This window comes from Macrotis lagotis, chromosome 6 (genome assembly GCF_037893015.1).
Source record: "Macrotis lagotis isolate mMagLag1 chromosome 6, bilby.v1.9.chrom.fasta, whole genome shotgun sequence".
In the NCBI taxonomy this organism is placed as follows: Eukaryota; Metazoa; Chordata; class Mammalia; order Peramelemorphia; family Peramelidae; genus Macrotis; species Macrotis lagotis.
The window spans coordinates 80,077,712-80,221,890 of record NC_133663.1 but is presented as its reverse complement, the minus strand read 5'-3'; the positions used below and the strand labels follow the sequence as shown (position 1 = coordinate 80,221,890).

General features: G+C 35.1%; 1 protein-coding gene and 1 non-coding gene across 2 annotated transcripts; both read right to left on the bottom strand.

Moving 5' to 3' along the window:
* Window positions 1–35,659: 35,659 nt before the first annotated feature.
* LOC141492146 (elongation factor 1-gamma-like) lies at window positions 35,660–140,917 on the bottom strand. The gene is given in 5 exon segments (XM_074192742.1): window positions 35,660–36,737; window positions 36,739–36,790; window positions 36,792–36,911; window positions 139,550–139,787; window positions 140,800–140,917. Coding segments are annotated over 5 exon segments (1,536 nt in total). The 3' UTR covers window positions 35,660–35,729.
* A 446-nt stretch (window positions 140,918–141,363) lies between these two features.
* LOC141492435 (U6 spliceosomal RNA) lies at window positions 141,364–141,470 on the bottom strand. The gene has a single exon (XR_012469905.1). It is a non-coding gene; the product is annotated as a U6 spliceosomal RNA (small nuclear RNA).
* Between the last annotated feature and the right edge of the window lie 2,709 nt (window positions 141,471–144,179).

The window sequence follows — 144,179 nt, the reverse complement described above, 5'->3', positions numbered from 1 at the left end:
ACTCCAATATCTTTGTCAAGAAAATCCAAAATGGAATCATGAAGAGTTGTACATTACCAAAATAAAATATAGATGAATTTTGTTTTGTCAAATACTTTTTTCCCTAAATATATTAATAAAGTCATAAGGTTTTATAGTTTTATTAACAGTTTATTATGCAAATTATTTTCCTAGTATTAAACTGTCTTGTGTTTCTAGTAGGAATGCAATTTGGTCATAATGAATAATTTCTTGACTCTTTTGCATATTGTTTCCTAGTTTGTCATTGAATATTTTTGCAAAAATATTCATTAGTGTTGTTAGCCAATAGTTCTCTTTATTTGCTTCATTTTCCCCTAGTCTGGACATCAGGATTATGTTGATCTCAAAGAAAGAATTGGGAATAATGTAATCTTCATCTTATTTTGAATAACTTTATATGACTGAATAATTTTTTATTAAATACTTGGTAAAATTCATGTGTCAATCCTTCTGTTACTAAAATGTCTTCCCATGAAAGTTCATTTATGGCTTGCTTTATTTTTCTGTAATATTTAGATTAGGTTAGGCTTAATTTAGATTGTGTATATTGTTGTAAATAATTCATTTAAATTTTTAATTCAAAATTTTTGTTGTAATGTGTGTATAATTAATTCTGATTTTCTTTCTTTTTCCTTCCATTTCTTGTAATTTCCCTTTTCCCCTTTTGATAATTTTCTTTTCTTTTCATATTTTCATTTCCAAATTCATTTTTAGTTCTTTGACTTTCTGAAAAATTGTTTTTAATAATTATAATTTAATAAATATAAAATGCTTAAATTACCCTCCATTTTCGTAATTTCCTTTGTATTTAAGGTTTGTTCATTTGTAGTTTAATTTATGTAATAATATATACAAGCTTCTTATTTTTCTTTTTTAATTTTGTTAAAACAAATATTTAGAGATTTTTTAAAATCCTCTAAGAAAATTGAGGCCATTAACTAGGAGATGTCACTTTTCTTTTTCTTCATTTCTTTACAATCAAATGTTTTTCTTCATTGTCTACTCCTTTTCACTGACTAAGATGAAGAGGTGACAATTCTCCTTACCAAAGCAAAATCCTCCTCCATATACCATTGATATGATCCCATCTATCTTCTCCAACAGCTTGTTCTCTCTAGAATCCCCATCTCTTCAGTAATCTCCAATCCCTAACTGTTTTGTAGCTCTTTCTCTGCTATCTACAGACATGTTCATGTCTCCTTCATCCTTTTTTTTTAAGTTTTTGCTAGGCAATGGGGTTAAGTGGCTTGCCCAAGGCCACACAGCTAGGTAATTATTAAGTTCTAGGGACGGATTTGAACTCAGGTACTCCTGACTCCAGGGCCCATGCTCTATCTACTGTGCCATCTATCCACCCCCCCTTCATCCTTAAAAAAAAATCCTCATTTGATCTGACCATTCCTCACTAGGTATCTCAGATCCATTTTTGTGACAATTTCTTTGAGAAATTAGTCCACAAAAATTGACAAACTTTCCTGATAAAAATACCTAAACTAAGTAGGAACTTTGAATTAAAAAAGAATTAGAGGAAATACTAGAAAGGTGGCTTAATTTGAGCAATTGGAAAGGACTATGTCATGTAATGCTAGCACCACAAAAGGATTAAATAAATAGTTCCTTCATAATTTTAATGTATTCAAAGTGTATAGATGAAATTAAATAAAAAAAGAGAGGACCTGTGGGTAAACTGATTTTGTTCTCAATGTTTGAAGTAGGAAAGAGAGAAGGTAAAGGTAGAAATTAACCAGTGCAGAAAGGAGGAAGAAGACAGTTGAATTTGTTATTTTTCTTAACTTATGTGTATAAAAGGAGGAGAATGAAAACATGAAGGTAGGGATGGTACAGCAGGCATCAGAAGAATCTCAATCTTCTGTGAAATGAACATAGGAGGATTGAAAATACATACACATACACACACTTTTTCATAGAAAAATATTAAAGTTAACCAGGAAATGAAGAGGTATGAGGGAGGGGGAAAAGTTTTAAATGGAAGATAATACTAGGAAGAGAATACCCACAAGGAAAACAAAATTCCTTATCCATAAGAGGGCATTAAAGATTGGTAAAATTAAAATGGTACAAGAAAATAAAGGAAGTACTCATTAAATGAATAACTAAAATATATAAATATAAAAATGATGTAGATATACTTATATAAGATATAAGTATATTTGATATATAAATGTAATTATATAAACATAATCATATATTGCAATGATGAAGGAGATTTTTATGTGAGTCCAGAATAATATTCATGCTTCAAAATGGAGTGAGCAAAATCATGACATTAATGTAACAGTGTAAAAAAATTAATGTAGCATTTTTCCAATTAAAATTGTTTTCTCATTGTCTCTCCCTACTCCATTGCATGAATATGAATATTTACACAGAAAAAATTCCCTCATTGACTATGTTCAAAAATGTCAGTCTTTTACATTTTAAGCTCATTATCTCCCGGTCAAGTAGTGAGTAGTTTTCTTAAACTTTGTCTGAAATTATAGATTTCCATCACATTGAACTCAATTCTTGTGTCTTTTAAAATTAGTTATATTATAGTTATTTTCAATCTTTTGTGTCTTTTCAATTCACTCTGAATTGGTTCACAAAAGTTTTTCATATTTCTATTAAATCATCCTTTTTCTAATTCTTATACAACAATATTTGATTGCATCCATGCATCATAACATTTTTATCCATTTCCCAATATCTGGGCAACCTTTTGTAGTCAAATCCAGAGATTAGCTAGGGTGCAGAGATCCTAGAGACAGCTATGGTTCTTTTAAGTGAGGAAATCATCAGACTCTTTGATCCAGATAGTAAGAAAATTTTAATTCACAGGTTACTATAAAAGTTCCCAAGTTAAGTTTTTTAGCAAGGTAAACAAGGTGAATTTCTTTTTTTAAGAAGGGGAATTTCTAAGATGATATTAATTTTAAACAAAGAAGAAACAGCTACAAATTCGGTTGGTGAGAATATAAAGGATAGTGAGAACATAAAGGAGGAGATGAGAGAAAAAAGGTGTAACTAAAGAGTCACCTGATTAGCTAAAGTTAGTTAAATTCAGCAGTTTGGAGGTTTACCGAAATCCTGTAGGGTGTGAAGCCCATCTCCTATGTAAAATGGAGTTATAGGACAGGTTAGGGTGGCACAAGAAGGGACTAAGGAATGGTTCAATGTATGACATAAGGTTGTATTTATGTACATGCCTGGAGGAGTTAAAATTATAGATTAAGCTTAAATTCTTAAATTAAGGTTAAGAATTTATAGTACTTTAGCTGAAGGTGTCAACTTGATGGAGAATTAAGGTCTATGTTAACTCAAGATAGCCCTAAGGAACTTAAGATAAATAACTAGAACCTGATGAGATACCTTGGATACATCAGTTTAGATAGTATTATATCACAGACTAATACAAAGCAAACATAGAAGGAAGTTTTAAAAGATTAACTGTTTCAACAGAGTACATATTTGCTTAGGTACATTCCTTGCTTATTACAAGATTTATTTGTAGGGAACAATACAGAGAAAGGAAAGAATTACATTTGTCTCTTAATATGGAAAAAAAGGAAAAGATTACAATATTCCTTTCTACCCAAAATTCTCCTGCTTCACTTTTAGTTTATAAGTCTTTTATAGAGCAAAGAAGAGCTGTTATAAATATGGTTGTACAATTTGATTCTGTTATTCTTTAATTTCTTTGAAGAAGACTCGTAGGGTATTGCTTGATCATATATACAGATAACATTTCAGGCACATTTCCAAATTGTTTTCCTCAACAAATGGACCAATTCATAACTTCATCGCCATTAATTTAGTGTGTCTGTTTACCCACAGCTCCTCCAACATTTGGCATTTTCTTTTTTAGTCATTTTTTGCCAGTCTAAGATTGTAAAGCAGAGCCTCTCTTGTTTTAATTGAGGACATTTGGTAAAGAGAAAGATGGGATGAACATTAGAGGGTCATTGATTTTTTTTCAAGTGCACAAAAGGGAATAGAGGGACATTTGGAAGGAAGCATAGATAACTAAAACACTTGAATTTAATGTGGAAATATCATATGCTTTTAAAAATAACAAGACATATGAAAGGAAGATTCACAGTTGAAACCTGTTTTGTGTTCTGTTGTACAAATGGAAATTCTAATTTTAGTCTTTAGGTTCAGAATAAACTAAAATTTGAATTAATTAAAATGATACCATTTTATAAAAAAAATGTCTAAACTGTAAAATGAAATCCTTAAGATTTTTTGAGGGTCATAGATCCAATTGGCAGTCTGTCTAAAGTGGTCTCTAGTATACTATTAAGATATTGCTTCTGTTTTTTTTTCCTTCCTTGAATTTCACCCAATGGATTTTCCTTTCTGTTTCCTAAAATTCTTTGCATAAATATATACTTTTAATTTACCTTAATACCTACCTTTCTGTTGTCCCCTTTTAATCATATAATTTCTTTTATTTTAAAAAATACATGATTCCAAAACTATCTTCCACTTATTGAGCTCATTCCACCAAGTCTCCATCATTCAAATTTTCATCTAGATGTCAGCCTTGACTCCCCACTCTTTGTTACTCTCCCTATTAGATAAACTGTAAAAGTCCTGGTATTTATATCTTTACTTTATTTCCTGTATGTGTCTCCTTTTCTTCTCTGTTATTACCATACCCTAGTGCTACTACCTAATCAACTCAAGCCTAGACTATTAAAATAGCCTTCTGATTGGTCTTAGTGATTCAAATCTCTCCCCACTGCATCCCATCCAGCTCTCAGCTGTCAAATTCTAAAGTACTAGTTTGACTATGTTCTCTTGTTGATTCAATATTGGTGACTCCTTATCACTTCAATCTTCTGTTTCTCTTTGAAGCCCATCCATAGTCTACTCCTTCCTACCTTTCCAGTCATTTTACACACTGACTACTCCCACCAGCAATGTACCTTTTGATCTAGTATTTTTACCTCTCAGGTCTCCTTGCACATGACTCTTCATCTATAGACTGAAGGTTTACATTGACTATCTCCAATGCCTAGAATTCTCTCCTCCTCATATCTTTCTCCTACACTCTTTGGCTTCATTCAAGTCAAATCTAAAATTTCACCTTCTTCAAGGAACCTTTTATGAACCCCCACAGTAAAACTATTGTCTTCCTTCTCTTACCTAGTCCGTATTTATCCAGTATGCTTTCTCTCTGGTTCTCTCATGTCTGGAATCCTCTCCCTCCTCCATTTCAACTATTGACCTTGCTGGCTTAAATTCCAAATAAAATTCTACATCCTAAAGAAACTCTTTCTGAACTCCCTCTTAATTCCAGGGCCTTTCCTCTTTTATTTTCTTCTTATCCTGTGTATAGTTTACTTTTTATATAATTACTTCCTTGTTGCCTTTTCCAATAGATTATAAACTCTTTTAGATCCCAGAATCCATAGTAGTGAAAACAGGAACCTTGAGGTATCCATTGTGATAAGATAATTGATTCCTGAGAAGCTGTCTGGAGCCCAGGGGAGAGTTCTCCTTTCTTTTTAAAGGGTTACCCTCCCCTTCCCCCCCCCACCAATCCACCCCAGGAGAGAGAGAGAGAGGAGAGAGAGAGAGAGAGAGAGAGAGAGAGAGAGAGAGAGAGAGACTCAGGCCTTGGAAAGAATTAAAGTTCAGGAGATTTCCATTGAACTGGAACTCTAAGGAGTATACTAACTGAGCAAAGTAGAGGGCTGGAGATCTATGAGTAGCAAGCTAACATTGTCCTAATATTTAAAAAAATATTGCCAATCATATCTTACTGATGAGTAGTTCAAAGGTAGAGAAGGTTTGGAAGGAAAGGTTATACTGATAATTAGTCCATCAAGAAAAAGTTAGGATGTATTAGATTGTCCATTCTGTCATCAGATGTCACATGCTGGTATGTACCTAGTGGTGACAGTGTGCCATATTGTCTCACTGATAGGAGGAAGAGAAACCAATTCAAACACAAGAGATTCCTGAAGCAGCCATACTTTCATCAACAGTCTCAATCAGGTCAAAGTGTAGAAAAATTCTGGAAAAGGTAAGTGAGAAGGATACCTTGAACATCATATCCTTCACTATAATAAATATAATTGTGCAACTCACACTTCCAATCATTTGGTTGGTTGGTTGGTATGGTCCTCTTCTTACCAAAGGACAATCAGTAGTTTAAACTCTTTAAGGGTAGGGATTACCTTCTGCCTTTTTATTTGAATTCTCACTTATACTATAGCATGGTGTCTGACATATGGAAAGTACTTAATACATGTTTATTGAATTGAATTGAATAGGTATTTTGTTTGGATGTAGTTGTTTTCATGTTGTTTCCCCCATTAGCCTGTGAGTTCCTGGAGAGCAAGGAAGAAATTTTTGACCCTCTAATATCTATGAAGAATAGCACATTTGAGAAAAGGAAATAAGAAATAATGTTGTTCATCAACTCATTCCATAATTGACATAACAGTCTGATACCTATTTAGAACCTCACTGTATAGGTAAGTAGAGAGTAGAGGGAAGAAAGGGAGAGAAAAGAAAGGGGGAACCAAAGATTCCATTTTAAATTATATATATATATATATATATATATATATATATATATATATATATATATATATATATGTATGTATATACATATGCGTGCATATATATAGTTTTTTATTTTATCAGAAATTAGAAAAATTAGGAAAAAAAGGAAAAATATTAAAAGGAAATTCCAAATAGGTTTGGAAAATTCTAGATGGGGAGATTAGAATCACTTGTAACTAGAGATATTAAGTAAAACCCCGAAATTGGGTTGTTCTCAGTCATATTTTTTTCAATATGGAAGTACTTCAACCAATAGTTAAAAATCTGCCCTCCCCTCCACCAAACCACATGGCCCATAATGGATCAGTATGAGCAAATGGAGGATAGAATCAGTCAAGGTAAGGGAAAAGTATGCAATCAAATGTTAAGACCAGTGTCTTACACAATGTTTACATATAATATACATACATATATATATATATATATATATATATATATATATATACATTGAATTGAATTAAATATGTATCTAGTTTGCATATAGTTGCTTTCATTTTGTATCCCCCATTAGACTGAGTTTCTGAAGAGCAAGGAAGGATTTTTTAGTTCTTTCTTTAGATCCCTAGTGTTTATCATAGTACCTAGCACACAGTAGGAGCTTAATAAGTGTGTTTTGATTTATTAACTGGAGTCAAAAAAACTAAATTTCTCTTGGACTTATTGTAAATATTCTATGCTTTGTAGGTACTCTAAACTAAATAATTGAGTGTATTGTGCATAAATGTGATTTGCATGTTTGGAGTGAGACTGGAGGACTTTGAAAGGTGAACCCTGTTATATTGAGATTTTGACTTAACGGCATTAGATGATATTCCATGGAATATTTGTCTTATGTAAACCTGGTCTTCATTATAAAATCCACTTAACATCTTAGAATTATGAAAATTCTATTTCAAAAAGTAATATTTATTTCACAAGGAGTTAAGGAACTAAGGAAACAAATATACAATCTTTTCTATTCTGACATATCTTCTAGGAATATTCTTCTAAAGTTAAGTTTGTATTATTGCTTCTATGTATTGTGTATATTCTGAAATGAGAACCCCAAACAAAACCTCCTAGTGGATAAGACTGTCAGATCCATTTGTTTTTATCTATTCCCTTGATGATTTATGAAAATCCAGACCAGCAATTAAGGTCTAGCTCAGTTGCCATATATTACATTAAGTCTTCTCTTACTGAACTAGTCATGTGATGTGTTTCTTTGGAAATATTCTACAGGAACTCAACTTTTAATTCTTTTTTTTTAAATTTATACTTATTATTTCCACTGAGTTCTTTGGACATTTTTTCTTCTATATATCCTTTTATTCTATATATCATCACAACATCTCTACAAAGAAAAACAATAGATAAATGATATGATTGATAGAGGTGAGTAGAGCACTGATCCTAAAGTTAGGAGGACCTGAGTTCAAATCTGGTTTCAGATACTTGCTAGATGTGGGCAAATCACTTGGGCAAATCACTTAAGCCTGATTACTTCACATCTAGAGCTATCTCCAGTTGTCCTGATTAAAATCTGACAATTGGATCCAATGCCCTGGAGGAGAAAGTAAGACTGCTGACTTAGCACAGCACCCCTTCACTAAAATACAATTCATGTGATTGTCATGGCATCATTTCCCTATGTCCTGGTCTTTGCAAATGGACAGAAATATCCAAAACATTATTGAAGGAAATGATAACAATATAATATATATCTATATCAACTATTTCAGGAGAATTTCATATCATTCATGAATGGAAAATGATAGTTCCTTAAACTATATGCATTGAAACATAGCACAATATATAGCAAAGAGCATTAGCTTTAGAGACAAAAGTTGTATGCTCAAATATAAATCATTTCTTGTGTAACCTTGGGTAAGTCTCTTCAGTGCTCTGGACCCGTTTCTTCATTTAATAAATAGACTAACTAGTCTCCAAAGTCATTTATAATTTAAACCTATCATCCTGGTCTCCTGCCAGTTTTGTTAATGGATATGAAATCTAAGCTTATAGTATTATAATTGCAAATTCTAGGTTATAACTAATCAACCCCTAAATAAATTTAAGCTCTAAATTTATGATTCTGCAATCTTAGTCTAGGGCAGCCAGTGAGTATATTGCTGACCCTGGAGTGAGCAGTTTATCTTCCTGAGTTCAAATCTATCCTCAGACATTTACTGTTTGATCCTGGACCTTAATCCTATTTGTCTCAGTTTCCTTATCTATAAAATGAGCTGAAGAATGAAATGATAATCCCACTCCAGTACCATTGCCAAGAAAATCCCAAATGTGGTCACAAAGAATCAGACTGAAAATACCTGAACAATTTCATTATTTGTTAAGATTCATGAATTGTTGTTGTTTTTGTCTGTTGCTCTCAAAGAGCACCATGACATCAAATAAATGATGTCCTGACATGCATGAAATTTTGGATTAAAATAAAAATGTATTGTACAAAGATACCATTATCACTCTCTTTTCCAGATCCACCTGTAACCAATTGCCTGAGAAATAGGAATGGAACAGCTGGTGAGGCCTGCATAAAATGGGAGACTTTGACCTTTCCAGTATCACTGTAGTATTGTCAGATTTAGAGGGTTTTGACTTAATGACAGTCGGTCAAAATCCCACAACTGTAACATACCTTTGATTCCTCATGAGTAACATAGAAACAAATTACTATGGAAATACTGAATAGAAGAAATGAACATTAAAAACATAATATTTAAACTAGTTCCTCAAGGATAAGTAACAATAACAGGTAGCAATGAAAAAAAAGATATTTAAGTTGATGGTAACAGAGTAAAAATAAGACATAGAGAGGGGGAAATAATAGGGTGAATTTATGTTAAGACACTTGAAAGGGAAATAAGGAAGATAAAATAGAAAGATGAGGCCATGGTGGTGGTAGGGAGAATAAAAATGTTACACTAAAAATTATATGTCTGGAAAGAATCTTGGAAACTCCCAAACTTTCTTTTATTCTCATTTGATAGATAAGGAATATGAAGATACAGCTCATCCATACTTCAGTATTACGTCACAGAAAAATCTTCACCCTGATAGAATATGCCAGCATTCGAATAAATACCCCAAGGTAACCTCTGCCATTTGAGACTGTTCCTCTGATATCAAGTGGCTTCTCCCCAAACTGCCACTTAAGGAGGAAGACCAACCATCCCTTCTTTTTTCACCAAGCCTCATTCTTCCAGATTTTTGCATCTTACTTTGAACTTCCTCTTCCTTGTATGTTTTGACTTCTCCTTTAGAATATAAGGTCTTTGAATAGGAGGACAGGTTTTTTTTGGGGGGGGAGGGAGGACTGTATTTGTATTTCTAGTACTTAGTTCAACATGTAAAAGACATTAAGTACTTCCTAACTGGAGCAAGTTGCTTACACTAACATAACTGTGTTGGTGACATACACAGAACTAGAATCCAGTTCTGACAACCAAACTAATTTTCTTTCTTCCATACACTCCCTTCAAACACTGAATATATTTTTCTTCAGAAAGCAGTAGAAGTCTAGTGAAATGTTTTGAATAGTAGAATAGTACTAGAAAGTACATCTGGTAGCTATGTGCAACATGAATTTGAAGAAGGAAATGGAAAAACATGTTGGGCTACTATTATAAACATCCCTCTGCCCATGAAGGGGTAATAGCAGAATGAAATAGAGTTAATTTCAATAGAAAGGGAAATGAAGAATTGATGGTGAGAGAATACACAAGTAGAAAATCACAGTAGAACTTGGTGACTGATTGGATGGGGAAGTAAGCAAGAGTGGGATTTTGAAGATGACCACTTGGATTACTGGAGAAAAGATTAAGTCAATAAAAGAAATATGAAGTTTTGAATTCAAGAAAGGAAGAGAAAAATATGAGTTTGGGATTCAACATTTTGTTTAATTGCAGATAATTCTTGCCATATGTAAGTGGACCACTCCACAGCCTCCCTCTACATAAACCAATTTTTATGTAATTCAAATTTGCCTCCTCCACTCTTTTTTTTTTTTGCAAGGCAAATGGGGTTAAGTGGCTTGGCCACACAGCTAGGTAATTATTAAGTGTCTGAGACCGGATTTGAACCCAGGTACTCCTGACTCCAAGGCTGATGCTTTATCCACTGTGCCACCTAGCCGCCCCCTCCTCCACTCTTTATCTACATAATAAATTCAACCACAATAGCATACATTTCTACAGGTAATAAAAATGTTTTAAAATTCAATGATAAAGTATACACAATGCTGCAACTCTAATAACTAATCCCATAGTATCAAAAGTCACTGGATATGCCAACATCCTAAAGGAGAAAATTCGCATTGACAGAGTTCTTGGCATACTTGATAGTACACAAAGATCCTGGGTTTGGGAGGAATCATGCCTCCTGGGAGCTTCTTATGGATATATTCCTAGTGGATGTGTCTAATATTCACCCCTATTCTAGCTTGAAGGTCACTTCTTTCTTTTGATGGATAAGTCAGAAGTAGCTTTTCAGATCTTGTCTTCTGCTAGTAGATGGTTTAAGAATCATGGTTGCAAGCTGTATCTTTGGCGGTTTGGTTCCCTAGTTAGTCAATCCTCACATACCTGCATAATCAACAAACTTAGAGAAATCTTAATAAATATATAATGTTAATCTTTTTCTGTTTTACTTTTACTTAAGTCAAACCCTGGAGGTTAATGTTTGTCCCTTATTAGGACAAACTCTTAGACTTAACAGATATTTAATCTCATCATTACTTTTAAGGCCAAAACTCATGGAGGGCCCTTCCTCAGGGTCTATCCTTCAATGCCAAAAGAAAAATTACTCATGTGTTGAAAAATTTCTGCCAAGTGTTTCATTGTAATCCTTTTGGTTCCACTTCAGTTCCAAAGCTTCCTTTTCTTCTGCAATCTTTGTAGTTAGCAGCTTAATCATCAGTTCTTTTCCTTGAGACTCAGTCAACTCTGCCACAGCATTTAAAGCCACTTTTGGTTTTTATTCTTGTGCTAATTTTACAACATTGTTTCTCACTTCTTTGAATTTCTCATCTTTGTCAAATTTGGAACAAACTGTGGGCACATTTTTTTCAATTTTTTTCATACATGATTCTGTTATATCTTATCATGCTTTAGCAATATTTCAGATTACATAGTAAATATTATGAGACTTCCAGAAATTTCTTGATGTCAAGTCTTTATCTGTATCCAAAACTACAATTGTGTGAAGAAATGTAGTTGTAAATAACACACCATAAAACTTACAATCACTCCATGATCCATAGGTTATAATAATGAGCTAGTATAGGGAGGAAGGTAGATCGCTTTTACATTTTTATTAGAATTATCCAGATGGGGAAGATCACCTGGGACATTATCCAGAATAAGTAGAATTTTGAAAGGAATATCATTCTCAATACAAAACTGCATTAACCATTGTTCAAAAATTATCTATGCCCTGGGTTAGTAAAATAATGCACAGATAGTGTTGACCTGATGATTCTGTTCAGGTATTAATTTGCAAATCCCAGTTGCAATAGCTTCAAGAAGAATAGTAACTTTATTTTTTTCTAAGCTTTATCCCCTGGCATAGTTTATTCCTCTTTTGAGATATAGTTTTAGGAAGCATTATTTGATAAAAATAGGTCTATTTTGCTTATGTTAAAGAATTTCTCTGGAAAATATGGACTTTGATCTATTTTTTTAAGAACTCTAGGAACTTTTTTGCTGCTTCAGTATCTGCACTAGCAACCTTTTCCTGACACATTATGAAACTTTTCACAACCTTTAAATTGTGCTGTAAATACTTGTGTTCCTTCAGGGTATTGTTATTCTGTTGTTTTAGTGTTGTCCTAGTCCTTGTGACACCCCTTGGGATTTTCTTGGAAAAGATATTGTAATGATTTGCCATTTACTTCTTCAACTCAATATATAAATGAGGAAACTGATGAAAAAGGGGGTAAGTGACTTGTCCAAAAAAAACAACTGCAAGTGTCTGAGGCCACATTTGAGCTCTGAAAGATGAGTCTTCCTGACTTCAGCAAGCACTCTATCCACTATGCCACCTAACTGCTTCTCCTTAGGCTACTTTACCTTTAAATCTTCAAGGAAGCTTGGAACTTTGGCTTGAATTATCATCAAACTTAATTAAATATTCTTTCAAGTCTGGTCTTCTATGGAGATAATTAAGATTCTCCATCTCTAGAACAGCATCATCTCTTCTATTTTTACATATCAGAAAACTTTATGCAAGTGCTGACTTTTGCTCCTTTATCTAGACATCATCATTCACCATCTTGCTTCATATTTTCTAATTATTTTCATTTTTATTTCTAAGTCTAGGTCTTTTGCTTACAATATGACTCATATTCCCCTCAAGAGTATATTTTCCACCCACTATGGTGAAAATATAAGCATCACTATTGAACAAGGGGAGAGGGACAATATCACTTACAATCTGCAAACACACAGAAACTTAGAACTGCTTCTCAGCTTCCCACCACCATTATGCTTGCTACTTTTTTTTGCATAAGGAATTTTCAAATTTTGTGGAATCTACATTTCCTTCAAATTTCTTATGTAAGGTTGAATTCATGCAGTGATAATATATGTAAAACAGTATATTCAAATGGAGATATCCTGTAAGCAGAAGATTTTAGATGGGATCAAGGTCAGGGCTGGAAATCTGAATCTGACATTCATTTTGTAGCAGTAAGAAGTGAAGCTATGTGTAAAGATGATAGTATGAAAGAATAAATGCAGAGCAACAGAAAAAAGAACCAAAGGAAGAACTATGAAAGCATGTCTATTAAGAAGATGGGAGGGGGATCAATTAAAGAGCTGGGAGGAGTACCAGGAGAATGCAGGGGGAAAAAATCAAGGGAATAAAAAATTCATGAAAGAATAAAAGTTAAATGTTTAATAGCAGAAAGAATTAAAAGATAAGGATTGGGAAAATTCACTATATTTGGCAATTAAGAAGCAATAGGTTATCTTTGAGAAAGTATTTGCATTAGAATAGGCCAGAGAAAGATTAAAATAGTTAAAGAATAGGAGGGGGAAAATCAGGAATCAAAAAGTATAAAGTAGTTTTTGTCTTTTCTTTTTTCTTAAATTCATTTTTGTGAAGAACTTTACCAAAAAATCAGCAGAGCATCAACTAGTCTTTGTGATACAAAAAGGAACAAGCAGAAAAGATGAAATTAGAAATCCAAGAGAACTGACGGATTGGGGAAGTTCCTCAAGGCAAAAGCTATTGAGATCAAGAACAAAAGTAGAAGAGTTGTCTTGGAAAGGAGAAGGGTCACAAATTCCTCTGAAACAAGAGTAATGAAAAAGATACCTAGAACTTTTAGAGTAAATTAAAGTAAGTTAATAAAATTGACATTAGATGTCTTTAATTCTCAAAATTTAGAAAGAAGTTGATCACTGTGGACTTGAAGGCAAGGCCTTATAGCAGGGGGAACTGTTCAGGGGAAGTGGCTTGCTAGTATTGATATAGGTTTGTTTATAAGTGAAGAAATCACACGACTCTCTCAGGAAGGCAAGAAAAGGCATAAGTTTTAATTCACAGGTTGCTGCAAAAAGTTACAGTTTAATTCACAATTCTTTAGCAAGATAAAGTCCATCAGAGAAGTTACTTCAATAGCTTTTCCCACAGTCATTATTACTAGTTTTATTACCTTCCATTCTAATCCTCCCCACTCCCATTTATTCCATTTTCTCTCTCCTTTCACCCTGTCCCTGTTCATTTGTATCTGATTATCCTCTCCCAGGATCTTCCCTCTCTTCTTTCACCTACTCCTCTATCCCTCCCCACCCTCCCTTATCCTATTCCTTTCCTCTCATTTTTCTCTAGGGTAAGATATATTTCTATACTCTATTGAGAGTGCAGGTTATTTCTTCACTGAGACATTTCTCATGAGAATGAAGGTTCATATAAGTTATCAGTACCTTCTTCCCATGCAGAAATACACACAGTTCAGCATCATTAAATTCCTCATAATTAATCCTTCTCATCCATCCTCTCTATGCTTCAAATGAGTCCTGTACCTGGAGATCACATTTACTGTTCAGTTCTTGTCATTTCAACAAGAAAGTTTGAAAGTCCATCTTTTCCCCGAAAGAGGATGTTCAGTTTTGCTGAGCAGTTAATTCTCAGCTGTAAACCAAGCTATTTTGCCTTCTGGAATATAATATTCCAAGCCCTACAAGCCATTAATGTACTTTTACCAGATTCTGTGTAATCCTTACTATATATCCATGGGAGTTGAATTGTTTCTGACAGCTTGCAGTATTTTCTCTTTGACCTGTTTTGGAATTTGGTTCTGATATTCCTGGGAGTTTTTCTTTTGGATCTCTTTCAGGAGATGACTGATGATTATCTTCAATATCTATTTTACTCTCTGCTTTTAGGATCTCAGGGAAATTTTGCTGCATTATTTTTTGAAAAATGTAGCCTAGGCTCTTTTCTAAAAAATATTTTATTCATTTATTTTTCCAATAATGTGCAACAGTAGCTTTCAGCAATCTTGTCGCACATTTTTCTCACTCCCAATCTTCTCTCTTCGCTCCTCCACTACAGAAAGCAATCTAATACAGGCTATACATGTATAACCATGATAATATAGATCCATATTAAACATGTTGTGAATAAGAGTGAAATAAAAATGGGAAAATGAAGGGGGAGAATCCAAAATGCAAAAGACAACTTTTAAAAACTGAAAAAAGTAAACTTTGATCTACATTTAATTTCCATAATTTATTCTCTGGATATGGATGGTTTTTTCCATCACAAGTCTTTTAGAATTGTCTTTGATTGTTGTACTGCTGAAATGAGCAAGTCTATCAAAATAGATAATCTGAAAACAAAGTCTTGGTCATGTCACTCTCCTGCTATTTCGTTTTTGCCTCTAGAATAAAATATTCACTTTCAACTCTATATTTAAAACACTTAACATTCTGGTTTTAGCCTATCTTTCTAGACTGATTTCTCATTATTCCTCCTATATTATTCTCCATATTCCAGGTATACTGGTGCATTGCTATTTATTAAAGTCATCCTTCTATCTCACACCCACAAACACATATACATACTTACTGACAACTACATGAGTTTGGCCTAAATAAAGAATTAGATTAACATGTGTTATCCCTAGAGTTTGTTCTAATAAGGGACAGACATTAGCCTCCAGAGTTTGGCCTCAAAAAAGAGCAAATGAATTAGGCTAACATCCACATTTATTAGATTTCTCTAAGCTTGTTAATTATACATGTGTGTATGGAGCCCTGTTAGGGACTGTTGTATGTGGGAATACTGCAAATTATTATCACCTTGTGCCTTTGAACGTCAGAACCTTGTTTTACTTAGTTCCATGGGTGTGGGAGTGGATTAGGGTCTGGGAAGGATATTTAAGCACTTGTATTCTGGTGAATAGATGGAGCACTTGGAGATCTTGTATTCTTTGTCTCCCATCCCTCCAATGTTCGCCTGGGGAAGATTGAGGGAGTCCAGAAGTGGGACTCAGTATAAGAGTCTAGAATAGGGACTCAACAGAACCCAGCTTGAAAACTGGACCCAAAATGGAGTTTTGGGGGATGATCTCTAGAGTTCCACTATCAGAAGGCAGGATCTGGTAAAGTTGTTTCTTTACTTTTTTCCTAAAAGGAGCAGACCTCAATTTAGTGTGTGCTTCCATATGACATAATGCTAGGGGCAGAGGATTTGCTATCAGAAATTCCAACTCAGAACCTTTGTGCCTTAACAATTATGCCAAATCCACAATGCATTGGAATCTTACCCTTCCAGAATGTCACTGCCAACTAATGAATTGATACAGGAGATTAATATTTGTTATTCAAAGAGAAAAAAAGTAATCAAAATTTATATGACATCAACAAAACACATACATATAGACGTATATGTTGAGAATTGGAGCACAGTGTGAATCTGCGATCTAGGCAATGTCTTAATTGGCACCTTCTTTGTGTGATACATGATGAAAGATTGCTTCCTTACAGTTCTCCATGAACCCTGAAGATTTATGCAATGCTAGATAAGGACCCTGAGAATGGAGGGAATATCCAACTTGGGAAGAAAATATGCCTGAAAATATTATACATCATTATGTAGATGCAGAGACCAGTACTGAGTTAGACAAAACAAATCCTGTACACAGGATGTGGGAAAATAGTACACAGGGGTCTATGACCAGACCAAAGTGTATAATTCTCATAAGCTTGCATTTTTGCTTACATACCTTTTGTGGTTTTTAATCTTTAAATATTATAACTCTTTGGACAATAAACAGATTGCTCTCTTGTATTGCCCACCTGCCTGTGTCTTTTTTCTATTCAGTTTCTCACCGAAGCAGTGGAGACACTGGTTGCCTCACACACACATATGTAGTTATGTAGTTCAGAAAACATATATATATATATAATATATTTGTGTGCATATCTATAAATATTCATATATATAATATGGTTCAGGGAATTAGTTTCAATAGGGTATGGCCTCTGTGTATATATACATATATATGTATATATATGCATACATATATGCATATGTGTGTTTATATGCATATGCATGTTTATATATACATACATATAAATATATAAACACATGTCTGTGTGTGTGTGTGTGTGTGTGTGTGTGTAGTTGTTAGTACTCACATATCCTCCTCAGATGATCATGTTTCTGTTTCTTTGTTTCTCCAAGAAGAATTTAAGCCCCTTGAGATCATAGGCTGTTTTAGGAATTTTGCTGAATTGAAATTGAATTGAATGCACTGACAATGTAATTATAAGAGAAATTAACCCCAAATTCAAAGTCAGCAAGTTTGCAGGGAACATCAGATAACAGATGAAAAGAAATTTATCTAATTCTTGGATAATTACTTAATCCATTTGAGAGTCTTCTAAAGGCAACCTTATTTCACTATTGAAAGCCAGTGGATAATTTTGTTTACATTAAATTTAAACGTTTTCTTTTTTAAATGAAACAAGTGGAGCCAAGATCATAAGGAAAACAGAAAATTGATAAAAAAATGTATAGAGTTTTTCAGATAACTGTCTCATATCTAAAATATCTAAAAAGAACTTTGTCAAATCTATAATAATATGAGTCAATACTCATTTGATAAAAGGTCAAAGGACATGGATAATCAGTTTTCTAGTGAAGAAATCAAAGCAATCTATAGTCTTATAAAAATATTGCATATCAGTATTGATCAGAGAAATGCAAATTAAAAATGTGTGCTATTATTTTACATCTACCAGATTGGTTATAATTATCAAAGAGGAAAATGTAAAGTTTTAGAGGGGATCTGGAATGAAATATAAATTCATTGTTTGAGAAATTGTGAACTGATTCAACCTTTTTGGAGAGCAATCTGGAATTATTTCCAAAGAGTTATTAAATTGCCTGAAGCCTGTTTTCTCTGATAGTGGCAATAGATAATTAGGGAAAAAAGAAAGAACTTATATACTCTAAGATATTTATAGCAGCTTTTTTGTGGTGTCAAAGAAATAGAAATTTCAGTGATGCCCATCAATTGAGGAATGACTGAATGAGTCATGGTATTTGATTATGATGGTATACTACCATGCTTTAAGAAATCATGAGCTCAATATTCTTAGAAAAATCATTGAAAGATTTGCATGAAATAATGAAGAGTTAAATGAACAGAACCAAGAGAACTTAATGCTGTTTTCATGTGGAAAATAAGGTTAATGATTTTTTTTCTTCCTAACTCTTGGAATTAAGATCAAATAAGATTTTATATTTGTATGCATACATGTATGCATATTCATGAGGTATGGTGGATTTTCCCTGTGCCCAAATCCTACCTTTCATGCAAAGCTTCTCCTTGCTCCTAATCAACTCCCTAAGACAGAGAAAGTGTCTCTATGCATTCATTGATAAAGGAAAAGTCCTCTAATACTTGCATTTACTTGTTTACACTTTTCTGATTGCTCATTCGTATAAGTTAAATGTATTTAAACATTTTTTCTGGTTAGATTGGCTTTCTCAGCCTGTAATTAAGAGTAATACATCTGAATGTTAGCTTCTGTCCATCTGTAATTCTGAATGATGCCTGGTCATCCTCTAATAGCTTCAATAAAATTGTCTTCCAATTGTCCTAATAATCACAGAAAGACAAATGTTATAAAGGAGGACATTTGTTTAGTTATCTCTGTAAGAGCCCCAAATAAGATTCTGCAATTACTGAACCCAAATCAGGAAGGAGATACTAATTTTCTTCTTTTCCGCTTCCTTGTCAAATTCTGACATATACTGAATCACAGAGTTTGGAAAGAGGATAAAAATATATAATGACATTTTTATGATCAAATATGTAATTTGATTAACTGGCCACTAAAAAGTTTATGAGTCTTTGTCTATAATGTGTCAATACATCATTTTCCTTTGTCTCTGTGAAGCCATCACCTATGATGACTTCCACCCATATATTCTTAGAGAATAAACTAGAGATCCAAACTTTCTGTTGTTTTATTTTAAATCTAACTCAGTTAATTTTCAGACTACATTTATAAATTTCTCTTGATCCCTGTCTTTATATTTAGGTTTAGTCTCTTAATAAGGAATGCTAAGACAGATTTCCAGGGTCAAAGCCAAGATAGTAGCATGAAGCTAGCTCCCAGAGCTTTTCTCTACACAATGTTAAATGAATCCTGTACACAGACATTAAAGCTACAGATCCGACCAAAATAAGATTGAAACAGGTTTAAAACTGTAACAGTGCCTCTCATATAGTAGGTGTTCTAGTAAGTAAAAAGATCATGTTGGAATCAATAGGAAAATGGAATGTCACATATGAGGAAAAGCAGTAAGGAAAGTTACTGCATCTTAAAATATGTAAAAAGTAGTAAAATATAAGACTGGAAAGATAGGAAGGAGTCTGGAGATGAAAGATTTTAAATTCCTAAGAGAACCTTTTATATTTGATCCCTTAGGTAATCAAGAATGACTAGACTTGATTAAGTAGTGTGGTAGTATAGTGAGCCCTATGTTTTAAGAAAAGCACTTACTATGCTGGAAGGTCTATCTCTTTGGGGAGAAAAGGGGAAGTAAAGCACAGTCAGCAGGAGGCTTTTAGCCATAGTGCAGCCTTAGGTCCTATCAGATAGACAGCAGCCCAGTATAGATGGCAGGCCAGCAATCCTAGACAAAGTCTGAACCCTGCAAATTCTGGATTGGGAACAAACTACTGCAAGGGCAGAGTCGGGCCATAAAGAAGGAAATAAAACCACTGCATAAGCAATGCCTAGGCTACACAAGAAGCATCTTGGCAAACATGAAAGCCATGGATAATACCCCCAGCCACAGCACAAGAAGTTACAAACTATACTCCTTATTACCCAGGAGCAGAGCTCTACAATCAAAATGAACAAAATGAAAAAAAAACAAAACCCACGTATCATCTCAAAAGAAGCAGTGATAAATTACCAACATAGGAAGACAAAGGAGTTTATAAATTCAACTCAAAATCAAAATCTCATGGAAGAGCTTTTAAAAGATCTTAAAAACCAAAAAAGAAAGGAAGAAGAAAAAATGGAAAAAAGAAATGAGAAAGGAAAATAATGAAAATCTTGTCAAAGAAATCAAATCCTTATAAGTAAAAATAACCAACTGAAAGAAGAATTTAATTCCTCAAAAAATAAAAACAACCAATAGGAAAAGGAATGCTACTCATCCAAAAGTCAAATCAATCAAATAGAAGGGGCATGAAACACAACAAAAAATAAATTAACCAACTAGAAAAGGAAAACAACTCATTGAAAAGTAAAATTAACTAACAGGAAAAGGAAACACAGAAGTCAACTAAAGAAAAAACTCTAAAAATTAGAATTGGACAAATAGAAACTAATGAATCTGTGAGGTAACAAGATCCCATTATACAAAATCAAAAGGCTGAAAAATTAAAGAAAACACTTTTACGAATTATTGTACTATGGGAAAGCTTAGATAAAAAAAAGTTTTGAAAATGTCTTTCAGGAAATTATCATGGAAAACTATCCAAGTATATTAGAACAAGAAGACAAAATAATCCTTGAAAGAAAAGAGAACACCTTCAGAACAAGAACACAGAATAAAAAAATTCCATGGACTATCATAGCCAAATTCCAGAATTCTCAAATTAAAAGAGAAAACCCCCCCAGTCAAAAAAGAAGCATTTTATATACAAAGGAAGCACAATCAGAATCACTCAAGACTTATCAGTTTCAGCATTAAAGGATCAGGGGGTCTGGAATTTGATGTTTTAGAGTGCAAAGAACCTTGAATTGCAGCCAAGAATGCACCACTGTGCAAAATTTAGCATATTCTGCAGCAGAAAAAGCTAATTTGTTTTTTAGTTTTTGCAAGGCAATGGGGTTAAGTGGCTTGCCCAAGGCCACATGGGTAGGTACTTCTGACTCCAGGGCTGGTTCTCTGTCCATTGTGCCACCTAACCACCCCTGATAAAAAATGAATTTTCAATGAAAGAGAGAGAGGACTTCTAAAGTTTTCTGATAAAAAGACCAGAACTGAACAATACTTTTTTCTTTTTTTCTTCTTTTTATAAAAGAAAGATTCCATTTATTTTGAATTTTACAATTTCCCCCCAATCTTGCTTCCCTCTACCTATCCCCCCATAGAAGGCAGTCTATTAGTCCTTACATTGTTTCCATGGTATGCAATGATCTAAGTTGAATGTGATGAAAGAGAAATCATATCCTTAAGGAAGAAAAATAAAGTATAAGACATAGCAAAATTACATAAGATAATTTTTTTTAATCAAAGGTCTTTGTTCTTTGTTCTTTGTTCAAACTCCACAATTCTTTCTCTGGATACAGATGGTATTCTCCATAACAGATACCCCAAAACTGTGCCTGATTGTTGCATTGATGGAATGAGCAAGTCCATTAAGGTTGATCATCACCCCCATGTTGCTTTTAGGGTGTACAATGTTCTTCTGCTTCTGCTCATCTCTCTCAGAATCAGTTCATACAAATCCTTCCAGGCTTCCCTGAATTCCCATCTCTCCTGGTTTCTAATAGAATAATAGTGTTCCATGACATACATATATGAGTGTTTATTAAGCCATTCCCCAATTGATGGACATTCACTTAATTACCAATTCTTTTTCAACCCCAACAGGGCTGCTATGAACATTTTTGTACAAGTGATGTTTTTACCTTTTTTTTTTATAATCTCTTTGGGGTATAGGCCCAGTATTGCTTTTTCTGGATGAAAGGGTATGCACATTTTTATTGCCCTTTGGGTGTAATTCCAAATTGCTCTCTAGAGATATTGAATGAGTTCACAGCTACACCAACAATGTATTAGTGCTCCAAGTTCCCCACATACATTCCAATATTTATTGTTGTCCTTTCTGGTTATATTGGCCACTCTGAGTGGTGTGAGGAGTTATCTCAGAAATGCATTAGTTTGCATTTCTCTAATAAGTAGTGATTTAGAGCAATTATTCATATGACTATGGATCATTTTTATTTCCTCATCTGTAAATTGCCTTTGCACATCCTTTGACCATTTGTCACTTGGGGACTGGCTTCTTTTTTTTTCTATACATTTGACAGTATATTTTAGAAATATACAGTTCTCTATATATTTTAGAAATGAGTCCTTTGTCAGAAATACTAGTTATAAAAATTGGTTCCCAATTTACTACATTTCTTTTGATCTTGGTTATAATGGTTTTGCCTGTGCAAAAGCTTTTTAATTTAATGTAAATCAGAATCATCTAGTTTGTTTTAAATGATGTGCTCCATCTCTTCTTTGGTCATAAACTGCTTCCCTTTCCATACAACTGACAGGTAAACTATTCATTGATCTCCTTGTTTGCTTATGATTGTTTTTTTATGTCTAAATCCTGTATCCATTTTGATCTTATCTTGGAATAAGGTGTGAACTGTTGGGCCAATCCAAGTTTCTGCCCTACTAACTTCCAATTTTCCCATCAGTTTTTAAATGAAAAGAGAATTATTATCCCAATAGCTGTACTCTTTGGGTTTATCAAACAGCAGATTACTAGAATCATTTCCTGCACTTGCACCTAGTCTATTCCATTGATCCACCATTCTATTTCTTAGCCAATACCAGTTTTGATGACTGATGCTTTATAATATAATTTTAGATCTTAGTAGGGGTAAGCCACCTTCTTTAGTACTTTTTTCATTAAATCCTTGGAAATTCTCAACTTTTTATTTCTCCACATAAATTTACTTACAATTTTTTCCTAAACTCATTGAAGTAATTTTTTGGAATTTAGATTATCACGGTACTAAACAATAGTGTAATTTTGGTAGAATTTTCATTTTTATTACATTAGAGAAGCCTATCCATGAGCAGTTGATATGTTCCCAGTTATTTAAATCTAATTTTATTTCTGTGAGAAGTGTTTTGTAACTGTTTTTAAAAAGTTTCTGAGTTTGCCTTGACAGGTAGACTCCCAGATATTTTAAATTGTCTGAAGTTACTTTGAATGAGATTTCTCTTTCTAGCTGTTTCTGCTACATCTTGCTGGTCATATAAAGAAATGTTGAAAATTTCTGAGGGTTCACTTTATATCCTATGTCTTTCCTAAAGTTGCTAATTATTTCTAATAGTTTTTAGTTGATTTTTTGGGGCTTCTCTAAGTATAACATCATGTCATCTGCAAAGAGTGAGAGTTTTGTCTCTTTCTTCCCAATTCTAATGCCTTCAATTTCTTTTTCTTCTCTAATTGCTGAAGCTAATATTTCTAATATGATACTGAATAGTAGTGGGGATAGTAGGCATCCTTGTTTCTCCCAGATCTTATTGGGAATGCCTCTTAGCCTATTTCCATTGCATATAGTGCTTGCTGATGGTTTCAAAGAGATACTGTTTATTATTCTATGGAACAATCCATTTATTCCTATGTTCTATGGTGTTTTTAGTAGGAATTGGTGCTGTATTTTGTCAAAATCTTTTTCAGCATCTATTGATATAATCATATGATTTCTGATAGGTTTGTTATTGATATAATTAATTAATTATACTAACAGTTTTCCTAATATTGAACCAATCCTGAATTCCTGGTATAAATCCTACTTGGTCATAATATATCATCCTAGTGATAACTTGCTGTAATCATTTGGCTGACTTTATTTAAGATTTTTGCATCAATATTCAACAGGGAGATAGGTATATAATTTTCTTTCTGTTTTAACTCTTCCTGGTTTAGGTATCAGCACTACATTGGTGTCATAGAAAGAGTTAGACAGAATTCCATCTTCACCTATTTTTCTTTTTCTCTCTTTTTTAGGTTTTTGCAAGACAAATGGGGTTAAGTTGTTTGCCCTAGGCCACACAGTTAGGTAATTATTAAATGTCTGATGCTGGATTTGAACTCAGGTACTCCTGACTCCAGGGCTGGTGCTCTATCCACTTCGCCACCTAGATGCCCCTTCACCTATTTTTTCCAAAGAGTTTATTTAGAATTAGAACCAATTGTTCCTTAAATGTTTGATAGAATTCATTTGTGAATCCACCTGGCTCTGGAGATTATTCTCAGGTAGTTCAATAATGGCTTGTTGAATTGCTTTTTCTGAGATAGGGTTATTTAGGTTTTTAATTTCCTCTTCATTTAACCTGGCTAACTTATATTTTTGTAAATATTCATCCATTTTACTTTGATTATCAAATTTATTGGCATAGAGTTGGGCAAAATAATTTGAGAATTATTACTTTAATTTCCTCCTTATTGGAAATAAATTCACCTTTTTCATTAATGACACTAGCAATTTGGTTTTCTTCTTTTTTTTATTCAAATTGACTAGAGGTTTATCAATTTTATTGGGTTTTTTGATAAAACCAGCTCTTGATTTTATTTATTAGTTCAATAGTTTTCTTGCTTTTGATTTTATTATTTTCTCCTTTAATTTTTAGATTTTCTAATTTGGTATTAATTGGGGGTTTTTAATTTGTTCTTTCTCTATTTTTTAGTTGTATATTTATTTCATTGATTTACTCTTTCTCTAATTTATTCATGTAAGTATTTAAAGATATAATACATCACCTGATATCTGCTTTGACTGTATCCCATAGGTTTCTGTTATGTTGTTTCATTGTTGTCATTATCTAGGATGAAATAATTGATTCTTTCTATAATTTGTTGTTTGATCTACTCATTCTTTAAAATGAAGTTATTTAGCATCCAATTAGTTTTGAGTCTATATGTCCCTGACCCATATTGCATGTCATTTTTATTGCATTATGATCTGAGAAAGATGTATTTACTATTTATGCCTTTCTGTAATTGATGATTAGGTTTTTATGCCCTAGTACACGGTCAATTTTTGTGTAAGTGCATTGTACTACAGAAAAAAATATATACCTTTCTATCCCCATTCAGTTTCCTCCATAATTCTATCATATCTAGGTTTTCTAACAATCTATTTACTTCCTTAACTTCCTTCTTGTTTATTTTATGGTGAGATTTATCTAAATCTGAGAGTGGGAGCTTGTGGTCTCCCACCATACCTTCAAATTGTAATAATTCCCTGACTCTTTGACTTGAAAGAGGCAGCTTATGTCATTTTTCATTCTCTAGCACCTTCATTGTTTTTTTTCCATTACAAGGCAGCTATGGGACTTAGTAGGTAGAGAAACAGGTCTGGAGTCAAGAAGACCTTAGTTCAATTCTAGCCTCAGACACTTAATATGTAACTGCGTGAGCCAAGGTAAGAAAGAACACCTACTTCTTAGGATTGTTATGAGTACATTTTATGAGCAAAGCACAATTGCAGAAACTCAACATAAATGTGAGGTGAACAAATTGACAGTCATTTCCCCAAATGTTCATACAGATGGATTACTTGTGCCCAACCTGTGGTAAAGCCTTTTGATCTGGTGGACACCCTGTGAGGTCATTTTGATCCTCAAGTATGATGCTCAACAACCATGATTATCGGAAGAAATAATTGTAAAACTCATCACAGTTCCTGACAAAAAGTAGCACTTTAAAAAGTGCTTGCCCTCTTCCCTCCATAATTTTTTGACTTGCTTTTACTGATCTTTTCATTTACTTCGTCCTTCAACTTCTCCTCTAAGAATTTTTTGTTATACCATTGGGTGTATATATGTATTTAGTATTAAAATTATTTTCTATGGTACCTTTTAGGAGGATATAGTTTCCTTCATTATCTCTTTTAATGAAATCTATTTTTTTGAATTATAAAGTTTTTTTTATGTTGAGCTTTACAATTTTTCCCCTAATCTTGCTTCCTTCCCCGCCCCACCCCCCACAGAAGGCAATTTGCCAATCTTTACATTGTTTCAATTGTATACATATTGATCCAAATTGAATGTGATGAGAAAGTATATCATTAAGAAACATAAAGTATAAGAGATAGCAAGACCAGACTATAAGATATCATTTTTTTTCCTAAATTAAAGGTAATAGTCCTTGGTCTTTGTTCAAACTCCACAGTTCTTTCTCTATATACAGATGGTATTCTCCATCACAGATAGCCCCAAATTGTCCCTGATTTTTGCACTAATGGAATGAGCAAGTCCATTAAGATTGATCATCACCCCCATGTTGCTGTTAAGTTGTACAATGTTTTTCTGGTTCTGCTCATCTAACTGAGCATCAGTTCATGCAAATCCCTCCAATGATGTCTATTTTTGTAGCTGCCTTGTCTGAGATAAGGATTGCTACCCCTGCTTTTTTCACTTCAGTTGAAGTGAAATATATTTTGTTCCAACCTTTAACATTTACTCTTTATGTATCTCTCTGCCTCAAATGAGTTCCTTGTAAGCAGCATATTGTAGGATTCTGGTTTTTAATCTACTCTGCTATTTGTAAAGGAGAGTTCATCTTATTCACATTCCAAATTATAATTACTAACTCTTTATTGCCCTCCATTCTATCTTCCATCTGTTTGTATTTTCCCTTTTTTTTTCACTTTATCCATATTCCCCAGTATTTTGTTTCTGAATGCCACTACTTTCAGTATGTTTGCCCTCCTATATCCAAGCCCCCTCCCAGTTCTTTCCCCTTTACCTTTGAATTTGTTGAGAGAGAAATCATATCCCTGAGAAAATAAAATATTAGAAATAGCTAAATTATGTAGTAAATAAGACACTTTTAAAAAAGTAGAAGGAAATAAACTTTGACCTTTGTTTAAACTCCATAGTTCTTTCTCTGGATACAGGTGATATTCTGTATTACAGGCACTCTAAAATTGTCCCTATTATTGCTTTGGTGGAATGAGCAAGTATATTAAGGTTTGTCATCAACACCATGTTGCCATTAGGGTGTACAATTTTCTTCTGGTTCTATTCATCTCACTCAGCACCAGTTTGTGAAAGTCTTTCCAGGCTTCCCTGAAATCCCATCCATCTTGGTTTCTAATAGAACAATAGAGTTCTATAACATATATATGCCACAGTTTATTCAGCCATTCCCCAATTGATGGTCATTCACTGGATTTCCAATTCTTTGCTACCATAAACAGTGCTGCTATGAATATTTTGTACAAGTCATTTTTTTTTTTACTATTTTCCATGATCTCTTCAGGGTATAGACCCTGTAGTTGTATTGCTGGATCAAAAGGTATGCATATTTTTGTTGCCCTTTGGGTATAAGTCCAAATTGCTCTCCAGAAATGTTGGATGAGTTCACAGCTCCACCAAAAATGTATTAGTATCCCAGATTTCCCATATCTCTTCCAACATTGAACATTGTCCTTTCTGGTCATATTGGCCAATCTGATAGGTGTGAGATGGTAGTACTCAGAGCTGCTTTAATTTGCATTTCCCTAATAAGTAATGATTTAGAGCAACTTTTCATATGACTAGGAATAGCTTTCTTTTTTTCATCTGTAAATTGGCTTTGCATATCCTTTGACTATTTGTCAATTGGGGAATGGCTCTTTTTTAAATAAAGTTGAATCAGTAATCTATATATTTTACAAATGACACCTTTGTCAGAAATACTAGTTGCATAAATTGTTTCCCAATTTACATTTCTTTTTATCTTGGTTACAGTGGTTTTCTTTGTGCAAAAGTTTTTTAATTTAATGTAATAAAAATAATCTAACTTGGTTTTTGCAAGGCAATTGGGTTAAGTGACCTGTCCAAGGTCACAGAGCTATGTAATTATTAAGAATTTGAAGCCGATTTGAACTCAGGTGGTCCTGACTCCAGGGCAGGTGCTCTATCCACTGGGCCACTTAGCTGCCCCTCTAGTTTGTTTTTAATGATGAATGGTAAATTATTCCTTGATCTCCTAGTTTCTTATGATATTGTCTTTTATGTCTAAATCATGTACCCATTTTGAACTTATCTTAATATAGGGCATGTGATGTTGGTTTAATCCAAGTTTCTGCCATGCAAACTTCCAATTTTCCCAAAAGTTTATATCAAAGAGAGAGTTTTTATACTAGAAGCTGGACTCTTTGGGTTTATCAAATGGCAAATTACTATAATAATTTCCTGCTATCTCTTTTGTAGGTAGTCTATTCCACTGATATACCATTCTATTTCTTAGCCATTACCAGACATTTTTGAAGATTGATGCTTTATAATATAATTTTAGGTCTGATGAGGCTAAACATCTTCTTTTGCACTTTTTTTCATTTAATCCCTGGATATTCTTGAACTTTTTTTTCTCCATAAGGATTTAGTTACAATTTTTTCTAACTCATTAAAGTAATTCTTTGGAAGTTTGATTGGTAAGGCACTAAATAAGTAGTTTAATTTAGGTAGAATTGTCATTTTTATTATATTAGCTCAGCCCATCCATGAACAGTTGATGTTTGCCCAATTATTTAAATATGATTTTATTTGGGTGAAAAGTATTTTGCAATTGGTTTTTAAAAAGTTTCTGAGTAAGCCTTGGCAGGTCGATTCCCAAGTATTTCCTCTTTCTAATTTAATTCATGTAAGCAGTTAAAGATATAATATATCCCCAAATAATGGCCTTGGCTGTATCCCGTAAGTTTTGGTATGTTGTTTCATTATTGTAATTATCTAGGGTGAGATCATTTATTTTCTCTATAATTCTCTCTATAATTTGATCCACTCATTCTTTAAAATAAGATCATTTAGTTGCCAATTAGTTTTAGGTTTCTTTCTCCATGGCCTATTCTTGGACATGATTTTTATTGCATTATGATCTTACAAAGAAGTATTCCTTATATCTCTGCCTTTATGCATTTCGTTGTAAAATTTTTATGCCCTCATACATGTCAATTTTTGTGTAAGTGCCATGTACTGCAGGAAAAAAAGTATATTCCTTTCTATTCTCATTCAGTTTTCTACAAAGTTCCATCATGTCTAGGTTTTCTAACATTCTATTCACCTTCTAACTTCCTTAATGCTTATTTTATCATTAGATTTATCTAAATCTGAGAGAGGAAGTTTGATATCTCCCACCAGTAGATATTTGCTGTTTGTGTCTTCCTGTAACTCATTCAGTTTCTCCTCAAAGAATTTGAATGTTACACCACTTGGTACATATATATTCAGTATTGAAACTGTTTCATTGTCTATGGTACTTTTTAAGAAGATACAGTTTGCTTCCTTATCTCTTTTAAGGAGGTCTGTTTTTGCAGCTGCTTTGTTTGACATAAGGATTGCTACCCCTCCCTTTTTCACTTAGCCTGAAGCAAAATATATTCTTTGTCTGGTTCAAATGAGATTCTTATAAGCATCATATTGTAGAAGTCTGTTTTTCAATCCACTCTGCTATTCATTTAAGTTATATGGGAGAGTTCATCCCATTCACATTCAAATTACTCTTTATTGCCCTCCATGATACCTTCCCTCTGTTTATATTTCCCCCTTTTTTCCCTTTATCCATATTCCCAAGTATTTTAAACCTCCTTCAGTGTGTTTGCCCTCTTATATCCCACCCCTTCCCTATCTTTCCCCTTTACCTTTGCCCTTTCTTCCATCCCTTGCTTCAGTTAGTTCCTCTTTTTCTCCTCCCCTTTCCCCATTCCCCATCCTTCTTTGAGCCAAATCTGATGAGAGTAAGATTCAGGCAATTCATACCTCCTGCCTTCTTCCCCTCTATTGAAATAGGTCCTTTGATACCTCTTCATGTAATGTGTTTTTCCCCATTCAATTTCCTCCACACTCCCAGCTCTTTACTGTCCCTCCTTTTTAATGAAATATTGCTTTTAAATCATTTTATCAGCCATGGACAAGTCATCAGTGACCATTACTTCTGGCTAAGTAAATTCTCTCTAATAGAGTTACAGTTCTCAAAAGCTATGAGAATCTTTTTTCCAGGTGAGGATACAGCCAATTTCATCTTATTGGATAGCAGTTTTTTCTTTTCTTTTTTTTTAAACTTTTTCATGGGTCTCTTCAGTCTCCTGTTTGAAGTCCAAATGTTCTATTTAACTCTGGCCTTTTCATCAGGAAAAGTTGCAAGTCTCCTATTTCACTGAATGTTCATTTTTTTCTCCTGGAAGAGAAAGCTCAGTTTTGCAGGATAGTGAATTCATGGATACATTCCAAGCTCCCTTGCTCTTGAGAATAATGTATTCCAAGCCCTTTGATCCCTTAATGCTGATGTAGCCAGGTCCTGTGTAATCCTTACTGTGGCTCCTTGGTATCTAAATTGTTTCTTTCTGGCTGCTTGCAGGATTTTCTCTTTTATCTGATAGTTCTGGAAATTGGCCACAGTATTACTTGGTGTTTTCATTTTGGGATATCTTTCAGGAGGTGATTGATGTATTCTTTCAATAAATATTTTGCCCTCTAGTTCCATGATATCAGGGTAATTTTCCTTCAATAGATCCTGAAATATTGAGATGAGGCTCAATGTGTTCAAGAAGCCCAGTGGTTCTTAAGTTGTCTCTCGTGGATCTATTCTCTAGATCAGTCATTGTGCTGATGAAGTATTTTATGTTTTCTTCTATTTTTTCAGTTTTTTTGGTTTTGTTTAACAGATTCTTGTTGTCTCATGAGGTCATTAGTATTGACAGATTCCATTCTTTTTTTTATTTTATTTTCTAATTTTTTTATTCTCATTTTGTACAAATATTTTACATTAATAAAATATACTTGTTTACAAGTAAACAAAATACCCCTCCCCCATGAATATAGATAGACTTGCTTGGGCGAAAAAGTAAAGGGGAGAGAGAAAAAAATTAAAATTAAAAAAATAATAATAGTAATAATTGTATGTATGTATGGCCAGGTGGCACAATGAACGAAGCACCAGCGCTGGAGCCACGAGCACCGGAGTCCATATCCAGCCTCATAAACCCAATAATCACCCAGCCATGTGACATGCAAGCCACCTGATCCCCAATGCCCTGCAAAAACCAAAAAGAAGAAAGGAAAAAAAATGACCCAAAACAAAATAAAATAGTAATAATAGTAGGGGTGTCTGGGTGGCAGACAGAGCATTGGCCCTTGAGCCAGGAGAACCTGTGTCCGAATCCGGCCTCAGACACCCAAAGATCATTCTGCTATGTGGCTCCAGGCAGGCCACCCAGCCTCACTTGCCCTGCACCCTCCCCCAAATAATAATAACAAAAAATGTGCTTCAGTCTTTGTTCCAACACCATCAACTCTGTTGTGAGTGGAGCACATTCTTTATGAGAAGTCCATCACAAAAGTTACTTCCATATTTTTCCAACGTTGCCATTCCTGATTGCAACTCCCTCCTTTCTTATTTCTCCACTACCATGTACTATATTTTCTCTCTCCTTTCACTCTGACTCTGCTGTAGGGTCACTGAGTGGCGCAGCAGACAGTCCTGGGGCCAAGAAGCCCTGAGCCCCCGTACCACCCCTTAGGCCCAGAATCAACCTGGCCCTATGGTCCTGGGCAGGCCATCCAATCCCAGCCCCTTGCAAGAAATAAAAAAGAAAATGTGTTTTATCTTACCACTGTCCCCCCATGGTCCATCCTTTCCTCCTTTATTCACATCCCCACCCCTTCCCCCTGCTCCCCCCTCCTTTTTACTCCAGTTGTCTATACCCCATTGAGTATATTTGCTGTTTCCTCTCCTAGCCATCTCTGATGAGAGCAAAGGTTCCCTCATTCCCCCTTGCCTCCCTCCTTCCATATCATTGCAATAGCTAATTGTAATAAAAAAAAATCTTATTATGTTAAATATCTTGGACTATTCCCCCTCTCCCCCTTCCCTCTCCCCTTCCATTTCCCTTTTTTTCCTATTGACTCCATTTTTCCACCATATTTTATCTTCAAATTCAGCTTTCTCCTGTGCTTCAACTATAAAAACTCCCTCTACCTGCTCTATTAATTGAGATGGTTCATATGAATATTATCAGTATCATTTTTCTATACATGCAGTTCATCCTCATTAAGTCCCTCATATTTCCCCCCTCTCCTCCAATCTCCAAGCTTCACCTGAGTCCTGTATCTGAAGATCAAACCTTCTGTTCAGCTCTGGCCATTCCAAAAGGAACCTTTGAAATTCCCCTGGTTCATTGAAAGTCCATCTTTTTCCCTGGAAGAGGACATTCAGGCTTACTGGGTAGATCATTCTTGGCTGCATTCTAAGCTCTTTTGCCTTCTGGTATATTGTATTCCAAGCCCTACGAGCTTCCAATGTAGTTGCTGCTAAGTCCTGTGTGATCCTGACTGCAGCTCCACGATATTTGAACTGTGTCCTTCTGGCTGCTTGTGATATTTTCTCTTTGACTTGCGAGTTCTGGAACTTAGCTATAATATTCCTAGGGGTTGGTTTTTTGGGATCTCTTTCACGGGGGGATCAGTGGATTCTCTCCATTTCTATTTTGCCCTCTGCTTCTAGAATATCAGGGCAATTTTCCTGTAGTAATTCTTTGAAAATGATGTCAAGGCTCTTTTCCTGATCATGACTTTCAGGTATTCCAATAATTTTCAAATTATCTTTCCTAAGTCTGTTTTCCATATCAGTTGTTTTTTCAATGAGATATTTCACATTTTCTTCTAATTTTTCATTTTTTTTTTTTTTTGGTTTATTAAGTATTGATTTCTGGTAAATTCATCAATCTCCCTGAATTTTATGAAGGATTTATTCTCCTCAGAGAGTTTTCTTATCTCTTTTTCCATCTGGCCAATTTTGCTTTTTAAAGCATTCTTCACCTCAATAACTTTTTAAACTGTTTTATCCATTTGACCTAAGCTGTTTTTTAGCATGCTATTTTCTTCAGCATTTTTTTGGATTTCCTTGATTAAGCTGCTGACTTCATTTTCATGTTTTTCCTGCATCTCTCTCCTTTCTTTTCCCAGTTTTTCTTCCAACTCCCTCATTTGATTTTCAAAGTCTTTTCTGAGCTCTATCATAGCCTGAGCCCAATTTCTGTTTTTCTTGGAGTCTTTAGATGTAGAAGCTTGTGCTTCCTCATCTTCAGACTGAGTATTTTGATCCTTCTTGGGCTCATTTGCAAAATATTTCTCAATGGTCTTCCTCTTATTTCTTTGCTTGTTCATTTTCCCAGCCTAAGCCTGTTTTTTGGGGGTGCTTCCTGAGCTTTTGGGACACTGCCACAAGGGTCTCAGTGTGTGAGGTTCTGTCCTGCCTCCTGGTCTGTGAATGAAGATAAGCGCCCCCTTCCACCACAGGCCGAGGTGGGGGGGCCCTGTTGTTCTATGGGGGGGGCCTAGAATGCGATCAGGATCTGAATGTGGTCAGAGCCCCAGAGTCCTGTTCCAGGGGCAGAAGACAGAGCTCAGCACTCTCTCTCTCTCTCTCTCTTCACTCCCCTCCCTCAGCTCAATGGGCTCATGCCCTGGGGGCTCCTGCTTACAGGCTCTGCCTGCTTCTGTTTCCTGTATTTGGGCTGCAGAAAGACCAAGCTGCTTGCTGTGTGCCCTGAGGGCTGGGCTCCACATGCTTGCTCTGGCAGAGGTCCCCTGCTATTCCCCCACTTTGTGCCCAGTGCTTCCAGGGGTGCAGCTCAGGAGACTCCCCCGCTGCTGTGAGATGCAGCTCCCAGCACCCTGGGGCTGCCTCCAGGAGGCTGACGTTCTTTGGCTCTGGTGGGCCACCCCTCTGGCGGGCCACCCCTCCGACCCCGAGGAGCAGAGCCTTTCTGCTCTTTTCCAGGTTACCTTTAGTAGGAGAACTGCCTCACTGGGTCCCTTTGTGGGTTCTGTCTCTGGAAAGTTTAGTTAGAGTCCTTAGTTTATGAGTTTTTATCAGAGAGCTCCTAAGACTGGATCCCTTCATGTCACCATCTTGGCTCTGCCCCCCCATTTTCTTTTTTTTTAGAGAAGAATTCTCTTTATTTACCTTTTGAAACTCCTTTCCCAGTTGGTCATTTCTATTTTTGAAAGAGTTTTCCATTTGCTCAATTGTGGTTTGGAGGAAATTATTTTCTTTTTGCACTTGTCCAGTTGTATTTTCCAAGGATTATTTTTCTTGTTGCAAGGTATTAATTTTCTCTTGCAAGGTATTAATTTTCTCTTGAGTTTCTTTTCCTTGAGTTTCTTTTCCCAGTTTTTTCAGTTGATTTTTAAACTCCATCCTGATCTCTTCTATGAAGTCTTTCAGAGCTGGAGACCAATACATATACTCCTCAGAAGTTCTAGCTCTCTCTGAGTTAGGGTCTTTATCTTCAAGCTCTCAATGGACCCCCCTTTTCTCTGGGCTTTCTTCATTTTCATAGGATCTTCTGTTGGGGTAGGGGCTGGTTCACAGACATTTGGTTTTGAAAAACCCTAGAGGCTTTGTTCATTGGTATTAATAACTCCAAGTGAGTCAGCCAGTAGGGGATGCTGGATGCTTTCTCTGGAGTGTCTGTGACCTTGATTTGTGTCCCATTCTTTTGGCCTGGGCAGGGGGGATTGGGAGAAGCAGCAGGGTCTCAATTAGCTTAGGGAAATATGGGATGGACACTTGGCCTATATAGTTCATCTCCTTCTACTGAGAAAGATCTGATGCCCACAGCTGAGTCTGGAGCGTATTGGGGGCTGGGGCTGTTACTGTTGTTCTGAAAAGAGTCACTTTCTCCCACACAGATGGGGTAAAGGGAATTAAACTGGAAACATGGAGATTCCACTGAAAATATGGGGCTCATGGCCCTGGTCTTTCAGGCCAGGAGAGCTGACCAAATTGATGTCTAGTCACCATGCTGGAGCTCTCCCATTCACTGTTCACACAGGCAAAGTTTCTGTTCTCAGGTTAGTTCTGGGTCTCACCCTGCTGTCTCTATACTGGCTCTCTGTCCATAGCTCACCCACATTTCCCTGAGGCAGACTTGTTGATAGATCTTCTCCTTTGTTCTTCTCTGGATTTTGTGGATCTGAATTCTGTTAAGGGGCTTGATTGATATTAATTCTGAAGTAAATCTAGGATTCCTTAGGACAATGCCTGGCTTCTCTCTGCCCTCTTGGCTGGAAGTCTCTAAACTTTTATATTTAACATTTTCTCTGAGCTAATTTAATTCTGTCATATTTATAGTATTCAGCACTTTCTTTGATGAAAGCATCCTATTATGGAAGTTTCTATGACAGTGTCTCCCATGCCTTACAATCAACTATAAAGTTCTTAAGAGAGACTTTCAGTATGACCCAATATTTAGAGTAGTTAGAGGTTCTATATATATAATTAAATCAGAAATGACCTTACTTTGCTGAAATATTTTGAGGTGGGTTTTAGTTCAATAGGAAAAGAGGGTAACAGCATAATTATAAGGGTTGGTCATAAAGAGATTAAGAAGTAATCTTGCCCTAATTCATATTTTAGCTAAGTAAGATTTAAATATTGAGGTTAGCATGCTAAAGTGACTGAGGGAAAGAATGTACTTGATACTTTGGTTGGGTAGGGTTGTAGGGCTATTGCTGGAGTTCTGTACAGAAGGAGGGAGAAATATACTTTGAAGAATTGGACATGAAAACACCCATGAAGAGATTTTGCTTGACACTGGCATCAATTGGAGGGAGTGGGCTTGAGGATGGTATATAATTGGTTTGTGAAATGATTTGACTTTGCATGGTGCTTTGACTCATGAGGATTGTGTGTCCATGGAAGGTAATTTAAAAGAGGGTGAGGTATAATGTGAATATAAACTGATATAATTGATGTGATTTATAGATTCTTTGGGGGGGGTTCTGACTTGAGTTTTCTTTAATGGATGGCACCTCCTGGCAGAGGAGGAAGCAGGCAGCTAGTTGGTAGCAGGGGAGGATGTTCACTTGAAGATCTTGCCCTGATTGAAGGGTTTGCCCATGTGCTGGAAGGCCCCCTTCCAGGAGAAGTACTCGCGGACCATGGTCTGGGCCTCCTCACTGCCAGGATCCAGCTTACGCCATGTGTAAGACTCATAGTCTACCTGCCAGTCTGGACTCAGTGGGAAGGCAAGTTCCTGGCCCTGGAAAACCCAGACTCCAGAAATGACACTACTGTTGTTGGTGGCAAAGAGGATGACACTGGCAAAGGCATTCTTTCTCAGCTTGTCCAAGTGTTGGAACATTCCAGTGATGAGGTTGCAGCTCATGAAGGTCTGGCTGAGCTCCTGGGGGAAGTGGTACTCAGCGTACCACGGGGTCCAGCCCTCATGGCCAAAGTGGTCCCGGAAGTACAGCAGGGCCACTGTCAGCGTGTCCTCATTGGAGTATTTTCGCTTAAACTCATCTAACACAAAGGTACTCTTGGGCAGGTGGGCAAAGGTATCCTTGGCTTTAGGTTCTGCAGCCAGAGCCTGCTCACACTCAACCATCTCATCCTCAGGGCCAGGAGCCGGGGTGGGGGTAGGGGCCAGCTTCTTGTTCTCCTTCCTCTCAGCCTGCACCTTTTGTTTGTCTTCCCATTGCCCCTTCTCTTTTCTTGGGGTATCCTTCTTAGGTTGACTCTCTGCAAACTTCTTGGCATCAAACCGCACCATCTTCTCACAGAACTTCACCTCTCCCAAAATTGCCCAGAACTGAGGCTGGTGAATGCAGGTGAGGAACCAGTGGTTGGTGTTCAGAAAGGCCTGCTGGAAAGCTGGCTCCAGGACCTGCTTATAGAGCCACAGGAGGGTGCACACCACTGTGATTTCAGCCAGAGTCACATATTCCCTGACCAGAAAAGTCTGAGTCTTCAGGTGGGCGTCCAGGAGCCCCAGAATTCGCCTCACCTCCTCTTTTGCATTCTCTGTGGCCTGCTTGTTGTGGTGCATGATACCCAGAGTGGGGAACACCCAGGTGCTGGCCGGGGGGGACAATGCCATTGTCAGCAAAGCTGACCCACTGGATCACCTGGGCAGCAGCTGGTCTGGCCGAAGTGGAAGTGGGGAGGAGTGGACAGCACGCGGATCTGGGAGCCACTGTACTGGGCAGCGATGAGGGCCTTGAAGGCCCGCCAGTTCTCGGGGTATGTGTACAGGGTCCTGCTGCCATGGTAATTTTGCAGTGAGATTTATAGATTCTTGAGAAATGTATTTCTAATGAGACAGAAGAATAACTCTAAGGCATTGCTCCTTATCAAGCAATCAGTCTTTGAGAATAGTTACATCAGAGCAGGTAAAAGGGGTATATTTTGACAAAGAGGTTGTAAGTACAAGACAGGGTAAAAACAATAAAAACATAAAAAGAAGGACTATACTAGAGAAAACTAGGCATTGTTGGATAAATAACACCAGATAAAGAGGCATAATGACATATTATAACAGGGGAAAAGAGGAGAGGGTATGAATATTGAGTAAATCTACTCAATGGATTTGTCCCTCAGAGGAAATACCATACATTCTCAATTGGGTTTAAAAATTTATCCTATCTTTGAGGGAAGTGGTGGGGGTGAAGAAAAGAAAGGAAAGGAGGAACTGATAAAAGGGAAGGCAAAGGTAAAAGTGAAAGTAAAGTTAAATTTAAAATTTGAAAGAAAAGTTAAAAAGTAAAGGGAGCAAAACATTGGGGAGGAGAAATAAGAGTACAGGAAAGACAAAAATATAAATCAGAGAACCAGCATAGAAGGAAAAACAGAATTAGTGAACTTAACTGTAAATGTGAATGGGATGAACTTTCCCATAAAACAGAAGCAGAAAGTAGAACAAATTAAAAATCAGAATCCTACAATATGGTTTTCAAGAAATATATCTGAGGAAGATAGATTCACACACCATTAAGGTAAAGGACTGGAGCAAAGTATATCATGCTTCAGCAGAAGTGAAAAAAATCAGGAGTGGTTATTCTGATTTCATTCAAAGCAGAAGGAAAACTAGATTTCATTAAAAGGGATAAGGAAGGAAACTACATCTTCTTAAAAGGCACCATAGGCAATGAAGTTATATCATTCTTTAAGGTATGCAGCAAGTGGTATAGCATCAAGTTTTAGAAGAGAAGTTGAATGAATTACAATGAGACTGAGACAACAAAACTTTAATAAGAGGACCTCAGCCCCTCTCTCAGAATTAGATAAATCTAATGGCAAAATAAATAAGAAGGAAATAAAGAAGGTGAATAAAATCTTAGGAAATTTAGATATGATAGACCTCTGGAGAAAACTGAATGGGGTCAGAAAAAATAGAGTTATTTCTCTGCAGTACAGAGCACCTATACCAAAACTGACCATGTACTAGGACATAAAAACCTTATAATCAAATGCATAAAGGCAGAAATAATAAATATATGCTTTTCAGATCTTGTTGCAGTAAATATTGCATGTAATAAAGGGCCAAGGAAAGATAAACCAAAAATTAATTGGAAATTAAATAACTTAATTTTAAAGAATGAATGGATCAAGCAACAAATCATAGAATCAACCATTTCATCCAAGAAAATGGTAACATTGAGCTATCATGCCAAAATTAATGGGATGAAGTCAAGGGAATTTTTAGGGAAAATTTTCTATCTCTAAATGCTTATATGAATAAAACAGAAAAAGAAGCAATAAACAAATTGGATAGCAACTAAATATCTAGACAAAGAACAAATTAAAGATCACCAATTAAATACCAACTTAAAAATTCTGAAAATCAAAGGAGAGATTAATAAAATTGAAAAAAAAAGAATAACCTTTGATCTAAAAAATAAAACTGATTTGGGTTTATGAAAAATAAAAAAATAGATAAACTTATAGTCAATCTGATTTTAAAGAAAGTAAGAATGAAAAATTATCAGTATCAAAAATGACAAAGTTCACCACCATTGAAAAGGAAATTAAGGAAATAATTCAGAGATATTGTGCTCAATTGTATGCCAATAAATTTGACAACATGAATGAAATGGATGCATACTTACAAAAATACAAACTTCTGAGTTTAGCAAAAGAGAAAATAAAATACTTAAATAATTCCATTTCATAAAATAAAGAAATCATCAATTAATTCCCTAAGAAAAAGTCTCCAGGTCCAGATGGATTTACAAGTGAATTCTATCAAACATTTGAGGAACAATTAATTCCAATTGTACCTAAACTATTTTACGAAAATAAAAGGCATTCTTCCAAATTCCTTTTATGACACCAATATGGTGCTGATACCTAAAGCAGGAAGAGTCAAAAGAGACAAAGAAAATATTGAACAATCTCTTTAATGAATAGTGATACAAAAATCTTAAATAAAATTTTAGCAGATTACAGCAAATTACTTATTAGGAGAATGTACTATGATAAGGTAGGATTTCTACAAGCTAGGCAAAAATGATTTAATGATATGGAAAATATTCAACCCATTTGAATATTTCAATAATAAAACCCATAGAAATCATATGATTACCTTAATAGATGCTGGAAAAACCTTAAAAAAATACATCATCCATTCCTATTAAAAACTAGCTAGGTGGTACAGTGGATAGAGTATTGGCCCTGGAGTCAGGAGGACCTGAGCCCAAATCCAGTCTCAGACACATAATAATTGCCTAGCTGTGTGACCTTTGGCAAGCCACTTAACCCCACTGCCTTGTAAAAACTAAAACAAACTAAAAAATAATAAGCAGTATCTATCCAAAGCCATCAACAAATATTATATGTATTGGGGATAAACTAGGAGCATTTCCAATAAGATCAGGGGTGAAATAAGGATGCCTATTATCCCCATTACTATTCAATATAGTATTATAAATATTAGCTTTAACAATAAGAGAAGAAAAATAAATTGAAGGAATTAGAACTGGCAAAACGTTCATGCAGATGATATGGTATACTTAGAGAATCCTAGAAAAAACATCTAAAAAACTATTTGAAGCAATTAACAACTTCAGCAAAATGGCAGGCTATAAAATAAACCCACATAAAGCATCAGCATTTCTATATATGAAAAACAAAAAACTAAGGACAAGAGTCAGAAAGAGAATTTAACGTATTTGCAGATAACATTACATACTTGGGAATATACCTTCCAAGACCAACCCAGGAACTTTATGAACACAATTACAAACCACTTTTCACACAAATAAAGGCACAAATAAATGGAAAAATGTTCATTGTTCAAGGTTAGGCTGAGCTAATATAATAAAAAATGACAATTCCACCCATATTAAAGTACTTGTTCAGTGCCATACCAACAAACTACCAAATAACTAGTTTTCAGATGCAGAAAGAATAATAACAAAATTAATCTGGAGCAGCAAAAAATCAAGAATATCAAGGGAACTGATCAAAAAAATATAAAGGAAAGGGGTCTAGATGTCCCAGATCTAAACTGTGCTATAAAACAGCAGTTATGAAAACTGCCTGGTACTGATTAAGAAATAGAGTAATGGGGGTGGTTAGGTGGTGCAGTGGAAAGAGCACTGGCCCTGGAGTCAGGAGTACCTGAGTTCAAATCCCACCTCAGACACTTAACAATTACCTAGCTGTGTGGCCTTGGGCAAGCCACTTAATCCCATTGCCTTGCCAAAAAAAAAAGAAATAGAGTAATGTACCAGTGGATTATGCTAGGTACAAAAAAAACCAGTAATACATGGTGATGCCAAAAGCAAATGAACTGATCAAGAAATAGTATCTGTCAGATTTATGGAAAGGGGAGAAATTTATGACCAAAGAATGCAGAATGGATGATTCTTACTAGATTAAATTAAAAAAGCTTTTGTACTACTAAAACCAATGCTACCAAGTTTGGCAGGAAGACAAAAAAAACTGGGAAACAATTTTCACAGCTAGAGTTTCTGATAAAGCTTTCATTTGGAATATAAATACAGAATTGAATCAAATTTATGAGTTTATAAGTCATTCCCAATAGAAAAATGATCAAAGGATAAAACAAGCAGTTTTAAAATGAAGAAACTAAAGATATATATCTATATCTAGATATAATCTATATTTATAAATAATCATCTGAAAAATGATTCAAATCATTATTGATTAGAGAATGCAAATTAAAACAACTATAAGGTAACACTTCACACCTATGGGATTGGCTAAGAAGACAGAAAGGGAACACAATCAATGTTGGAGATGTTTTGGGAGGATTAGAACATTAATGCATTGTTGGTAGAGATGTTAATTAATCCAACCATTCTGGAGAGCAGTATGAGCTATGCCCAAAGAGTAATAAAACTGATCATACCCTTTGACTTAGCAATACCAATATTAGATCTATATCCAGAAGAAATCTTTAAAAATTAGAAAAAGTCCTACATGTTCCAAAATATTTGTAGCAGATCTCTCTGTCATGACAATGAATTGAAAATTGAGGGAATGACTGAACACATTATGGAATACAAATGCTATGGAATGCTGTTTTTCTATAAAAAAAACCATAAAAGGTCAGACTCTAGAGAAGCATAGGAAGAATTGCATGAACTGATGCTGAGTGAAGGGAACAAAGCCAACAGAGCATATTGTCCATATTAATAACCACATTGTGAGTTGGTCAGCTATGATGGCTGCAGCTCCTCTCAGCAGTTCAGAGATCTGGGACAACCCTGGGCGACCTGTTATGAACAATACAGATAAAAACAACAACAACCAAAAAACCCTAAATTGATACTATATTCACTTACAAAAAAAACCTTCTCTTATGTTTTTCCTTCCTATGCTATGTTTTTTTTTTGTCTTTTACCTTAATCCTTATTCTTTATAGACAAAATGACTAATATGTAATCCTGTTTAACAAATGTACATGCACAATGTTAACTAGACTTTTGGCTGATGAGGGGAGGGGTCCCAGGGAGAAAAGTATGGAACATAAATATGCAAGTGGATGAATATTGAAAAACTTTCATATCATGTAATTGGAAAAATACAAGTCAATAAAAGTCATATAGAAATGTGAGCATTTTAAAAATTAAAAACATTAAAAATAAAGAACTTTCAAGAAAAAATAAGGAATACTCAAACATTGTTTATTTTGCTAAAGATCCATTTTTTCCCCTGTAGGTTCATTCTTCATTTTGGGGGGGTAAGATAATTTTGGTTATAAGTTCATATATGTTTGCCTTTTAGAATGTGGTGTTCTAAGTTTTATGTGACTTTATTATAGTGTTTGTTAAATCAAGAGGGATAATAACTGTGTATTTGTAGGATTTGAACTCTGATCCCCAACCCCAAATCCATTTCTCTTTCTCTTGACTCTCATGTCTTTTCTAGCTCTTTCCTCTAATATTATAATTTTATTTCTAAAATCATTTCTTCTAGGAATTCTAGTTAAACTTATTTTTTTTCCTTTGAGACTTGGCTTATAATTATTTTGAAATCATTCTCTTCTTCCTGCTTTGTACCTAGGTCATTCCTGCAATTCTCATTGACTGGTCAACAATGGATTCCAGACCAACCCTGCTTTGGTCATCGTTTGGACTCTGATATCTCAGTGAGTATAAATAATAATTATTTCTATTTTGGCCAGAAATCTTGAGTTCTTCCCCTCCCAAATTGATTTTTTTAACTATTTAAAACTTTATTTTTTAATTTGACTCATTTCTTGCCTAGCCTTAATCACTGAATATGCATTGACTCAGATAAACTGAGACCTGGAGAAAACTTTAGCTTAAAAAGGGCCAGGATTCCCACTGCATGTAGTTATTTTGAGATATATATTGCCACTGCATGGGAATGGCTCTGGAGAAGATCCATTTCTAAAATCCAGTTTGCATCACCTTCCCAATATAATGGTCCTCTTCCAGAACAAAGGACAAATAACAACAGCTCTCTAGGGTAGATATCTTTATTTGCTTATTGTTTGGTTTTATTTTTTAAACCTTGCCTTCTGAATTGAGACTTGTATTAGAGTTATGCTCTTGAGAACTTCTATGGATATTTGGACCAATTTGTTACTATTTTTCTTATTTTCTTGAGTCTTGCTATTGCTTCCTCTGGTACTGAATGCTGTATTATTCACAGATTCTAGGGACAATTCAGATCTAACATCTATAAGCTGTTGCTATTAATGATAATAATTTATATGGTGTTTTAAGGTTTAGAAAATGTTTTACATTATCTCATTTGATCTTAACAAATTGGTTGGCAAAATTAGACATTGCATGTAGACGTTAAATTATGTCTCCATGGTTACATAGCTAATAAGTGTCTAAGGATCAAGTCTTCCTGACTCTGGGTCTTATCTACTGCATCACCTAATCTGATATGCTGTTCTGAGTTTTGCAAACCCATAACCTTATATTGGATTTGGATAGCAAAGCATGTACCTGGTTGGATCTTAATAGATTACTGCTAGCCCCACCCTTCTATTCTCTAGCTGTAAATATTTGAAGATACAGAAAGAATGAAGTACATAGACCTCAGTTGAGGGTAGGGCTGAAGCTGAGACCCTGTTCTAGTTCCAATCACAATCTGCTACTTACTTCCTTCTCTTTGGCAAATACAAAGCCTTAGATCCTCCCTCTGCCTTGCTCCTAGGCACAGGTCCCTGCCTCAGTTGACACAGAGTCTACAAAAGGATGAACAACAACAGCAGCAACATTTGAGATTGTAACTCGCCTCTAGGGTAACAGTGACAGAACCACCATTTAAGTACTAGTTGTGTTTCCTGCACAAAGTTAAGCCAACATCTACTGGATCCAGTGATACTTTTTTAGGTTTGGTTTTTTGGGGGGGGTTGGTTTTTTTTTTTGTTTGTTTATTTAGTTTTTGCAAGACAATGGAGTTAAGTGGTTTCCCCAAGACCACACAGCTAGGTAATTATTAAATGTCTGAGGCTGGATTTGAACTCAGATACTCCTGGCTCCAGAGTTGGTGCTCTATCCACTGTCCCACCTAGCTGCCCATGGTAACACTTTTTGGTCTAGTACACCATTCTAGAATTCAGTTTAATCACATTAATCCTTGGACTTGAAGGCTCAGTGCAGTATCCTTCAGGATAGATTGTATGTCTACAAACCACTGCCTGTACACATATACAGGGGGAAAAAGCACTGTGATTTTTCCTTGGATTTCCTAAAAATTATATGACCTAGTGTTCCTCAGAATTTTTTAAACTTTTTAATTAATTAATTTTACAATTTCTCCCCCTAATCTCTCTCCCCCCCCTCACAGAATGCAGTCTGTTAGTCTTTGCATTGTTTCTATGGTATACATTGATCTAAGTTGAATGGGATGAAAGAGAAATCAGATCCTTAAGGAAGAAACATAAAGTATGAGATAGCAAAATTAAAGGTAATAGTCTTTGTTCTTTGTTCAAACTCCGCAATTCTTTCTCTGGATGCAGATGGTATTCTCCATCACAGATACCCCAAAATTGTGCCTGATTGTTGCACTGATGGAATGAGCAAATCCATTAAGGTTGATCATCACCCCCATGTTGCTGTTAGGGTGTACGGTGTTCTTCTGATTCTGCTCATCTCACTCAGCATCAGTTCATACAAATCCTTCCAGACTTCCCTGAATTCCCAACTCTCCTGGTTTCTAATAGAACAATAGTGTTCCATGACATACATACATGACAGTTTATTAAGCCATTACCCAATTGATGGACATTCAGTTAATTTCCAATTCTTTTCCACTACCAACAGGGCTGCTATGAATATTTTTGTACGAGTGATGTTTTTACTTTTTACTTTTTCCTTATCTCTTCAGGGTAGAGACCCAGTAGTAGTATTACTGGATCAAAGGTTATGCACATTTTTTTTTTTGCACTTTGGGCATAATTCCAAATTGCTCTCCAGAAAGGTTCAATGAGTTCACAGCTCCACCAACAATGCATTCATGTCCCAGATTTCCCACATCCCTTCCAACATTGATCATTGTCCTTTCTGGTCACATTGACCAGTCTAAGAGGTATGGGTGGTACCTCAGAGATGCTTTAGTTTGCAATTCTCTAATAAGTAGTGAGTGAAATTTTTCATATGACTATGGATTGCTTTGATTTCTTCATCTGTTGCCTCTGCATATCCTTTGACAATTTTTCAATTGGGAAATTCTCATAGGATTCTGATGGAGAAGTTGTTTGGGAGGGTTGATCTATTCTGTTACCTCTTAATCCATTTTTTGCCTATAACTGCATTGTGGATCTTCAAATTAAAAAAACTAAAGGCAAATTCACCCACTTTTCTAGTCCTAGAGATCAAATAAATGTTATATTTTACACAAGACTTTCTAAGAAAAAAGTAATATTTGATACTAATGTTTGAATGTCAAAAACCTATGTCTTGCTAATGAGATTTTAAAAATTAAAACATTTATTTCATATTTATTCCATTTTTAAAATTTCACCTGTTTTATGATATAACTAACATATTAATATAGTATATTAGTATATAATGCTATAGATAGTATACATATATTATATGCTAAATGTAGCATAATGCATATAATGTATAAAGAAATACATTTTTATTGAGAGATACATATTCAAATAGTTTTTAATATGATCAAAAAAGTTGGGAGATTACTACTTTAAACTCAAATTTGCTCTGTGTGCATATATTCCCATTAGATGGTCTTTCATAATTCTATTGTTTGGAGTCTTAAAGTGGATATGGAATGAAGTAAAGTAATGAGTTACTGTAATGAGAGTATGGTTTGGAGATTCTGTATAATATTCAACTGCACTAAACAAGCTCATTATGGTTTCTAGGAAGTGCAATGAGTTATACATTATTGACAAGTCAGCATTTGGCCTTCACACTGAGTGAGGAGACTCATTTGTCTTTGGATTTTTTCTATAGTGACAATAGGAGATCAAATTCCAATTTCATGCCCAGTTATTTAAAACCAGACTGGGACTTTATTCAGGTTTTTAACTAAAGAGATTTGTGCAATATTAGGCTAGAAAGGCCCATAAAATCATTTAATCGAACTTTTCCCTTTAGCCAGTGAAAAAGTTGGAGCTCTGAAAGGGAAAGATATTTGCAAAAGATCATATAGATAATAAAAATCAAAACACAAATTTGATCTTTGGTTCTAAAATTAGTTCCCTTTCCATGTGACTATAGAGGACTTTCACCTTGATCATCAAGAGCAACTTCACCAAAAAAAGGTGAGCAATGTACCATCAACTCCAGTCAGAGATATGTATGTAGATAAAGGGTTACATGAATATAGTTAATCCTGCAGTATCAGAGGATTAAGGATTATTTGGTTTTTAAACCCACTTTTGCCATTTTCTTGCTCCATGGCAAGTTATAATATATAATCTCTTTGTGACTCTGGTGCTTCCTATAACTAAGGTGGCCTAGTAGATACAGAGTGCTAGGTTTAGAGTCAAGAAGACCTGTATTCAAATCTTGCTCAAATTTGTCTTCAGATACTAGCTGTGTGACCTTGGACATGTCAGGCAACTTTTGTCTACTTTAGTTTCCTCATCTACAAAATGAAGATTGTAATAACATATAGACTTGTGAGGATCTAATGAGCTAATGACTGTAAAGTGATTTAGAAATGTTAAAGAGCTATATAAATGCAAATCATCTTCACCAATCATTATTGTTGTCTTTGAAATTGTTATTATATCATTTTTGTTATAAGATGGTTAAGATCTGTATTTGTGGGGAGGTTCCATTCCAGAAGTCCCCTATTCTAACAAATCATAGTTCAGGGGTGTCCAACATTAGAGCCCTTCTGGGATGCATTGTCCAACAAAAACTTGTCAAGAGCTGCATATACTTAATTGTATTTTGTGTAAATTATTCATTTATTTATTATTAATTTATTTATGATATCTATATACAATTATTAACAATTTATCATTAATTAATTATTTGATTATTTAATAATTAATTATTTATGTAGCCCTATGACATAGATCCTTAGTATAAAGCATACATGCTAGGAAACCCTCTAATGGCATACTACACCATCCAACCAAAGACAGGACATGATCCTTCTACTTTATCCTATATAGGAGAGCCAAGTAAAGCCCAAGTAAAAGATAAAACAATGTACTTCTTTCATACCCCATTTAATCATGGATAAACATTTAGGAACTTGCCAGGTAATGTCCACAAACCATCTATGAGAAAAAGCCCCCATGAAGTTCTGGGTCCAGTGTATAATTATAAATTTCTGAGGAGAGCACACTGATGGAACAGGGTCCCATGGAAAGGAAGGAGGCCCAGTATCTGTTAGAGCTCACTATTTTTGTTTTGGTTTGTTTTATATTTTTCATACTAGAAGAACTAGATTATTTTAACTGATGATGTTTATGCCAGTTTGCCTCCCATCCACCCTCTTGAGATCATGGGAAGGAAAAAATAATGCCTTAAATATAAAACGATATAGGATATTCAAAGAATCTCAGATTTCAGAGGAGAGGAGAAACTCTATAAATGGAGAGATGTCCATGACTTAGTTGAAAAGTTCTAGGGAATTATTTGAGGAACATAGAGGATATGTCTTTCTCAGGATATATATCTTGTAACTATGAAAAACTTGTCTTACATCCAGACTTTTCTGCTTCCAAGTCTAGTTGTATTGCTATTATATCATCTCAGCTCTATGACTGAGAAAAATCAGATCCTTAAGATAGCCAAGGTTATTGGAAATGTTTTCTTACTATTATTAGGGGGAAATGGACAATGAATCAATAGGAACAAAATATAAACCTTTCCTCTTTTGAGAAGGTGAAGAGACATCAACACTACCATTTCTGTAAATACCTCTAATATCATAAGTACTATAGTTTTTCAACATTCCAACTATCTCATCATTCAAACTTCTTTGGATTAATATTAGCAAAGATTGTATTTATGAGATCTCAGTGATGTCTCTTTTATCAGGGTCAATCATACTCTTGGGTTGTTGGGGTTTTTTTTAATCAAACTCCAGGAACTTGGGTGATATCACCTCCCCTTTATTCTTTTCTCATCTACTTAACTTCTTATTTGGGTAAAGGATATGTAGATTTGGTTCAAGTACAAGAGACCAAGATCAGTCTTCGACTTAGTGATCCCTTTCCTCAGAGACTAAAAAAAGTTAATAAAAGAGATCATTTATCAAATCTCCTCTCGTCTTTTTAATTTACCAATACATTTAGAATTTTATTTTAAAAAACTGAATGCTGCTTCAGTGAACCAATATGTTATGCAGTCTAGATAGATCTTCCTATTTGAACCAGGTTAAAGTACAACAGAAACAATATCTAAAATTTTCATGATCATGACCCTACTGTTGATCTGCATGGAAACTTGCTGGTTTTTTCATTCTTCCTTAGGAAAACTGATGTCTTCATCTTACATCACACTCCCCACTCTCATGAACCCCCAATCCCCTTCTTCTAAGGATTCATTCAATTATGTTGAACTTAGCACAAATCCTGATTGATATTAGGGTTCAGAATTCTAGGATTAAAGAATTCTTCAATTAGCCTCATTCAGCCTCCCCAATAGTTGATATACAGTTATGCATCACCACACCCAGTCCCAGTAGGTCTTATTTCTGATAGATGACCTTCTGATATTACATGATCAATGATCTTTCCATTCCTTCATATTCTATCATCCATTATTTGCTCTATTACTGTTACCATGCATTATAGATAAGATAATTTATTTGGAAAGACAATGCAAAAATCTATACATAAAAAAGCAAACTTTTTCCTTCCATCTTGTTGAAAATTAAATATTTCAAAAACTCCTACTTTGCAGAAAAATGTTGAGAGAGATGGCAATAAGTCCTTTAACTTTTATGGAAATATAAGATGCACATATAGTCCATAGTGGTTAGGGAAAGCTTATTTTAGGAATCTTGCCCATCTCTCTCTAAGGGAGACTTTAATTCCTGCAAGAGAGCAATAAAAGAGGTCACAAGGATGACCATTTTCCTCTCCCCACAATTGCAGTGCCATGCTATAATTATATCTCTCTGACATTATTACTAGTCTAGGAGAATGGATATTTTTAATGCTTGTAAATGTATTCCACCAGGGAGAGGAATTTCTGCAAATGCTCTAAGTTTGAATGAAAGAAAGAAAGAAGAGGGAGGAGAATGGAAGGAAGGAAGGGAGGGAGGGAGGGAAGGAAGTAGAGAAGAAAAAAGTAAGGATAGGAGGAAGGAACAAAAGAATGGAAGGAAGATGAAAGGGGAAGAGGAAAGAAGAAAGGAAATGAGGAAGGGAAAAAATGTTTCATTATTTCAGCCTCCCTTCTCTCTTACACTGATTTCTGAACCTATTTTATTTTCCTTCTCCATTTTCAACATAGATACTTAAGAATGAGCATGCTGCTTCTACCTTTCTCTAGTTATTTAGCTGTATAGTTAGCCAAACCATGAGAGCTGTGTTTTACCTAAAAAATAAAGCCAGTTCCATTTCCAGTTCTCAGGGAAGAACAAATTCAAAAAAAGGACTCAACATTATGTAAGAATTTCTCTTAGGAGCACTTGCAATAGAGCTTCAGGTTGTCAATCTTCCAAAATAAAGTATCTTCCATATAGCAATTGGGCTCTTCAGTCTTTAAACCTTGATTTTTTAACTATCATTTAACGTGAGACATTTAACATGTCGCCTTTTTTTAAAAAAAGCATGTTATTTATGCAGTCTTACAGTTACAATTTTGTGCTAGCAAGGTATTTTATATTTTCAGAAATGATTGTTTTCAATGCTCTTCACATGTGTCCCATGTGTTCTGTTGCTGGGTAAAATCTATTTTTGCCAATTAGGAAATTCAGATCCACTGAAATTAAATTTATCTAAGATTTCCAAAGCACAAAGGCAATACAAGCAGAAAGGAACTCCCCATAATGTTGAAGAAACAATTTAATTAGGATATTAAAATACACAATAGAAGCATTTCTACCATGAAGGAGCAGATTCAGAAACCTAACAGGTCCATCTGTCTCAATATCAACCTATATAGGCCATGACCTTTTCTTTTCATTTTTGCATGTTACTGAGATGGTCAGCTCTTCAACCTGAGGATAAGAAGTTATATATAGGGAAATCCTTGATGCTTATGTATGAAAGAAGTAAACCTATTTTCTTTTTCAGCCAGAATGGTATATCAAATGGATGATATATTTTCCCATGGTAGTTTAGAAACACCTGACCCAAGGTTACACACACACACACACACACACACACACACACACACACATGCATGTATGTGCGTGTGTGTATATATATATAATATATAGGGAGAGAGAGAGAGAGAGAGAGAGAGAGAGAGAGAGGGAGGATGCATAGGTTGGTCTTCTCTCCCAGAGGGTGACATGCTACCACCCTTCAGGATTACATAGGGGCACTTTGGAGTGTCTTCTCAAAGCCACTTTCATGAACCCCCCACTGGCTTTGTTTCTTTTCTTGGTAGAGACTCAAGACTAGCATCCTAGCTGACTTTAACCACTTAACAACAAGTATTTTTTAAAGATGGTTACTTCAAAGAATTGACAAGAACAAACATACAAGTATTTTCCCTAATACTCCTGGGGTATCCATTCTTTTACACAGTATGAATCTCTGAGGGAGTAGACTGAAAACATAACATAGGTATATAGGAAATTCAAGTTTAAATGTAACATGACTTCTAGGTGGGTGAGTCTTTCTCCTGGGCTAATATTAAAAAATTTACTTTTTTTTTTTTGTTTTTTTTAGGTTTTTGCAAGGCAAATGGGGTTAAATGGCTTGCCCAAGGCCACACAGCTAGGTAATTATTAAGTGTCTGAGACCAGATTTGAACCCAAGTACTCCTGGCCCCAAGGCCGGTGCTTTATCCACTACTCCACCTAGCTGCCCCAAAAAGATTACTTTCAATGATTGTTTCTTACTACTCAGGATATCAATCTTGTTCTGGTTGCAGACCCTAGCTTGTATTCCAACTTCTGGATTCCTATGGATAGATCCCCAACCTTTGAAATTCCCTTCAACTTGAAATGGAAAAGATCAATCAGAAGGCCAAAGAGATACTGGAGGTTGGAGGATGGTCATATGGCCTCACAGGGAAACAAGGTCCTAATAACTTTCTCCTTTTCATGTGATATTTCACAAAATACTATGGGAAAGAGTCACTAAATTCCCTCAAATATGACTGAAGTAAATCTTACCAAAGTTAACTCAGATCTATTTAAAGTCCTAAACATTTATTGCCACAAAACCAATTGAAAAAGACCCTTCCCAACAATAAGGTAGCCATCAGAACCAATTACAGAATGCCAGAATGTATTCTATGATCTCTCCAACATACTTTTTATTAAAAAAAAATTCTTCTTTATTTACCCATTACTAAAATAATCTTGTTTAAGAGTAAACATAATACTCCCTCTACCACAAAAATATAAAACCTCATGAGAAATAAAGTAAAAGAAAGAGAAAAAAATGAGTTTCAGTCTGTGTTCTTATGCCATCATCTCTGTCTTGGGTGGATCACATTCTTTATCATAAGTCCATCACAGAAGTTACTTCCATATTTTTCCACAGTTGCTGTTACTGACTGTAATTCCTTCCATCCATTCCTCCCCCCTACCATCTATTGAATTTTCTCTCTCCTTTCACTCTGTTCCTGTTCTAACATGTGCTGCAGGGTAGCTGGGCAGCAGACAGAGCACCAGCCCTGGGACCAAGAGGCCGCAAGCCCAAATACCACCCCAGAGACCCAGCAACCACCCAGCCCTGTGGTCCTGGACAGGCCACCCAATCCCAGCACCTTGAAAAAGTAAAAAAGAAAATGTGTTATAGCTGATTATTCTCTGCTATGAACTACCCTCTCCTCTATCACCCACATACCTCCTTTCCTCCTGTCCCTCTTCTCTCCTTTTTTTCTCTAGATGTCTCTACCCTATTGAGTGTGTGTACATGCTGTTTCTTCTCTGACCCATTTCTGATGAGAGTGAAGATTCCCTCATTTCCCCTTGCCTTCCCCCGTTCTGTATCATTGCAAAAAAAATATTTTATATGAAATATCTTAACCTTTTCCACCTCTCCTTTCTCTTACTCACAGTACATTTCCCTTTTAATCATTGATTCCATTTTTACAAAATATTATATCTTCAAATTCAGCTCTCTCCTGTGCTTCATCTACAAAAGCTCCTTCTCTGCTCTATTAAATGAGAAGATTCATATGAGTATTATCAATATCATTTTTTTCTGTGAAGAAATACATGCAGTTTATCATCATTAAATCCCTCATAATTAACCCTTCTCCACTCTCTATGCCTCACCTGAGTTCTGTACTTGAAGGTCAAACTTTCTATTCAGCTCTGGTCATTTCAACAGAACATGAGAAATTCCCTTGTTTCATTGATAGTACATCTTTTCCCCTGGAAGAGCATGTTCAATTTTACTCGGTAGTTGATTCTCATTTGTATTCCAGGCTCTTTTGCCTTCCAGAATATTATATTCCAAGCCCTACGAGCCTTTCATGTAGTTGCTGCTAAATCCTGTGTGATCCTGACTGCAGCTCCATATTTGAAGTGTTTCCTTCTGGCTGCTTGTAATATTTTCTCTTTGCATTAGGAGTTATGGAACTTGGCTATAATATTCCTGGGGGATGTTTTTGGGGGATCTCTTTCCAGAGGAGATTGGTGGATTCTCTCAATTTCTATTTTGTCCTCTGCTTCTAGGATATCAGATCAATTGTCCTGCAGGAATTCTTTAAAAAAGGAGGTCAAGACTTTTTTCTTGATCATGACTTTCAGGTATCCCAATAATTTTAAAATTATCTTTCCTGATTCTGTTTTCTAGAACAGTTGTTTTTCCAATGAAATATTTCACATGTTCATCTAATTTTTCATTCTTTTAATGTTGAACTATTGTGTCTTGATTTCTCACAAAGTCATCAGTTTCCTTTAGCTCCATTCTACTTCTGAAGGATTTGTTTTCCTCAGACAGCTTTCTTATCTCCTTTTCCATCTGACCAATTTTTCTTTTTAAAGCATTCTTCTCAATAATTTTTTTTAGGTTTTTGCAAGGCAAATGGGGTTAAGTTACTTGCCCAAAGGCCACACAGCTAGGCAATTATTAAGTGTCTGAGGCTGGATTTGAACTCAGGTACTCCTGACTCCAGGGCCAGTGCTCTATTCAATGTGACACATAGTTGCCCCCTCAATAACTTTTTCAACTGTTTTATCCATTCGACCTAAGCTGATTTTTAACATGCTATTTTCTTTAGCATTTTTTTGGATCTCCTTGACTAAGCTGCTGATTTATTTTTCATGTTTTTCCTGCATATCTCTCATTTCTTTTCCCAATTTTTCTTCTATCTCCTTTACTTGATTTTCAAAGTCTTTTTTGAACTCTGTAATAACCTAGGCCCAATTTCTATATTTCTTGGAGTCTTTAGATGCAGAAGCTTGTACTTCCTCATCTTCAGCTTAAGTATTTTGATCCTCCATAGGATCATAGGCAAAGTATTTGTCAATGGCCCCATTTCTTTTTTTTTTCTGTTTACTCATTTCCCCAGCCTGTGGCTGGTTTTGAGGTACTTACTGAGCATTTGAGTTTTATTGGGACACCCCCACAAGGACCTCAGTGGGTGAGACTCCAACTGCTTTCCTGGTCTGAGAATGATCATAAGCACACCCCTCTGCTTCAGGGCTGAGGGGAGGGGTCCCTGTTCTATGGGGGGGCCCAGACTGTGATCAGGATCTGAATGTGTTCAGAGCCCCAGAGTCCTGTTCCAGGGTCAGAGGACAGACCTTGGAAGTCTCCCTCCACTCCCTTACCTTTGGTGGACTGAGCACTCAGGGCACAGCTGCGTGGAGACTTTTACTGGCCAGCTCCATGGACCTGCTTCTGTTTCCTGGATCTGGGCTGCACTGAATGAAAGGCTGTGCTGAGGGCTGTGGCCAAGCTGAGGGCCTGGGCTTCACACTTGCTCTGGCAGAGGTCTCCCCGCTGATCTTCCAAGTTGTGTTTGGTGCTCCCTGGGGTTCAGGTCAGGAAACTGCTTCTGCTGCCAGGACCCACAGCTCCCAGGTGCCCTAGGGCTATTCTCAGGAGGCTGAAGTTCCTTCATTCTGGCAGGACCACCCCTCTAACCCCGTGTAACAGAGTTTTCCACTACTTTCCAGGTTACCTTGGTCTGGAAAATTGCCTCACTGGATCTTTCTGTGGGTTCTATCTCTTGAAAATTTAATTAGAGTCATAATTTTAAGATTTTTGAAATATTTTGGAGAGAGTACCTAAGAAAGGCTCTTCTCCTGCTGCCATCTTGGCTCTGACCCCTCTCCAATGCACTTTTGCACTTCATCATGATTCTTCCAAAAGTAGTTTATGCTCATGGAAATGTGTCATCAACCAGGGAAGCTAACGTGGATTGGCCATGAACCAGGTACCTATACACACACACACACACATATATGCATATATATATACATATATACATATATACATACATATCTATGTATGTACATGTATAGACATCTTCCCAAGGTCATATTCATGCACATGATACATTGATGCAAATATATATATATATATATATATATATATATATATATTGCACTATGCCTATATATTATATATGTATGTATATGTACTATATCTTTATATTTGTATATGACAAGACCAAGAGACAACATATAGACATCTGGAATTCTCCACAGGTACTCTCATGATCTAAGAATAAAGGAAATAGACTTCCAACTTGTAGAATGGAGTCCTGTGACAAACTTGTAAATGAATATAGATAATAATCACATAGGATGGTCAGGCATAACTTACAAATTGTATCAGGAGAAGGAACACCCAAACTGATGAAATTACAGATATATTTGAATATTTAAGTATAAATTTAAGAATGTCTATAAGACATTCTTATATTGCAATATATTAAAACATACACGTACCTATCTTGTATGCATTTATATATATGAAGATTCTATTAAATTACATGTGAAAGATTGAGCTATATGACATGATACAATGATATACCTACAGAATAAGAAAAGGATAAATGCAGATTAAATGACTGATTGGACTTTGTAAAGAGATTCTTATAATCCCAGGTTAGATTTCCAAAAGTTAATTATTTTAACACCAGCATCCCATCTTTGATGCTATGATTCCTACTAATTTATTTGTGATTCACAAATAAGTTACTGATTTTCTTTCATTCTCACAAAAGCATTGTTACTCTTTTAGCACTATTTTTTTGGGGGCATTTTTCAAGGTAATGGGGTTGAGTGGCTTGCCCAAGGCCACACAGCTAGGTAATTATTAAGTGTCTGAGGTTGAATTTGAACCCAGGTACTCCTGACCCCAAGGCCGGTACTCTATCCACTGCACCACTTAGCTGCCCCCTTTTAGCACTATTAAAAGGACAGAGGAGCATTAAATTTTGAGTCAGAAGATCTGAGTTCAAATTCTACTGGGACAATGAGTAAAATGTTGGAACAGATATTAGGAAGATCTTGCCAGATTATAGGTCATCCAAAGGATAATAGGTAATATTCAGGCAGCATCCTAGTAGCTCTTACTCACTAATAAATTTGAGAAAGTATTGAGGAAAGAACACATTCTGTGTATGGGGAGGATGCAGCATGCAGAACGTCAGGGGATTGAATGCTTGATATGAATAGTTTAATTGAAATTGACTTTAAAAAAAATTAGGCATGCTCCTGCTTTAGTGGTAAGTGAGTGTAAGGGAAAAAAATTAAAGTGTCTTGTAAATCTAAAATCTGAAGTTTGACATGGGAATTACAGACCAATTTTATTGGTCTTTCAAGACATGTTAAAAATAAAGAAGGAAAGAAAGAAAGAAAGAAAGAAAGAAAGAAAGAAAGAAAGAAATATGTATATATATAATATATATATATATATATATATATATATATATATATGTATGTATGAAAAGTGTCACATTAAATCTTACCCATCATATAATACAAGAGTTGTGGACTTAGACATGTAGCAAGTTGAAAGACAAATGATAAACATGACTATTGCTTTGAGTTTTGAGATACAAAATCACACAGATGAAGGATGACAATGTTTTAACTGGTCGATTTACTCAAGGGAATAGATCAGACTCACATGGAATGATAAGGCAGAAGACTATGATTTATTCTAATTGAGGGAGTACTACTACTAATGACATTGAATTTATATAATTTTAGTATATATGAGTAGTCGAATCATAGTCTGTGATGTGATTCAGATCTTCTTACAGCTTTGGATGATCCATAGGGATAGGGATAAGGACTAGAACTTAAATTTCAATGGAATAGGGAACTCTTGAGTGTGGAATTTTTAGTCTTAGAAATTTGCCTGGAGTATAGTTTAAGTGACTGACCCAGGTTCTCCTAGTCAGTATATGTCAGAGCAGGACCCATATCTTTCTGATTCTGAGTCACATCTCTACTTACTATGTCATGTTTCCTGATGATAACTCTATCTCATTTGCCAGCAACCACACAGTAACTACACACACATACATACATACAGCTTCATTTTCCTTTTGTTTTCTTTTACCTTTTGCATTATGTACCACTTTCTAAAAGAAGAATGAAGTGAACCTATAATTGTCTCATTGCTCACAAGTTAGTGAATAATCCTACATTGCTTAATGTAGGCATATCAAATAAGCAGATGTTCTGTATTTGTGGATTTTGAACTGAAAATGTTCATTTTCTCCAAAAGCATTTTCCCCAAAAGCTGAACTATAATTTAAAACATCATGTGTAGCTTACAGGACTATAGAACTAAAAAAGTTAGAGATAAAAAAGGACCTTGGATGCCATTTGTCCAACTCCTTCAGAAATGTTAATTTAGGTAGCATAGATATAAGATTTGCAAAGTAAGATTTGCAAAGTACTATTTTATCCTCATGGCAACTCTTGAAAGTAGGTATTATTATTATTATTATTATTATTATTATTATTATTATTATGAACTCCATTTTATAGATTAGAAAATTGAGGCAGACAAAGATTAAATGACTTCCTCAGGGATACAACTAATACAACTAATGTGACCAGATTTGAATTCATATCTTCCTAATATCTGCTCCGGCATTTTACTCAATGTCCCAGTAGAATGTAAACTCAGATTCTCTGACTCAAAATTTAATACTTTTCTGTCCTTTTAATAGTGCTCAAAGAGTAAATCTGCTTTTGTGAGAATGAAAGAAAAGCAGTAACTTATTTATGAAACACAAATAAAGCTTTATAATCACATACTTCCCTAAAAACCCCATCATACTGAAGGCTGATTTATACAAGTACTTCATCAAGAAAGTCATATTGCTCAATTGACAAACGTTTTTGTCATTTTGATGAATTTAGTTCCTGATTCTTTTTAGAAGTCCACTAAATTGAACTGTTGTAGGAAAGTGTGTGTGTGTGTGTGTGTGTGTGTGTGTGTGTGTGTTGGGGTGGGGGTGGGGGTTATCATGATACTTTCCTACAGTTTGTTGTAATATTAATACTTCCTAACCTAGTCAACTCATAGAGAACTACCATCTACACAAAAAACATTACATCATGAAAAAGATACCTTCATGCATTCCATTTCTTGGTGGAATTCCTCTTTTAAAAGTCTATAAATCAATCAACACAAGTGAAGTATTAGTGGAGTTACTTGGGGGAAAATGCTAGCAGGTAGATATCTGAATCTGGCAATGACAATAATACATATTTCACAGATGTTAGAAAACCTATTTACCATGAAAAATTAGAGTCTTGTCTTTGCTTAGAAATACATTTTCACTCATAAATCTAAGTATTCCTCTTGAAAATATTAAGAAACAAAAGGATTTGTTCTAAGAGAATTAGATTTGACAATAATTGCACCATTTGATATTACCAATTACTTCCCCCTACCCTGAATTTTTCAGACTACCATATAACTAAAGTAATATACATCATTTAGACTCTTTTTCAAATTACTCTCTAAAATGTCCCCCTGGGATTTATTCTGAGAACATAACAATTCTATTCCTTTATCTTTCCTCCCCTTTTCTCTCTATAGCTGCAACTGATGCTTTTGGGGAAAATGAACATTTTCAGTTCAACATTCATAGATATAGTATGTCTCCTTATTTGATATGCCTACATTAAGTAATGTAGAATTATTCACTAACTTGTGAACACCGAGACAATTCTGGGTTCACTTCATTCTTCTTTTAGAAAGTGGTACATAATGCAAAAGGAAAATGAAGTTGTATGTATGTATGTATGTGTATATATACATTATATATATGTGATATATATGTATGTATATATATAAACATAAATAAATGTTTATACTGAAAGCTTTAGAACCATCTTGAATAATGACCAATAAAATTAATCAAAGATGTAGTCTGTAATACCTATGTTAAACTTCAAATTTTAGATTTTTAACTTAATTCCAATTACACTGTTCATATCAAGCATTCATTCTCCTGCCTTTTCAAATGTTACCTCTTCCCCACATGCAGAATGTGTTTTCTCTTTACCACTATTTCATAGTAACCTTAGATTCCTGTAGACTTCATCTCAAGTCTGTCTTTTAGAGGATGGCTTTTCCAATCCTCTTCTTTGTTCACATCTGCTCCTTTCTTAAATTTAATTTCATTACTTTAAGTGTTTGAATATTGGGTCTCCTTTCTCCCTCCCAACATACAGGTCCTTAATAGGTCAGAGGCTTTAGTTTTATCCTTGTACCACCAGGATCTAGCATCATGTCTTCCATTTTTGGTGCTTAATAAATACTGAATGAATGAAGGATGAACTTAAAACACTCAGTCTGTAATTTCTCTCAATAATAAGTTTTAATATTTAATTAATAAATTGTCCATTATATTTGTTTGAAAAGAAATGATGACCTTCCATATTACTTTGACATAAATATTAATATTTTGGTATTAGCTTCCATTTCAGTTTAAACAAGGCATCAGTCATATCTAACCCCTATATTAATTGGGGCTAATCCCTTTATTTCATCTATCTTCTTTTGTTAATATTTTATTAATTTTCCAATTATATACAATAGTAGTTTCTACCTATCATTTTTATAGTTTTGAGTTTTAGAATTCCCCCCTTGCCTCCCTCCATCTCCCCACAGAAGGCAGTCTGATGATCTTTACATTGTTTCCATGCTATATACAATGATCGAAATTAAATGTGTAGAGAACAAAATCATATTCTTGAAGAGAAAATAAAATGTTAGAGATAGTAAAATTATGTTGTACATAAGACACTTTAAAAAATTGAAGGTAATAGACTTTTGTCATTAAACTCTACAATTCTTTCTCTGGATACAGGTGGTATTCTCTACTGCAGGTACTCTAAAAGTGTCCTTTATTGTTCCATTGATGGAATGAACAAGTCCATCAAAGTTGATCATCACCGCCATGTTGCTGTTAGGGTATTCAATGTTTTGCTTCTTCTCATCTTGCTCAACATCAGTTCATGCAAGTGTTTTCACAATTCTCTGAAATCCCATTCCTCTTGGGTTCTAATAAGACAATAGCGTTCCATAACGTACATATACCACAGTTTTTCAACCATTCCCAAATTGCTGGGCATTCACTCAATTTCCAATTCTTTTCTACCACAAACAGGGCTGCTATGAATATTTTTTATGCTTTTATATGATCTCTTCATGGTATAGACCCAGCAGTGGTATTGCTGGATCAAGGGTATGCAAATTTTTATTGCCTTTTTGGCATAATTCCAGATTGCTTTCCAGAAAGGTTGGAAGAGTTCACAGCTCCACCAATAATGTGTGAGTGTCCCAGATTACCCACATCCCTTCCACCATTGAATACTGTCCTTTCTGCTCATATTGGCCCATCTGATAGGTATGATATGGCACCTCAGAGCTGCTTTAATTTGCATCTATCTAATCACTAATAATTTAGAGCAATTTTTCAAATGACTAGGAATAGCTTAGATTTCCTCATCTGTAAATTGACTTTGAATATCCTTTGACTATTTGTCAATTGGGGAATGGCTTATTTTTTTTATAAATTTGATCAGTTCTCTATATATTTTAGAAATGAGTCCTTTGTCAGAAATACTGGTGGTAAAAATTATTTCCCAGTTTACTACATTTCTTTTGACCTTGGTTGCAATGGTTTTGGTTGTGCAAAAGTTTTTAATTTAATGTAATCTGAATTGTCTAATTTGTTTTTAATTATTCTCTCCATCTTTTCCTTGGACATAAATTGCTTCCATTTCCATAGATCTGGTAGATAAACTATTCCTTGATCTCCTCGTTTGCTTATAATATTGTCTTTTATGTCTAAATCGTGTATCCATTTTGGGCAGTTAGATGTTGGTCTAATCCAAATTTCTGCCATACTAATTTATAATTTTCCCAACAGTTTATATTGAAGAGAGAGTTCTTATCCCAGAAGCTGGACTCTTTGGGTTTATCAAGCAGCAGATTACTATAATAGTTTCCTGCTGCCTGTTTTGAATTTAATCTATTCTACTTGTCCACCATTCTATGTCTTAGCTAATACCAGACACTTTTGATGACTGATGCTTTATAATATAATTTTAGGTCGGATAAGGCTAAGCTATCTTCTTTTGTACTTTTTTACATTAAATTCCTGGATATTCTTAACTTTTTGTTTCTCCATGTGAATTTAGTTACAATTTTTTTTTCTAGCTCATTAAAGTAATTTTCTGGAAGTTTGGCTAGTAAGGCACTAAATAAGTGGCTTAATTTAGGTAGAATTGTCTATATTAGGTAGAATTTATTATATTAGCTCGGCCTATTCATGAGTAGTACCAGTTATTTAAATCTGATTTTATTTGTGTGGAAAGAGTTTTATAGTTGTATTCATAGAATTTCTGAGTCTGTTTTAGCAGTTAGATTCCCAAGTATTTTATGTTGTCTGAAATTACTTTGAATGGAATTTCTCTTTCTAGCTCTTGCTGCATCTTACTAGCACTATATAGAAATACTGAGGATTTATGTGGGTTTATTTTATATCCTGCAACTTTACTAAAGTTGCCAATTGTTTCTAGTAGTTTTTAGATAATTTGAGATGATATTTTTTAGGATTCTCTAGGTATAACATCATGCCATCTACAAAGAATGAGAGCTTTGTTTCTTCCTTCCCAATTCTAAATTCTTCAATTTCTTTTTCTTCTCTTATTGCTGAAGTAACATTTTTATTACAATATTGAATAGAAGTGGTGATAACGGGCATCCGTATTTCACCCTTGATCTTACTTGGAATGCCTCTAGCTTATCCCCATTGCATATAATGCTTATTGATACTAGTAATTTGGTTTTCTCCTTTCTTTTTTCTAATCAAATTAGCCAAAATTTTATCAATTTTGTTGGGTTTTTTTCATAAAACCAATTCTTGGTTTTATTTATGATTTCAATAGTTTTCTTGCTTTTCTCCTTTAACTTTTAGAATTTCTAATTTGGTATTTAATTGGGGATTTTGATTTATTCTTTCTCTAATTTTTTAATTGAATGCATATTTCATTGATTTCTTCTTTTTCTATTTTATTTATGTAAGTAGTTCAAGATATAATATATATCCCCTAATAATTACCTTGGCTGTATCCCATACGTTTTGGTATGTTGTCTCATTACTGTCATTATCTAGGATGAAATCATTAATTCTCTCTATGATTTGTTGTTCATCCACTCATTCTTTAAAATAAGGTCATTTAGTTTCCAATGGGTTTTAGGTCTGTCTCTCCACGGCCCATTATTGCATGTGATTTTTATTGCATTATGATATGAGAAGAATATATTCACTATTTCTGCCTTTCTCCATTTGATTATAAAATTTTTATGCCTGAGTACATGGTCAATTTTTGTGTGAGTACCATGTATTGCAGGAAAAAAAAGTATATTCCTTTCTATCCCCATTCAATTTTCTACAAAGGTCTATCATGTCTAGGTTTTGTAACAGTCTATTTACCTTCTTAACTTCCTTCTTGTTTATTTTATAGTTAGATTTATCCAAATCTGAAAGCTGGGGTTGAGGTCTCCCACCAGTAGAGTTTTGATGTTTACATCTTACTGTAACTCATTCAAGTTCTCCACAAAGAATTTGGATGCTATACCATTTGGTGATCCATATTTAGTATTGAAATTGCTTAATTATCTATGGTACCTTTTAGGAGGATACAGTTTCCTTCCTAATCTCTTTTAATGAGAACTATTTTAGCAGTTGCTTTATCTGAGATAAGGATTACTACCCCTGCCTTTTTTACTTAGACTGAAGCAAAATGTATTCTGCTCCAACCTTTTACCTTTGCTCTTTATATTTCTCACTGCTTCAAATGAGTTTCTTTTAAGCAACATATTGTAGGATTCTGGTTTTCAATACACTCTGCTATTCCCTTATATTTTATGGGAGAGTTCATTCCATTCACATTCTTTATTGCTACCCTTTATTGCCCTCCATGCTATCTTCCCTCTGTTTGTATTTTTCCTCTTTTTTCTTTATCTATATTCCTGAGTATTTTGCTTCTGAATACCACCTCTTTCAGTGTTTTTGCCCCCTTCTATCCACACACACCCCTATCTTCCCCTTTCCCTTTGCCCCTTCTTCATTCCCTTCCTTCTGGTAGTTCCCCTTTTCCTCCCCCCTTCCCTGTTCCCCTTTTAATATTTGTATGGTAAGATTAGTTTCTTAACTTAATCAAGAGTATGTATGTTAATCCTTCTTTGAGCCAAATCTGATGAGAATAAGGTATAGAAAATTCTCACCTCTTCCCTTCTTCCCCTCTATTGCAATGGGTCCTTTGTATCTTTTCATATATCGTGATTTACTTCATTCAATCTCTTCCATCCTCCCATCTTTTTACTGCCCCCCTTTTTAAATAACATATTGTTTTTAAATCGTCCTGAGTCACAACCTATCTGAGTCCATTACTTCTGGCTAAGTATATTCTCTCTAATAGAGTTATAATTCTCAAGAGTTATGAGAATCTTTCTCTCAGGTGGAGATATAAACAATTTCATCTTATTGGATAGCAACATTCCCCCCCACACTTTTTTACCTTTTCATGTGTCTCTTGAGTCTTCTTTGAAGTGCAAATTTTCTGTTTAGCTCCAGTTTTTTCATCAAGAAAAGTTGGGAATCTTGTATTTTGTTGTATGTCCATATTTTCCCATGGAAGACAAGGCTCAGTTCTATAGGATAGTGAATTCTTGGCTGCATTCCAAGGGCCCTTGCTCTTTGGAGAATTGTATTCCAGGCCCTTCAGTCTTTAATGTTGATGCATTCAGGTACCATGTAATCTTTATTGTGACTCCTTGGTATTTAAATTGTTTCTTTTTGGCTGCTTGCAGAATTTTCTCTTGTATGATAGTTCTAGAATTGGGCCACAATATTCCTTGGTATTTTCCTTTTGGATCCCTTTCAGGAAGGGATTTATGTGTTCTTTCAATAACTATTTTGTCCTCTGGTTCCATGCTATCAGGGCAATTTTCCCTCAAAAGATTCTGGAATATTGAGGCCAGGCTTTTTTTAATCCTCAATGTGTTCAGGAAGTCCAGTGATTCTTACGTTGTCTCTTCTGTATCTTTTGTCTAGGTTAACTGATGAGTTATTTCATGTTTTCTTCTATTTTTTCAAATTTTTGGTTTGTTTATCAGATTGTTATTGTCTCATGAAGTCATTAATTTCCATGGATTCCATTCTTTTTTAAAGAGAAGATATTCTTCATTTACCTTTTGTAACTACTTTTCCAATTGGTCATTTCTATTTTTGAGGGAGTTTTCCACTTGCCTAATTGTGGTTTTTCCTTTTTTACTTGTCCAATTGTATTTTCCAAGGAATTTTTTCTTGTTACAAGGTGCTAATTTTCTCTTGGGTCTCTTTTCTCAATTTTTCCAATTGATTTTTAAACTCCCCTTGGGTTTCTTGCCCCAATTCCAACTGATTTATTTTAGTTTTTGCAAGGCAATGGGGTTAAGTGACTTTCCCAAGCTCACACAGTTAGGTAATTATTAAATGTCTGAGGCCAGATTTGAACTCAGGTTCTCCTGACTCCAAGTCCAGTGCTCTATCCAGTGTGCTACCTAGCTGCTCCTGCAATTGATTTTTAACCTCCTTACCGATCTCTTCTAAGTTTTTCTGTGTTGAAGACCAATTCATATTCTCCTTAGAAGTTTTAGCTCTCTCTGCATTAGGATCTTTGTCTTTAAGGAAGATTTCAAAGGAACCCCACCCCCCCATTTTGCTGGCCTTTCTTTATTTTGCAAGGATCTTGTGTTGGCAGAGTGGGGCTGTTTCACATACCTTTGGAGTTGAAATTCCTAGAGGCTTAGCTCACTAGGCTTAGTAACTCCAAGTAGGCCAGCCAGTAGGGAGAACTAGAGACTTTCTCTGTAGTGCCTGTAACCTTGATTTGTGGCCCATTTCCTAGGTCTCAGGGAGTGTAGTGGGGAAGGGTGCAAAAGCCACAGGGTCTGAATTATCCTTGAAAGTTGTGTGCTTGACCCTTGGGCTATATAGTTAATCTCCTTATCACTCATTTGGTAGTGAGAGAGATCTGCTACCTACAACTGAGCCTGGGGGGAGGGGTGCTACTGTGTTTGCTCTGGGAAGAGTCTTTTTTTCTCACAGGGATGGGGGAGGGGTGCTCAAATGGAAACATCAAGACTCTGCTGAATATATACAGGGTTCCTGGCCCTGGTCTTCCAGGCCAGTGGAGCTGATTGTATTGATGTCAAGTCGCTGTACTGGAGCTCTCCCACCTGCTGTACTGGAATTCTCCCTCCAACCTCACTGGAGCTCCCCTCCCCACTTACAAAGCCAAAAGCTTCCATGGCTTTTCTAAGGTTCTGCCCCCACTGGCTCTCTGCTCTCTGCCCCCAGTTTATTCACATTCCCCTGAGATAGACCTTGCTGGTAGACATTCTTCTCCTTTGCTCTTTCCAGATTTTGTGGATCTGAATTCTGTTAAAAGGTTTGATTTATATTAGTTCTGAAGAAAAGCTAGGAGGTCTTAGGACAATGCATGATTTCTCTCCACCATCTTGACTGAAAGTACCTCCCAGGTTTTTCCTCAGCTATCTTCTTACCCAGTTTTTAATCAATAAATAAAAAGACACAGAATCAGTCCTTCCTAGGATCTTGAGGACAAAGACAGACTAGCAAATTAGGAAGTTTCTGTTGCCTTCTCTGGAATATTATCCCAAAACAAGTGATTAACATATTATGAACCTAGCATAACTATATGTTTTCCCAATACTTTTTTCAATATGGATCATATTAAAAAGTCCACTTGCCACATATTTACCTTCTCCATGGACCAACTATCACTTATGATTATAGACAAAGACCAACTATTTTATTCTTTTGTGGTCTAAATTATAAGCAATAGGTTTTCTATTCACCACAAATGATTTCTCTATATAACTCACTATCATTATATCATCAAAATAATGACCACTGATTGAACTCCTGTTGTGTGTATTATTTTGCTTCATGGGGTTAATAGTTACTATTATGGAAGATTCTGAAAGGATATTATAGATCCTTTAGGGCAGAGATTGATCAAATACAGACAGATGTAAATATTTAATACATGTTTGCCTCTCCCTATATGATTTCAATAGAATGGCTAAGTATGCAGTTGTAAATATGGCCCTTGTCCTCATATGTTTATATGACACATATTTCCAAGAGTTTAGGACATTCTCTAATCTCTTGAGGATATTTTTAATATTTATTTGATCTTGAAACAAATATCTGAAATGCAATAATTTTATATAAATGTAATCTCAGAAATAACGAGAAAATATAACTAATAGTTCACACATTTTATCATAGATTTCTCAAGTCTGTTCCTGAAAATTGACTCGGTTCTCTCTATCCTGAGGTGAAGTTTCTTTTATATAAAATAATCACACAACATAGCTGGCTATTTGGCCATCCTAAAGTGGGCCCAAAAATCTTTTCTGGAAGATTGTAATAGTCTCTGAATCATTGTGTTTTTTTTTTCCCTTTCTTCTAATATTCCAAAATCAAAACATGTGCTGACTCTACATTAGTTCCTGACTTCTAACTCTCAAATCTTCCCCCCCCCATCCTCCTCCATTTCAATTTCAGGATACTATTGTCTAAAAATCTCTTCCTTACCACTGTAGCCATGGGAACTACTGAATTTCAGAGGAGCATACTCAAGGAGGGGATCATTCACATAGCACTTTTGTCCCTGAGAGTTTAGATTCTATTTGTGCCTTTCCCATCCCACACAGAGCCCTTATAGAATAATGAAATGTCTGATATTTTTCTTTGCTGCCCTCCTACCTCCCTTTTCAGCACCTTTTTTCTACCTTCCTTATAATGATATGCTATCTTATAATTATGAGGTCATTTCTTATCTAGAAGTATTTGTATTTTAAAAGGAAATTCTCTTTTTGAGTGTTATTATATTTTATCTTTTCAATTATATGCAAAGATAGTTGTCATTATTCATGTCTCTGAGTTTTGAGTTCTACCTCTTCCCTCTCCCTCCCCATTACAGAGAGTAATCTGTTATATTATACATGTACAATCATCCTTAACATATTTCCCTATCATGTTGTTAAACAAGAATCAGAACCAAAGGAATAAATGAAAAAATGAAAAACATAAAACAAATTTTGAGAAGTAAAAATAGTATCCTTTGGGTTGCATTCAGATTCCATAGTTATTTCTCTGGATATTGATGGTATTTTCCATGACAAGTCTTAAATTTTCCTTGTTTTCTGAACTGCAGAGAGTAGTTAAGTCCATCATAATTGGTCATCACTCAATATTGCTATTAATGTGTGCAATATTCTCCTAGTTCTACTGGCTTCCCTCAGGATCAGTTCATACAAATTTTTCCAATCGTTAAAAGACAATCTTAAATAACAATTATAAAAATGCTTAATAACCAAAGGAGTGAATCTCTAAAGGTAACGTTGCATGGAAAGTCAATGGAAGAAATAATTTTAAGCAAAGTACTCTTTTTAGCACACCTTAAATTTTGATTACTAAAACCTCACAAGATATCTGATTTCTTTCTTAAGGAAGATGCCTTAAATCTGAATCATTCTGGTTCTCGTTGATTGGCCAGCAGTTGGTCCCAGTTCAATCCCTACTTCACTGTTTCAGCCCTGATGGCTCAGAATGAATGTAAAGGAAGATCTGGATTTAAATCTCATCTCAGACACTAGGTTTGTGCCTCTCTCCTAGTCACTTGTCCTCAGTTTTCTCATTGATAAAATAGGCATAGTAAAAGCACTAACAACATGGTTGTTGTGAAAATTAAATGAAATAATATGTGTAAAGAATTTTGTGAGCCTTAGACTGATATGTAAATATTAGCTATTTTTTTCCAACCCCTCTATCTTCAAGTTAGTCAGTGCAATTGTATACAGGATTAATTGAAGAGATTAAAATGTATTTATAAATCCTTCCATACTTTACTAGTGACAGCTATCTTTGATTTAGCAATACAGTAACTCACCATGATCATTTACAACACTGCCTCTTTGGTTGTATATAATGTGTTTGTATTCACAAAAACACTATTCTTAATTGATCCACACTACTCTTTTCCATATGTAATATAAATAACACATCAGTGGCAATCTGTAAACTTAGGGAAGTCATTTAAAATTCTATAGATCTGTTTCCTCAACCATAAAATGAGGGATTTTTCCATGAATAATGATAACAATTCACATTTGAAGGTTTGCTGAGGACTTTCAATACAGTAATCCTGGTATGGAGATAGGACAAATATTATTATCTTCATTTTATAAATGTGCAAACTAAGATTCAAAGAGATTACTTTTATTGATAATAATCTCACAAGCAATGAATTTCTGAAGTGGAATTTGAACCCAGATTTCCTGACTTCAAGGCTTATAGAATTATAAATGGACTAATGCTGCTTTTATTCTTTTAAAAAGTGATCTTTTTTAATTACAAATTACATATATATAATATATATGTAAATTATAAAATATATGCCTTCCTCTCTGTCTTACCTACCAAGTGAAGCAACCCCTACAATTGGAAGATGAAAAAGAAAGTAAATGGTACATGTTAATAAAACTAACCAACACATCAACCAGGTCTGACCAAATACATGGTGTTTCATATCCATCATTCTAATACCTGTTTTTTCTCATCTCTTCTTGAAGTCTATAGTCCTCTTACTTCATTTCATGAAGCTCATGCAACGTCAGTCATAACATTTTTGATTAGCAGTCTCCTTAGAGCTTTTTAATTTAAATGAAGAAAGCCAAGTTAGCAATATGCTGGGGACAAGGAAGAAAAATTCTGCCGACAAGGAGATCACATTCCAATTGAAGTGGATAGTATGAAAATACCTAGGTATATACAAGCTATTATGGACAGCTAGATGGAGCAGTGAATAGAGCACTAGCCCTGGAGTCAGGAGGACCTGAGTTAAAATTTAACCTCAAATACTTGCACTTACTAGCTGTGTGGACTTGGGCAAGTCTCTTCCCGAATCATATCTATAGGGCAAGTCTCTTCGTGAATCATATCTATAGGGCAAATCTCTTCCTGAATCATATCTGGCCAGAGACACAGATGGCTCTATCAGAGAAAGTGAGTCTTGTGATTAAGTGCAGTACTCCACCTCTCAAATCCAATTCATTACCTGTCATGACATCATTTCCCTGATGACATGGTCTTCTTCAAGAATGAAGGATAAACAACAATTAATCAATATGCAATCTACTTTAAGAATAAATAGAAATTAATATCACAAGGGAAAAGACTAGGCAGCTAGAGGAACTAGGAGAAAGGACTCCTGTAGAAGTTAATGTTTGAACGATGTTGCAAAGGAAGATGTGGGAACAAAGAGGCAAATCTAAAAAGGGAGACCTATCCAGGAGGAAGGAACAAAAACATGAATTTGGAAATGAAGCATCATGTCTAAGAACAAGGACAATGTTGTTGAATTACAGAGAACTTGGAAGAGAGTAAAGCATAGGAATATTTAAAAATGGTAGGAAAGGACCAAATTATGAAGTCTTAAATGCAAAAGGAAGGACTTCCTATAAGATCCTGAAAGCAATAGTAATGTGAAAGTCAAGTGATTGATGATTGGTTGATCAATTGTTAAGAGTTTTTAGTTAATCACTGAAACTATTAGCAATGGATCAGATGTGGATTTAATCATATAAACTTTGACAATAGAGTTAGTAAGATTTTAGGAAACCCTAATTTTAAGGGCTACAAACTGGTCCTATTTCATGAGGGAGCTAGATGAATGATACAGAAGTCAGTGTCATCAGGAGATGTTTTGTTTAGCAGTGGAGTCTCTGGTATTGAAAGCTAGCTAATATGAAATTTTCCAGATGTTGTTTAACTCTTGTTTTTCCCATTGTTATAGATTCTGGACATACCCTCTTACAATTCAGCATGCTTAAGCGAAATGTATACCCCTCTCTTTGCTTTTCTTATAGACTTATCACTGTTTTAGTTCAGTTTGTAGTCCTAGACCTTAAGTAACCACTAAACTGTATAAAAAGTTACTCTGATTGTTAAGTGTGTCTCTGATCATCGAGGGACCATTGACCTCTATTATTGGCAGCTGCTAGTTGTGCTAATAGATCATACTTTGAAGCTCATGCTTCAGATTCTTTTAATAACAAATTTTTATCATTACAGGAAGCTGCTGAGTTGATTGAGGAGATGGTTGACCATCTCATCTTTCAGATGAGGAAAATCAGGCCCAGGGGAATGAAGGTGACTTGTCCACATCCCACAGCTAATAAATGGCTCAAATGGAAAGGGAATCCATGTCCTCTAATTCTTAACCTGTTGCATTTTCTGTTTAATCACAGTGCACAACAACAGCAAATATAAAATACAGAAAGGGAAATGTAAGAGACTGTCTAATTAAAATGGCTTTCCATTAGAGCCCTTTTACTGCTCTGAGCTTTAGAATTTCTCCTAGGTTTTGTTTTATTTTGTTCTGTTATTGTCTCTGCTTTTTAATTTTTTATTACTGTTTGTTTATTACTACTATGGATGTTTCTAAAACTTACTGTAAATAATTTGTGTTAATGGAGGTATGCAACAACATACTTAATTCAAAAACTGTTTAAATTTGGTGTTGAAAATTGTTTTGTTTTTGTAAGCATATGAATCTGGGTTATTCAGTATCATGAGAATTCACAGTCCTTGATGTCTCATATGCAATTAGCTTGAAAATGAATAATTCACCTAGAAGCTAAATCAAGTTACTTTTTCACTGTCTATGATGATGTGAACTCTTGGTGGAGTATGGTTATGGGAAGGGCTGACTGACCAGAAAGGGCAAGGGGCAAGAAAGGTAGGTGGTGGTGATAAAAATAATGTGTTAGCTATATGAGTCCTGAAAACGTAACCTAGATAAGAGTTCATCCTGTCAGGCCAAGTAGCAGGACATATATAAAGTTTACCATCTGTTTAGTTGTGCAAGGATCAGCATGTAAAAGTCCAAACTAGGCAAAGGAACAGGTGAAGGTGTGATCTAAGCAAAGAATCCATGAAAGGCCATTCAGAAGACAAAGTACAAGTAAAGATGCAAGTAAGGTATCAGCATGGGTTGGGACTCAGTCCAAAAAATGGACAAGGATTCAGGCTATGATATTTGATTTAAACAGGATCCTGAATAGTTGGACAGTCACAAAACCAATTAAGCCAACATTTCTAAAGCTCTATTCTACTGGGCATTGCTGATATGAACCCAAATTGAATAAACAGTTAGTGCTTTCAAGGGCCAATCAGGCAGGTATAGTAGAAAGAATACTGGACTTGCGATCATGGTCCCTGGTTCAAATTCTAGCTCTGGCACTTATTATCACAAGATCTTGAGTGAATTGCTTAAACTCTTTGAATTTCAGTTTTATCATTTTAAAAAAGTAAAGGATTAAATTAGTAGTCCTTTCTTGCTCTGAAAATATGACCCAATATAATCTACTTGATTTTATTTGAAAAAATAAAACATGTAAAAAGATGCACATATATAAGATAATCTGAAGAGTGTGAAAGAATTGGCTGTTAGTCAATTGTGCATTATTATTATTATTATTATTATTATTATTATTAGTAGTAGTAGTAGTAGTAGTCAATTAAACTTTATTAAATGCTACTATGTTCCAGGTACTGAACTAGATGGTGGGTATGCAAAGATACAAATGAAATAGCTAGCATTTATAAAAGACCCTGAGCTTTGCAAAGTGTTTTGAAAATATTGTCATATTTTTATTTTTACAAGAACACTGATAAGAAAATACTATTATTAACCTCATTTTAATTATGAGGAAACTGAGCCAGACAGAAATAGAATAATTTGCGCAGCATCACAAGTTAATCAGTATCTGAAGCTGAATTTAGACTTGGACCATCCCAGGTCAAGATTTGGAACTTTAATCTGCTTATATTTGTTGTTGGAAGATATGTCTGTCTTCAAGAGACTTATATTTTTATCAGAGAAAGTAACATGTAATTATTGTATAAAACAAACATACATTAATTTAGAGGTAGGGGGAGTCAGAGAAGGGAATAAATATTGATATAACATCTACTACATGCAAAACACTAATTTGTTTTTATTTCTTGTTTGTTTGCAAATATTACTTGATTTGACCTTCAAAGTAATCCTTAGAAGTAAATGCTATTCCTATCCTCCTTTTACAGTTGAAAAAACTGAGGCAAACAGAGATGAAGTTACTTGTTTCCTTGTGTCAAAGACTGGATATGAACTCAAGTTTTCCAAACTCCAAGCTCAGAGTTTTATAAATTGTATCAGATCAGGAATGGTCTCATATAGGAAATGCCATTTGACCTGAACTTCAAGGGTGATTTGGAAACTCTAAGACATAAGTTGAAGGCTCAAATAGAAGAACTTATATCTGATGTTAGAGGGAAAAGGGCACCCCCTCAGATGTGACTGAGAAAGCAATGGATATGGTTGGTCCAAAATTGTATTGATATTCTTTTGGCAGCTGTGTGAAAGATTGATTGGAGTAGGGAAAAACTTGAGATTAGGGATACTACTGGGGGCTACTGTAGTGCTCTGGTCAAATACCATGATGACCCTTTGAATGGAAGGTTTCAAAAGGCTTCTAGAAGAAAGCATCTCTAAAAGATTAGCTTGAGCAGCAAGTACACAACAATGAAGGTGGAGAGTGAGGAAGAGGGAGGGCTGTCCTCTGTTGTATATTCGTGATTCAAGCAAAGTAGGACTAATGGTGTGTGCTGCTCTCTTGAAAGGCTACTGATTGGGAAAGGATGATGTGGCTTATGGGAAATACATCCTCACAGTTCTAACTGATTACAGGGTTTACTAAGTTAACAAATGTTATCAATAAGACTTGAAGAGATAAAATCTTTACTTTAAAGTAGTATTTAAATATTTTAAAAACATCTACACATAGAACATTGGTGCATTTAAAAATTGAAGTCATGGCTTTTTATGCTAAAGATTCCTTTGAAGGACTGCTATGATGCATCATCACTGGGGAGAAGGTGGTCTTGGCTCAGACTGAAATTACAAAATTCAAGTTTTTGCAGAAAGAAGAAGGATGTTTTACTTTTTTTGCTCAAGAATCAGACCAGCAAAATTTCCAAGCTAGACACTGGAGCACTGGCCGCTAGTTAAGGAATTGTTTATCTCTAAAATCTTTGATCTCTGAAAAATAATCTGGAAAATGTACTATAATTCGATCTTTCAATCAATCCAAACTATTCTCCTTCTGCCCCACTCTACCCTTTGAGTGGATCATAGGGAAATTCTATTTTACTGCAAATGATTTTTTAACCCACTGTATAAGTTTGACTTTGAAGCTAGATAGTGAACTTTATGAAAGCTAACTTCTGTTCTTACCTTCCCTGATCATTCTTCCATCCAAAGACAGGACTGCATTACCTTTCAGTTTTACACATGACATCAATCTAAACAGAAATGAATCCATTCTAACCTTGCATTTTTACTACTATGGGACAAGGAAGTAAATGTTTCCAAGCTTCCCTGGAACAGAGAAATGACTTTCATTTTCTTACCTAGTATAACCAAAAATGCTGTTTATGTTAGCAGTTTACTTAAGCAAGTCTATGAGAATTTAAGATATTGTTTCCATGATCTTGAGCTGATTTTCTAAGCCCTGTGCTATAAAACTTGGGATAGTAGCTGAGAGTACAACAAGCTAGTAGATTTTGTCAGCCAAATTTCTGGCCTGAACTGTTTTCCCTTTCTTAAATTATTTCAGTATGTTTAAAATTATTCCTAGAACACAGGCAAAATGAGTAAGGAGCTTGTCCAAAGTTTTGTTGGATTCAAGGGCTAGGTCTTAGCCCCATTTGCATATCAAATATGTGAAAGTAAACAGGCAATCTGGGAAAAATGTTTATGGGAATATGCTATTCCCTTATGTGTGTGCGCATGTATCTCACACTCTCTGGTAAACTGGTTAGGGAAGGGGGAGGTTGAACAGATTAATATTGTGGTATAAATGTAACTATTAGATAGTAAAAATAAATACAAAGTAATACTATAAGTAAACTTCTCTACAGAACTTTGAGATTTACCAAATGCTTTCTATTATATGATCTCATTTGGTCCTCAAACAATTCTTTGAGGAGGATGTTATGATTTCACAGATGAGACTAAGGAAGATAAAGGTTAAGTGACTTGGGTCAATGCTACTCATGTTTGTAGAAGAATTTAAATTTGTCTTCTTGACTCCATGTCTGGAAGTTCTCTACCACCTGTTTTTTTTTTCTTTTTGGGGGAGAAGGAATAGATTAGGAGGATAGGGGCACTAAAAACTGCAGGAATAACAATGTCTCACGTTAAAAATGGTCTTGTTCAGACCTTTCAAGGTGTCCCAAGAGGTGAAATTGAAGAGACAGCTTTCCAGGGCTAGCCTAGGGTAGATAAAGTATGGAGAAGTACGTCTTCTTGGCTGGAGTGGAGAATGTACGATGGGAAATAACATGAAATCAGACTATAAAAGAAAGTTGGAACCACGTTTGAAGGGCTTTCAATATAAATAATGGAGTTTGTAAAAGTGAACCATTGAACCTTTATGAACAGGAAGAGGAAGGGACATGATCTAAACTATCCTTCCTCCTGATTCTGAAATATGCCAAGACTAATCATTAAAGAGTCCTTGAAGAAGAACAGAGGTGGGATCCTATCTGTGACTCTTCTGAGCCATCCAGAATTAAATGTCGTTAAGATATCCAGCACATTATCTAGACAATTTCTAGGAGATGGGGAGTAGGTAGGCTGCAATTTGTCAACTCTTAAGGAATCAGAAGCAATGCTCTTATATGTGTAGACAAAAAATAAGCAAAGGTAGGGGTGATATGTTGAGGGTTATAAAAGCTGGGAAAGAGAGACCAGGAGACAGAGGCAAAGATGCAAAGATACCTAGGTTTCCTACATTCTAAGATATGTAACAAAATTGAACCATATATATATATATATATATATATATATATATATGTATATGTATATGTATATATATATAATTTATGAAATCTACTTTTTTATAGCCTATTAAACCATTCAATAAAGGATGGCCTCTGTATAAACTATGGAAGGCAAACATTTATTTAATGATAATGGGTGGAAAAATTAGAAAAAAAGAAATTCATTATATCATCTTTTTGCTCTACCCACCAATGAACAACTTTACCTTCATTGCTTTGACAGACTCATTTTGAAATAATTCAAGCATGTTAGATGTTCTCACTAGGACTGAGATGTTTTATTTTTAATATTCAGTCATCTAATTTATTTTTTTAAGTATTTTGATCTCCCTTGGCAGACCAAGTTGAAGATTTACTAACTAGTCTTAAAACATGTTCCCTTGTTCCCTTACAAAGACTTAAAGTCTGAAACACATTTCCCAATTATCTAACTTCCTCTTGTCTTCAAAGAGAGAGAGAAGTAAAGGAGGGTGTATATTAAATGGTTTTAATGTCCCATAAATGGACAGTTAGTATACCAATTATAATATGGGTTGATCTCTAGAATCTGAGAAGGCCTTCTGTCTTTCAAAATGTTTCCTCCACCTACATGCTGATAACTGAAATTCCAAATTTAGAAATTCATTCCTTTGTCATTAAATGTATTTGTAAACTGTTAAAATGTAGATCATATTCTTAATGTAGTAACATAATAAAATATTCAAATAAATAAAACTTTAAAACATCATAGCTGCCACGGAATTTCAGATTTGGAAAGGAATATAGAGATTCCCTAACCAATTCAAAACTGAAGAAAAGCCCTCTCTAAAACCTCCTGATCCAAACATTGTCTTTTTGTACTGTTTCCATTGTCTCATAGATTTTCCTCATGTTAAACTGAAAATGCATTTTTTTCTTCTAGTTCTTACTTATACACTGTGATCAAATGGAAATAAAAAGTCTACTCCTTTTTTCCATATGACAGTCTTTCAACTACATGAGGAATGCTCTCATGACCTCTCTAAACCTTTCCTCCTCCAACTATACCTTCAACCACTTCTCATATGTCATGGTCTCTGGCCCCCTCACTATCTTAATCACCCTCCCATGAATGTTTTAAAGCTTGTCCTTCCTCAAATATGGTGCCTGAAGCAAAATATCTCATGTCAGATGTGATCTGATCAGTGAAGAGTAAAGAGGAATATTATTTCTCTCAAACTGGACACAATTCATTTCTTTATTCAGCTTAAAAGAATAAAAGAATAAAGGAGAATAAAAGGAAGGAAAGGTGCAAAAAGTATTTATAATATTTCATGTAAAGTGCCATGCTAAGAGTTAAGATATACACAAAAAAAGCAAGTCAGTCTCTGCTTTCATGGAACTCAGTCTAATAAGTTAAGAAAACATATAGAGTTAGCAATATCTTGACCTATATAAATTTGTGGTCTGTTACAACTACTACATCTTTCTGGCAATGGACTGCTTTCTCCACTTTTTGGTGAATGTGTAATTGATGCCATAAACCTGAGTGTAAGAATTTACAGTTATCTCCCTTATATTGGATTGAACCGAATGTTCCTGCCAGTATTGCTGTAAGATATAAACAAAACAGTATGTCATATTGATTCAAAATGTTACCTAAATTCCTACTAGAGCTATTTCAATGACTATTATTATTATTGCCATTATTTATTGCCATACTGATGAATTGACATAAACATGAGTTACTATTTTTGAATATGAAAACCATCACCATTATAATTCAAAACAAATATTTATTAAGTCTATATGAAAGGCACTGAGGGTACAAATATGAAAAAATGACATAACTTCTAACTTAACAGAGCTTATAGACTGATAAAGATTATATGACTTGTACTCTAGTAATCATAATATAAGATGGAATATCACTGGATCATAGGAATGATCTAAAATTCTAAAGAAATTTTTGAGAAAGGAAAGATAATTCTGATATGAGACAACAAAGACCACATGATCTCCAAACATATTGGTCAGAATTAGATTCAGAAAGTAATTTCCCCTCATCAGTGTCTGTATCACTTTGAAGAATTAAGTCATCATTTATTGAGAATTCATTCACTGCCACTCCTCTGCTTTTGTCAGAAAGACTACTCTGGCAGATACTCAGAAGTCCTCTAATTCTTTGAAGAATTAAATCATCATTTGTTGAGAATTTACTGACTTCCACTCCTCTGCTTTTATCAGAAAGAATGCTCTGGCAGAAACTTGGAAGTCCTCTACTGCTAAACCGTGCTTTGATGTCCATTTTGTAGCCTAGTTCTAGCCTGTTTCCTAAACTTTTCATCTATTTCCTCTTTCAGTCCAGTCCATCTTCTGTCTTCTGTCTATCTGTCATAATATATTCCCAACATAATAATTCTTTCTGTTTCTCCTTCCGATGATCCTCATTCCAATGCAATCCAATATACTTCCTCTCTCTGATCCATAGAAGTTCTCACAAGCATTTTTTATATTACATTATTATTAATTAACAAATGTTTATTATTAAAGTTTTAATTGAAAATCTAGCCTTATGTTTAATGTGGAAGGTAAGAAACAATAAATAAAATAGTCCCAATTCTTAAGAAGATTATATTCTAATGAAGGAGAAAATATTCACATTACATAAAGAAAGGTATGCCACAATTCTGTACCTTTTGAACAGCTGAACAAATACAGAGTATACAGGACCACTCAGAATAAGGCGATTGCTCTAAATTATTTATGATTTATTTAAAATATTGTCAAATAATTTTATTATTTGGAGATTCATTTAAAATACATTTTATATAATTACATGTATAATTTATTATGTTGAGAATATTATTAAAATATTCTCAAATAATAATATCCTGATTTGTACAATTAATTAATCTTGTGAAGTGTTCACATGTATTTGGATTTAAACAAATGACATGGTAATTATGTAAAATATGTGAACTGGTTCTAGTCCAAAGGAAATGTCTATAGTGAATTTGAACTATTTCATTAATTCAGGAAGAATCATTATATTTACCAGTCAGGACCTAGCTGAAAGTATCTATTCTTCTATGTCCAGACTTTTATTCATTCTTTCCCAATTTTGCTATTTGTTCAGCAATTATCTCTATATTTCTTACCTTTTTGCTTGATAGAATTCATATAGAAATTAACCTTATACTACTTTTAATGTTTGATGTTCAATAAACTATTGCAGAAGGGGATATAATAATTGTTTAAAAATAATTGAATCAAAGAGTCAAAGTGGAGGCTCATGTTTTATAGGTTCTACTGAAAGCGTCTTTGAAATTGCTCCAGGAAAGGACTAAAAGTTATAATATTGTATATGTACTACTTCTTATTCCAAGGTGGTTTGAATTTCTTCTTTGAGGTCTCAATTTTGAAAATTTTTTCATTCTATGTAGATAGGAGTTCATGGGTATTTGCTATGGTGCTAGCTATTTTTTTTCAAACTGCATTTTAAGTTTTTGTGGGACAGTATTATGGTCAATGTATTATAAACAATATTTTTGCAAGTAATAATAGTCTGATTCCAATATAATTTATTTGTTGAATGCTTAAGAATATTTGGGGTGGAGTTATATGTGTAGCACAGAGGTTTGGCATTTGTTAAAGAAGGATAGCAAGTTTTAAATTTATAACTCTGGTCATGTGATTGAAGTTTTATAGATATTTGGTTGACATGCAAGTTTTGCAACCTGGAGTTGTACTTTTTAAAATTTCCTTATCAAAATCTGCATTTGTCAATGCGTTCAGGTTCTATAAGAATTAACATTCTGTAGTTACAGGCAGCAAAGTCCTGATCTTGTAATATAATGATAAGCAAATCCATTTGATTAAGACTTTTTCCTCTTCTTTGACAACATACTATTGGCTAAAATCTCATACATGTCATGAGCTAAAAACTTTTTGATTTCATTTTTTCATCTCATATATTTAATAGACTTCATCATATAATAATTAATTTTCAGTTATCGTGGACAGGTCCAATTCCAGGTATTTATTATCAACCTTTACTATAGCTGTGCAAAGTAATATTTCTGAAGAAATTATTTTCTTGTAAATGGTTAACTTATTTATCATTGATAACATTAATAAGACCTCTTCCTTAGTTTTGATAAAGAAGTATATGCTTTTCTATAGTTATCTTGGAGAATGAAAACTATTTTGCTAATGTTTTATGAACCTTTGTTCTTATACATTAATTCCATTGTCATCTATTTTGCTATTGAAATGTCTGTAAAAAGATGAACATTTAATAAAAACATTTCCTATTATTATCACCACTGTTATTTCATTCTAAAATATTTAAAGGTGTTCAAATATCATTTTGAAGAAAAGTTGATATCCTGCTTAAATTTTATTTTATTAATATACAATAGTTTATTGCATAGATGGACAAAATTATTAAGTTTTAATTGGATAAGAATTATGGTGTGAAGTTCATTTTCTATAGACTCCCTAAAAACATTCAGCACATTTCCAATGGGAGACAGGATGATAAGGATAACAAATATCATACTATTCACATACTGGTTAAATTTTTTATACTAGATAATGTGTCTTAAAAGCTTTGATTCCATTTAACTTGGAGATGAAATAGTTCAGTATAGAATCAGCTATTAAAATTTTTTCCATTATATATTTGGGAGGAAGGTGAGGAAATAAACATTTATGCTGTGTCTATGTGCCAGGCAATATAAGAACTTTTTAAAAAATATAATCTTATTTTATCTTCATAGCAACCATGCAATATGAGTTCTATCATTATCCCTGTTTAACAGCTGAGGAAATTGAGACAGAGATTAAGTGACTTGTCCATAGCTAATAAGTGTCTGAGGCCAGTTTTAATTACCCAGCGTTCTGTCCACCATATTATCAGCTAGCTCTAATGGATGTATTAGGACATTCAAACTTCACAACTAAATACTGAAAAGCAAAAATATTAAATGTATACATTTTAGATTATAATGTGATAAAATTGCATTTTTCAATAAAATGGTTGTGGGAAAATAGATTAAAAATGAAATGGTACCTTAACCAGGAAGAACCAAAATCTCCCTAATGAACATTGAGGCAAAAATGTTAAATAAAATTTTTGCAAAGAAATTATAGCAAGTAATTGCTAGGATAATACACCATGATCAGGTAGGATTTAGACCAGGTAGGCAGGGATGGTTCAATATTAAGAAAATACTAAACCTAATTGAATACATCAATAAAAAAACTAATAGAAATCATATGATTATCTCAATAGATGTTGAAAAAAAAACCTAAGACAAAATACAACATCCATTCCTATTAAAAACACTAAACAGTACAGGAATAAATTGAGGTTTTTCTTAAAATAATAAGCAATATCTATTTAAAACCATCAACACATATTATATGTCATGGAGATAAGTCAGGAACATTTTCAAAATGATCAGGGGTAAAACAAAGGTGCCCATTTTTCACCACTACTATTCAATATATAGTATTAGAAATGTTAACTTTAGCAATAAAAGAAAAAAGAGAAATTGAAGGAATCAGAATTGGCAATGAGGAAGCGAAACAGATTCTTTGCAAATGATATGATAGCATACTTAGAGAACCCTAAAAAATCATCTAAAAAACTACCTAAAACAATTAACAACTTCAGCAAAGTAGCAGACTTTGTAGCTACAAAGTAGCAGATAAATCATCAACATTCATATATATATATATATATATATATATATATATATATATATATATATATCATATATGAACAACAAAGTCCAAAAGCAAGACATGGAAAGAGAAATTTAAAACAACTGCAGGCAACATTAAATACTTCAAAATACTTCAAGATAAATCCAGAAATTGTACAAACACAATTACAAAGCACTTTTCCCACAATTAAAGTCAGGTCCAAACAATTGGAAAAATTTCAATTGCTCAATTGTTCATGGTTAGGTCAAGCTAATATGATAAATTGACAATTCTACCCAAATTAAATTACTTAGTGCCATGCCAATCAAACTATCAAATAACTATTTTTTCCAAGGGAGTAAAAACAGTAACAAAACTCATCTGTAGCAACAAAAGGTCAGGGGAACTTATGAGAAAAAATTGTTAAGGTAGGGAGCCTAACTGTTCCAGTTCTGAAATTAAACCGCAAAGTGGCAGTCATCAAAACTACTTAGTACTGGTTAGGAAGAATAATGGAGGGCAGCTAAGTGGCACAGTGGATGGAGCATGGGTCCTGGAGTCAGGAGTACCTGAGTTCAAATCCGGCCTCAGACACTTAATAATTACCTAGCTGTGTGGCCCTGGGCAAGCCACTTAACTCCATTATCTTGCAAAAACTAAAAAAAAAATGGACCAGTGGATTAGGATAGGTATAAATTAGGATAGTAAATGACTATAGTTATCTATTGCTTGACAAACCCCAAAACATTAGCTTCTGGGGTAAGAACTTAGTATTCAACAAAAACTATTGGGGGGAAAAAACTGGAAAATAGTATGGCAAAAACTAGACATAGATCCACATCTCATACCATATACCAAAATAAAATCAAAATGGGTACAGGATTTAGACATAAAGGATGATGCCATAGGACAATTAACAGATCAAGAAATATCTGTCAGATCTAAGGAGAAAAATTTATGACCAAACAAGAAATAGAGTACATTATAAATTGCAAAATGGATGATTTTAATTATATTAAATTAAAAAGGGTTTGCAATAAAACCAATTCTGCCAAGATTAGAAGGAAAACAGAAAGCCTGCAAATAATTTTTAAAGCTGATAAAGGTCTCATTTCTAAAGTATATAGAGCATTGAATTTATAGAATATTATATAATCAGTTTTATAAAGTAATAAGTCATTCCACTACTGATAAATGGTCAAAGGATATGAACAGGCAGTTTTCATATGAAGCCATTAAAGCCACATATAATCATATGAAAAAATTCTCCAACTCATTACTGATTAGAGAAATGAAAATTAAATCAACTGAGGTTCCACCTCACACCTATCATATTGACTAAGATGACAAAAAAGGAAAAAGTATCAATATTGGAGAGGTTGTGGAAGACTGGGACCTTAATGCTCCCACTGAACTAATCAAACCATTCTAGAAAGCAAGGAAGAGCTATACCTAAAGAACAATAAAACTGATCATACCCTTTGACCCAGCATTACCAATATTAGGTCTATATATCAAGAATAAATCACAAAAAATGAAAAAGGTCCCATATGTTCCCAAATATTCATAGAAGCTCTTTTTGCAGTGGAAAAGAATTGGAAATTGAGGGGATGTCCATGGAGTACTATTGTTCTATAAGAAACCATGAATGGCCATGCTCTAGAGAATCATGGAACAAATTACAGAAACTGATACTGAGTGAAGGGAGAAGAACCAAGAGAAATAATGTACATATTAACAACATTGTGAGTTAATCAACCTTGATGGATAGAGCTCCTCTCTCAAAATTTCAAAGAGCTAGGACAACCCTAGGAGACCTGCTATGGACAATGCTATTCACATATAGAGGAAGAAAAACAAAACAAAACAAAACAAAACAAAACAAAAACCCTACAGAATCTGAATGAACCCTGCATTTACTTTTTAACAGTTCCTCTTATGTAAAAACTATTTCATTGTTTTCTTTCTTACCCCTTAATCCTAATTCCTCATACAGAAAAAGACTAATTGTTAAACATGTTAAACACAAATGTGGATGTACAATATTCATCAAACTCTTTGCCGCAGAGGGGAGGCTTGAGTAATGAGGGTGGAAGGAAATTTTATAACTTAAAAATATGCACATGTATATGGATGAATGGTGAAAATATTTCATTGCATGGAATTGGAAAAATAAAATAGAAAAATTTTTTGGAAGCTATATAATCTAATATTAAAGAATGGGTGGGTCAAAGAAAAATATAGATACAATCAACAATTTCATTAAAGAAAATAACATTAGTGAGACAATATATAAATACAATTCAAATGCAGTGAATCATCATTATAATCAAAAGTTTGATAACTAAAAAAATGCAAGATTTTGAGTCAAGAACTATTTGATAAAAATTGCTGAGAAAACTAGAAAGTAGTTTGGCAAAAACTACATGTAGAAGAATATCTCAGGCAAAATAAGTTCAAAATGTATACATGATTTAGACATGAATGATATAAGCAAATTAATTTGCTTATGAATAATGGAAGAATATATGACAAAATAAGAGATAGTACACATTGGATAATGGATAATTTCAGTTGGATAATTTAAATTATATTAAATTTAAAAGATTTGACACAAACAAAACCAATGCTACCAAGTATAAAAAGAAAGAAAATGGAAATAATTATAACAAATTTCAATAATAAAGGCCTCATTTCTCAAATGTAAAGAGAATTGAGTCAAATCTATAAGAATATGAGTCATTTCTGAATTGATAAATAGTCAAAGGGTATGAACAGGTAGTTTTCTGAAGAAAAAAACTACCTAAAGTGATATGAAAAATATCGTAAATCACTAGTTGGCACAAATGATATATCCTTAAACTTGTCTGATTTTTTTCTACATTGACAGTAGGTTCACCTGTTGTGACTTTGAGGAAATTCCTTAACTTTTTTGGGTCTCTATTCCTTTAGCTACCTAAATGAGGATGCATTTTCAATTTTAAATCATATGATTCTATGCTAACCTGCAGAACTTTATGAAAGTCCCAGTAAGCAAAACTCCTAGATCTGAGAAGTACAGAAAAATTTACAAATTGTGCAAATTGTTCTCTTTTATTAAAGACTTGGAAACAAAGAGGATGCTCATAAATTTGTAGAATGGCTATACCAGTTGGGGTCTATCAATGTTATGGAAGATGATACCTAAATAAAAAAAAAGAAATTTGAATTGAGAGAAGCATAAGAAGTAAAACAACACAAATAGAAAGATGCTGAAGAAGGCAACAAACTGCATTATGAGAAATTATAATGATCAACTTGGCTCCAAATCTCTGCCTGCTTTACAGAGATGAGAGGGTAGGAGCTCAAAGCACTTCATACATTTTTTATTGTTTTTTTGTAAGGCAATGGGGTACACAAAGTCACACAACTAGGTAATTATTAAATGTCTGAGGTAGGATTTGAACTCAGGTCCTCCTGACTGCAGGGTTGTTTCTCTATCCACTGTGCCACCTAACTGCCCCCACACTTTTTGATTTTTGATTAGTTTTGTTACTTTTCTCCCCCCCCCCATTCTTTGTCACATAGACTGACCATGGCATGGCATGTCTTCTCTCTCTCTTTCTCTGTCTCTCTCTGTCTCTCTCTGTCTCTCTCTGTCTGTCTGTCTGTCTGTCTCTCTCCCCCTCTCCCCCCTCCCCCCCCCACTGGTTCACACAGGAGGAATATACTCACACAACTAGCCACTAAAACTCCCATTAATGTATAGTTAGCCCTTCCACATGGCACCTTTACCCATCACAGTTTCAATATACCAAGGGTTAGCATGAGAAACGAAGTGGGAATTTTTCAGAAGTTTGCAGAAGCTGAAATTGACATGAAGGTCATTAGACAAAACAGAAAAAGTTCAGAAGCTCAGAAAAGCACAAAATATATGTATAGTGTGGTATGATATCAAGACAAATTTTATATTAAGGTACTGTAAATACTCCATAAAAAATAGAACAAAATTCTAATTTCTAAAATTTAGATAGAAAGCCAAAAAATTTTACATGGCTTTTCCAAATGGGGGGTGCAATTGCCACACCTCTAAACCCCACATTATGGAAAGGATAACTGCACTTCCTATTCATGCAAAATCAATCATAGCAGCAGCAATATTCTCAATAAAATAATCAATAAACATTTATTACAGACCTATTTTCCAGGCACTATGCTACCTACTGTCTCTACAAATATGTATAAATGGCAGTCCCTGCCCTCAAGGTATTAACAATTTAATGGGAGAAGACAGCACACAAAAGAAAACTGAACATTTCAAGCAGGTAGAAATACCCAACATGAAGGCATGATGGAAAAGTCAGAGTTTTGAAGTGGTTCAGTCAGGAGAGAAATGAGATGTTTTAATTGACTTCTCCCCTTTAAATGGAGATTTGGAATTCCTAAGCCCATGCTCCAATCAAAGAGGTAGAGGGTATTTGAAGGGAGTGGGGTACAAAAGCTAAGGAACTCTACCTATGGGGTGATGAGATTATGCCAATATTGAGTTTCCTGGGGCATGAGAGAAAAGTCAGTCAGAGAAATATCAAAGTAGTACAGCCAGATGAGAAATTATAGTAATTGAAAACATGAAAGCATTTAGCAAAGGATAAAGCTAATAATATCTTTAGGTTAATAATAACTTTTACTCAATAGAGAGCAGGAACAGAAATTATTATCATTGTAATCTTTACTCAGTTGAAGGTAAGGGCATGGATAATCAAAATATAACAGTTCACCCTTAAACCTGAGTCACATTCTTCCATCAATACCACTGCAAAGAATGCTAGGGGAGGAGGGGAACAAACCTACAGAAACATCAGGAAGGTATGTGAGTTAGCTTAATTAGGTAACCCATGAACCTGGGGTTTCTCACAACTCTGAATGATGGACTTTGACATTAAAAGTGTCTGAACTATGCATCACCTACTGAGCAAAACCATTTCTCTGCTATGTGCTCTCCTCTGGATCTCAAAACTCTTTTCTGGCATCAACACTTTCCAACACTCATCATAGAGTTAGTCTCAGCACTGTTCAAAGAAAGTATCACTCTATTTCTGTAGCCAGCAATTCCTTTACAATAGGAAAACTTTCAACTTCCTCGGATCTAGTGATAGTGTCATGTAACTTTTTCTCATTTAGTTTTTCAAATAGCAGGGAATTCTGTTTTCTCCAATCACTTTCCAGCAAAAAAAAAAAATTCCTCTTGTCACAAAAGGAAAAAAAATGCACAAAATGAAAAAAAAAAACTGAATTTCGTCCTCCTTTTCTCCCTTTTGAGCCAGAAAGACCAGTGAAGGGCAACAACCCAAATAAAGCTCTGAAAGCTATCATTGTTCTTTACCTTTATATGCCACTAGAGGGCAATGCTGCCTTGCTCCAGCCAATTAACCCAACATCAGGCAATGTTTCTTCCAATCAGCACAGCTCCCAGCAAGATGTTGACAGGTCTTGCTTTGCTAGCTTTTATCAGTTCCCATGTTCTCTGCATTGTTTAAAGTGTCTTAATTTCCACTGGCTTCTCAATCTTCATTTTTCCTGAACCCAGTTTATTCTCCTGTTTCTATCTTCAGTTAGTCTCCTACCTTTGCCCTTTCCTCTACTTTTAACATCAAAATGCTTCAAGTCAGAAGGTCCTCCTAAGCAAGACTCCTCTCTAAGAAATGTGATACTGAAAAAATCTCATCTTTTTTGTCAAGAACATTAGCAACAGTCTTTACATAATCTTCCCATAGTCTCCCAATACTCATCGGATTTCTTTTTTCATTATCTATATCATTTAAAACTCTAAAAATAATCACATGGAAATGAGCTAATGAACCACAATATGCAGAAATTATTCTCAAAACTTTAGAATCATAGAATAATATATTTCCATAATATTTTATCTGAGCAGATGTAGTTCTTATCAACCTATTTTTTAAATCAATATCCCTTACATAGGTGTTCCTTATTTGTTCCTTTTAGCAACTATAACATTTATGTGTTAAAGAGCTGCTACCTAAACTTGCTTTGCTAGAGAGGGATTCTTTGGGAAATAAAAATCATATAAAAACAAAAATCAGTACTATATTCCAATATTTAAGGTCTATAAGGAACTGGTGCAAAATTTAAACTTTGCCTCAGGGAAAAAATAGACCCTTGAGATTCTACCTAAAACATCTTGTTTTGAGGGAAACATTTTTAACACATATAAATCTAAGTATTCAACTAACATATTAATGATAATTAATTTGACAGAATATTGGGAGAAAATCTCTATAGAACTGAGGGTCAGAAAACTACCTAGGGGTCTGTGTGTTTGTGTGTGTGTGTGTGTGTGTGTGTGTGTCTGTGTGTGTGTGTTGTTAAAACATTTGCACACAAAAAAAAAGAAAAAAAGAAAAAAAACATTTGCACAATAACCAAGAAAGGCAATGGGGATAAGTGATTTGCTCAAGGTCACTTAAAAATTTGTTACAACTAGTATTAAACCTATGGAACTGCTTTTTTTTCTCATTTTTTTAGGCAATGGGGTTAAGTGATTTGCTCAAGATCACACAGTTAACATAATCCTTAAGTGTCAAATTCAGTGGTGGCTAGGTGGCACAGTAGATAGAGCACCGGCTCTGGAGTCAGGAGTACGTGAGCTCAAATGTAACCTCAGATACTTAATAATTACCTAGCTGTGTGGCCTTGGACAAGCCACTTAACCCCATTGCCTTGCAAAAACTAACAAAAAAGTGTCTGAATTCAGATCCTTGTCACTCCAGGGCTGGTGCCCTGTTCACTGTACCACCTAGCAGCCTTTCGAAAAGATCTGAATGCTAGGATAGTAAATACTATATAATTTAAGTGGTTTCTTATATGTTCCAAATGGTATTTTGGCTCACCCTACTTTCATCTAGAAGGACTTTTCCACTTCCAAAAGCAATTGATTTTATTCTTCAGTCTGTGTGGACAGACTGCTATTCACTGAACACATATAGTTCAGTATAAGCACACTAAGATGAGCATCACTTCCAGGATGGATGAAGGTTACACACTAGGATTTGATCCCTGCTGATTCTAAGTTTACATTAAAGTATGACTCTGTCATGTTCAAGAAGCAGAAGTATTAAATATATGGCTCAAGTACTGTAGTTATAGGAGAGAGCCATACTTTAAGTATGTGTGTCTATCCCACCTTTCCTTTTTAGTTATTCCTCTATCTCTGTGACTTTGTATCCCCCCACCCCACCATGCCTGTGTAACTTGGAGACTGGCCAGCAGGAACCTAATCAAAACAATATTTTCCACGGGTATCAACCATCAATATGGAGGCTAGGTGAATTCACTCCCTGAAGTGTGGGATGGGAAAGTCCCACATTACTTTCCCACTTCAGAATATGAACTAGTGGTTCCTAACCTGTTTCCTATAGCCTTACTATATCATTATGTGAAGATTTTTAATTGACTGGTAAGCTAGGGAATATATAGTTTGCCCAAATCATGTACTTGCAGCAAGCAACTGAGGTTAGACTTGAATTCAGATTTTTCTAACTGAAGAGTCAATATTCATGATCAGTTATTAATATTTTATCTTTTACATAGCTGCACTTAGCCCTTGATCTAGCACTGTAACCCTTACACTAGCAATTTTTCCCAATGATCAATTTTTAATATTTAGGTTCATATTAACCATTAAATAATCTGTCTCAATTAGTGGACTCAACTAGATGTTTAATTCTCCAAAGTGAATAATTTCAAGGATTTTATTCTCTCGTTTCTCAGTTTTGAAGAACTAAACAAATGCATATGAACTTCAGTCAAATGTAAATTAAAACAAAAAGAAAAAATAAGTATTTGCCACTGGAAACCTCAAGTGAGTTCCATATTGCTACTAGAGACCACTAGAGGTGTTTTATACCTATACCCTCCTTCCTGATTAAAACTATGATCAATTATTAAATTAAAACAAAGTAAACAACTTCAGTCTGATTGTTCCATCTTTAGTGAAGTTAGCATCTTAACCCTCCATATGCTGTTGCTATAGTTTTATAAAAAGGAAAATAACTTTGGGTGATATGTACTTAAAACCTCTCTTGGTAAAACTTCCCTATATTGGTCATGAAAATAACCCACTATATATATATATATATATATATAGAGAGAGAGAGAGAGAGAGAGCCATATGTTCCTAAATATTTTAATATGCATCAAGGTTAACTAATTAGTTGTAGGGATATGCATATTCTATTATATTAAGATCAGAGTCAAATTATCATTGTTGATTTAAACTACTCAAATCTTGTGTTCTTGTCTTAATTCTTTATTCATTCATCCTAATACTCTATAACTTGCAATTCTTATAAACAAGTATCCTTTCATTTCAATAAAATAATTTAGTGAGAATGACTTTCTGAAAACAGATTCACTCTATCTAATTCCCTTCCAATTTTTAAATAAATGAAAATGTTTATGTAATTTAAGTGACTAAAGTCTTTATATTTTCATGAAAGTACAAGATGTTATACAAATTTAAGTATCAAAAAATAAAGAAAATATCAGCTGTTGCAAAGACCATCTTCCTTTTCCTTAAACAGAATCAGTTAATGTAACCCTAATTTAATAGTAAAGAATCTATTCATTTTTCTTTTCTTTGTACTTCCCTTCTCAATGACTAATTATCTGGACTTTATCACATGTTCACACATTTGCAATTCCAATCCAGAGGAGCATAACATGTAAATGATACATTAACATATTTTAAAGTGAAAAGATCACTATTTCAGATAGTTCAGTGGGTCTTATTGCTACTGCTTATGCAATTCAGCATGATCTTTCAGGGACTGTGACCTGGTGACAATTTCCACAGCCCAAGTCTATTCTTGAAGTAATTGTTCATAACGTTTGGAAATTAGATGCACAAATGCTTATAGTTGGTTCATTCTCAGATATCTTTATAATATGTCAAATACTGAAGAGATATTTCTTGCCTGGAAATAAATCCATTGTTTTCATCTTAACCTTCCATTTCCTGATATCATCCAACTCAACACTTTCTGGTGTGAAGGAATATCATTCTGATGACACCACAGTACCATCATGAAACACAGTGATGCTACTAACCACTCCACCCCAGTAGCATCTGTTTCAACCCAGCTCATTTTCCAAAAATCTCAGTTTTCAAGTAAGACAGCAATAACTAATCAGAATTGACATTGCCAGCTCCAGATTCAGTCCACAGTCAGAAATAATTGCTAAAGGAGATTTCTAAATAGAGAAAATATAAGCCTCCTGTTGGGGGCGGGGGGAAGAGGCTTGGCGGTCGCTTAGAAGGGGAAACATAATCACCTTATAAGGGAATGTTACAGAACTCGGCCCCTCATTGAGTAAGAGTTCATGGGAGGGAAGACAGAGGGGATAAAAGGGTCGGCTGAGAGGTGGGGGGGAGCGGGAATGTGATCACAGAAGAATAAAGACTGATTACCCACCTCAGGCGCTCTGTCTGGTTCTTCCCCCATCAAAGAGTGGGGGCCGGAGGTACCCCGAAGACTCATCACGCGTTGGACTGGTGAGTAAGAGGACGGACTAGCATAAAGAAGCCGGCGTTGTGAATAAAAACCCGGCAAGTGGCGCCCGGAACAGGGACCTGATTTTGCTAGGGAACGTCTGAATCCGCTGGTCGGATTCTCCAGACAGCCTCGGTCGTTTCTGACCGGGAGGAAGGAGAGGGCGTTTACTCTCAGATATTGCCTGAAGGACATATCCCTATTGTGTTGACTATGCTTTCTTTCTCTCCCCTTTCTCCTTCTGCTCTAATCACGCTCCTTGCCGTGCTGGCCTGTCTGATTGTGCCCTGCTGCCTCCTTCTCTTTTGCCGAACGGGAACTTTCCAGTTCTGCCACCTGTTAGGATTGCAGCCTCGGCTAGTAGACAGCATGGGGGGCCGGAATAGTATTCCCGCCTTTGAGCCGGAGGAAAAAGAGGCCGTTGCAGCGCAGCTTTATAAACTCTGCGCTAAGCATGGCCGTAGATTACCTATCAAGACGTGCCGTGCTTTTGTTGAGAATATCTGGAACATCTGCCCTTGGGTGCAACATAGTGGGATCCAACCAGATAAATGGAAGGTGGTAGGGCAGCAGATGGCCTCCTATAATGACACCTGCCCGGGAAAACTGACCCCCAAGGATTTTACAGTGTATAAGATAGTGGATGCAGCCCTGCATCCCCAGAAGGTGACTTTGGCACGACCAATCAGCACTCAGGTGGGTAGCTCGTTGGCGGGATCGGATTCAGAGGGCTCAGAGGAAGAGGGAAGGCCACCCCCTCCCCTGTATCCATGGGAGGAACTTAGAAGAAACAATGGGGGAACAAGGGGCCCCCAGGGAGAAGATTCAGGGCCGGAAGTTTCCGAGCGCGGGAAGGGAGGGGTGCAAACAGCCCTCAGGGGTGGCAGGAAGAGGAGCGTGAGTAGGTGGGACCGGGAGGCTGCTGACGAGGAGGGAGAAGTCCGCGCTGATTGGACAGCTGCCGCGCCCCAGGCTTGGCGGCCCAGCCAGGAAACAGAGGCAAAAAATCCCCCATGTTCCTTGTCCGCCCTTCAGAGATCCCCTCAAGGGCTCCGCCCATCCGGCCTACTTGCCACCAGTGCCTCCATAGCAATAGAGAAAGGGGAGGAGGTGGACTGGGATGAATGGGGCCTCTACCCGGTATTTACGGACCCCCTTACCGGAGCCCGAGACTACCGCCCTGTCCCTTTTAAGATGCTTAAGGAACTTAAGGAGGCCGTGACTAAATACGGCCCAAGCTCCCCTTATGTAAAAAGACTGATGCAAAACCTCTTTGCTACGCACCCTTGGACCCCTGCTGACTTTGACGAAATTGCAGCCGCGTGCCTAGATGCCTCCTTATATTTAGCTTTTAAGGCTCAGGCCCGCAGAGAGGCCTCTAAGCTGGCAAAATCCCGGGGTTATACTCCCCTGGATTTAGCCATTGACCTCCTGTGTGGAACTGGAGCCTATACTGACCCTGCTGTTCAGGCCCAGTATGGCCAGTTTGAGCTAGAGACTGTTAAAGAAACACATGTTGCAGCTTGGGATAAGATTGGAGCCATGAAAGGGGGGAGAGCCACACAGAAGTTGGTTGGGCTGAAGCAGAGAGCAGATCAGACACCCCTCTCATTTGTGAACGAGGTTAAAGAGACAGTGACTCGTATAATGGGAGACACCCCGGGATCTGATCTACTTATGAGACAATTGATTAAAGAGGGTCTTCGCCCCAAAGGGATCGCGGCCATTAGCAGCCTTCCCCCCGATGCTTCATTAGAAGGAATTGTTGACAAATTGCTGGACATGCCCAGCGAGGATTCAATTCAGGCCTTAGTGACTGCCATGGAGAACCGGGAGGATAGCCTCCTGACCGCCCTTCACGGTATGCAGGTGAGACCCACCTGTTTTGGGTGCGGAAAGCCAGGGCACCTCAAAGCACAGTGCAGGCAGCGGCCCCCCTCCACTTCAGTTCCGACCTGTTATTCCTGTGGAAAGCCAGGTCACATAGCCAGGTTCTGCCGATCCAAAGGGAAGTCGGGAAAAGGGAAAGGGAGGGGCCCGGCCGCGGGGCCCCCCCCCCCCCGTGCTCGAAGACAGCGGCCCCATTACTGTGACTATCCCCGTGAGGGTTGACTATAGAGAAGGGACACAGCAGAGAGAGATCGGGCCTTGGGAAACCTCGATGATTCCCATTGAGCTAAATATTTTCCCAGCGCTCATCACAGGGGCTGAGAGATGTGTGGACTTAGTCACCCATACCCAGGTCATTTTTGGTCCCGGAAGTCCCACATCCGTAAGGGTCACAAACCCCCACCCCTTTCCCACCTTGGTAAAACAGGGCCAAGAGGTAGGAAAGGCGCTGCCCTTGCGGGCCCCTCCCGCTCATGTGAACTGGGTCCACCCGGTCAGCTCTGGGCGACCACTGTTAACCGTCACGGTGGAAAATCAGAAGCTCGAAGGGATAATTGACACTGGAGCCGATTGCTCTGTCATAAATAGGGGACAGTGGAGGCGCGAGTGGCCACTCCTACAGAACCCTCAAGCAGTGACGGGGGTGGGGGGCAATAGATCTGCCATGAAAGCAGCACACGCCCTACGGTGGTCAGCTTTGGAAGAATCTGGACTCTTCCCCACTGTGCCTACCCGACCTCCCTTATGCATTATGGGGTAGAGATATCTTGAGCCAGCTTAACCTGACACTTGCCACCCCTGATAGCCTGCGGGGAAATTAATTGGGGCCACTCTAGAGATGAGCTTTTCCCCCAGAATAACATGGATTAATAAGAAACCTATTTGGGTTGAGCAGTGGCCCCTGACAAAAGAAAAGCTCATCGCCCTCACAGACATAGTAATGACCCTCCTGCACGAGAACAAAGTGGAACCGTCCCTTAGCCCGTATAACTCCCCCGTCTTTGTCATAAAAAAGAAAGGGGGGAGTTGGAGAATGTTGATTGATCTTCGGGCAGTAAATGCCAACATGGTACCCATGGGGACCCTCCAACCTGGTCTCCCTATGCCCACTGCAGTCCCGCAAGGGTGGACTATTATAGTGATTGATGTTAAAGACTGCTTCTATAGCATTCCCCTCCACCCGGAGGACAAAGAAAAATTTGCCTTTTCCCTCCCCGCGATCAATTTCCAAGCCCCCAGTAAACGTTATCAGTTCACCGTCCTACCGCAGGGAATGGCCAATAGCCCCACCCTGTGCCAGCTTTACATGGATACTCTGCTACATCCTATCTTTTTAAACAGAAAGGGGGAGTTAGCAGGTCACTGACCCATTCAGACCTGTCTCAGGTACTATTTACCATGAATTTCCTACAAGTCAGGGATGACGGCACTACAGCCGCCCAGAGATTTTTCTCCCCAAAAGGACATGCTAAGAAAGAACCAATGCTCCTGCCCTCTCCCACCAAGGCCCTACCAGGCTCTAAAGTCATGTGGAGAGATGAAGAGGGAGGTTGGCATGGCCCTGTAACGGTAAAGAACAGAAGACAGGGCCACCTGTCATTTCATCCCGAGGATAAGATAGAAGAGCCAGAAAGATGGCTCCCTGTTTACAAGATAAGAGACCTTGATTAATGCCCAACCCTACGGGGTGAGAGGAATTTCTTTCTTTTTCAGGCCTTCTGATCATCGTAGGGATCCTTGGAGGTGCTCCATCTGAAGGAAATCCGACATGGGGAATACTCCGAGTTATTCCCTCTCCCCTTCCGGTAGCACGGAACTCCCCGATCTACCCTCGCCTGCTAGTGACCAATACATCGATGGGGCTCCCTTCTGCCTCGGTGGGGCCCCTCATGTGTGGCCACAGGGGAAGACATCGAGGATCCCATACCATGGAGGGATTGCCAGATGGCGGGAGGATACCCCCTTGAGGGTGAACAAGGACGCTGATTCTGGGAATCACCCTACTTGTTGTCTGTTTCTGCCGCCTAGCTAGGCGACAGAGGGGCTATATGCTTCTTACTCAGAAAGCCTTCATGGCCATGGAGACGGGGGAGGATCCCCCAAGTCTGGCTAGCCGCCATGCATGACATGTGACACCTAGGGGTAAGACGAGGTAAACCCCAAGACGGGCAACTTCTCCTGACCCAGCCACCTAAGACGGGCAAGGTCCTGGGTTGAAGGAGATGACCTAAGACAGGGTTCCTCGCCCCCGGTGGATACCTAGGGGTAAGACGAGGTAAACCCCAAGACGGGCAACTTCTCCTGACCCAGCCACCTAAGACGGGCAAGGTCCTGGGTTGAAGGAGATGACCTAAGACAGGGTTCCTCGCCCCCGGCGGATCCCCAAGTCTGGCTAGCCGCCATGCATGACATGTGACACCTAGGGGTAAGACGAGGTAAACCCCAAGACGGGCAACTTCTCCTCACCCAGCCACCTAAGACAGGCCCTGAGGGTGTCGGGCGCCTAGGACGGGCAAGGTCCTGGGTTGAAGGAGATGACCTAAGACAGGGTTCCTCGCACCCGGCTATTAGAGGCCAGTAGAAATGACACCGCTTAAGGCTAACCTCAGCACCGCTTAAGGTCACACCAAGTGATAACCTTGTAAAACAGAAAGGGGGAGATGTTGGGGGCGGGGGGAAGAGGCTTGGCGGTCGCTTAGAAGGGGAAACATAATCACCTTATAAGGGAATGTTACAGAACTCGGCCCCTCATTGGGTAAGAGTTCATGGGAGGGAGGACAGGGGGGATAAAAGGGTCGGCTGAGAGGTGGGGGGGAGTGGGAATGTGATCACAGAAGAATAAAGACTGATTACCCACCTCAGGCGCTCTGTCTGGTTCTTCCCCCATCAAAGAGTGGGGGCCGGAGGTACCCCGAAGACTCATCACGCGTTGGACTGGTGAGTAAGAGGACGGACTAGCATAAAGAAGCCGGCGTTGTGAATAAAAACCCGGCAGCCTCCCTCAACTTTTACTTCTATAGAATATGTAGTGTCAGTTAATTATTAACTCCAAGTAGTCCCTTAAACCTCTTGACAATCTGTTTCCCATATACCTTTCCTGTATTAATTCTTATTAAGGCCCTTCACTCACTCTTTCTTCCAGTCAAAGCAGCCTGCTAACTATTTACCAAATGTGGCATTTCATTTCCCACCTTATGCCTTTACACTGGTGATTCCCTCTAGTCTGAAAAGTATTTTTTGTTCACTTCTGCATGGTAATAACTTCCTTCAAAGCAGAATTCAAGAGTCATCTCCTTTAAAGGTCTTTTTGGACAGCTCCCACCACCACCACCCCCAGTTGCTAGAACATTTACCACCATAAAATTCCTTTCTATTACTTGCATATACCATATACTTTCTTCCATATGTAAATGCTGGTATCCTGGTAGAGTGAAAAACTCTACATTACAGTCTAGAGGTTATTGCATTTTTATCATTTTCCCCAGTTAATCAATAAAAATTTCTTTGTTTAATCACTAAATCTTTTTAAAATTATCTTACTCAATTTAATTTTCTTTTCAATGATGAATTTTTCCCCTCTTATTTTCCAGTGAGAAATAACACACACACACAATTATAAAACAAAGCAAATTTGACTGTTTCAAAAAAAAAATCCATGCCTCAATTTACACTATAAGCTATCTCCTATCTATCTATAGCATTAATTATAATTAGACCTAAAAAATGGTGGTCCTTGTGTTGATCAAAGCTCCTAGGTTTTACAATGTTGTTTCTATAAGCTGTAATAGGGGCTAAGCATAGAAAGGCCAAAAAAAAAAAAGAAATAAACAAAACAGTTCATGCTCCCAAGGATTTTACGCTCTACTAGGGAACACAGCATGCAAATAATGATGTGCATGGAAGCAATAAACAGGACAATTGGAGATAATCAATAGAGAAATTCAACAAAAAAGGAAAGTTTTCGAATTAAGAGGGTCTGAGAAAGTTTCCATACAGAAGGTGGGATTTTAGTTAAGACTTGGAATCCAGAAAAACCAGGAGGTAAAGATTAAGAGGGAGAAATGGAGGATACCTATTGAAAATTCCCAGAACTGGGTGATAGAATGTTTTATTATTCTTTTTTTTTAGTCTTTTTTTTGAAAGGCAATGGGGTTAAGTGGTTTGCCCAATGCCACACAGCTAGGTAATTATTAAGTGTCTGAGCCCGGATTTGAACCCAGGTACTCCTGACTCCAAGGCTGGTGCTTTATCCATTATGCCACCTAGCCGCCCCTTATGTTTTATTATTCTTGAATCTTAAGTGCTTTTCTGTCTTCCATGTGCAAAGAGAATTAAAAATAAATAAATAATTGATAATATAAACCTATAAATCTCATATAGAATATAGAGGCTCCTCAATCCATTCTTCAATCAGTTTCCAAAGTGAGTTTCCTAAATAAGAGGTCTTAATCACCATTGCCCCAATCAACAAACTCCAATAGCTCCCTATTATCTATATAATCAAATATAAAACTTTCTATTTGGCATTTAAAACCTTTCAAATATGGGCCCATTCCTAACTTTTTCTCTTTTTTTACTTTTTATGCCCTTCTCCATACATTCTACACTATAGCAACACAGACTGTCTTGCTGTTCATCTTATACATTATTTTCTCTTTCTCTCATATCACCTTTCATCTCTGTAAATGACTTGCATATATGTGGTCATTTGTCTTGTCCCTGCCATTAGAATGGAATCAGCTTACAGGCAAGGATTGAGGTTCTTTTGTCCTTCACACTCAACTACTTAGCATGTTGTCTGGCAGGTGGTAAATGCTTCATAAAAGAATTAACTGACAGGATTTTTTATATTGCTTGCAAAATTGCAAAACAGCATTCAGTCCAGACATAAGATCACAGATCTAGAGTCTGGAAAGACCCTTCAGCCCCTCTACTGGCCCTCTTATTTTGCAAATGAGGAACTGAGACCTAGAGAGAGTAAATGTCCTGTCAGATGCAAGATTTGAATCCAGAATGTTCTAAGTCCAAATACTACTATACTATTCCTACTACTACAAGTACTAATTCCTACTATCATTACTACTACTACCAACTACTAACTTCTAATAACTGCTACTAAAATTGCTACTACCACCACTACTACTACTTCTACTACTACTGCTACTACTACTACAACTACTACTACTACTACTACTACTACTACTACTTTTTTTGCCTTTTCATGTGATAGTGCTTTCCATCCAATTTTATTATCCAGGAAGTGAAGATAAGGGGAAACAATTATAAATTTCTAAGTTAACCTGACAATTACCTTCTAGAATTTATAAAAACAAGATGATGTGAATAAGGGTAGTTCAGTCGAGGAAACAGAAAATACAGGTGGGTGAGCCAATTTAGAACAAATAAGACCTGTCTTGAACTTTGTTTAGCATTGCAACTTAACTGAATTCTCTGACTCAGGCCAGGTTTGATGAGTGGTAAGAGAAGTCTTTGTCCTCTTGACATTTCTAAAGGATTAAAAAATACTAATCATTTCTTGAGAAAACCTAATACCACATAATCTCTAGGTATAGTGAGTTTAGAGAAACTTTGATAAGAATCTACATTTTAAAATTCCCTAGGTTTTTACAAGCCATTTCTTAGAATCTTTCTTGTACTGTTATATTAGAGATGATATCTCATTATAATATCTTGAATACTTCTTATACTTCAGAATTAATTTCCTTAAACAGGTTCAAGACCATGATATATATATATATATATATATATATATATATATATATATATATATATATATACTAAGTGCTAAACGACAGAGTATCTCATTAATAAGATTGTTGAGTATTACCATTGTGAATTAATCTCCTCTAACATAATCTTTCTCTGAGTATTCCAAAACAAAATAAAACAATGTCCAAGAATTTGTGACAAAATGGATTGAGTCATTAGGAAATGTCTAAAACACAGGATTTCCAATTTGTTAAGTTTTTCCACATTAATCAATTATATTTTAAAAGCCACATCTGCTCATTGGTAGCACTTTCCAATTATAGCACAGATACCTGATACTCAAGCTTTATTATCATATTTTATGAAGAAAAGACAAAGTTCTGAGATCTTTAAATTAAGGATAACAAAAAAGAAAGAGGAGTCTACCATATAAATTTCTACCTTCTGAGAACTTTCCTTCCCAAAATAAAGCCACCATAATAGAAAATAATATTTTCATATTTTATGGAACAATTTCAGGGAGACCTGCTTTCAGTATTTGCAAATATATGAATCAGCTCTGTAATTAACCAATTTTTTCACTCTTCCATTGAATGTATTTTATATTTCAGTCAATATAGATCACTCAAATTCTTGCACTGACAACTTACCCTTTTCTTTCTCCATATCTTTGGTGTTGCCATTTTCTGTGTATGTCTTCTTTTTGAAAACCCTTCCCCCTTCCCACAAATGCTAATCCAAATGCTCTTTTATCCATAAAACTAACTAACTGTCTGATGGCCCAATGAGAAATAATCTAAAATTCTTGTAGTATACAAAGTGTTTGCCTTGGAAAGATCCTTTTATGTTGTATATACTTGTCATCTGGCATTGTGAGAATATAGTCCTCTAGAAATACTAGAATCAGGAAAAACTGAGTTTTAATTCTACCTGAAACATTCATTAACTGTGTGACCCTTGGCAGCTTCCAACTTCTCTGAGAATCATGCTAGGTGATAGTTAAACAACACTTTATGTTTCAAAATTATTTCTCATAATTTTATTATCATTGTTATTGCTTAATTTCATATGTCTTAGATTTTATTTTAAGATCTTTTAAGGTAGGCTGGAGGTCTTACTTCACCTTTATAATAACCAGGTCCTAGCATAATACTTAGAATATAGTAATTACTTAATAAAAGTTTAATTGAATCAATTTCATTAAAACTATATAAAGCATGCTTATCCAGCTATTTAAAAAGCATTTATTAATTTCTTACAGCATAACAATAACTATTTTTGGTGCTAGGATTATTAAGACAAAACTGAAACAGTTCCAGTCCTCAAAGAACCTACATTCTATTAATGAATACTATATTTGTTTTCTTCTGCATCTTTTTATTCAAGTTTATCAGTTTTAATCAAATCTTTTAAAATTAAACAATCACTGCAGATTTTTTCCAAATGTTCAAAGGAAGATTTATTACAAATCCTACATTCAGATAAATGTGTTTTTTCATGAATTTAGAGGGGAAAAAAACAAGCAACTTTTCCCATTTTAGGAATATTGAAGTTGGATTTATCTGAACATACTGCAAATGTCATTATTACAGAACTTGGAATTTAATGACAATGACAAAGAAGTTGCTTTCCCGAACCAACACTTTGTTTTCCTGAAAGTAAAATGCCATTTAATAGTAACACATAGAAACCTATTCATAATTATTGCTTTTGCAATTTCCCATAAAAAAATGACCCAATATGAAAATTCTGATATACCTAAATAATACATATGAGCACAGAAATATAGTCAATTCATAATTTTCCATAACAGAGAGGAATTTGGGGGAAATTGTTCAAAATCTATTATTAATATATGCAGAAGAGCTGAAGCTATGGCCATTTTCTTCATGGCAAATTTCCAAATCCTAAGTAGTATTAATGTACTGCCACCAGACAAACTGGGTAGTAGACAACCAAAATAGTTCCTTGTGTACTGGCCTATGGGAAATGTGGATGATTCATTTGCTGATAATCTGCAGTGATACACTTCACTTTCAACCTTCCTACAGAAGTATATTTCCAAGTAGGTTCTACTGTAACTACTCATAATATGATAAATGAAAAACTACTATCATTAAAAATTAATAGAGGAATATTGCTTATTTCTTACCTTAAATGATAAATGTTATTTTTGTTTCCAAAAATAATAAGTAAAATTGCTATCATGCTTTTTAAATAGGAGTAAAGGTAAAATAAAGTCAAATCTCAAAGAATAAACAAGGAGTCACAACTTATTAGACTTGACACTGTGCTCTGGTAGCTGACTCTTGTTCTCTAATGTATGTACCAAAGCAAGAAAAAGCAAACTAGGATGGTAAACAGAATGAGGGGAAGGGGGAAACCTCAAATCTTTTACTATGCATTTACTCATTCAGGGAGATTTTGATGCTCTCCATATCTAGTGGACATAGTAGTCCTATTGTTGGGCTACCTTAGGTGGTTGTTAGCCCAGGAGGGCTTGAAGGCGATATTTTATTATTTTGTTTTCATCCTGTTGCATTTAATATTCCTGTTGTGACCATGACAGGAATCCTTAAGACAATTTCTTCTCTTAAGTGTTTAGCAGAGAAGCATCACTTTGCTGGTACGTCCACCATTCATCTTGTCACCAGCAGTTTGAAGTGAAGGAACCAATTGTTAGAATACTGGAAAAATTTCAGGAACCTTTCTTCCCTGTTCTGACTCAGAGTAAATGATGGAGTCTGGTTGAGTCTGCTCAATCACTGATGAATGGATCTATGGGAAAGATAAGCAAAGATCAGTTGATGGTCAAGTTTCTGACTCATAAGGTTTCTGAAAGGACATCTGTGAAGTAAATCAGAGAGTATGACTGACAGAAGACATATATTTTGAATTGATCCTCTCATTTTAACATTTGTTTGTAGCAGTTCCACTGAGTTCTTCTCTGTGAGCACTAAGGGAAACCTTGGCAGAGCATCCCATACTAATATTCATTTGTGAGCAACCATCTTTCATCATCATTAGAAGTATCAGAGGCTAAATTGCAGTGGCTAGAATGTAGACATATGTGAACATTATCAAAAGGCTCCTCTTTGAGAACATAGACATCTCTAATAACACTGAATGAAACAAAGCAAAGAAATCAGTTTGGTAAGACCCATGCTAAAATGCATTCAACCATGCTGCTGCAGATGCAGCTCTGTGTTATCTCTTTAGACATAATTTCATGGAAATTCAATATTTCTTGGCATAGTGTCATTTAACTTAAAAGGGAGTTTCCTTATCTTCTAAGGCAGAATTTCCTGAGGCAAAAAGAAGGATTTCACTATGCAAAGGGGAAAATATCAGATCTGCATTCAGAATTGCTTTGGAATTGTGACTCTACCACTTCCTTTCCTCATGAGATTGGCCAAGTCTATTAATTTCTCTTGTGTCAAAATTCCTTATTTATAAAATGAAAATGTAGGAATAGTTAATCTCTGAAGTCCATTCTAGGTCTATGGCTTTTATGCCATAATTATATTCTCTTATTTACAAATTCCACATATTTTTCACTAAGGCAACACATAATATCAAAGACCCTATCAGTCTATTGAGGTTCTAAGTAGGCATTTTCTATATTTAGAAGTTTTATATCTAAAAAGACAAAATGATATAATAAATAGAATGCTGTGGTTGGAGGTTAAATTTTGACCCCAATAAATTTAAAAAATGTATGACTTTGAGCAAGTCACGTAATAGTTAAGTAAACCCCTAGGACATCTACTAAATTATACATGGATTGTAATATTGAATTATTATGCTATATCAAGTTTACTATGGAAAACATCAAATGATAACTGGGTAGCCTGACCCTATTACTACCTGCCTGGTAACCACTTTTGATAGTGTCAAGTTTGATTTTTCTAATTAAGATTATGTTTTTTAGAAATTATCTTCTTTTTCTACTTTTCCCATCTCATAGCTCCTACCTTCCCCAAGTTATTCTGCACAGAAAAGGTCCTTTGGAGAATTTTATTACCATATGAGATAATGATAAAATCCAAGATTGTACAGTCTTACCTCCTCATGGCAACAATTTCCTTATCACATAGACAATTTATCCCAATAAGGTTTTAAATCATATTTCATATTCTAGTTCAAATATATGTATGCATACATATACATGGGCATACCTATGCATATAAACATGTATCTGTACTTGAATTAAAAGCTTTATTGGGGAGACTTCCCATGCATAATATATGCAACAATATCTATCTATCTAATCTATCTATCTATCTATCTATCTATCTATCTATCTATCTATCTGTCTATTTAATGATCTTATCAAAAATATGTTAGTATACTAGGTTTTAAATTAGGATTAAGGTAAAAGGATTAACTAAAGGAAAAACAATCAGGTCTTTCTTCAGGTTCTTGCTATCCTAGAGGGATACTTTTTGTCCCTGGTGATCTAAAACTGAGTTTCCATGCTTTGTGCATCTAGGGATAGTCAGATCTTGTAGAGCAGAGAATGTCAGATCCTGAGTTAGGAATACCTAATTCAAATCTATGTGCCCCTAGGCAAATCTTTTAATCACTATTTGCCTTGACTTCCTCACCTGTAAAATTGTGATGATTAATATTAGTACCCACATCCCAGCCTTGTTATAAGGATAAAATAATTGTAAAACACTTAGTATGGAAGCCCTTTCTCTTCCCAGAGTAGTCTTACTCCTATCTGAGGATGGTGCTAAACATTGAAGTCCCCTCCAACCTCATCCTTAGTTTCAATCATCCCTTCTCCCTCTGACAGAAAGGGAAAACAGAAGAAAAAAGAACAGAGCCTCAACTGTTTTTTTACTATGAGATTTTAAAAGTTTTATTATTTTTGTTGTAGTTAAGAGTCAAAATTTTCTTAGAAGGAAAGCATGTCTCAGCAAGTTCAATTGTGCTTTTTATTTACAGGGACCTATTTTTTTTTTTATCAAACCATTGTATCTGAAAATGGATCTAAAACTTACTGTGTGAACTTTGAGAAGTAACTTTACTTCTCCATTTCTCAGCTTCCTCAATTATGACACTGGACTAGATGACCTTTAAGGTCCTTCCAGCTCTATATTTAGTTCCCACAGTCCTTTGAAAGATAAACGGACACAGAGCTGACATCAGTTTGAGTTGAGTGATGTCTGTGTTCTGCATTGTTCATGAAGTTTCAATCTACATTTTACTCAAGATTTGGTCATTTCTATCAGTAGCAAAATAATTTATCATCTTCTGTAGTTCATAATATAATTTAAAATAAATTAATTTAAAATTTTTTATGATATTGGAGCTCAGGAGTGAGATGAAAGATGAATATTTAGATTGTAAAAGTTGGCTTCAGAAAGTTATTAGTTGAATCCATAAGAGTTGATCAGATTGCTAAGGAAAAGAAGACATAAAAAGAGAAGAGTACCCTAGGCAAAGACATTGATTATAGACAGTATAGAAAGAGGGAATGGATGGAAATGGATGGAAATGATGCTGAGGTCAGTTAGTTAAGAGGAGAACTAGGATGGAGCATGACCATGGAAATTCAGGAATGAATTCAGGAATGAATCATCAGTGTGAAATTCTACAGACACATGAAGAAGGAAGAGGACTGAAAAAAGGTCATTGGATTTAATAAAATTTTGGAAAGAGAAAGTTCTGGATATGGGTACATTTTTATCCATATGCATAACTCCTGTGTTTAACATCAGCATCATTATATGATAAATTTCCCCTAGGCAAAAAGGGCATCAATTTCTTAAAGTAGGAATTTTTAAAAATCAAGTTTCCTCAAATTCAAATCATTAAGGATCCTAGTAAGGATACATTATGATGAAAACTTATGAAACAAAATTCCTCAGATGCTCTGTATACAAATAGTTGGTCAAAGAACATGACTTTTGTGGCTGGTAATTATTTAGCAACCATCAATCTTTTATTATACATGCTTAAACACTGATAGTCACCATACATTGACTCATGGAAAGTGAAAGTCTCTCAATGGCTAAATATTTAGTCCAGTTCATTCCTCTTCTTATCATCCTGATAAATGGTCATCCATCTATTCTGGCACCAAAACCTAGTGTTCCTCAGCTTCCTTCTCCAGAGGTGGACAGTGGGAGGGAAGTTTAGTTGGTACCACTCATAAAGGTCATACTAACCTGATTCTGACCAAGGCATGGCCCACTTAAAAAGTTTCTAAGAGGTTCGAACTGTATCTGAACAGTTATTCCATTTGAACATCTATGACAATTCCTTTCACTGTTACAATGTTATGAATGGATATATATCGATGAATGGAGGAAAACTGCTAAAATAAAAATATTGAAAAGACAAGCAATTTTGAAAGACTTTTGAACTTCAATGAATGTAATGACCAACCCAGAATTCTAGAAGACTGATGATGATGAATATTATTCATCTCCTCATAGAAGGAATGAGTTCAAGATGCAGAATTTGCGGGCATGGATCATGGATCCTGTGAGGATTTATTTTCTTTAATTGTGGATATTTGTTACAAAGGTTTTCTTTTTCTGTTTTTCCTTTTAAATAAGAGGAAATGGTGGGAGCAAGAGAAAATAAATTGCTTTTTAATTTAAAATAAAAATTAAAAAATGTGATTTCATTAAGTATAGGAAGCTCCCAGAGAGGAAATGACTTCCTTCACCAATGCAGGTTGTCATCTCCTCTGCATCTTACAGTTTTAGAGAATTGCCTAGAGTACTGAAGTTATAAGAGACCCTCCCAAGATCTCATAGCCAGATGTGTCAAAGGCTAGACTTGATCTTGGATATTCTTGACTGTGCCACATTGCATCTAATAAATACTCGTAATGAATCATATTTATGTAATACTTTAATATTTGTGTGGCATTTTTCTTATAATAATCCTGGGAAATAAGCATTTATCATCTCCACTTCGTAACTGAAGAAAGTGAAACTTACAAAGAGTTAAATGACTTGCACAAGGGTTCACAACTAGAAAGTAACAGAACTGGAATTTCAACCTGGATCTTTCTCCTAATTTTTGGATTATCACATTTTCCACTGCTGGTCCTCCTACCTTTCTGACTGGACTTTCTCCCTCCTTGTGGTCTGCCTAAAACTCTTTTCCCTCTATCCAACTGCTGATCTTATCAGCTCCTATTGACTTAACGTCTCAATACAGCTGACTCCCACATCTGCATCACTAGACTCTCAACATCAGGTCTAGAATCTTCAACTGCCTGCTGGACATTTTGAATTGGATATTTTGTAGATAATTTAAACTTGATATGGCTCAAAGTGTTCATAGTTTCTCCCTACCCCATCCTCCAACCCATTAGAATGTGAGACTCCATAGCATGGATAGTTATTTTAAATTTGTATCTCCAGCACTAAATATAGGCACTTAGCAAATGGTTACTAAATGACTGTTTCCTTTTACAATCTTACCTTTTGCTCTCCCCTAAATATTAAGGAATGCATTATAGGAAGACAGGAGAGTCGTATGTATCTAATAATAGATTCTTTTTATTTGTAACTATAAATGAACTTCATTAGTAAGATTTTAGCCATTGAATCAAATTGAATTGAATTGACTTGAATCTCGAGTAAAGAATATGAGAACCCTATAAATTACAGAATGGTAATATGAACATTAAACTATAGAGCAATATTAATTAGTTCCTGAAAATGGAACATAATTACAAACTCATTATATTGTTACTCTTAACAAGGTAAGAAGCAAGGTCAAGAATTGTTGAACCAGAATTAAAAATATAGAGCCAAGTCTGAAAGAATCTACAACCTTAGGAAGATAAGAGGAAGAGGTATGCTGTTTGTTAAAATACTATCAGTTCCTATGTCCCTCAATGAGATCTTGGCAATCAAAGGGATGCCCAAAAGCTTTCCCTATGAAAGATTAGCACTTCCTATTTAAGGAATTAAAATTTGCTGTCCCATTACTTTTAGTATTTTTCTCACTCTATTAAATTATATTTCACTACTACCACCACCCCATTCCTTTGGTAGCAGCTTCTCTGTGGTTACAGATTTTAACATAGAAAATCCTCTTCATCTTATTGAATTGAAAAAATATGAGAGTTGTCTGAGTATTAGACCAAGGAATAAATAAAGAGATTTGGAGAAAAAAGGCACCTTGATATAGATTAGATAAAATGAAACTTTTATCACAAATCACAGAAATGATTATGGGTGGTAGGTAATTCTGAACTAGGGTTCAGCCTTTGCAAAATCTATTTCCTCAATCAGATGCTGTTATCCAGTAACATAATCTTTACCTACTAAGATAACAGAGAAAGAAAGGGGGAGAAACTACCTTATAGGATAAAGTCATTTTAGCATAGTGTTATATTAGAATGCACAGATTTTGTGATAATGATTTTTCTTAAAGTGAAAAGACCTATTCATTGCTTCATTTGGTATTTCCAGGAAGCATAGTGCAGGGGCAACTCAGCATTGTTTCCTTTTTGAGTTACAGAAAATAGCCACAAAAAAAAGTTGACCCAGAAATAAAAAATACTATGAAATTTTTAGAAGAAGGTTTCTCTCTAGTCCTCGGGGGAAAACAAAATCAAATGCTTATTCCCCATGTTGTTTTCTGTTAACACAAATATAAATAACAATGTTAGAATAGAAAAAGATCTTAAAGATCATCTGTTCTACCATCTCACAGTTTCAGCTTATATAGTTATTTGAGGAAAGAGTCATAAGGGTCAAAAGTGACACTGAAAGTCACCATGTTAATAGATCAGAGTTAAAATTGAAACTCCCATCTCCAGTTATCAGTGGGCTGTTATTTCCTTGGTACCACACAGAATTTCTTTTTCAGAATAGAAATCCTGAATTTCTCAGCCCAAATACTGATGGATAGAATAGTACTATGCTATTTAGATGCTCTGAATCTTCTGTGGAACAGTCTCAGGAGCTGTAAGAATGTATCTTCAGGAAGTAAAAGATTTGCAGTAATAAAGGAGGAAGGGATCATTTTAGAAGCTGACAAAGCAATTTTTAGTAAAAGAGATCAAAATGCCATCTAAGCATTTTTCCTATGATTATAACTCAAATCAGAATACTCTTAGAATCATAAAACTTCTATATTGGAAGGGTCTGCAGAAGTCATCCTGTCTAAATACTGCCAAAATACTTTTCTCCTCTAGGTTTTATTTCCAATAATACAACAAGATAGTTCTTCACTTAAAGAACATTTTCAGAAAGGAGTTTCATGGCATCTCAAGAAAATTTAGAAAACACCTTCCTAGATATATTGCAGAATGCTTTCCTATAGAAAAATACTGGTGACTCGCTCTCATTCTCTCTCTCTCTCTCTCTCTCTCTCTCTCTCTCTCTCTCTCTCTCTCTCTGTGTGTGTGTTTGTCTGTGTGTGTGTGTGTGTGTGTGTGTGTGTGTGTGTGTGTGTAAGTGTTTGTAATACAAATGTGGTAAATGTTTTTAAATTTTATGGTCCTCAGGCAACTCCTTTCAACATCTACTAAGTCAGACATGTGGTGATTTAGATTGGCAGAATGCATTCCCACATTAGAATTTGCCCCTATTACTAACACATATATCATAAAAAAAACTTGAAGTCTTGATTATAGGTTCAGCTTTCTATTCACGAATCATCTAGTTTCCTGTCCTTGGTCCTCTACTTCATCACTAATCTTTACCTCTGACTGAAGAGAAGGGCCATGAAACTTCAATTTAAATAGAAACCTCAGCTTAGAAATCTTATTACTCATCTTTCTGTATATCCTTATTATATGTTTGACTGACTTCTCCAATATTCTATAACCCCCACCCCCTCCCTTTCCTTTACTCTCATACTCTATTCAGTTTACTTCTGTGTTTTAGCTTCCTTCATTGATTGTAAGCTCCTGGGAATCAGAAAATTGGGGGGCGGGTATCTTTGTTTTTAATATTTGTATCTTCAGGTTAGCCCAATTCTTTACACATAATAGAAACTTAAAACAAATTTGTAATTTAAGAGTTGCTATCATGCTCATTTTACAGATAAAGAGATTGAAGATGAACGTAACCCAGGTTATACTACTTGTAAATATCTAAGAGACAAATTGAATCTGAATCTTTATAATTGTCTATTCCTCATACTGAGGTAATCAAAGATCATTCTTGTATCTAGAACATTAGTAGAATTTTATCAACCTTTATGATGGTGTCCTATATTCCTCATTTAGAAGGTGTTGTTTTATCTACAAATATCCAAGATTTTTTTACTGAATTATTTATTTAAAACCTCAATAACTGATCAATTCTTCTAGCGTTTACATTTTAATACAGCTTTTAAGTTACCTATATAGCTATATCTGTGTGTGTATATATATATGTATACTTTGCCAAAAATTAATAATTTTACAGCCTATGCTACAAAATCTAAATTCTTAACCTGTTAACAATGGGTTATAAGACTGGAATCTTTCCTATTGTTAATTGGTCTGATAATCACAAGATGACAAATGATTAGAAAACAGGAAATTTGTTAGATTATCCTGTGAGAAATACATAAGATTTCTTCTTTAAATATTAAAACTGGTAGAAGATAGTTAAGCAGTTCCTCTATGAAAAGATAAAAAAATGTAAAGATGACATATTTGTGAGCAAACATGTAACCTGATCCACTTGACACCAAAAGGTTTAATAATTTCCTTATGCTTTTTATGTATGAATATTACTGTCTTTCTTTGCCCAAAGTGGTCATCTTCAAAGATGGACTCCATCTACAGGTTTCTTGGTTAAATCCTAGAGAAAAGACTTGAAGTCTAATTTATTTTTCTGTGATTTTATTTTAATAAAAATATTTTTACTATGTATAGTTAAGTATATGTGCATATATATTTAATTTATATGTATATGTAAATATAAAAGAACATTATCTTATATTCTCCTTGTCTGAGAATTTTCTTTAAGGTAGTGTTTTGTTCCAGATAATCAGGTTTTTTTTTGATCAAACAACAAGCTCAGTGGGGTCTTGTATTCCCTATTTTAGTCACCTGCATGATGGTAAATATATAGTCTACTGTGGAATGATGCTTATTAAAGCCTATAGTATCTGATTAATAATTACACTTGAATTCACAATTTTCTACTGCAAGGCTCTAACACTTTACACCCTAGAGAGATCACTCAAATTCTTATTCTCAGCTTTGCATTTAAACACTTCATAATTATATTTTATGCATATATATAAATATATAATTGATTCATTATTTACTTTTAGTTTCTCCTTTTTTTCTGGAAAGAGAAATATATATATATATAATTGTTATTAGACTGTCTGTTTATTGACTACATTGACCACTCATTTTTATCATGCTTGCATTTCATATATTCAGTAACTCAGTTTAAATTCAATAATTTATATTAATTAATGACTAATTATAAAATTTGACAATGACAACATACCTGTCACACATCAGTACATAATAAATCTAATTGAGGCAATATAGCTCAGTATAGCAGTGAACTATTAGTCAAAAGATCTGACTTTGAGACCTCAATCATGACATCTAACACCTCTGGATTTGTTTCCCATTCTAAAAAATTGAGATAATAATATTTGCATTGTCTACCTCAGTTGTGTGAAACTCAAATAGAAATGGGACACTAAATATAAAAGGATGCCTTGAGCCAGGATTCAGTTTAAAAATACAATATGATCTGTGTTTTATTATATTCTATTTGTTTGTTTAAACATTACCCAATTGCATTTTCATCTGCTTCAGGACCATAGGGTACTGACACCTCTGGTTTATCTCACTAGGTTGCTGGGAGGATCAAATATGATAATGTACCCAAAATGCTGTGTAAACTACTTAGCATTATGTTAAAAGCACTGCGCCAGACACTGTGGAAGCAACCTTGATGGATTCATTATTCCATCTCTGCAGTTTGTATTAATTTTTAACTACTCAATGTATATCCTATAAAATTTTTTTATCTGCCTTTACAAATCTTTTCAGTAAAAGATCCATCCAAGTGACTGGAGACTTATCTCTGCCTTTCCTAATGTCTTACACAAAACACTACTTAAGCTGCCTTGAGCATTGTATCATATGCTATAGCTCATTCTCACTACAGTTTTTCTATTAGATATCCTTTATAATGTACCACTTTTCATAAGCAGATCATTATTGACACTGTTGCATCTTGCTCCTGCCTTCCTATAGTCCTCTAGATTATCTATAATTTTGATTTTCCTATAGCTGTGGTGGTCTATGATTCAAAGACATATAACTTCATTGTGAGAATATTCATTTTCTAGAAATAACTTTTGTAGCACTGAACACTTGGAATCAATGAAAATAAAATGCAACATCCCCAATACAATTCTTAGGCTATTATCTATCTACAGTACCCATTTTCAAAGATAGATGGATAGCTAGATAGACATACAGAAAGAAGAGGTTTTGATAGATACAGATATAGTTCTATGGTTTCAACTTTGTTATTGTCACCCTCATTAATCTGTGAGTTCCTTGAAGAGGGCTTAACAAATATCTGGTAATAGGCAGACACTTAATAAATGCTTATTGATTGATTCCATACACATAAATGCACAAATTCAACTGGTAACCATTATTTTCTGAAAACAGGTTTTATTTTACCTTATTTTTCTAATGTGAATTGTTAGATTAATTTTTTTAGATAGCTTTGGAATTCTCTGAGGGGGGCCTTGCAGTATTCCAGTGTTCAATATAATTATACAGAATCATCTGATTGTTTTTAAGATAATTTGAAGGTCCTTATCATAAAGAATCTTTTCATTTTGACTCTATCAGGGATATTGGCAAGCACTTTGGATGAGCAGACATCTTTTAAGTGTCACTTGATGTCAAACTTAGAGGTTCATTTAACAAAGTTATTTAAATGACTATATCCACCATCCCATTATATAATGTTAATATATGACTGAGAGATGGCTTAACTGAAGGTCTCCTGCCTATATTTATTATATGAATCGAATACTTTTTAAAGAAAAAAATCAATAAATCATAGTCAGAACTTATAAGGTTAAATATATGGCTTCCTTTAGAAAATTGTGAATCCCTCTCCTCTTCCCCCTACACTATTGTCTCTATATGTATATCTGTTTATGTACATAGACTTTTTTGTGACTGAAAGCATTTTCCGCTTTCCTTGTTTTATTTTACTTTGTGTTAAACACCATCTGTGAGTTAACTTTAATACAGCTTTTAAATTACCTATATAGCTATATCTGTATATATATATATATATATATATATATATGGTATACTTTGCCAAAAATTAATAATTTTACAACCCTGAGGCTGAGACCCTGAGTAACTGAGAAATCATGTCATTTCCTATATAAATTTCCTTTGTATGTATTTGGTTGGTATCAGCTCTGGTGTATAAGGTAAATGACTCAGTGGAGAGCACTGAGTCTGGAATAGGAAAACCTGGGTTCAAATCCAGCCTCAGAAACATACTAGCATTGTGTCCTTGTGCAAGTCACTTAACCTCCGTTTGCTTTAATCTACTGTAGAAGAAAATGGAAACCTCCTCCAATATCTTTGAGAACTATACCCCATATACAGTATAGTCTACAGAGTTGTGAAGAGTTGAACATAACTGAAAGAATCAAAAACAACTGTATATGCATATATATATAAGCATATGTATATGTGTACATGCATGTGTGTGATCAACAAATAAATGGAGCCAGACCTTATATTTTCTGTACCTTTCAGGCAGTCATGTGATCTGCCTAAGAGAATGGTAAAGTAGAAAATCTTGCATAGTCGTGTCTATTTTGTTCTCATGTTTTCATCAGGAAATGCAATCACTCTCAAAGGTTCTACTAAAATGAGTCAGTGTTAATGATATTCTTTTAATTGTCTGTTGAGGGTGATCCATTTTTTTTTTATTAAGTGGCTGCTAATTACCAGGGAAACAAAGACAAAAATGTAAAAACAATCCCTGCTCTGGAAGAATTTATATTCCATTGGGGGAATAAAAATAGTTACATAGGTTGATAAAATGTAATTTAAATAGAAAGCATTAAAAGTTGGAGGCTAAGGGAAGACTTCCCAAAAGCAGTAGCCCCTACTTTAAGCATGAAGGAAAACTCCATACTCTAAGAGGAAGTAGCGGAGAGAAGGTGATATGTAGGCCTAGATTATCAATGAATAAAGAAAGCACTAATAATCAATAAATGCCTACCCGGGCAAACATTGCACTAGGGTATAGCTACACTAAAGTGTAAGCAAGAAGTAAAAATAGGTCATACATGGAAGCCATAAAGCTTATACACGAATAATGTCTAGACATTTTGCAGGGTTTCATTTTTTCTTTAGACTTAACCCTCCCTAATATAACTTATAAAATGTTTCTCCAAAGCTTTCAGTATTATATCATCTCCAGCATAGATTTCCTAAGTATGTGTGTATATATATATATATATATATATATATATATATATATATATGTATATCGTATTTCCCCACATATAAAACATGTCCTTTTTTGTAAAATTGGGGGTCTAAAAACTAGGAGCATCTTATATAGTGGTTGTACATTGTTCTCTTAGTTCTTCTCCCTTCACTCAGCATCAGATCCTATTATTCATTCCTTGCTTCCCTAGAATCCGTCCATTGATGGTTTCTTACAGAACAATTTTATCCCATAGTATTCATGTACCATAACTTGTTTAGCCATTAACTAGATGGGTATCCCCTCAATTTCCAATTCTTTGCCTCTGCAAAAAGAGCTGCTATGAATATCTTGGAACATGTAGGACTTTTCCCACTTTTTTTTATAATTCTTCTGGATATAGACCTAGAATTGGAATTTCTGGGTCAAAGAGTATGGACAGTTTTATTGCTCTTTGGCCATAGTTCCATATTGCTCTCTAGGAAGTGACTGATTTCAAAGAGGGGGGACACAATTGGTGTTTCAGATTCATGAAACTAAATGGACTAAACATGTATCCATGCACCAGACTTAGCCAGAAAGTGCTTGTGGTCAACCCCAGAGCAGGCAGGAGAGCAGTGATTCATCATCAAACACAGATGAGGACAAGCTAATGGATGGGAGTTTTGACAGTGATGAGGAGTTGTATGAATTTTATGATGAATAAAGCTTGAGTTCAATAACTTTATGTATTTTTCAAATTTTGGACCCCCAAATTAAGGTGTGTTGTATACATGGGAGTGTCTTATTCATGGAGAAATACCATACTTAATATGTTTCATGCAATCTTCTTGACATCATCTTCATCAGTACTAGCTCAGCTTCCTAATATATCACAGGGGCAGTTTGATGGCACATTGGACAGAGTATGAGATTTGGAATAAGAAAAATTTCTCTCCCTGAGTACAAATCTGAACCTCAGATACCTTCTAGCTCTGCAACCCTGGGCAAGTCACATAGCTCTGTTTGCTTCAGTTTTATCATCTATAAAATGAACTCGAGAAAGAAATGGCAAATCACTGTAGTATCTCTGCCAAGACAATCTCAAATGGGGTCGCAAAATGTTAGCCATGACTAAAATGATTAATCAACCACAATATAGCATATCAGGGACATAGGTCTAAGAGTCCAAATAGGATAAATAAAGAATATTTCTTAAAATGGAAGCAGTTCATGGTATAGTAGAATGTTGGGTTAAGATCTCAATTTAATCCTGCTGCCAGGACTACCTAGCTTTGATCATGGGCTACTCATTTAACCTCTGAGCCTTGGTATCCTTACTAGTGAAATGGGAATAAAAACACCTGTAGTATCTATCATAAGATTTTCTTTTTTGTTAGATTAAAATTTTAAAATTTTAAAACACTATAAAAATGTCAGTTTTTATTATTAATGCAGTAAAAAAAAACAAAATGCTATAGGAGATGAAGAAGAGATGAGATATTTTCTGTTTTTTTTCATAAAAACAGAAGTTTGTTAATTTTCATAACTAGTCATGATATGTTAATATGCTCAGGTAACTTGTGAGAACTGGGCCCCTTAGCCCCAAGATATGCTCAACTGTGTGCACTGACAACCCTTCTGAAAGTAGCATAGTTTCCATCTCAAACCAAAGTAACTGTGTGAACTCATTCCTCCCTATCCTCCTGGGGCTAGTTTAATCTTTCAAGCAGCTATGGAACTTATGCTTACCTCCTCAGTGCTGCTTTTGAACTGGCAATGTTGTTACAAACAAAAAGAAAAGTCTAGGTTTCAAAATGCAGTCTGCAAGCTTATGAAAATAGCAAACCCTCTCCCTTTGTGACTCTGCCTCTTCCTGGCTTCACTAAGGAAGAAAGTATCTACCATCATTGGAAGGGAAAATTCCTTTACTCCTCAAACTATGTATAATGAGACTGTGGACTCATTCTCCCAGAGCCAGGCCTGCTATATCCCCTCTTTAGAGTTTTAGGATCAACCCTAAAGGATAGGTAAAATCTTCTAATAATATAACCTCAAGCTCCTATTTTAGTGTATTTCTGTTAATTGCATCCCAGTTCCTTTTAACTAATTAATATCATTTTACAAAGGATTTTTACAAATTTTTACAAATCTTTTACAAAGGATTTTTTATTATGAAGATATAATAAGAATAAAATTATAAAAATCCCTAACCCTATTACTAGGACTTACTTTCTCACTAATGCTAGGAAGAATAGACCCAGATTTAATGCAAGTTCTTCATAAATTCTTTCCCTCATTTCCCAGTTTCACTACCAAATGCAAATAGCTAGTGGATGAATCTTCATCATACATGCCTCTGGGCTGAGGGCTCCCACTTCATTTACCAGGTCCTAACTGCTGGCATGAATAATTATGAAACCCAACATGACTAGTGATTCCTAGACATCTGGTAAATAACCATTATGACATCTGAAACCTCACAAGATTACACCTCTCTCTCACCAAAATCTTCACCAAAAACAAAAACAAAAACAAAAACAAAAAAAGAACAAAAGAATGCAAAAATCAAAGACCCATATTAATGAGTCATATCTAGGCCTCAAATGATAATGATGATGATGATGATGATAAAAGCTAGTATTTACAAAAATTCAGATTTGCAAAGTATAGACTATTGTACAAATTTAACTCATTTTATCCTCATAACAATCTTGAGTTATTATTGTCCTCATTTTACACAGAGAGAAAACTGAGACAAATAGAAATTAAGTGACTTGCCCAGGGTCACATAGATTTAAACCCCAGTCTTTGTGACTACAGATCCAGAGTTAAATCTACCATGTCATCTAGTTGACTCTAAAGGGTCCAAGGATTCTTCCCACTCACAGCTGACAATATGTCACTTTCCTCAGGTGACCCAGAAAGTAAAAGAAAATAACTGAACCTTTACTTTTTCTGGCTATTGTCTTTTGATGATGGTTCTGGCTATAGTCATTCAACTATTCAGCTCTTCATCGCATGGTTACCTGACCAGAACCAGTTGCAGAATATGCAGGAGGAATTCATGGCAGTTCTATCTTTCCATTATGCTATCATGCCATTCTGGAAGTACGTTTGTTTCCCAACTTCTTCCAAATGAACATTGCCCCTCCTTTCACCATACAATTATATACACTAACCAAGCCAAAGTAGACAACAGTAATGATGATTGAGATTTATGTAAAGACCTTAGATGACAGGGACAAAAAACATATGAACTGAAAAATTCAAAACATTTATATAAAATCAGATAGTATTCTTCCAAATTCTTGACTTTTAACAATTATGTAATCTAACCATAAGAATTCTAGAAAGATGTATAGGAAAGGGAATAGGAAAGGAAAAGAAAAATGCTAACATACTGCAAAATTGGTGTGAACTATTCTATACATACCTGTGACTCTAACCTTGTCTCACGAAATTATCAACCTGGACCTTTCTTCTCTCATCTGCTACTTGACTAAATTTATGAGACTCCTAGTAGTTCTGCTGGACAGTATTAAACCCTTAAACTATTCTTTTCTTTCTTTTCTAATTAGACAAGGAAAAGAAACTTAGCAGTGAACATATATATATATACATATATATATATATATATACACACAAAGGGAGAACATACATATACATGTATATTCATTGCTAAGTTTATTTTCCTTGTCTAATATTAATACATATATGTATATTTATATATATATATGGGTATATATATGTAAATATGTATACACACACACACACACACACACACACACAATTTATTTTCCTGGGTGTAGAAGTGCTCAGGGAAGACTAGCACCCATGGTAAGTGTGTTGCTGAGCTCTTTCCAGGGCTGCTTTTCATCTTTGGTGTCCACCTTCACTCAACTCTTATCTGTGGCTTCAAGATACTACAGTATGTGCAGCAGTCACATCCTGACAAACCATTTGGACAGAGGGGTTAAATCAGGTTGAGAGTAATTGAGATATTATATCTGTCAGTGAGTTAAAAGGATGTCTACCTCAAGTATGAACTTCTTCCAGTGGAATGGGCAGATGAGAATAAATTCAATCATGAAGGCAGCTGAATTGGGCATTGCAGGTTGTTTAAGGCATCAAAGTTGGGAAGGTCATCCACCACATCCCAAGTTATTGCCAGTCATTTTGACTTTCATTTTACACCTGAACCTCAGTGACTCTGGAAGAGAGGGAGGCCAATGACTTAATGCAACTCTGCCTCATTTAAATCCAGTTCATGAAAGAGTCCATTAATATATGAGTCAAAAAACATCATACATGCATGTTTTTGCTATGTGAATTGTATCTTTTGACTTTGACTACCTTTTAACAATCAGTGTAATTACTTCCAACTATACCATTCCCCTTCTTGATTCCAATTTTTTTAAGTATGGATTATGATAAAATTATTATTTGCTTTAATTAGTTAAGATTCTCATTAAATGTTTTACTCAACTATAGAATAGAATAGAATTGATAAAGTCACATCTCTATAAGAAAACAAGCTAAGAAAATTATATACTTACTTCTAAAGATTGATTTAAGCAAAAAATAGTATTTTAAGCATATACATGGATATATATATATTATATATATATATATATATATATATATATATATATATATATATATATATATAGTATATAAATGAGTGGGTTTTTCTACAATAGTGATTACCAAAGAAGATTTATTTTTCACCAGAATTTATTGTATGAATTTTAGCTAAATATTGTTACTGTGTTCTTTTAGCCAAGTTGCAGAAGTCACTTAGTCACTTGGTCATATAATATTGATTTAATAAGAATTTTAATCAAAATTGTGATTCTTCTTATGCACAATATGAATGTATTTCATCATTTGAAATTTCTTAAATCTTCACTAAATTTGCATTTAAATATTAACTCTTCCCTGAATATTTATATCTTTTCATGTTGTATCACCACATTTTACCACTTAAAGTCTGAGAAAGTACTGAGTCTTTGTAGATGCATATTCTGCATATGGCATATCTTACTCCTCTAATTCTCCCTTTGTTTTTTTTCAGTTCAATGTATGAGCTGTTTCATTATTGTAGGCATAGATCAGAACTCCTTATCCAGTGCCAATCTTTTCTATGCCTTCCTACACATTTTTTTTTCCCACAGGAACATATCTACCATACTGGGAGCCAAATTCGTAAGGCTCAATTGACATCAAATCCATGGGTTTTTTGGTCTTAAAAACTCAAAATAAAATTTACATATTTATTTCTTATAGAGCATTTTGGCCTGTGTTTCCCACTCCTCTCTCTCCCTCATATATCTCTCTCTCAGCCTCTGTCTCTGGATCTCCACAAATACACACACACACACACACACACACACACACACACAGACACACAGACACATACACACAGTCTGAATCTCTGAGTTCATCCTATTATCTGTGATAATAAAATAAAAACATCAGATTCAGTCAAGCACAACTCTCCCTTCTAATTCAATTAGCTATTTTCTGGCTTGAACAGCTGCATCCTAATATGACTAGCAAGCTGTTGACTACTTGAATAAGGGAAAAGTTAGGGATAAAGATTAACTTCTTCATCTAAAAATCCAACTAAGTTTTACTTTTACTTCCAAAGTTATCTATAAACATTCTCAAAAGTTAACATGTTTAGAATTCTCCCCTCAATATGCCCACTTGCTTCTTGTACAGCAATAGATCTGATATTAATAGATAATGAAAAAACTGCTGAACTCCTATTATAGAAGAGGATATTGTAATAACTGTGATTATTTCATAGCAACATTGAAGGCAAAGAAAAAATAACATTACTTTTTTAGCAATGGGAAAGTAAAAAATGATTGTAAGTGATTCTTGCTTAATCAGATATAGTTTTCTACTGAACTTGTAAGGATTTTTCTTTATATCTGAAACAAAAGTTTCTTAGAATAGACCTGTTAAGGTATTTTGCAGAATAAAGTGCTTCTTATACATCATGATGGTTTCTGTCTGCCCACACTATATAACAGGTGTTATCCCTTACACTAAGAGTTCTTAATGTGTGTTCAATTTTTAGTATTTTTCAATTTATTTCAATGTAATTGATTTCCTTTAAAATGTTTAAAAGCATTATTCTGAAAATAAAAGGATTCAAAGGTTTTCCCAATCTCTCTGAGTGGGTTGATGGCACATACAAAAGAGATTAATAGCCCTTGCCTTATACCTACTGCCAAAGGTGACATGCTTAATAGATTTCAGTGGGTAATGAGATTGCCACTTCCAGGGTCATGAAGCAATAGAATTTGTCTTTGACTCCCTCTTTACTTGTTATAAAACTCCCATCTTGTATCATAAGATCATATGCTTGGAATTTTATAGGATTTCCTCTTTACTTATCATAAATCTCCCATCTTGGATCATAGGATTATATGTCTGAAGCTTCATAGGACCTGCTAACGTATCTAAATTCTTTTTGAGGGGGGGCTGCAAAGCAATGGGGTTAAGTGACTTGCCCAAGGTCACACAGCTAGGAAATTATTAAGTGTCTGAGGCTAGATTTGAATTCAGGTCCTCCTGACTCCTGAGCCACTGGCCACCTAGCTGCCCCCAAAGCATTGGAATTCCTAAAGATTCTGTGGTCCCATAACAGCAGATACATTTTACCAGCAATAAAATAGGAGCCCATCCATGTGACTTTTATTTGTTCCATGAATTCACTGTATGGTATCTATCCAGCGCTTTGAGGATAGCTTATCTTTCTTTTGACATGGAAAGAAAAAAGTGAAGGGGCAGCTAGGTGGTGCAGTTGATAGAGCACTGGTCCTGGAGTTAGGAGGACTTGAGGTCAAATCCAGTCTCAGATACTTAATAATTCACTTAGCTATGTAACCTTGGGCAAGTCACTTAACCCCATCACCTTACCAAAAATAAAAAAAAAAGAATAACAGTGAAGTGGCTTGCTAATAGTTACCTCCTGCTCTTGTCACATGATTAGTATATCCACTTATTCTATCATTCATATCATTCCTTTGATACAATTTATACCCCAGATCTTCCTTTAAATGAAGGGAAATTCAGATGAGAAACATCATTCCATCTAAAGATAACTTTAACAACAAATGTTCCTCACAAAGGAAGAAGGAAGACAGCTGCTAAAAGAGACAGTCTCAGCATATGTTCTCTATGCCCTCAGGAGAAAGCTAATGGGAGGAAGTATCATGCTCCTGTCAAAATTTCAGTGATCCTCAGGGTTCAATTTTATATTTTATTTAATAGAAAGCACCAAGATGATACCAAAAGGAAACTGACCAATTATTTCTAAGAAGTTAAAAAACAGAAAGAAAAGGGGGGGGGGGGAAGTACTTTAAAACTATCTATTAAAAAAGAAGGGATGATGATCAGAAAAGTATGAATGAGGAATAGATAAGCAGGAAATTTAATCATAGCATACAATTTCAGTAGGAGACTGACATGGGGTGAGGGTAATTATGCCAATTAAATTAGTTTTTACCAGTCTCTACTGCTTATTTTTCATATTAAGTTTTAGTCTGTTCCCATCCATCATAGATATTTCCATTGCCTTCTAAGTGATATATATGTCTTATTCTTTGAAGATTGTGTTTCCATCTATCACATCAAATAAATAGAACCCGATGTCCCTTAGCTGTCTTTTCACTAGCCATCTCCCACAACTGAAATACATTCCCTGTGCAGCTTCACCTGTATCTTGAAGGAATTTGTCTTCAAAATAGACCTCATTAACTAAAATTAGTTTTTAATTAGTGTTCTGTGTGAGACATTGCCTCATAATGTTATTGAGGTAATTTTTTTCTTTTTAAAAAATTTCACAACTTACTTTTAAAAAACTATTGTTTTATACGTAATTTTCAAAACTACCCTGGTTTTCTGTGGTTCCATCTAAGTTTTCTTTTCTTCTGGGCTGCATACTTTTTCTCTCTAGGTCATCCAAAGTGCTCCAATATGAGACCTTTATCCAATGATAAATTAGTTGTTACAATTATTAGAAAAGTACAGCTCTATAATGACACATATCCTCATTTCAAAAGAAGCAACAATACAAATATAGTAAGTGGAGAAACCAGACAATGAATGGACCATCTAAAGGTTTTATGGAAAGCCATATCAGGGATCATAAACTATAAGAAGCTATACCAGAGGAAGTCATATCCACATCAAAGAATCAATTAAAAAAATACAACTTCTTAGTATTCCTTGCCCTAATTGAGCCATTTATACCCTCAGAAAACCACATCCACAGATTGATATTTTACTGTGTTTTTGTTTGCTTGTTTGTTTGTTTTTGCAAGGCAATGGGCTTATGTGATTTGCCCAAGGTCACACAGATAGGCAATTATTAAGTGTCTGAGGTGAGATTTGAACTCAGGCCCTCCTGACTCCAGGACAATTGTTCTCTCTACCATGCCAACTAGCTACCCCTTAATGTCTCACTTTTGAAAGGTTCCCAAACCTAGCAAAATATCATAGATTATTCCATCACATTGCTAGTACAGTACACATAAATTAAATAATACTAAATACTTCATTGGTAACGGTAGTCCAAGTCCTCTAGCAACTTCTGTCTAAAGATGACTCCTGTATGGTGATCAGGGAGATCCTGGTCCTTGTCATCCTATCAATCACCACTTTCATCAGAAAGAGCTCATGAAAAGAATCTCCATTCAAAAGAATGGTCACATTTTCTTTCTTTCATTACAGGAAACTGCCTCTATTAAATATGCTTGTTGGTGAACTGAACCAGATTTGCTCTCTTGAAAGTCTAATTGAAACATGCATAGAATTTAGAGTAAGATAATTTCCAAATCAACAATTTGTTAATTTAATCTGTAAACCTCATGGTAAAAATAATTTAAAAAAAAACAAAGCTCATTAAGTGGAAAATAAGCAATTTTGACAGAGATGATTAATAACATGCATAATTTAGGAAAACATTCAATTAGAGCTAAGTTGGATTGATAGCGGTGCTTAGTGCTAAGCTTGCCTGTTAGATTTCAGGGTTTGTATAAAACAGAAGTAATAAGAAGCTCATCTAGAAGTAAAACCATCTATTTCCTTAAAAATCCTATATAAATATATAAATTACAATATGCTATCAACTCAACTCTTAAAACAGTAGCCTTAGACTATTTCACTGAAAGAAAAAAAATTATCTCAATTATCTAAAAACTATTTATTTCATCTGTTCCAGTTGCAATAGTCTGACGCAACCATACTAATGCCAAAGGTGCAGGTATGAGAAGGGCAGAAAATAGATTTCTGGTTGTCTTAAAAAAAAGTTCTAAAGAAAAAAATGTAAGCTAGAGATGTAAAATATATTGTACATTTTCAAATGAGATCATTTTTCTGTTAGTTTTGGATTATGTAAGTTTTTTCAGAAAGTGGGGGATAATCTACAAGAATTTATAAAATTAAAACAAAATACATCAGTACAATTTTTTTTAATAAAGACAATTACAAAGAATGCCAAATAGATAATTGATTTGACTAAATTCACACAAGATAGTATGCATCTGAGGTAAGATTTAAATCCAGATCTTGTCTTGAAATCTGACTCTCTATCCATTATGTAATGCTGCATGAAACATGGGCATATGAGTTTGAAATAATACATTATTCTTCAAAATATATCACTGTGTTCTAAGAATTAGAATGTGGAACAGTCAACTCAACTGCTGTGATTATTTTACAACTAACCTCTAACATATAATAAACAACATTATCATCAAAAACTCTCATTGAGAGATTTTTTTTTCCCCAGATAGAATAGGATGATCAGAAGATTCATGAGTCCATAGGATGAAATCTCTTGAGATACCAAAATCTAAATCCAATCATTCCCTTTATTCACACTCAGTCACTCCTCATGTAATCACTGACTTTCCAGTCCTCAGTTAAGTTTCTTCCTGGCTAACCTCCATACCTACTAAATGAGATTGAAAGCCCAGAAAGCAGTACCATAACTTTTCAAAATGTCCATAATTTTCTGATAATTTATCTCATTGTCTTACTTTACACATGGGTATGATTTGGAGGACTTCAATCCATGCCTCTTTTTTACCTCAAGACATGATTGGCCTAGCTTTACCAAAGAAAATAGCAAAGTGATGTTGTATCTGCTCCAAATTAATTTTATCTAGCCTCAACTAAACCTTGCCTGAAATTGATGAACTTTTGCATTTGGGCACAAAGACAATCAGCTAGAATGATGAACTGGACAATAAGAAAATCAAAAAGAAACAGGTGATTATTTTTGTCATTAATGGTAATAAAGGCAAGGGCTTCAAAAATGAAAGGCTAAAAGGTTAAGATGATAGAATTTGAGAATGGGATTTGGATTTCTGGATTATAATTTAAAATAAAATGTTTAAAAATCACTCATTTGCCCCTACCACTCCCTCAAATTATTACCCTAGATTGCCACCTCCATCAATATATTATATTGTGAGTTTTTTTAGAGACTTTTTAAAAACCTTTTTTGTATTCCTGTTGTAATCTCTAGTGATTAGAACAGTGTCTGAAAGTCACTTGATAAATGTTTATTGAATTGAATTGGTTGGCACATACCAAGCATTTAATAAATGCTTATTAATTTGACTTCCTTTATCAAATACTTGAAAAATATGTCTGCAATGGCTGATTTCATTTCCTCTCTCTCACTCCTGAACACTTAATAGTCTAGCTTGTAATCTCATCACTCAACTGTAATGTTTCTTTAGATCACTTATTCATCAAATCTGATTTTTTTTAATCAGTGCTCATCTTTCTCTACCTCTCTGGTGAATTTGACCATTACCCACCCGCTTATTATATGTACTCTTTCCTCTCATTTTTCTATGACCCTAATCTGTCCCAGTTCTCCTGATTTTATAACACATCAACCATAGCAGGCTCCCTAATTTATAGGTATAAATTAAGAATATGGTCATTTCTCTTCTCTTCTCCTCAGTAATCTCATAAATTCTCAAGTGTTTAATTATCATCTATATGCAGATGACTCATGGACACATATGTGCAGAATCAATCCATAGCCTGAATGTCAATTACAAATCATCATTTATATTTTAGATATTTCAAACAGAATATCTCAGAAACATCTCAAACTCAATGTTATCTAATACTGAATTATTATTATCTTTCTATCTTAATGCTTCCCTCTTACAAATATCAATAAATATATCAAAGATATCATCATCCCAGGTGTATATCTTTGGCATTATCGTTGACTCCCCAAGTATGTCAAGTACAATCAGTTGCTTTATGTAATAAATGATTACGGTTTCATTTTTTTTTGTCTAGACTCATTTTATTATATTTTATTTAACTGATATTTTATTTTTCCAAATGTTATGAAAATGTTTCAATATTCATCCATATGCATATGTGTATTTTTAAGTTACAAGATTTCCTTCCACCTCCCTTCCCACCCTATTCCCCTTAGTGGTCAACAGTCAGGTTAATATAGTACATACACATTTGTTTTAAACATGTTTACAGATTACTCATTTTCAGTATGAGGAATTAGGATTAAGGGAAATAAATACTTAAGAGGTATTTTTTAAAAAGTAAATGTAGAGTTCATCAGATTCTAAAGAGGTTTGGGGTTTTGGGGGGGTGGACGGGGTTTCTTTCTCTGGATGGGGATAGCATTATCCATAATTGGTCTAATATGGTTGTATTAGCTCTCTGAACTGTTGAGAGTAGCTACTTCCATCAAGGTTGATCATCTCACAATGTTGTTAATGTGGACATTGTTTTCTTGGTTCTGCTCCCTTTGCTCAGCATCAGATCCTAGAATTCATTCTATGATTCTCTAGTGTCCAACCATTTATGGTTTCTTTTTATTTTTTAGGAAAGATATATAGATTTTATTTTTTTGGTATATTTATTTTATTTTTTGTACAGATGATGCTTTTTTATACATTGCTAAAATATTCTTGTTTAAGAGTAAACATAATATCCCCTCCCCAAAAAATATAGACCCTCATGAGCAATAAAGGAAAGAGGAAAAAATAAAAATAAAAATAAAAAATAATAATAATGGGGCAACTAGGTGGCACAGCGGATGGAGCACTGGCCCTGGAGTCAGGAGCACCCAAGCCCAAATCCAAACCCAGACACCCAATAGTCACCAAGCTGTTTGACCCTGGACAAGCTACCCCAACCCCATTGCCCTGCAAAAACCAAAAAAACCAAAACCTCAAAAAAATATAATAATAATAATAATAGGGGCAGCGAAAACCCCCCCAAATAAGATATAATAATAATAATAATAATAATAATAATAATAGGGGTTGGATTTATGGTTTCTTATAAAACAGTATTCCATAATATTCATATGCTATAACTTATCTAACCATTCCCCAATTGATGGGCATCCCCTTAATTTCCAATTTTTTGCCACTAAAAAAAGAGCTGCTATGAATATTTTGGAATATGTGGGACCTTTCCCATTTTTTTTTATGATTTCTTCTGCGTATAGGCCTAGAATTGAAATTGCTGGATCAAAGGATATGAACAGTTTTATTGTTCTTTGGGCATAGATCCATATTACTCTCCAGAATGGTTAGATCACTTCCCAACTCCCCCAGTTATGCATTAATGTCCCAATCCTCCCACAACATCTCTAACATTGATTAATTTCCTTTTTTGTCATCTTAGCCAATCTAAAAGGTGTGAGGTGGTACATCATAGTTGTTTTAATTTACATTTCTCTAATCAGTAATTTTGTTTGGAGCATTTTTCATATGATTATATATAGCTTTAATTTCTTTATTTGAAGAACTGTCTATTCATGTCCTTTGAGTATTTAGCAATTGAGGAATGATTTGTAACCTTATAAATTCAATGTAATTTTCTATATATTTTACAACTGAGACCTTTACCAGACTCCTGGTTGTGAAGAGTGTTTCCCAGCTTTCTGCTTCACTTCTAATTTTGACAGTATTGATTTTATTAATGCAAAACCTTTTTAATTTAATACAGTCAAAATCTTTGTTAAATAGTAAGTTCTTAATATTAGCAGCTGATGTCTTTGGCTTTGTCAAACATTTGATTACTGTAGTCATTTACTATTTTTCCTTTGGAACCTATGCTAATCCATTAATTCATTGATCTATTTCTTAACCAGTACCAGAAAGTTTTGATGACTGCCACTTTTTATTATAGTTTTAGATCCAGTAGAGCTAGGCCACCTTCCTTAACATTTTTTTTTTCATCAATTCCCGTTGTTATTCTTGACCTTTTGTTGCTCCAGATGAATTTTGTTACTATTTTTCCTAGTCCAGGAAAATAATTATTTGGAAGTTTGATTGGTATGCCACTGAGTAAGTAATTTAATTTCGGTAGAATTGTCATTTTTATTATATTACCTCGACCTAACCATGAGCAATTGACATTTTGCCAATTATGTAGATCTAACTTTATTTGGGTGAGAGGTGTTTTATAATTCTGTTCATACAGTTTCTGGGTTTATCCTGGGAGGTAGATTCCCAAGTATTTAATGTTGTCTACAGTTAATTTAAATAGAATTTCTCTTTCTATCTCTTGCTTTTGGGCTTTGTTGTTCATATACTGGTGGTTTATGTGAGTTTATTTTATATCCTGCTACTTTGCTGAATTTGTTCATTGTTTTTAGGAGTTTTTAAGATGATTTTCTTAGATTCTCTAAGTATATCATCATAACTTCAAAAAGTGACAGTTTTGCTTCCTCTTTGCCAATTCTGATTCCTTCAATTTTTTTTCTTCTCATTGCTAAAGCTAACATTTCTAATACTATATTGAATATTAATGGTGACAATTGGCATCCTTGTTTCACCCTTGATCTTTTTTATGTTTTGTTTTGCTTTGTTTTTTGCAAGGCAATGGGGTTAAGTACCCAAGGTCACACAGCTAGGCAATTATTAAATGTCTGAGGCTGGATTTGAACTCAGGTACTCCTGACTCTAGGATCAGTGCTCTATCCACTTGCACCACCTAGCTGCCCCTTCACCCTTGATATGATTGGAAATGCTCCTAGTTTATCCCCATTACATATAACATTTGTTGATCATTTTAGATAGATACTTATTACTTTGAGGAAAAAAACATTTATTCCTAAACTTGTGTGTGTGTGTGTGTGTGTGTGTGTGTGTGTGTGCTTGTGTGTGTGTCTGTGTGTGTGTGTGTGTGTGTATATGTGTTTAAATTTATTTAAGGGGCAATGGGGTTAAGTGACTTGCCCAAAGTCACAGAGCTAGGCAATTACTAAGTATCTGAGGTTGGATTTGACTCAGGTCCTCCTGACTCCGTGGCAACCCCTGAGTATTTTAATAGGAATGGATGTTGTAGTTTGTCAGAGGATTTTTCAGGATCTATTGGGATAATTTTATGATCTGTTGGTTTTACTATAGATTATTCAATCATATTGAGTATTTTCCTAATACTGAATCATCCCTGCTGTGGAAAGAATCTAGTGTTTTGCTTTCACAAGTGGGATAGGGGAATGGGTATTGCCAAAATCTAAGATGTCTGTGAGGATAATACATTACAAAAGTCAAGATGTCTGGTTTTTGTGAAACTTGAGAGATACCAACCTGTTTACAGTTAAGGAGAGAATTAGACAAAGGGAAAGGTGATTAAAGAAATGACTTTGTAGGAGCTGAATGAGAGCCTGTGTTATGGTCATTTGCACCTGCTCAAGGAGGTAGCTGTTCCTGTTCATTAATATAATAAGCAGGGTGGGTGAAATATATGGGGCAAAAGTATCAATTAGATTGTGACCCCAGCCAATGATTGGCACAAAGGGGAAGGAACAAGCCTATCAAAGTACATATAAAACCTAGCATTTCCAGGATTTGGCACCCCTTTCCCCTAGAAAGTTGGCCTTTAATTATTACATCTTGATGTATTAATAAGACATCTTAATATATCTGGACTAAGTATTTATGATTAAATTATAACACCTGTCTACATGGTCTAAATTCTATCTGATCATGAGCATTATCCTATTAATAACTTGTAATCTCATTGCTAAAATTGTATTTAAGGTTTTAGTATCAATATTCATTAGGGAGATTGGTCTATAATTTTGTCTGTTTTGTTTTTTCCTGGTTTTAGTATTAGCATCATGTTGGTGTCACAAAAGGAATTTGACAGAACTTCATCTTCTCCTATTTTTTAAAAATAGTTTTTGTAGAAAAGGAATTAATTGTTCCTTAAATGTTTGGAAGAATTCGCTTGTAAATCCATCTGCACCTGGAGACTTTTTCTTAGAGAGTTTATTGATGGTTTCTCCAATTTTTTTTAAATGGGATTATATTAAGAATGCTATTTCCTCTTCTGTTAATCTAGGCAGTTTAATATTTCATTTCTACATGGGTTTTGAGAAATATATCGAAGCAAGAAGTTTTACTGATAAATAGTTAGGAGAAGAGTAGAGAATTAGGATGTGGGAAGGGAAGCCAGCAATATACAATTGACTGACAGGACTTTGGATCTACAGGATAGGAAGCCAGCAATTTGCATTTGACTGGGAGGAATCCAGACTGACAGGATGAGAGACAAAGTGATTTACAATTGAATGTGAACATAAGGAAATTCATCCTAATTAATTCAACATTATATAATCCAATTAGTTAAAAGTAATCCAAAATGTTTTAATAAAGATATTAAATTGAAGGGTTTGTTTTTACACAAATCCTAAAAGATATGGGGCCATTAGGTGGCACAGTAGATGGAGCACCAGCCCTGGAAACAGGAGGACCTGAGTTCAAATTTAGCTTCAGATACTTAATAATTACCTAACTCTGTGGCCTGGGGCAAGCCACTTAACCCTATTGCTTTGCAAAAACTAAAAAAAAAAATCCTAAAAGATATTCCAGGGAAATGAAATTAATTCACTAAAAATTAAATCTTTGTAATGATTAATGGGGAAAAAGATACTAGGCATATAGAGTTATGACCTCTGGACTATCCAGTCAATAAAGAAACAGGGGAAGGACTTCCTTTTGATGTAGGGATAAAATAAATTGGCCTATGGACCCCTAGGTATATTTGTCTTTGAGATAGATACCCTCTCTTGCAAGACCATACCAATAAAATCTTGACTTTACCTGTGAGCACATCATCATTTTGGTAAGAAATAACCTTTTTTTGGTTTTTGGAAGACAATGGAGTTAAGTAACTTGCCCAAGGTCACAGAGTTAGGTAATTATTAAGTATCTGAAGCCAAATTTGACCTCGGGTCCTCCTGACTCCGGTGCTCTATTTTCTGCATCACCTAGCTGCCTCTTTTCTTGATGATTTCTGACACTTGATAGTGATTTTTCTTACTTCACACATTCTTTTCTCTCCATTCATATGGCTACCCATTTAATTTTGACCTTTATCACCTTTGATCTATATTATTGTGTTAGCCTTCTAATCTATCTCCATGTCTTAAATTCTTTTGCATATATGTACATCTCACTTACTGTTACCAAGTTAATTACCTTTATAAAAAATTTATTTATTCTTTAATTTTACAATTTTCCCCCTAATCTTGCCCCCCCAGCCCCCACAGAAGGCAGTCTGCTAGTCTTTATATTGTTTCCATGCTATACATTGATCAAAATTGAATGTGTTGAGAGAGAAATCATATCCTAAAGGAAAGAATAAAGTATAATAGATAGCAAACTTACATAATAAGATAACATTTTTTTATAATTAAAGGTAATAGTCTTTGGTCTTTGTTCAATAAATTAATTTTCTTTAAACAGAAGTCTGACAAAGTGACTCCCCTACTCAATCTATTCTATTAGCTTTCTCCTATTTCTAGATCAGCTATAAACTCATTTCTTTAACCCCAAAAGCCCTACCCAACCTGATTTCAATCTATCTTTCTGGTTTTATTGGACATTACTCCTGTACTCCATGATTCAGCTAAAGTAGAATTCTCCCAGTACAAGAAGAAATGGATAAGAAATTCAAAAGAAAACCAAACAGAAAGGCACAGTATGGTAGTGATGGATTTCAATTATCAAGCCATCTCTCTGTCCTCTCTTCTCGTCTCAGACAACTATTGTAGCTAATGTTACAGTGATAAGCACAGAGGTAGGAATAGTGTGTGTGGTTAGATTGGACACTGACATCAAATCTTATTCACTGCTAAGATGAGGTCAAAAGACCCATGTAGGTGTGAGCATTTTCATTCTATCACTTCAATATAGGTATAGTCTAACTCAGAAATTTCCAAACATTTATTATATTAATCTTGTCCATAACCTCCACAAGAGAGGACTCATATTTTTCATATTAAGTTAATATGTACCCTAATATATCTTGTGGTCACTATCTCAATCTTCTGAAGTATGTAGGATCAACAGAGAAAAGGAAATTTCTCAGGTGTTTGTAGAATAAAGAACTTATCTTAGGATAAGCTATTATTTCCTCTCCCAGATACATTTGTAATCAAGCTAGTTAAGGGAATCGAACTTGCCTGGTTGTGCCCTACTAATGGGAATTGGTAGTGCCTTATGTGAATAATGCGGGGAACATGGAGGGGCACTATCCCTCTTCTTGACCAATACATGAAATTATTTAGTGATCAAATTGTGTCTCATCCTCACTGATTAATTATTACCTACAATGACAACCTGCCTACTTTTGAATTAACGTAAAACAGGATAATAGGATAAGCATTAGTGTAGACTCCTAATGTTACTGTAACATCTCCAGAATCACCTAAAATACATTCAAATGCAAATCCACTTGTGTCACCATCCTAATAATGATGAAAGATAATCACTATACCTCATTAGCAAAAACACTGAACTCTAGAATAGATCTAGGAAAGACAACTTTAGCATCATTGGACCTCCTGAAAGCATTGAAGAGAAAAAAAGCCCAGATTCAATATTTTAGGATTTAATGATGGAAAATTGCTCCACTATCATGGAACTATAGGGCAAAATGTTAATGAAAGAATACATTGATCACCAACTGAAAGGGATTCCAAAATGTAAACACTAAGGAATATTGTGGTCAAATTCCAGAACTTTCAGATTAAAGAGATAATCCTGGGAGCAGTCAGAAAGATATTTAGATTATCAATTTAGATATCAAGGAGCCAGAGTAAGGATTGCTTCATCAACATTAAGGGATCAAAGGGCCTGTAATGCAATATTCCAAAGAGCAAGGGAGCTTAGAATGCAGTCAAGAATTCAATATCCTAGAAAACTGAGCCTTCTCTTCCAGGGGAAAAGATAGACATTTAACAGGATAGGAGAATTCCAACTTTTCCTGATGAAAAGACTAGAGATAAATAAAAATTTGGACTTCAAACAGGACACTTGAGAGACACATGAAAAATTTTTTAAAAAGCGTAAACCCCCCCCCTGCAATCCAATAAGATGAAGCATGCTATATCCCCATCTGGGAGAAGGATTCTCACAACTCTCGAGAATTGTAACTCTATTAGAGAGAATATACTTAGTGAGAAGTAATGGAAACTCATGACTAAACCCTGGCACTGATAGAATGATTTAAAAACAATATCTCCTTAAAAACAAGGGACAGTGAAGAGATGGGAGGATGGAGGAGATTGAAAGGGGTAAATCACATTACATAAAGAGGTACAGAGGACCTATTGATATACAGATGAAGGGGGGATGTGAGGACTGCCTGAATCTTACTATCATCAGATTTGGCTTAAAGTTGACTTACATACACTCTGTTAAGTTAGGAAACTTATCTTACCTTTCAAGTATCAAAAGGGGAAAGGGGGAGGGAGAAGGAAAAGAGGAACTAACAGAAAAAAGGGAAGGAATAAGGGGCAAAGGGAAAGGAGAGAGAAAGGGGAGGGGTTGTGATAGGAGGGGACAAAGACACTGAAGGTGGTGGTATTCAGAAGTAAAATACTGGGGAATATGGAAAAAGGGAAAATACAAACAGAGGGAAGATAGCATGGAGGGCAATAAAGAGTTAGTAATTATTAGTAATTATAACTTTAATGTGAATGGGATGAAACTTGGATTAGACTAACATCTCACACTCTATACCAAGATAAGATCAAAATGGGTACAGGATATAGACATAAAAGACAATATTATAAGCAAACTAGGAGATCAAGGAATAGTTTATCTGTCATATCTATGGAAAGGGAAGCAATTTGTGACCAAGGAAGGAGAACATCATTAAAAACAAACTAGATTATTTTGATTACATTAAATTACATTAAATTAAAAAACATTTGCACAAACAAACCCATTGTAAATAAGATCAAAAGAAATATAGCAAAATAGGAAACAAGTTTTACAAGTAGTATTTCTGACAAAGAACTCATTTCTAAAATATATAGAGAACTGTGTCAAATTTATAAAAAAACAAGTCATTTCCTTATTGACAAAAGATCAAAGGATAAGCAGAGGTAATGTACAGATGAGGAAATCAAAGCAATCTATAGTAATATGAAAAATCTCTAAATCCTTACTGATTATAGAAATACAAATTAAAGCCTCTGTGAAGTATCCCCTCACACATCTCAGACTGGTCAATATGACCAGAAAGCCAAATGATCAATATTGGAAGGGATATGGGAAATCTGGATCTGGGACACCAAGGCATTGTTGGTGGAGCTGTGAATTCATCCAACCTTTCTCAAGAGCAATTTGTAATTGCACTCAAAAGGAAATAAAAATGTGCATACCCTTTATCCAGCAATGCCATTACTGGGTCTGTACCCTGAAGAGATCACAAAAAAGGATAAAAATATCACATGTACAAAAATATTCATAGCAGCTCTGTTTATGGTAGCAAAGAATTGGAAACTGAGTGGATTTCCATCTGCTGGGGAATGGCTGAACTAATTGTGGTATATGTATGTCATGGAACACTATTGTTTTATTAGAAATCAAGAGGGATGGGAATTGACAGAAGCCTGGGAAGATATGCATAAACTGATGCTGAGTGAAATGAGCAGAACCAGAAGAACATTGTACACACCTTAACAGCAACATGAGGTGATGATCAACCTTAATGGACTTGTTCATTTCATCAAGGGACAATTTTAGAGTACCTGCAATGGAGAATACCATCTGTATCCAAAGAAAGAATTGTGGTATTTAAACAAAGACCAAAGACCTTTAATTTTTTTTAAAGTTATCTTATTTAATTTTGCTATCTCATATTTTTTCCCTTAAGGATATGGTTTCTCTCTCAACACATACAATTTTGAACAATGTACAGCATGGAAACAATATAAAGATTATCAGACTGCCTTCTATGGGGGTGGGTGGAGGGAAGCAAGATTAGGGGGTAAAAATTGTAAAATTAAAAAAGAATTGGTGGATATAATTGATAAGTTACTGTCATTAACCTGTAAAGTTCATGGAAAACAGGAAGGGTAAATGTTCTCTCTCCTTTTATTTCCCTCTGAAAGAAAGAGTAGGATTTTCAAACTACAGATCAATACATTTGGAATCAGTCCTGGCAAAATCTAGCATATGTATTGTCAGTTGCACCCCACCCATGCAGCATAGGGTGTTATGGTATGGCTTGAAGAGAGGTAGATTAGACATCTATAGTTTCTTCTTTCCCTAACCTTCTTCAAGAGAAACTTTAATTTCTGCTAATAGGGGAAACGGGCTCTTGCATTCAAAAGTATGATCACTTTTCTTTCCTCAAGAAGGGAGAAATTTCTGGGCTAGAATTATTTCTCTCTGACCATTTAAAAATAGGCTTATAGGGTTAAACTTGCTTAGGTTCATTTTGCATTCTTGGGAAAAATAGGACCCCCAAAACTTTATATTGAATGCTTGATTTCCTTTCTGCCAATTATCAATGCCACCATGAATAAACATAGTAGGTCACTAAGGTCATAGCAAAAAAAGAAAAATCAGAGAAAATATAATATGGAAGTGGATCAATAGTTTAGTCAAAAGAATCCTAGATAGGAATATGCTTGAAGTCTCTAATACATCAAACTGGAAATAAAGGCATGTTGGAAACTTCTTTTCTGTTTGTTGTTCAGTCATGTTCAGTTCTTTGTGACCCAATTTGAGATTTCTTGGCAAAGATATAGGACAGGTTTGCCATTTCCCTATTTATCTCATTTTATAGGAGAGCAAACTAAGGCAAATAGGATTAAGTGACTTGTCCAGAGTCTGAGGTCAGATTTGAACTCAGGAAAAAAATGAATCTTTCTGCTGACAGATTGTTGCCACTGGGATTTTGGGGGTCACCATAACCAAAAATTGAGGGTCACTGAAAGGATGAATGAATTTGAACATTCTATAAGATTTTAAAACTGCTCAGGATTTTATTACAAATATAGCAAAGTAAATACTTTAATTTTTTTCCTCCTTTAGTATCAACAAGCACTTTAGGACAGGGTGAATGACAAAAGGCTAGGCAGGGTTGCTTGGTAGGTAGACTGAGATAGAGATAGGGACATAAGGAGAGGTAGGGATAAAGACAGTCAGAGAACTGACTGGGTCAGAGAGAGTAAGAGGACCATCCCTGAGCAGTGGCTCAGCTCAGGTTTTATAACCTTAACTCTTACCTGGGTACTGAGGGCAAAAGGAGAAATCCCTCTCCCCTTATGTAATTGAAACCAGGTATAGGAGTTTCAAGGCTGGGGATTAGGATTGAAGAGACAGGATACAAATTTTACATTAAACAGTGAAGTCAATTTACATGTCAAGAGCAAAGATCCTTCCACACCCTTAATAAGACTACCAGATTTTAAAGGCATTAGAAGATTACAGCATTTCTTTCAGATTATAATTTTTCTATATATATAATTCTCTGCATCCAGATCTTGTACTCTATCCTGTGTCACCTAGCTGTTGGCATCTTTCCTGTCAGCTTTTTCACAAATTCTTTTCCTTCAGCAACATGAAGCAGGATTGACATCTTCCATCTTCTCTCCCACAGCTAGGAAGCAGGAAAGTCCAAAGTAACTGCAAGAGACTGAAGAAATCCAAAGTAACTCTCAAATATGGAGAGATATGAAGAAAATATTCCTATCCTGTCTCTCAATCTCACCAACTCTATCCTCTTTATCCCAGAGCAGGGCATTGACCTCCATCATTGCAGAGAGAATACTATACCAATGCTGTTTGGAACTCATTCATATAGGATTTATAGGTAAATGTTAAAACTCACTGTGTTACTTGGTCATTTACAGTTGACTGAGCTAATAAACCCAAATACAGAGGAAAGCTTAATTCAGGACAGCCCATTCCCCTATATATACAAACATATATGTTTATACCTATACACAAACATATATGTTCAAATTCTGAATCAAACTTTTGTCTATTTTTTTGGAAAGAACTAGAACACTAATTGAAGATAGATCTTTGAAAATGGGTTGTTTTCTGCATGTGTACTGTAATAACAATATTACCAATAAATGTAGAAAGAAATCTATTTCTACCAGGAATTCAGCACCATATGGAAAGGAAAGTGGGAGATTAGGTACTTTAGTATCCCAGACATCTAGTTGGTCCCTACAGACAGACCACATGTCAGCCAGCTGTTCTGTCTTCCCAGAATTGTCACTATAGCTGATACTTGTTGATGGATCAACTCCATGTAGATAAAATTAAATTAAATTCAAACCAATTGCAATATATACGTGTGTGTGTGTGTGTGTGTGTGTGTGTGTGTGTGTGTGTGTGTGTATCCACTCTCTGAAGAACTCATATTTTATTTTTTTTCACCCTTCACATTTTTGTTGTTCATTTGTTCAGGCTAGTCATACTTACTCTTCATGTCTCCCTGGATCATAGCATGCTTGACCTTTCTATCCTACTTCCTGAAGCCTGTTTAAACTCATGTTCATTGCTTCCATGACACTACTCATTCATCTTATGAATTATACATTTCCTTCTCCTTTTGCCTTCATTGTTTCTCAACATCAGGGTCTTCCTGACCAGGCCCAACTCTATCTACTGCTTCACCTAGCCATCTGAGAAAAGAAGAGTTATATCTCAAAAATGATAGAATGATATCATTACAAATCCAACACAAACCATTCATCATCCCAGTAATACAAATTAATGCTCCAACAATTGATATTAAGGAAACAAAAATTGCTCAGTTCTGAGAATACCTAGGCCATCTTCTAGAAACATCACCCATGAAGCAAACTCACTACCTCCCAAGGAAGCCAATTTCAATTTTCCCCATAATTCTAATGATTGATATATTTTTTTCTTATTTCCAGACTGTCCTCTCCCTGCAAGTTTGCCCAATGTTTATAGCTATGCCTTCCAGGATCAAGAAAAACAATTTTGTGCTCTCTTGCGAATGATAACCCTTAAATATTTAAAGAAAACCATCATATCTCTCTCCTAAATCTTCTCCAAACTAAATCTTATTTCTCCAATCATTATCTATACAGCTAGAGTATCTCTAGCAAAAAGACATGGGATTTACAGTTAGAAAGACTTAATTTTTAAACTTCCTCAATACTTACTAGCTGTGTGACACTGAGCATAATACCTAACCTCTATTTGTCTTGGTTTTCTCATCTATAAGATGAGGATAATAGTAGCACCTGCTTATGATGTCTACATCCCAACGAGATTTTTTTTTAAAAAGAGGTAAAGGACCCATATGTGGAAAAAATTTTCATAGTACCTCTTTTCCTAATGTCAAAGAATTACAAACTGAGGGGATATCTATCAGTATATTAGGGAATGGCTAGATAAGATATAGTATTTGAAAGTGATGAAATACTATTGATCTCTAAGAAGTTATAAGGGGATCATTTTAAAGACATTTGGGAAGACTTGTATAAACTGCTTCAGAGTGAAGTGAGAAGGACCAGGATAACAGTTTGGATGATAACAACAATACTGTAATGATGATTTTGAAAACTTTGGAACACTGATCAACACAATAAGCAACTATATTCCAGAAGATTCAAGATACTTACCTCCTGTTAAAGAGGCAATAGACTCAGTATAGATTAAGACTTTTTTTACATAACCAATGAAGGAATTCTGTTTTTCTGGACTATTCATATGTAACAGAAGTTTTATTTTTCTTGCTTTCTCAATTGCATGGGGGCAGAGGAAGTGCAAAGAAGAGAAGTCAGATATGAAAATAAAATTTAACACACTTTAAAATAACTTTTAAAAATCTCTACATGTATAACTTGAAATTTACATATATAGTGTTCACCCCTCTTCTGATCTCCTGTATTGCACCGATATCTTTCTTCTAGACACCACTACTTGGATATTCCACAGGCAATTTAAATTAACAGAAAAGAACTTACGAAATTTCTCACTAAATACATTCTTTCTCCTAATTCCTATTATCAAGAGAATGTTTACCCTTTACGTTACTGGAATTATCCTTACCTGGCTCGTCATTCTTTCTTACCACATCCATCTCCAATAGCTTGCTTCAAATTAATGATCCTATTACCTTTGTAGCTTTTTCTGCATTTTTACTCTTTCCTCCATTGTAGTTCAGGCCCCTCCTCACTTCACATTTCACCTCTAATAAAAACCACCTAATCTGTCTCCAAATTTTGTTCTTCCCCACTCTAATCTATCAACCACAGAACTGTCAAATTACTGTTCTTCATGCATATATCTATGTTGCTCCATTGTGGAAGGAACTTTACTGACTCCCTGTGGCCTTAGGATAAAATATAAGAAGCCTTGTTGACTGACATTTAAATATCTTTACTATTCAGCATTAACCTACTTTTTCCAAACCTCTCCTATGACTCTGTTACACATTATACATTCAAAACAAAGTGGTCTACTTTCTCTTCCCTGTATATACTATAGCTCTCCCACCTCTGGTCCTTGTCCCTAGTTATTCTCTCTATTCTCTCCTTATATTCCTAGACTTCAAGAATTCAATCAGAAATTACCTGCTACATGAAAACTTTCTGGATTTCCCCAGTTTTAATGCTGTCCCCTATTCCTGAGGATTACTTCATGTTTATTTATCATATTTATTTATATGTCAAATCCCTGAAGTAGAATATAAGGTCCTTGTGAACAAGAATTATTTTACTTTTGTCTGTTTCCTCAGGATTGAGTATAATTCTTTGTATTCAGTAGATACATAATAATCATTATTACTACAGTGAACAATAATATATTTATATAGCAGATTGGAGATTGAAATGATTTACATACATGAATTTACTTGAGCAAGAGGAGTAAAGCATGTTAGTATGAATTTGATAAATGTCACACTCTTTCTAATAGTTCCAAACTGCTTGCTGTTTCAAAAGTCTATTTTTGTAATATCAGTGTTCTAATGATGCTACATGGCTGTGAACTATTTAACATTATCACTTTGGAAGACTCACAATTAAACTTGACCTGACATAATTTAAATATCCATTTAGGTTTAAGTGTTCATCTCTCATTTCAAGCTAATAAATAACATCCCAGGAAGATGTTTTGACTTTTTTTTTAAGTGAGACAGAGTTGTACAAAGTCATTAATCTCTCTATTCCAGAATCATTAAAGTTCAGGAACAAGATACAAGTCAAGCTAGCAGATGATACCCTCAGATGCAGTAGAAAATTTTTCTCTGACCAAATTCTAAGCATGCCACAGCACCTGCTTCAGTTGCCCTCGTGACCATCAGAATAAATTGTTTTTATCTGTCCATTCTGCCAGGGGGGTCTTCACATGTTTGGGGTAGACATCCCCCTGACTCACCATTCGGTTTGAGAGCTATTGATTACCCTCTCAACCTAATGAAATAATATCTACTATCCTATTTTTTTCCTTCAACCTTCCCTTCCCACCCCTCTCTCCTCATCTGTGAAAAATCAGGTTAATATTGCACTTATACAATTGTGTTAAACATAGTTACAGATTACTTAATTTTCAGTATAGTGAATTAGATTAAGGGAAAGAAAGAAATAAGTCGGTTTTTTTAAAAAAAATTGAATGAAGTGTTCCTCAGATTCTGAAGGATTTTTTTTGTTTTGTTTAGTTTTATTTTTCTTCTTCTGATTGGTGATAACATTGTCCATAGCTGATCTAATATGGTTGTCCTAGCTCTCTGAACTGCTAAAAGGAGCTGTATACATTACGGTTGATCATCTCACAATGTTCTTGTTAATATGCACATTGTTCTCTTGGTTCTGTTCCCTTCACTCAGCATTAGATCCTGTAATTCCTTCCATGCTTCTCTAGAGTCCAACTATTTATGGTTTCTTATAGAATACTATTCCATTTTATTCATATACCATAACTTGTTTAACCATTCCCTAGTTGATGGGCATCTCCTCAGTTTCCAATTCTTTACCACTTCAAAAAGAGCTACTATGAATAGTTTGAAAGATGTGGGACTTTTGCCACTTTTTATGATTTCTTCTAGGTATAGTCCTTGGAATTGCTGGGCCAAAAGGGATGAAACAGTTTTATTGCTCTTTGGGCATAGTTCTATATTGCTCTCCAGAACGATTAGATCACTTCACAATTCCAGTAGCAATGCATTAATGTTCCAAACCTTCCACAACCTCTCCAACAATGATCATTTTCCCTTTTTATCTTATTTAAACCATCTTATGCAACAATTTTGCTAGAGTGTAACTGTTGTACATGAAAGAGCTTCTTGAAACTTCAGGTAAGAGCTGGAGTGACAGGTAGTCATCCAAGGTGGATAAATGGTACTCAAAATGGTTTAGTAAATCATCACACCAAAGATGTTAGTCCTTCATCAACACCCATACATGGGTTTATTGGGTTTAAGTAAATTATAGCATATTGCAAATGATAGATTGTGCATTAAAAATGGAGTAAAACTATGTCCAAGGACATGAATGTTCAAAACTGAAAGTGGATCAGTGATATGTTGACAGTAATGGCTTACTCATGGGCAGCCTAAATATTAGAATACTATCTTCAGAATATTAAAAGATCCATGAAATGACCTTTATTTCATAGTATGAATAGTTTTTGTATGTTTTCAGAATAGAGGAATTATAAAGATAGATAAGAATTAAACATAATGAAAGACATAATGAGTTGTTTATGATCTGTTCAGGTACAAGTACTCATGGCAATATAATTATCAACTCATTGAGATTATTTAGCATGATTGATGTGTTCTCCAAAAACTGTTCATTGTAAAAAGTTTAAGCTTAGGTTTTGGTCTTTTAGAAAAATTACCTGAAAATGTCCACTTAAGCTCAAACTATGTTAGAAATCTTGTGCCCTCAAAAATTTCCGATATGAATTCAACTGAGAAACAAAGATATTAGAGTTATTTGATAGTATTTTCACGTCAACCTCCAACTAAGACCAATGGTCAGAAACAATGATTCCTTCAGTTTTCATTCTCTCAGCCAAAAAGAATGAAAACTAAAATTCATTTCTTTTTAAAATAATCTGAAATGATCTTCCCAATTCTTATTAATAAATGGCAAGTTATTTAAAAAAATCTACAGGAACCCACATATTTTAAACATTTATTTATTTATTTATTTATTATTTTTTGTGGTTTCATTGTACATTTATTTTTATAAAGAAACAAAAACAAAAGCCTCACAAGCACAAGTTTGTCCAGAAAATTAAACTTGAATCTTGCTGTCATGTCTGATACCATGATCTTCTATGTAAGTTTTTTAAAGTTATTTCTATATGTCTTTTGTAGTGTGAATGTGATTAAAAATACTAAACAATCCATACTATATAACCCTTTCATAAGATATATAAAGTGTTCAAGGAAAGAAATTTCAAAAAAGGATCATAACATGGTAGTACAATTTAATTTTCAATAGATTGCTTTGTGAAGTTTTGTTTTCATTGTTTCATAATTTTCCTTTTCCTGTTTCTCAAAACACACAAAGTAAGCAAGTCTTATTTTAAAAAAAAACAAAAACCTACATATCTGATATGCTGCAAGCCTGCCCCATACCCTATTCAATCATCCATTCATTCATTCATTCAATCAACAAAATCAAGTGTTTACAGTTAATACACCTTAATGAAAGACATAAAAATTCACCTCAATCTGAGGATTGAGTACTGCTTTCTGGAAGTAGTCATTACAGTTACTGTTATCTAAATACTTGATTAAGCACAGTAGTTTTAAACTAACCTGTGATCATTCCCACCACCTTCTTTAGAAGAGAAAAGAGCAAAACCATGTTCAAGCCTCCTCTGGTTCAGGGCTGTGAAAGACCTTGGAAGAGGCCTGGGAGGTCCTGTCAACATCATACAAGTCACAGAAGCTGACCCCAATTCCCTGCACAGGTACCACCGTCTGTTGCCTTCATTTAGCACTTTCTGCTTTATTTTCCTCAGCTGTAAAATGGGAACAGGAAGTGTTCTGCTTCCTTTTAAGAGTGTCAGATGAATTAAATCAGATGCAGGATGCAAGAAGTACCTGAGTGCTCTGTAAGATGTAAGGATGCTCTAGGTCCATAGCTAAATGAAATCATTTCAAGTTGGTGCTAGCATAATCAAATTGTAAATTCTCTAAAGAAGTGGTCCATTAAAGTCATTTGGAATAGTGCCCACTAGTCTTTTCCTTGTGACTAGCTGGGCACGGTCGTCAAGAATGATATACCCTGCTCTTGTATCTTCGGACCCAGCCACCTAAAGGCCCCGCTGAGGTCGGACTTCTGAACCTCTGATAAGGAGAAAGTGACAAGTCTGCTTCTGTCCCACAAGTATTGAACATATTTTGCTACAGGCAGGAAATAGCCTAAAATAATGATTTTTTAATATATAAAAAATAAACTCTTGTAAACAGTATATTCTTCAGTCTTCTTATGGTTTAGTTCCAAAGTAGGTTACTGCAGAAAGTGAAAGAAAACCAAGGGGAAGGGTCTGGGTAATTTGGTCAACTCGGAAAGCACCAAGTAGGATGCTTAGTCATATGAGAACGTAGCCACGATGAGCATAGAGGGAATGGCCGGGAGGGGGGACTGGAAGGGATAAAGAAACATTCAAAGGAATCATCTCATTCCACTAAATGTATGGAGCTTGGATTTTTCTCCCCAAAACCCAATCCCAGTCACAAATTGTGGATGTAAAAAAAAGCACCTGGTGACACAAAAGGACAAGTCTTTTTTTCTAAAGCTACGGAACAATGCAAATTTTTTTATAATGATGCACAAATATTAAAGAGTCATCTAAGAGTAGCAGTATTACCCAGTCAGTCCTTTTTAGTTAGCAGCTGCTGTTTTTTCCCTTCTTCTGCCTTTGAGTTACAAATTGGTTTTTTAACTCAGGACAAAGGCATTTACAAAAATCAAGTCTTCCAGTAAAATCAGTGTATTTTTTTTTTTGCCACATGAAAATTTAATTCCCAACTCTTAAAAACCTAGTAGTTGTCCTATTCACCTATTTCCATTCTCAACATATCTGCACGTGTCAAAGTCAATGAAATGAAGACAAACTGCTCAAGATAGCGGTGCCACTTCCACAGCAGCAGCAGCAGCAGCAGCAGCAGCAATAGCATGATTCTTGAGCTTGTGATCTTGTGCACCAGGTGAAAATGAGGCTGAGTAAGCTGGTGGAGGAAGAGGTGGAGGTGGAGGAGGAGGGGGATGAGGAGTCTAGCTGCCTGGGAAGTTCATCTGTCCAGGCAGCGTTTCTGAGCAGCTTCTGAACAAACATTTCTCAAGAGATTAATGACAGATCTGGGGTCTTCACTCCTCATGATGGCACTACCAGACACAATCATATTAGCCCCTGCCTCTGCACATTTGTGAATTGTGTCAGGACCTACTCCACCATCTACCTCAATATCTAGAGAAGGGAACTGGGTCCTCAACCAATGATCCTTTGGCATCATGTCTTCCATGAACTTCTGACCTCCAAACCCAGGTTCCACTGTCATGACTAAAGCCATGTCTATCTGATTGGCCCATGGTGCCAAATATTCAACTCTTGTGCCAGGTTTAAAAAAATATGGAATGCTTCACGAATTTGTGTATCATCCTTGCACAGGGGCCATGCTAATCTTCTCTGTATCGTTCCAATTTTAGTATATGTGCTGCCGAAGCGAGCATATATTTTAAACATTTTTACAAGTCCATAAAAAAACAAAATTTTATGCATATGTATTACTGTTCTTGGCTATACTAAAATCTCAAAAATCATATTAGTAGCATTCCCATCATCACTGACATCATATGATTAGAAATTGTGATATCACAAGATTTGTTGTCATCCATACTCATTATCTATGACTGTGTTGTCACCCCAATGTCACATTGAAAATTAAGAGGATTCCTGCTCCCTGAAAAGAAAGAACCAAAACACTTTGAAGACTAGTATACTGCCAAAAAATTAAAAATGAACCAGATCTTGAATCTTAGTCCTCTGACTTCTTTATATAATAAATAAACTTTAAGATTTTAGAATAATTTTTTCAAAACCTCATTAGCCTTCTATTTATGGGCCTTTCTGTCTCATCTTTTTATAGAAAGAAATCTAAAAATACCAATTCATTACACTGGAAATAACAAGTCTGGAGAAAACAGAATGCACAGTGTTCATCACAAGGTTACCTGTTTCCTCACTCCACAATCATAGATATTTATGATTCCATATGAAATGGTAGTGTGAATGTAATAATAGTGGTGTTTGGGTTTAAATCCCAGATCTACTGCTTAGTATTTGTATACTGGACAAAATCACTTTGCCTCTAAGTTCTTTAATTTTCCAATCTTTAAAACTTAGTTGTCAAACTGAACTTAACATAATATATAAGCTCCTCCTGGCTCTACATCATTGAATTCCTTTGTGAATTCCTCATGCTGTCTTGTAAAACTTACATGCCTTTCTAAAGTTCATGGATGATACTATTCTCCAATCTGAAGGGTCATAATCCCTAAAACCATTGTAATCCTCAAATTACTGATTTTCCATACCTGTCTGCAGGAGTTTGCTCAATTGTTGATTGATAGACTCTGTTTTCAACTTTAATTGTCAAGTTAATTTCTTCTGACCATAAAACTGTAACTTAACTAATTTAAATTTTGCTACTTGAATATCAAAGATCACAGAAGAACAAAAGTCATGTACTCAAAGACATTTAATTGGGAAAATTTAACTTAGTGAATCTCCCTCACCAGACACTTAACAGGAGTGCTTCCTTAGCCAGGAAGAAAAATTTGAAAGGAGTGGGGCAGGGATATATCATTCCTTTTATACATCCTATCATACAAAGTCCATTCAGCTCCAGAGTCAAACACAAAACCATTCATCTCCACACTATTTAGACACATTTATTCATAGTCAGATATACCCTAGAAAGTTTCCACTTTTGTATGAATTATAACCAGGACAAGAATATCTGTTATCTTGGTACTAAAACCAGGCAGATATATCTGCCTGTCTTATTCTTTGACTACCATTCATCAGCATACCATTAAACTCAATTTCATACATATTCTGAGGGAAATATAGTATAATAGATCAAGGACTATCTCTGGAGTCAGAAAGCTTGAATCAACATTTGAACTATGCTTTTTACTACTCTTGTGACCTGGAGCAAATCACTTTCCAGTTCAAGTATCAGTTTCTTCCTTATCACTATGATAATCCATGCTTGCTAAGGTTCCAAATTTCTCTTCTACTTCTCTACTAAATCCCTTGAGGAAAATCTTCTACAGTCAATTTTTCTACTTTCTCTCTTCTCTTTATTTTTAATTTAAAAAAAAATTTTTAAAGATTTTATTTATTTTGAGTTTTACAATTTTTTGCCTAATCTTACTTCCCTCCCTCCACCCCCCACAGAACACAATTTGCCAGTCTTTACATTGTTTCCATGGTATACATTGATCCAAATTGAATGTGATGAGAGAGAAATCATGTCCTTAAGGAAGAAACATAAAGTATAAAAGATAGAAAGATCAGACAATAAGATATATTATTTTTTTCTAAATTAAAGGTAATAGTCCTTAGTCTTTGTTCAAACTCCACAATTCTTTTTCTGGATTCAGATTGCATTCTCTATGTCAGACAGCCCCAAATTGACCCTGATTGGTGCACTGATGGAATGAGTGAGTCTATCAAGGTTGATCATTACTCCCATGTTGCTGTTAGGGTGTACAGTGCTTTTTCGGGTTCTGCTCATATCACTCAGTATCAGTTCACGCAAATCCCTCCAAGCTTCCCAGAATTTCCATGCCTCCTGGTTTCTAATAGAACAGTAGTGTTCCATGACATACATGTACCACAGTTTGCTAAGCCATTCCCTGATTGAAGGACATTTACTTGATTTCCAATTCTTTGCCACCACAAACAGGGATGCTATGAATATTTTTGTACAAGTGATGTTTTTACCCTTTTTCAGCATCTCTTCAGGGTATAGACCCAGTAGTGATATTGCTGAGTCAAAGGGTATTGCTGGGTCAAAGGGTATACACATTTGTTGCCCTTTGGCCATCCTTCCAAATTTCTGTCCAGAAAGGTTGGATGAATTCACAGCTCCACCAACAATGATCATTATCCTTTCTCCTCATAATGGTCAGTATGAGAGGTGTGAGGTGGTACCTCAGAGAAGCTTTAATTGGCATTACTCTAATAAGTAATTATTTAGAACAATTTTTCATAAGACTATGGATTGCTTTGATCTCATCTGTAAAATTGCCTTTGCATATCATTTGACCATTTCTCAATTGGGTAGTGGCTTTTTTAAAATTAATTTTTATTAAAGATATTATTTGAGTTTTACAATTCCGCCCCATCTTGCTTCCCTCCCCCCCACCCCC